The 144,179-nt window shown below is 41.0% G+C and overlaps 5 protein-coding genes across 13 annotated transcripts; 3 read left to right on the forward strand and 2 right to left on the reverse strand.

Annotated features, from left to right (window-relative positions):
- Positions 1-15,355: 15,355 nt before the first annotated feature.
- Positions 15,356-28,596, reverse strand: ube3d (ubiquitin protein ligase E3D). The gene is made up of 10 exons (XM_058053365.1): positions 28,384-28,596; positions 27,596-27,807; positions 26,824-26,914; positions 25,370-25,592; positions 24,411-24,483; positions 24,251-24,329; positions 23,972-24,080; positions 22,651-22,799; positions 20,403-20,541; positions 15,356-15,723 (listed from the first exon to the last, which is right to left on the reverse strand). The coding sequence occupies exons 1-10, from the start codon at positions 28,473-28,475 to the stop codon at positions 15,703-15,705; spliced, it is 1,188 nt and encodes a 395-aa protein (XP_057909348.1). The 5' UTR covers positions 28,476-28,596; the 3' UTR covers positions 15,356-15,702.
- A 210-nt stretch (positions 28,597-28,806) lies between these two features.
- On the forward strand, positions 28,807-50,611 carry dop1a (DOP1 leucine zipper like protein A). 3 transcript variants are annotated; one of them, XM_058052977.1, is made up of 38 exons: positions 28,807-29,174; positions 30,978-31,173; positions 31,382-31,563; positions 31,627-31,797; positions 32,312-32,501; positions 32,606-32,704; positions 32,963-33,062; positions 34,027-34,136; positions 35,515-35,629; positions 35,716-35,836; positions 35,941-36,060; positions 36,652-36,769; positions 37,322-37,351; positions 38,035-38,283; positions 39,512-40,037; positions 40,952-41,235; positions 41,312-41,464; positions 41,528-41,628; positions 41,707-41,972; positions 42,081-44,187; positions 44,351-44,462; positions 44,618-44,800; positions 45,293-45,418; positions 45,783-45,917; positions 46,021-46,076; positions 46,164-46,268; positions 46,349-46,415; positions 46,577-46,721; positions 46,969-47,048; positions 47,513-47,622; positions 47,875-48,024; positions 48,159-48,220; positions 48,648-48,800; positions 48,923-49,059; positions 49,186-49,241; positions 49,324-49,488; positions 49,733-49,862; positions 50,033-50,611. In XM_058052977.1, the coding sequence occupies exons 2-38, from the start codon at positions 31,036-31,038 to the stop codon at positions 50,339-50,341; spliced, it is 7,461 nt and encodes a 2,486-aa protein (XP_057908960.1). In that variant the 5' UTR covers positions 28,807-29,174; positions 30,978-31,035; the 3' UTR covers positions 50,342-50,611. The 3 variants fall into 3 exon arrangements, with proteins under 3 accessions (XP_057908960.1, XP_057908961.1, XP_057908962.1); XM_058052978.1 differs by having other exon boundaries at positions 34,054-34,136; XM_058052979.1 differs by lacking the exon at positions 37,322-37,351.
- A 135-nt stretch (positions 50,612-50,746) lies between these two features.
- On the forward strand, positions 50,747-75,207 carry snap91a (synaptosome associated protein 91a). Of its 7 annotated transcripts, none has more exons than XM_058052980.1 (29): positions 50,747-51,628; positions 51,712-51,969; positions 58,577-58,719; positions 59,117-59,192; positions 59,310-59,412; positions 60,312-60,405; positions 60,573-60,684; positions 60,909-61,015; positions 61,088-61,129; positions 61,564-61,625; positions 62,191-62,203; positions 62,355-62,521; positions 62,600-62,691; positions 62,788-62,802; positions 62,889-63,083; positions 64,765-64,842; positions 65,942-66,163; positions 68,299-68,382; positions 68,646-68,714; positions 68,905-69,006; positions 69,177-69,248; positions 69,384-69,590; positions 71,283-71,480; positions 71,546-71,564; positions 71,650-71,740; positions 71,842-71,928; positions 72,036-72,152; positions 72,467-72,562; positions 73,701-75,207. In XM_058052980.1, exons 2-28 carry the CDS (start codon positions 51,840-51,842, stop codon positions 72,545-72,547), a joined length of 2,778 nt encoding a protein of 925 aa, XP_057908963.1. In that variant the 5' UTR covers positions 50,747-51,628; positions 51,712-51,839; the 3' UTR covers positions 72,548-72,562; positions 73,701-75,207. The 7 variants fall into 7 exon arrangements, with proteins under 7 accessions (XP_057908963.1, XP_057908965.1, XP_057908966.1 ...); XM_058052982.1 differs by having other exon boundaries at positions 71,298-71,480; XM_058052983.1 differs by having other exon boundaries at positions 64,786-64,842.
- Positions 73,832-81,381, reverse strand: prss35 (serine protease 35). Its single transcript, XM_058052988.1, has 2 exons — positions 81,229-81,381; positions 73,832-78,054 (listed from the first exon to the last, which is right to left on the reverse strand). Exon 2 carries the CDS (start codon positions 78,033-78,035, stop codon positions 76,773-76,775), a length of 1,263 nt encoding a protein of 420 aa, XP_057908971.1. The 5' UTR covers positions 78,036-78,054; positions 81,229-81,381; the 3' UTR covers positions 73,832-76,772.
- An 8,792-nt stretch (positions 81,382-90,173) lies between these two features.
- On the forward strand, positions 90,174-136,414 carry me1 (malic enzyme 1, NADP(+)-dependent, cytosolic). The gene is made up of 14 exons (XM_058053650.1): positions 90,174-90,376; positions 107,820-107,953; positions 110,351-110,500; positions 122,757-122,832; positions 123,035-123,196; positions 126,517-126,620; positions 132,466-132,575; positions 132,876-132,973; positions 133,079-133,192; positions 134,143-134,248; positions 134,320-134,462; positions 134,525-134,698; positions 135,868-135,966; positions 136,038-136,414. The coding sequence occupies exons 1-14, from the start codon at positions 90,248-90,250 to the stop codon at positions 136,203-136,205; spliced, it is 1,767 nt and encodes a 588-aa protein (XP_057909633.1). The 5' UTR covers positions 90,174-90,247; the 3' UTR covers positions 136,206-136,414.
- Positions 136,415-144,179: the final 7,765 nt, after the last annotated feature.

Here is a 144,179-nt window from a genome sequence, read left to right on the forward strand (position 1 = left end):
ATAAAAGGCAGACAGAAAACGTAATTTTTTGTCATAAAAATAAAACAAAACAATTGTTTTCCATAACTTCATAAATTTCTACCACTTATCCTCACGAGGGTCGCGGGAGGTGCTGGAGCCTATCCCAGCTGTCTTCTGGTGAGAGGCGGGGTACACCCTGGACTGGTGGCCAGCCAATCACAGGGCACATATAGTCAAACAACCATTCACACTCACATTCATACTTATATTTGGAGTTGCCAATTAACCTAGCATGTTTTTGGAATGTGGGAGGAAACCGGAGTACCCGCAGAAAACCCCTGCATGCACGGGGAGAACATGCAAACTCCACACAGAAAAGGCAATTGAACTCGGGTCTTCTAGCTGTGAGGCAACCACTCCATAACACGTAATCTAATTAATGACTTTCAAATGTTCCAACAATGTTACCTTTACCGATGCACTGATACCAATGTCAACCATTGTTAATGGGCACTACAAGGAAGCTAAACAGCTGCTCAACAGGAATTGTGGTTTCTTATGTCCGGGAATACACTGCCCCCTAGCTTTATGGTAGAGAATTGGAGCCATATGTCTAATCTCATGAAACCATGGCACATCAATTACAATGCTAAATGCTATGTAAATACTTACCTTGTTTTATATATATTTTTTCCTAATGTTGACTTTTTTTAAATTAAAAAAAAGTTGTTGTTCAGAAGTTATTCCATTAATGACGTAAAATGTTTTTGATTACTCGATTGTAGCAATGAGCTTCAGATTAATCAACGGAGAAAATAAGTTAGTTGCAGCCTTAATCACAGTTACGATTAATTATCTATTATAACAGTTCTGAAAGCAACGTAGAGAGACGTTTTTCCACCACAAGAGTCAACATAATGTGAAGATTCAACCCTTCCAAAATATCAATAGAACTTTGATCACCACATTCAACTGCTTGGAAGGGGACTGGTCTAATTTTATGGTGCAGAATAGGCCATTGGCCCACCTGACATTCAAAACCAAAGACCCATAAAACCTCCTTCCCCTACAAAACTGCACACCCAGACCATATTTGTTCAGTCGCTTCTATTTAATATGGCAGCGCACTTTCATTGTGTTGAGAGACAGACTGGCAGGTTATCCGATTGCCAGAGAACCATAATTACATTCACTATACAGCACTTGTCTGCACCTGGCAACTTGCCCTGGCTGGTGACCTTTCCTTTTGTAAAAATGGGATTTAAAAGGCTGTCACAAGCCACAAACAGAAAACCTGGAGTTACGATGTAAAGATTTCTACCAATCAAACAGTTCCCTGAAACACCCTGATAGGCTACGAATGCATTGGCACTTTCTCGGTCTGGCCTTGCCCACCCCTACAACTTATTATGACCCCCCCCCCCCTCTCAGCTTCCCACCTCTACATGAAATGCCTCGTTTTCTCTAATGTGAATTTATGATGCTGTACATGAGATGCTTTGGAGGCCTGTCTCCCGTTGAGCCATGTTGGACGTAATGAAGACTGATCTGAGGTGACAGTGCCGTAGCCTCTCTGAGCGGGTGCAGCCATGCAGCGCTTGCCACATGTGCTTGAGGGAGCAACTTGGGGGGGGGGGGAAGAAAGAAAACACAGCATTGTGAGTCGGGGTTAATGTGATACAGTATATGTTATTTTAGCCCAATGTTGAGTATAGTTAAAATCTTAAATGAATAATTTTGATATGTGTTTTATATAATATATAGCGTACGATACACAGTGGAACTTCGGTTTTCACACATCCATGTTCTCATAGGATTTGTTTTTTGACAAAAAATGACATATGATTCATACATTGTCTAGTGTTATCGTACAGCTAAACAATGCACCTAACAAAATTGTTGCGTGCGCAAACATAGCATCCATGTTTTTTTTTAGCCCAATGTTTAGTATAGTTAAAATCTTAAATGAATAATTTCAATATGATGTGTTTTATATGAGCTCGTACGATACACAGTGGAACTTCGGTTTTCACACACACCCATGTTTTCATAGGATTTGTTTTTTGACAAAAAAATGACACGTTTCATACATTGTCTAGGATTATCGTACAGCTAAACAATGCACCTAACAAAATTGTTGCGTGCGCAAACATAGCATCCATGCGTTGGTGACTCTCTGATGATTCTCTGTGGAATGGATCGTGGTTCTTTCAAAGTTGGGACATGTATGTGCGTGTGTTATTTTTTTTAAACAATTATTCTCTATAAAATGTGTTTTTTTTAGGTGTCTGGAACAGATTACTTGGCTTTACATGATTTCTTATGGGAAATGTTTATTTGCTTTTTGTACATTTTGGTTTTTGTCCGACTTTTTGGGTGAGATTAATGCCAAAAAGCAAGAAAAATGACATTGTTTATGATTGATTAAAGCTATTTGGTGGAACAATGGTACGGTATATGTGCAAAGCTAACATGTTTGGTGTTTTGCTTCTGGATGTCAGATACGGTGATGCTGCAAGACTGCATCATATTTCAGCTTAATGACTCATTAAGGTCAGATGATTTCACACATTTGTGATTTCACAAAACTTATTAAAAGCCAGTCTTCACTCAACGTGCCGATGCCACCAAGCACGGCGGCAAACAATCTATTAGACACGCACGCATGACTTTTGTGTTCATTTCCCAGCGCTCAATAGTATCTGATCAATGGGCCGGTCTCTAATGTATTTTCTGTGCGTTCTGTGCTGTAAACCTGAAATCCAGCCTGCTTCTTTTTAATGTAACACGTGGGACGGATACTCCCCCAAAGCATTTTATATCCGCTAAAGACTGAATAATTGTGTTGACACGTGCATCTGACGCTCCTCTTTGCCATTGAGTGCTCTCTAGCGTGTGCTCTTAAATAGAGTGCTGGAGATTCCAATGTACAAATTTGTCTCTTTTATGAGTTAACTGATGTCTTGAAAGGCTGACTGAGATGACTGTTGACCATAAGCAGTTCTATAATGTAGTACAGTAAACCTCGGATATATCGGATTCAATTGTTCCCACTGGTTTTGTCAGATATAAGCGAAATCCGTTATATGCGTATACCGGAAAATGTCCGTTTTACGCATATATCGGATTTACGTATATCCGGTATATGCGTAAATCGTATTTTATCCGTTATAAAAAGGCACTTCCTTGACTATGTTTCCAATGTACCTGGATGCTCATGCAACGCTGCAAACGCTGCAAATGACGTCGTATAGCGGCCTGTCACGATTCGGAGCGCCACGATGCGGCCATCCGATATATGCGAGGGAAATTTAATGGAAATGCATTGGAACGGGACTGGAGATTTTGTCCGAAATAGGCGAAATCCGTTATAAAAAATCCGATATATGCAATGAATTTTTATTGGAAATGCATTACAGAAAAATCGGTTCTTTTTTATCTGTCCGTTGTGAGCGAATTTCCAATATATCCGAGTCTGATATATCCGAGGTTTACTGTATATACAAATGAAATATTTTGTCCTTTTATTTATAAAACACATTTTAACATATTTTCTGGACTATAAGTCGCTTCGGAGTACAAGTCCCACAAGGCCAAAAATGCATAATTAGGTAGAAAAAAACATACATAAGTCGCACCAGAGCTTTCTGTTAGTGGTTGCTAAGCATTTCCTGGTGAACATCATATCCGGTGTTTTGGTCGACATTCACACTTGCCTCACTCAAGACTAGAGTTCACTGGAAGACCCATCTTTCAGGTGGTATGTCCCACTTGGTCTGATTCTTTTGGTTCTCGACTGAGTTCAAACTAGTAGAACACACTAGATCTGGACCAGATCTGGTTTTAACCCAACCAAAAATTACAAGTATGAACGCACATCCGGACTCTCTCTATGGAGACCTCCATGGAGAATATGCAGTTACAATCTCGCCCCCCGCCTCTTGTCAAGTACATCGTTCCGCTCCTTTGCACCCCTTCTTGTCATTTTCTATCCTTTGTATGAAATAAAAGGAGTGTCTATGGTGAAAAGCACAGTGGCGGCGGCACAGGAGAGTAACGGAATACGTGTCAGACTCGAGCTCAGACAGCTTTCAGCAGATGAAACGTATTGTTCTTCATAACCATGAAATATGAGCTTCAGATATCGGATAGTGTTGAGGATTTGTCCATTATCATCCATTCACCTACGCCAACATCTCCGTGGTTAACCACTGTGCATGATGAGCAGTCTATAATGAGCAGGATAATAATCTTGCACATAACTTTCTGGACGCTCTTTAAACAAGCATATGAGCATACTAATAATATATCATATGAAACGTCAGGTCTGTTATTCCTTTATTGCCTCTTCCCAATATTGGGATACTGGTTGAAAAGCTATTTCTGCTGATAAAATCCAAATTCCTGCAATCCACTGGGGCATACAAAAGGATTAATCCATCTGGCTTCCTCAGGAATCTTTTCAACAATGCCGGGAACAAAACCTGATCTGATAACTTCTTTTGTGGTCAGTGCAAGCTTGAACGTTTAGCTGGTGTGCCAATTCTGTTCCAAGTTTGAGATCTCAAAATCACTGTAGTCATCAGTAGTTGTCAGACCAGCTAAAACTTCCTTGACTTTTTGCTTGAATTAAAATAAACCAGAGGCAGTCCGTCACTTTGGCTTAGACATCTGCATGAGGAGATATTTCCAAACATTCACTGACTTCACTGGAAGATCCTGATGCCGCCAGTGATCCCTGACATTCTGACATATCCACATGTTAGAGAATTCATGTCAAAATTCCTACAATATCTACATTTATATTAGTAAGTCTGTTCGGATAGGCTCCAGCGTAGAAAACGGATGACATAAACATTTTCCCAGTACATAAGTACATACAACAAAAATATTTCAAGTAAATCTCCAAGTTTAAATTGTGTTAGAACAGGCTGCTGCAAAACAAAGGAAATTAGGAAATGAAATGATAATAATAAATGCTAGACAAGAAAATGAACACGATTCAGATCATGAATTGGATGAGATAGCTTCATGGCTTGTTTTGTCTGAGGTAGAAAATTAAGAAAGCTACATTGTGAAATCCACTTTGAACCCACATGGACAAAATACCGCAGCATGGAGGTTGGACTACATGTGGTTCTAAGGTTGATACAACAGTAGCCACATATACATGGACCCAAATATTCCAATTGCATTTGGTTTATTTGCTCAAATGGAAAGAATCTAACCTTTGTATACGCCTCATTCCGAAAGAAAAGTGCCAATCCGAATGAATATATAATCGCATTTACAGGGGTGGAATATTCCTTTCCCCAATCCGATTGAGGTATCTTGTACTTGCTTAAACGGAAAGTTGTCAGGGTGCGTTCTTCTTCGTCGTGTTTTTCTTCTTCTGTTGTTTATTGGCAGTTGGCAAGCAGCTTTTGTGTGCATGCTATATTCAGAAGTCCAGTTTTATTAAAAAAGAAAATATATATCTATATAAAACATGTCCCGAGTTTAATTATGGAATGGAATGGAATGGCCTTTATTGTCATTATAAAATATTAGCAAGATCAAATTTTATTTTTTCCTGTTGAAATTTATCCCGGGTGCGTTGACGTAACACGCAGATCAAGAAGTTCTTCAGTTTTTTTTTTTTTGTTTTTTTTTTAAAGAAGTTCTTCAGTTTTAAAAATGGAGGCAAGCAATCGGTACTGGACTGCTGCAGAAAGTTTGTTTTTGATCCAAACTAATTTCAAGACCGGATGAACGAAAAACTCGCAATACGGACTTATTCCAACAAGTGAAAGAAAAACTCAAGGAAGTCGGTATCACGTGATGTTGATGTTTACGTTTTACTGCGCATGCCCCATTGACTATTCTGTTTGATTGGAAGACAAGAGATTGGAATATTCCTTTCCATGTATAGCATTGTTTTCGGAAAGAGAAAAACTCACGTAAACGTAGCTAGTGTGCACGTCCGATGGCGCTCACAGAGATGCTGTGCTCCAAGATAAGCCAACTTCATGTCGCATCATTCAGATAAAACGTCACAATTCATCAGCAAAGGATCCTCACATCCTAACTTAATTAGAAATGATCCTGAATGACGCCGGCGTGTTTGCAGGCAGACCGGGGCCACGGGCCCACAATGCTGTGATGTTACAAAAAGCAGTGTTATTAATGACAACGCATCGACCTACACGCACATACATACACACTACAATCATGTCAGTGTGGCTGCTGGCCAATTAGTCACTCCTCTGCTAGGAGTAGCGCCTTCACCGTGAGCACTGGCGATGTTTATGTGCACCCTATACCGTACGTAATGCAGCATCGGGATAAACAATACACAGAGCCAGCTCAGTCTCCACTCTCCCGCAGCACTTTGTTCTGTAATGATGGAGCTCTTCGGATGATAAAAGTGATAATGGATAACAAGCAGAGGCAGAAGGAGATGAAAGGGAAGGAGGATGCTGAAATGAAATTCTCAGCTTGAGACGCTGACAGTCCTGAGAGGCATCATTTAGTGGTATGAAAACACCAGAGCTGTTTCGGCTGACAGACAAAAGCTACAAATTACGCCTGATTTCAGCTGCCACTCCAGAAATGCTTCACTTAGTTGCAACCCAAAGCGTGTAAAATCTCCCCATCAGAATAATACATTAGAGTTATTTTGCTATTGTTTATCAGCCGGAACTTCTCATAAAAGGTTGAGCATGCAGTGTGGATCAAAGCTAACTATCTGACCCATTTTTAATGGATCAAATGATTCAGGGGACTTTGAAATGTTTCCTGATGAACCCCAAGGTAATTTGGAACCAAATTATTTTTTATTTGCTTGTGAAGCGCCCACCTTTTCGAGAGGTCTTTAGAGCATTTCCGCTCAGAATTCTGGCAGGAAATTGAATACTTTTTCTGACTACATTGGAACATTTTAGGTTTGTAAAAGTATACTTTTCAATTCTATATATACAAAATAACTATACAATGCACAATGATGAGCCAATTCAAAACAACACAGTTGATGTTTGCTAAATACAAGGATTAAGAGTCTTGAACCAGTCATGATGTGCTATATATATACGTATATCACTATATATATATATATCACTTCGGTACAAGGTACATTATTTAAAAACAAACAAAAAAAAACCTTAAACTGTATTATGGAAAGCAGGAAGTGAACAAATGTAACAGTTACTGATTGGAAAAGTACCAGATGGAGGGTTAGGATTTAATAATATAGTTTATATTATATCTATATCTATGAGCCAATTCAAGAAACAACACAAGCAGTTGATGTTTGCTAAATACAAGGATGAAGAGTCTTGAACCAGTCATGATGTGCTATATATATCACTATATTGACACTTACTATGGTACACATTATGTCATTGGATGCTCATATCACCTCGTACTTCAGTACAAGGTACATTATTTAAAAAAAACTTAAACTGTATTATGGAAAGCAGGAAGTGAACAAATGAAACCGTTACTGATTGTATAAGTAAACTGTATTATGGAAAGCAGGAAGTGAACAAATGTAACAGTTACTGATTATAAAAGTACCAGATGGAGGGGTAGGATTTAATAAGCTTTGCTTCTTCCTACTCCTTTTGGACATGTGGAACTGTGAACTGATTATGTGATGCATTCAATTGTAATCTGATGCATGTTCAAATGAAATAAAACCATTACCATTACCAATTTGAATGCTTCAAACGGGCTCGAACACAGGACATTCAGAATGGGAGACGAGAACGCTGACCGGACGACTGGGTGCCCACAAAAGTAGTCGTAGTGAACCACTCAAGAGCAACGAAACAGAAATGTATGAATACGCCCATCATGTGATATATCACAAAATACTTCCAAGTTGGGAGCTTCCAAACATGACAAGCAACACCAATAGAGATTTCAAGTCAGGCTACAATCAAGCTTACATGGTGTTTAACATCATGAAACACGAAAACAAAGGAACTGGGCGCAATAAGAACAGGACGTCTTTTTTGTGAAACGGTCTTTGGGGAGAAAAAAGGAAGACAAGACACTTTGACAAAGTTGATGAGATAATCCTCTCAAATTGTCAAAATGTCCTCCTCTGCACCTGCCGTCTCTGTGGGACAGCCAGAGTCTTTGTTCTCCAAACCCTCCGCCGAATAAAAGCTTCTGTCTCCCAGAATGAGCTGCCTATGAGACCTTGGTGCGTAGAGAGCTATAATTTCGGAGCAGCTCTGGAAAATGAGACTTTCCCACCTCAAAAAGCTCATGCCTCAGAGACCCATAATGTGCACAGTCCTGGAACCATTCAGAAAACTGGATTGTGCCTCATCACGATGAATCCCTTGTGAAGATAGGTTCACAGGAATATATTGGAAAGGACAAAAGGCCTCCCTTGGCACGAGGCAATGGGTAACACACCAACTGGCACACACGCAGAAAGGAACGAGTCCTTCATGGCCAGTGGGAAATGTCTGTACCTATTACAATTATTTTTTGGTTTCATTTTTGTATTTATTATGCAAGGAATGTGTTGCCATCAGGATTTTGAGGCCTGGTACACAAACAAAAAGCCGTCTTATCCGCTGCTTTATCTGTAGTTTGGTCATACATCATTCAGACACAATATCTCAGAACATAATTATTTTTTGGACATATTTGGTGTTTTTGAGTACAGCTATGACCAAAATATTGGCTTGCCAAAGATGCCAATGTTTGTGGCCATGACTGTATGAACTGGGCGGATTTCTTTGTATCCAACACAGGCAAGGACAAAAATATAGGCATGCCAAAGATGGTAATGTTTTTGTCCAAAGATGGTAATGTTTTTGGTCAAAGATGGTAATATTTTTGGTCAAAGATGGTAGTGGTTTTGGTCAAAGATGGTAGTGGTTTTGGTCAAAGATGCTATTGTTTTTGGCCAAAGATGCTATTGTTTTTGGTCAGAGATGCTATTGTTTTTGGTCAAAGATGGTAGTGTTTTTGGTCAAAGATGCTAGTGTTTTTGGTCAAAGATGCTATTGTTTTTGGTCAAAGATGGTAGTGTTTTGGTCAAAGATGGTAGTGTTTTGGTCAAAGATGCTATTGTTTTTGGCCAAAGATGGTAGTGTTTTTGGTCAAAGATGCTATTGGTTTTGGCCAAAGATGGTAGTGTTTTTGGTCAAAGATGCTATTGTTTTTGGTCAAAGACGGTAGTGTTTTGGTCAAAGATGGTAGTGTTTTGGTCAAAGATGCTATTGTTTTTGGTCAAAGACGGTAGTGTTTTGGTCAAAGACGGTAGTGTTTTGGTCAAAGATGCTATTGTTTTTGGCCAAAGATGGTAGTGTTTTTGGTCAAAGATGCTATTGTTTTTGGCCACAGATGGTAGTGTTTTTGGTCAAAGATGCTATTGGTTTTGGCCAAAGATGATAGTGTTTCTGGCCAAAGATGGTAGTGTTTCTGTCCAAAGATGGTAATGTTTTTGTCCAAAGATGGTAATTCTTGGGCTATCTTTGACATGCCTACATTTTTGGCCAAGACTGTAAACCTTAAAATCTTCGCCACCATATAAGCCAAGACAAAGTCCAGACTTAGCTGTGATTTAGTAGGTAGTTTAGTACTAGTTTAATATATTTTGAGTTCCTTATGTCTGAGTCATAGACAAGACCCCAAAAAGTGGTCTTGAAACCTGTCTCAAAATATGCCCTAACACCGCTAGCTCTCAATGGTCTACAGAATGTTGGAATGTTTAAGGTCAGTCACTATTTATGATACTTAGTCATAAATACACAACCCAAATCTATAAATAATACATAATGTATTAATACTTCTGCATTTATATACATAAACACCTTTGCCATGACTTGAGGAAATGCGGTAACTTACTTGGTGATAAAACCAAATGGCGCGAGTTGTTCGTATTTCTATGCTCCGCTCAGCCATGGCTGAACAGACTGAGAGAAAACACCCAAGAGGAATTCAGAGGAGACGTGAATCTGTGCAGACTGGACCATTTGTCTTAGCTGTTGAATGTTGGCAGATTGGCTTGCCTTAATCACCGCCTTTCCATCACTTCCTGTTCCCAATTTTATCCATACTTCAGTCAAACAGCTTTCCATCGGTTTGCGTAGCTCCCATTTTTGTCATGGGACGTAATAACTAATTTGTACCAAAACATAGTTGTCATATTATATGTATCAGTTTTGGTGTTTTAACACTGCTCAGACAATTTTCCGTCCCACAGAGTACTGCAATTATCTAACCCCACAGGAAGTATTTACAGCTCAGTGCCCTTTTGTCCGATACCCTCTAAACAGTGATCTCCAGATCTCCAGATTTCAAGGCAGCAGGTGAATCATCTCCCAGGACTGGCGAGCAGAAATCAAGCTAGAGCATTTGCGGAGACACCAGCCCTCTCTCCTATTTCCAATAAGTCTTCCATCCTGTCTGTCAGCTGTCAGCTCAAACTGTCTCCAGCCTGTCAGACAAGAGACTTCCACTCCGTCTCTATCTTACTGACTTTCGTTCGGCACTTGGAGGTCTGAGTTATGTGCCGTAACTCCCGAAGCACTCTGAGGCTCGAACAGGGACTGACAATTGACTTCCACTTTCACCAGTGTAAAAGTGCTGAATAACCGCATTCCACAGACACTTACAAATGTTGGATGTGGAAGACTACGCACTACTAAACATGGATGCATTAGGAGGCCAAAGATGACTATAGGGGTGTTATTTCATGTCTAGAGGGCTCTAATAATGCTAAAAAGCATATTTAAAAAGGGAATAAATAGTAAAATCTATTGATTTAATATTGTTACATTATATAAATATGTCAAACAATTAAAACAAGGTGTGTCTATTGATTTTTCTATTTTGTGCGTGACTGTTTTTTGCCCGGTGGTTGTGGACCTCCCACTGTACCAGCCACTATAAGCGGTTTTCTGTGTGTCAGTTCGTGTTACACATTGCATAAGCGCTTTTCTGGCGGTCAGTTCTCTGCTGTCATTGCATCATTTTGCTGAGGCCTCCGCATCAAAATCTTCCTCGAGTAAAAGTTCACTCTTGGGTCAGGGTCTCCTGGAAGGCTTGACGTGTTTGACAGGAGTTTGCCATGCTACTAAGTCTTTCTGATACCAATGGACACCAGTGGACAAACTAATGAGCTCCAGAAGGCTCCAATGATATGCTCTGTGGTCTTGTTAGAAAGCAGAGATGAAGGGGGTTGCAGAGGGACTGAGGAGCAAAGTGGGGGATGGTGGATGGTTATTACTGGAGGACAATATATGAACAATATATGAATTAAGCCCAAGAAGCATCCATAGCTGATTGGAATACATACAAATTAAACATAAAGTAGCTCATAGGTCAGGGCCATACTAACATGAAAAAATACAGCACTGTGAGAATAGAAAAAATTTAACTCTAATGATGAGAAAAATTTAATATTATAAGATTACAGTAGAAATTTCCAGTTATTTTTTAATTTAACTGATAAAAAAAAGTACGGAGCACTTATAATATTTGATTTTTGTGTACTGCAATTTACAACGAGGACTTAGTTTGATTAATAAATGGCCATATAACCTAACCTAACCTTATATATCAACCTCACTGCAACCTCTGAGGCCATATTGACTGTTGGAGCTAGTGCTTCATTAGCCAAACATACTTTTGCATATCACAGATTACAACTATGGTGCATTCAAGGACTGTCGAATAAACTGTGAAACCTCAACACTGACATAAAGACTACTTTAAGGACTATTTTGTATGAATTTTAATAAGTTCCTGCCAGAGTGTCCTTTCAGTTGCAGAGCACCTCTATTCCAAGTTAGGAAACAGCAAAATAAACCAGATCGATACTCGTAACGGCATGATCCAACGTACAAATCCAGACAGAGGATGCAACTTTAATAACTTATAACAAGTTTGTCTTTTTGTTTGAACGGCAGAGCGACTCTGGAAAAGAACAACTAATTCTGGGATTCTATTTTGGCTGAACGGCGGAGCTTACTAAGGATAGCTGACCCATTAGGATTGGGTGACTGAAAGAGGAACTCAATCTAATGCCTCATTTCCTCCCAGAGATGAAACAAGCTTTATGGCTTGACCTCTCTCAAACCGATCTTATTCTACATTGGTCACATTGTAATCTCACACGTCATTGTCTCTGTAAAACCCAAAAGAAAAAAAAAATGCATTACCAAAGGCAAAAGACCGGAAAATCCAATTTGAAATTCACACTGTGACTCTGGTGGATTTGAGTGGCCTCCATATGTGTTGTGTCACGTGGCTTTAATGGACGTTTTTCTTTGCAGGGGATTGTGGGTGAAAAGATGCATCATGCCGCGCTGCTGGGGGTAGAATTTGAATAATCGTATCGTAATATGAGTGGGGTATTTTTTCGCTACTTACACACAGTCGTCCTGCTACATTGTGGTTCGAATTTCGCTATTATATTTTTTCAAACATATTAATAAATAGATCATGGATGATCGGGATCGGCAGCATAAAACCCTGATCGAAACATCCCGAGGCAATACGAATATAAAGGAGACTATATGGATGTTAATTCATGCCTAGAGGCCTCTAATAATGTTTAAAAATATATATAAATATTCAATTTATTTGCAGAAATTCACTTATTACAGTCAGGTCTACTGTGATAAACGAGGGATTACTGTAGTGTTCAGTCCAAATTGAAATATAAGTACATGTTAATAACAAATCATTGGCTGTGTTCAATAATTTAATTCATTCATATTCGAATATTTGCTGCACTGCAACATTTGCTCTTCCACAATGTGAATGCTTTCCAGGAAGTAAAATCATCACTGTTGATGCTGGCTGACAGCCAGTGCTGATTCTATCTTTGCTATAGTAGTACAGTCATTCTTTGGAATGTCCAAGCTGTCACGTTCACTTCATCACAATGCTGACTAATAAAATAACACACTGCAAATAATGGCTCAGCAGTCTAAGCCGTCTATTGTGTGGGACTGACTTGACTTTCTTTCTTGGTGATATTTGTTATGTGGCTTTAACCCACTGTGGAGGTAACCCACTGTGGATCCTGGCCAGGAGGACATCGGTGCTCGCGGCTGCACGGGAGGGGAGCTCCACTTCAAGCAGCAGGGTGCAGATAAAGGTTTTAATTGGACAGTTCTAAGGAAACCCATGAGTTTGGGGACACCTAGTGGCCACTATAATTCACTGAGTTGATCTTGTGACGCAGTTAGGCACACAAATAGAATGATGCAGAGGAATACTAACGGAATACTTTCCAATTTGCTTCTGCCTTGGCGAGTGTGTTTGTATGTAATGTGGAACAAGACATTGTCGTTGCTGTGTCAGTCTATTTTAATTCAATACAAAAATGAAGTTTTGGTGTTAAAATATGTTTCTACACACCATGACACAGGCGGTACGGCAGTCGTGTGGTTAGCGCCCAGACCTCACAGCTAGGAGACCAGGGTTCAATTCCACCCTCGGCCATCTCTGTGTGGAGTTTGCATGTTCTCCCCGTGCATGCGTGGGTTTTCTCCGGGTACTCCGGTTTCCTCCCACATTCCAAAAACATGCTAGGTTAATTGTCGACTCCAAATTGTCCATAGGTATGAATGTGAGTGTGAATGGTTGTTTGTCTATATGTGCCCTGTGATTGGCTGGCGACCAGTCCAGGGTGTACCCCGCCTCCCACCCGAAGACAGCTGGGATAGGCTCCAGCACCCCCCGCGACCCTCGTGAGGAAAAAGCGGTAGAAAATGAATGAATGACACATCCAGGTATCATAACACGTATTAAAAGCTTGTGCTGATGAATCTGATAGCTCAATTTTTTTTTGGCTATACCTGGTCCCAATTAATTGGTCCCAGACGTAACCATGATAAGTGAATTTCTGCAGAACAGGATTCCTATAAATTGAATATATTCGTACTTATAGCGTAGAAAACCTGTTTACTACCTTCTAAGTACGGTCTTAAACATGAATAAGATTTGTGAGGTTTGTGATAAATGTGCTCCCTGAGAGGACTGAGTGGGTTTGTGGGTTCAGCTTGGTGTGGGTGACGTCAACTTTTGATAAAGTTGTATTGGATCACATTAATGCATGATAATAATAAAAACAACAACATAAAAAGCAATAGTGGCTGCTGTTCATATTTGCCTAATTTGTGTCGACTCTACCTCAGCTGCAGATGTAGGCGGGTAAACAGGAGCCCTTCCCCAACCATGGACAATTACCACCGCTGAATAAAGAGCAGGCACGTTTTTTTTTTTTCCACGAATACCTGTCTGAAAGGGATAATGAGCTGCACATTGTCAATAGACAATGACTAACTAGCCCAAAAACTTTGAAGATGACAATTCCATTGTGTCACGAAGATGGGGAAGACAAAGCACACACCTGGAACCCCTCAAGTCACGTGATTGCGCCTGTCGGTGAGTAGTCGCTCTTTCTGCTCAGCCTGCACAAAACAAATGGATTATTTAGAGCCTACTTCATTTGCACCGGCGGAGAAAGGGCAGAAAGAAAATGAGAAGCCTGTGACAGTTCAGGGGATGTACAGTATGTAATTAGCCCATTCCCCCCTCTGCTTTGCTATCTGAGCGGACCCAGGAGTGCTTTGTGTTTTTAAAAGTAATTGTCACTTGCCGCATCAGCATTCAGCAGATCCTGGCATGCAGACGGAGAAAAGAAAAATAGAGTAAAAATAGATAACCAGGCAAATATGCCTGGAGGTATCCTAACTCGGCTGGTACGCTGTTTGAGTATAGGTCAAATATTTGAAGTTTTCATCTACAGTCATGGAAAAAAGGATTAGATCTTGTCCACCAAGTTATACTAAGTGGAAATGGAAGTTTCTCTGCTGAGAAAATCTACAAGTTGTTGGAGTGTGTGTTCTGTTCTAGTACATCACAAAGGTTAGTTACAGGGTTGACGTCATGTTTACATTTTCGACTGTACTGGCAATGATAATATGTAATTCAGTATTTTGTGATTGATTTTATTTTGAAATGTACCGGAAGTTGCAACCTCGAGCTTGACCATAGTGTGCTCCGGTGTCTGGAATAGACCCCAAACGGATTCTTTCCGTTGCGCCGTACGCCCTCGGTAACCGGAGACGCAGCACGCGTGGCTAATGTGAGCCTGCTGAGGCATAGATGTGATGGACCAGAGTGTATGCACGGTTCTTTAGAGAATGCAGTTGGAAGAACTAAGAACTGTATGGATGTAAAATCATAGATTAGTGCTACGTAACACAAACGTTATAATTCACTGATAAATAAACCGGATGACAAACCTCAACATTTAGCTCCACAAGATGCAATTACCCTCAAGTGGAGGATGGACTGCTGAGCCCTGAAGCTGAAGTGTTTCTAAAATAAGCTTCATCAAGCAGGAGAGCCTACAAGTATGCTAGTGGGGGAACAGAAATGATGATTTATTTTGTTGGGTGGATGGAGTAAAAAATACACAACTCATTTTGTAATACAAAGACAGTTGAAATATTCACACACGGCACCGTGGTCTGCCGTACAAATACAAATAAAATCCTTATTTTACCCGCAAGGCTTGTTATGCTGTTTATTGATTTTAAAAAAATGTAGCAGACTACTCACAAGTAATCATGGATGGAATCAATCATCTTCCGTATCCTACCATTCTATTTAGTTTAATGTCGCCGTCGACTGCTTCAAAAACTGTGAATGCAAAACTAATTCAAGTCTAAAAAAAAAAAAGTAGGTCCCCGAACTCCAGGCTTCTCTTCTTGGTGCTCACAGCCGTAGGTACGCCACCTGAGGACAGGGAGAGAGCTTATTTTTAGCATTTTGGAAAACTGGTCTTTGTTCTTCTATTCCCAAACGCACCAAGTACTGGTGCGGTGTGGTCTGTTGAACAGTACAGCAACACTTTATGTGCAATTATGGCCTTCAAATAAAAAAAAAACCCCACAGGTTGCAGCAATTTCATCAACTTCAAAAACACACATTTAACTAAACAAAGCACAGAAAGGAAATCAGCACGGCCCGATCCTGCCTTACTTCCTCCATCTGCTATTCTTGGGTGTTTGCCTACTGCACACAATGGATGTGGTCCACCAAGGGCGCCACATTGGGATGATGGATGAAGCATTTGCCTCATGCGCGGCCATGGCTTCTCCGTCCCTGTGCCAATTCCTGCTCACCACTCAGGGGCATCGATGGTAATTCATACAAATGATAAACAGCAAATGGAGGCGGGTTGCTGCTAATGCCGCACACAGGCCCGGTGGGGAGGACAAAGTGAGATAGGAAGTGAGAAAAAACAAGGAGAAGCAGCCTTATGATAGCACAGTTGTTAGGTCGAAGCAGGGAAGGAGACTGTGACAAGTCTGACAAGCTGCTATGGACCATGGCACAAACCCATTTACTCTGAGGGACTGCTGTAGTGTGAATATACTATATTCCGCACACGGCCAATCAGTGCAAGATGGGAAAGTGTGAAACGTTTCATTGAAGAAACATTTCTATGATTTGTGCACACAGCTCCATGCAACATTTCATATACAGTTGGGTCCAGTAGTGTTGACAGAGTGACGGCATGACAACTGAAGTGTTTTCAGCTTTAAATTTAAATATTGCATTTACAATTTTGGAATTACAGTGGAATTCCCATTTTTGACAAAGATTATTATTTGTTTACCATTACCATAAATGCATAAAGATGGTTACATGAACTACAAATACAAAGAATTAAGAAGACACATTCAAATTGTATAACCATTGACAAACTAAAACTCAACTTTGAACCCCCAACATCACTTCCTGTCGGCCACACAGAACAATTGTACTGCGACAAACACGAGCACCAGTTTTGTTGTCTTATGGCTAATTTTCTTTGATTATATATCCAACACCATCAAATACCAATAGCTAATTTCTATTTAATAATTGATGTTGATGTTGATTTCGCCCCAACCAAGTCTAATGATGGCCTGTTTCTCTTGCATTGGGATCTCCTTGACTACATATCTGATTCATTTATTGTGAGGTAATAAGCAAATGGACCACATTCGGCATATTCACTTATAGTGACTCATCTGTTCCGATACTTTTGAGCCCTTGAAAATGTAGGTACCGTCGCTGTATTTATTCCAAATCAATTGTACTGCCATTATTTAAATACCGGATCTAACTGTCAAGTACATCCTACTACATCCTGTATCAGTTTCTCATTCACTTTCCGAAATGCATGCCATCACCGTGGGCGTGAGAAATAGGAGATTAATGAGCCAGGGGTGAAGTGACACCAAGCCTGAAGTACTTTACACCCCATTGCACTAGAGGGTCCAGGGATAGAGGGTGAGGACAAGTACTGTACAGTATCAGCAAAAACAATAGACATGCACGCACGCACTCACATAGGACAGGCTGCATATGATGCTTCTTTTGATCTACTCATGGAAATGTAACACACATGTACAGTGGAACCTTGGTTAGTGTCATTAATTTGTTCTGGAAAAAACGACTCTAACCGAAAAGGATGCTAACCAAATACATTTTTCCCATAAGAAATAATGTCAACCCAATTAATCCATTCCAAATGGCCAAAACTGTGAACACAAAACACGTTTATTTGTTATAGAATTCTAGTTTTAGATGCAATAAATTATGCAAAATGCATATAACTAAAGTGTTGCCTTGGTTAATGTCATTAATCCGTTCTGACTGTCTGACTTAAACTAAAACGGACTTTAACCAAAGCAAATTTTTCCCACAGAAAATAATGTACATCCGTTTAATCTGTCCCAGACACCCAAAAATGTTAACAGAAAACACATTTTTATAGACAATAATTAGAATTTTACATGTAGAAAATTATGCAAAAATAATTGCAAATGACAACTGAATGAACAACATTTAACCACAATTTGCAACTAAACTAAACTGTAACAGCACAGCTCAGATATTTTGCAAAGACAGCGAGGTCAAATGTTGCAAATGTTATTGATTCGATTTTTAAAGCGCTATGTAAAAATCCCAGATAGTGGCACATTGTGGAGCCACGCATAGTCGCCTTGATATACGTGAACAAACAGCGCTTTGCTCAGCATTGGGCTGTGGATCCTATGCACCTGTCAGCAATGTCAGCATAGCTTTGTTGTTTTTTTTAACAGCCAAGGTTTGTTACCTCAGCTAATTAGCACAGCTCGGCAGTTATTCGCTTTATACCACAAACAACTAATCATGTCTGTACTTGGCATTTGTCTCCCCAAAAAAAGAATATTTATTCACATAATAGTTCCAAGTGAAATTCTGCTCATCTGACCCTTACATGACACAGACATGGGCCCTGTGGGGATGGGGGACATCAAAATGGAACAGACCCCATCATTCACAAGGGCTGGCCTGCAGCACTGGCAACACAAACGTTTGTGAATGCAGGGCCGTCTTTAATGACGATATGCTCATTTGAGCGGTGGAACTTAGCGACCCTGGATGCATTAGCAACATTTTTAACAAAATATACCCATTGAAATAATGCATTCATAACATCATGTGATCATCTGTGGAAAAAATGACATTTTATCGCATGATATCGCCCCGTCAATCCTCCTCAGTTGTATCTTAACATCTCAATGTAACATTTTCACCCACTCGAGTAAGCCATCCACTCGCATGCGGTGTCTGTGACACTGCGGGTGCCATAGTGTTTTGCTCACCATTTCAAATGAGATCTCAGATGCACTTAAACAATTTCTGGTAACTCTATACGGCCGTGTGATCACATTACCTTCCTGTCCTGTGACATCCACAACACAACCGGCCACCCCACTCGTTACTACCACTGTAAGCATTTCCAGCAGCAGACAGATATTATGTCTCATGTCTGCGTTGTCCTATCTGTTGCCTTCTCAGTTTCACCACCGTCTCTGTCATCTTGCAACATCAGACAGTAACAATACAGCTTAGCAACATGAGGTACATCCTACCACAGTGTGGGAGGGGAAAGGGGACGACCTGCTCTAACGTTACGTTTTGTTACCCTCACAGCTTATGCTTTTAGAGAGAACAAGTCCCTCTCAATGAAAACAGTGGCAACTTGCATAGAGGACTTCTTTACAAGTTTTGAAATCCAGTTTTTAACATTATTAAAACCCTCTAGTGAAGAAATAGCACCCCTATAGTCACATTATTACCCAATCTAGTAGACATATTAACAGAAAATAGGACCTATATCTTATTTCGTCCTGCGGTGGCGATTGTCTCATCAATGTAATCATCAAGATTTCTGTAAATTAGTCAGCCTTTTGATTTGCAATAGAGACAGGCACTGTGTCTTACAGCAGGGGTCTCAAACTCAATTTACTTGGGGGCCACTGGAGCTAGGGTCTGGGCGAGACTGGCATCAAAAACGCATTTATTAAAAACAGAAAAATGAATAAACTTTGGTTTCGAAAAGCTCTGATAAAACATTCCACTATTCTCAAATATCTTACTTTTTATTTTTCTACAAAAAATAAGATGAAAAATAAATAAACAAATCAAGAATAAAGAAAATCAATCAATCAGTAATAAATAAATATAATAATAATAATAATAATAAAAACTTGAGAAACCACATATAGTTGGTGGGTAGACAAATTATTTTTTTCAGATTAAAATGAACAAAGCATTATTAGAGCCCTGTAGACATGACAAAACACGACTATAGTCACATTTATACTCTTTGTATTTACAACATATTGCGCAACTGCAGGGTCCTGAGACACATGCTAACTCGCAAACTCGAGAGCCAGCGACCTAAACGGTAGCCTTCAAGTTATTTCCTTTAAACTTAAATAGCCAAGAACATACCACTTCCACACAGATAGGGAGGATAACTATTAACAGTTATTTAACCTTTAACATGAACATTAATCAAACGTAATAATCTTTTCTGGGTACATGATACCATACGGCATCCATATCAAAGTTGCGCGGGCCGCACTAACATTAAACTTTCATATCAAGGCGGGGGCCTCAAACTGGTGTCCTGCGGGCCACATTTGGCCCGCGGGCCGCGTGTTTGAGACCCCTGTCTTACAGGAAGGTGCTCAAAACACAGCATCAAAGAAGCTTGAGATAAGGCTGACAATGGCAAAACCTTGCATTTGACACACACAAATCCCCAAAGAAAGCAAGGCTTCATACCTGTGAATCAGTAAATTAATTATAACATTGGATAAAAACACTGCCAAGCTTAACTGAATAATGGGGAGAAGAGTAAGTACCCGAGTAAGGGTTAGGTAAGTGAAAAAAGTAATTGCCTTCAGCTAAAAGAGTGATTGCTGTGTTGTGGTAATACACAAGGGGTCAAGATACTTTTCATTATCTCTATGCTGACATTACACATGCCTCGGGGATATTATTTTATAGCCACGATGTACGTAGAATGTACTGTGACTATACCAAGCAATTAGCCTTTACTGTAACACCTTACAGTTACGTCTCACCTCATAGGCCCTCATGCGACGCATTGATGCAGGAAGCGTGGCGTTGCTGTCATCCAACACTTGTAGTAGTTCTTCACACACCTTCGGCGGGAGCACCACGGGGTGTCCTGTGGCATTGACCTCCCAGCTGGCGATGATTCTGAAAACAAAAAAGCAGGGGTGATTCATGACGACCAGAGCTACGTTTGGTACAACGAGGAAGCCTGAAATAACTACAATAAAGCTCATGATGAAGCATTTTACTGTGGTTTTAATAGAGTCATATTTAACTACAAACTGTGCAGGATTACAAGGGAGCCATAAAAGCAGATAGATGACCAGTCTGTGAGTTGCATTGGTGGACGTCATGGCGTGCATGTGTGTGTGTGTGTGTGTGTGTGTGTGTGTGTGTGTGTGAAGGAGAAGAGGGGCCTGGAAGTGGAAGAGTGATTGAACAAGGAGAGATTGATGTTCTTTCTCAGTGTGTGGTGCTGATCCAGTTTGAAAGTGCTGACAGTTAGCCATCTGTGCGTTCCCTCGCAGGATAAGTCTCCTCAAAGTTTTGGCACTTTGAATTCATTCAGAAACTACAATGATGAAAAAGTCTTGATGTAGTTTATATTATATCTATATGATGAGCCAATTCAAGAAACAATACAAGCAGTTGATGTTTGCTAAATAAAAGGATGAAGAGTCTTGAACCAGTCATGATGTGCTATACATATCACTATATTGGCACTTACTATGGTACCCATTATGTCATTGTATGGTCATATCACCTCATACTTCATACTTACACTGTATTATGGAAAGCAGGAAGTGAACAAATGAAAAAGTTACTGATTGTAAAATTAAACTGTATTATGGAAAGCAGGAAGTGAACAAATGTAACAGTTAGTGATTGTAAAAGTACCAGATGGAGGGGTAGGATTTAATAAGCTTTGCTTCTTCCTACTCCTTTTGGACATGTGGAACTGTGAACTGATTATGTGATGCACTCAATTGTAATCTGATGCAAGTTCAAATGAAAATAAAACCATTACCATTACCATATCTTACTACAGTCATGGAAAAACATATTAAACCACTTTGTTTCTTCAGTTTCTTATTCATTTTAATGGGTGGTGCAGCTAAAGTACAGGCAAATATAACAATAACAACAAAAATAGCTCATAAGAGTTACATTTTTTGCAAAATATCATCTCTTATGAGCTATTTATGTTATCATCTCTGTCCAAACAAATGTACCTTTGGTTGTGTCAGGCATTGAAGTGAACAAATAAAGTGAAGAAAAAAGTGTGGTCTAATAATTTTTTTCTATTCCTGTATATACTATACACTACAAACACTATATACTATATCTTGACCGTGGAAATTAAACTACCATATTTTCCAGACGACTATAAGTCGCTCTATAGTAGTGGTGTCATGATTTCTAAATGCTTTATAACATTGTATGCATGACCTATACATGATGCTTTTTCCACAAATCAAAACATAAAGTTAGTTAGACATAATTGGTGTCCCTATAAAGATATATGTCACTATGAGTGACTGAATCTGAATGTGGCAGCTATCACATATGGAATACTCCAGTTAATTACAAGTGAACAATGATGACAAGTAGTTTCCCCCCTTTTATTAACTAATAAGATTACGGCAATGCAAGATTGTCAAAATATCCGAAATGACTTGTCAGCTACTTCAAGTCAGAACGGGGATGAGCAGAAAGGAGGAAACTGTGCAAGGGCTGACTCAGTTCAACATAATGTGGGTGGAAGGCTCCTACAGTGAGGTGCTGATATACAGGACATGTAGAACCACATGCAGAGCATCCAACAACATCTTTCTAATGCATCACAGCATGATACGCAGAGTTTCACAGTGGTCAAAACAACATCTCCTGTATGAGCAAAATGCATGCGGCTTATGTAAGTGAAAACTCGGAGATGGTAAACACCTTTGATGGCAATCTCATTTGCAAAATAATGGACCATTAAACCCGAGAAGGGAAAAACAACACAAAGTGATGTATTAACTCCTTTCTGGGAGCATTCATTAAAATACAAAAAAAAGCCCAAAAACTAACTTTCAACTTTGGATTATTATTTGAATACATTACACTACTTATTTTGTTCAAAATAACAGATTTATTTCGATTTTTAGTGGATGAGTATTTAGCATGTTGGCCACACAGTCAGGAGATCGGGAAGACCTGGGTTTGAATCTGTGCCTTTATTTTTATTTATTCTATTATTATTTCACTTACTGTTGCTGCTCGACATCCACGTCTGCACAGCGTACGTAGAGGAGTTTGAGGGCTCTTGCAGCTCTTGGAGATGAATTGTGGCAAATGGAGGGATTAGCGGACCACTCTGGGATCGACGCGATGATGGAGTCGCTGTTCAGCAGCCAGAGCTGCAGGGAAGGCAGACGGGTGTCACTAGAAGTGTCAGATTAAAGCATGACATAAAAAAACTAAAGTCAATTAGATAAAGATAATAGATAGATAATTGAATGGCACAATAAATGAACCATTCCGATAATTGAACCGGTTTCTATACATCGCTATGTGCGTGTGTGCCTATTTTTCTCGTCTCTCGCCTCCAAATAGCCAGGAAAAGAGTTGACTCTGAGCATTGGTCAGCACCTCGATGCTTCACAGAACAACAGGGAACAGAGTGAGACCTCTTGTCAGTTATACAGTTGCTTTCTCTCTATGAGAGGAGACAGGGCCGCTATAGTTGTATGCATACGGTATTGGAATATGTATATGGTGTTGGAATTGGGTAGTGCTTTATATTAAGGTGCTTGTAATAAGCGTTAATAAGTAGTAATTAAAATTAATAAGAGTCCTATTATATTAATAAGATTTTTATATTTTTTATTCGTATATTTTTATATTTATAGGGTTATATAAGCAGTAATTATATTTTAATAAGCCTTTACTGAGGGTTTATTACAGGATTAATTACTAATCCAGACGACAGAATGACATTCTTATTGACATTAATAATGTGTGGCCAATAGACTTTATAACACTTTATAAATCCTTGTATTATCTATGATCTAAAGTGGGAACAGTGCTTTATTAGGTTTAAAAAGTTATTATTTCATATTTGTTAACCCAAAAATGTTTTGGGGAAAAATTTATGAAATGAATTAGTTATGTTTTATTCATTCTTGACCAGATATCCCATGAAGGAAATGATGGCTATATGTTTCAAAGGCATTGGTTGCTTTGGGACTTTTCTGCTTCTCCTGATATAACCTTGTTTTTGTTTTTTTTACAGTATATTAATTGGGCACATTTTCCTGCATGAGTAGATTAAGTAATTATGCTCAAATCACAATGCCGCTGAGTTGCAATAAATATTCTGCCTCGAATATAATCTATATGGGACACTACTTTAGAATTAAACACTGCTTGACTGTACACACACAGTTCCAGGAACCTAAAAATAACATAGCTAATTTAAATAAAATAAACAATCAATCATTGTATCTTGTAGTTAGTTTTTCATTCAATCATTCTCAAACAATTTGTCTTTTTTTTTTTTTATGAACTGTATACGTTAGCAAGGTCTCACCAGCAAGAAAGGTTTCCCATTTGGTGTTTGGACAGAGAAGCGAAAGGAGCTCAGAGACTTGGAAAGCTCCGTCAGCCTGGCTGCTACAGTCTTCTCCAAGAAGGAAGATCTGTCCAAAACAGACAAGGCACATTCACATAGCCTTTGAATTACATTGAATAACATTGCAGCTTTGATAGACCACCTAAACGCCTGCATACATGCTTATAAACTGTCGGACAATTATTACATTATATTATATTAAGTACTAAGTGGGTTGAGAAATCTTTGGTCACCTGCCTGTTAACTAAAGACTCTGCCTTCCGATCTCCAACACGGGGCTCCACCACCACCTGTGTAATGTAGAGTTTTAGGGTATCTGCAAGACACAGCAAAGGGCAGTTCTTAAAAAACATGAACATGCAGTTTATTCATGAGAAAATCCGCAGAAGAACTCTACCTGGTGTCGGTGCCTCTCCAAGCACTGAAGAACAGCTTGTGCAAGACACGAGCGTTTTTCTGTGGCACGCTTTCTGTTCACGATAGAAACACAACAAATATTTCAATCACTGCATTTGCATCAGTTGCAGTACTTCGCCACTCCATCACTAATTGGACAAAGAAATTTATTCTACAGCAGTCTTGCTGTAGAATTCCCTGCAGCACTTGTGTCTGAAAGGAGTATTGACTGTATAGGACTGTTTCTTTTATCCATTTTTCCTTACCTAAAGGTCAACTACTAATCACCATAACCTGTAAATCCAAATGTGCACTTTCGTCTCTTTGTTCTGCCCTTTCATCACATTTTTACTATGTAGGAAATATGCAGACGTAGCCGATTCTATTGAAGTGACGACCTGCTGACAGAGTTTCTTATTTCACTCCGACCTTGAAGGTCAGGGTTTTTTTTTAAACTTGAATTTGTTTGTGCTTTATGGTTTTTCTTGTTAAATTTAGCATCGGCAGCTATGCAAGTGACATTGTATTGATCTGCACAGCTATTGGTTAACAAATGCTTGATAGGACTAATTTAAGTAATGATGAAATGCTAAACAAATGAAGTTCTCGATTGAAATGAGACGCTGGTGAGATTTTTTGAGTTTTTTTTTTTTTTTTTTAAGAGGGCTTTGTACGGTTTCATACCTCCAGGGTTCAGTTCAACAAAAAACAAAAAAGTGTGGTTTTCCTTCTTACTGTACAGATAATCTATACGTAGCACATCTCAAATAACTGGCCATACTACTTCTAAAAATACAAATGTGGGCGTTTTTGTTCCAAAAACAAGGCACTGCATTCCACTTGGATTTTTATACATCTACATTGTTCCACCGCAGCTTATAATTCTGCTGCTTTAACACATTTTTTTTTTATCCCTGCTAAGTCAGCAATCCTTTTTTTTTTGGGTCGCACATCACTCACCTTTGGATCTTGACTATCCTGTGAGTCAGCGGGGCTCACTTCCTGGAGGAGAGTCTGTTCACAGCTACCATCTCGAGCGAGGAGGAAAAAAGTATCACCCAGTAAACAATCCTCTGCTCGAGGCAGCATCTTCTTGTTGGCGAAAGGATCCGGGTGACAACACCAGTCGTCAACAATGGCGTTCCAGTTGCCGTTTGGGAGAGGAAGGACCCGCTTGAAAGATCTGAAGGCAAAGATATGTTCCAATGCATCAGAAGGTTCTTTCTTGGAAATATTACAGTATATATTTCCGCTATTTCCTAAGAAAATAGGTCACAAAGGCCACATACATACAGTACATACAGTATTACGCTGCCGGGGGACACCCCTACAAGGGGTAAATGTGCAGAATTACATATCCATCTATCCATCTACAAGCAGTTATGAACACAACACTAATTTACGATTCTATTTATATACAGTATACATTTGCAAGTGCGACATAATGAAGCAAAAATTCACTTTATCTGAGCTGAATGACAATTCTCCACATTTACTAATTCCCCTATTCATTGTATGAATAGCAGTTTAAATACATATTTAAGTTTTAATTCAAATGAAAAGACTCGGCTGTAGCATTATTACTGCAGAGCATTAAGTGAAATTATTATTATTGCAAATCCCAATGAAACACGATGTTGTTTTAATCCTAAACCTACAAACATTTCCACACTCCACTTGACATCCACTGGCCCTTGTTGAGAGAGCAAATAATATATTTCTTGCAACTTTTAGTAGGTCAGTGCTGAGAAACATACCCAAAGGTCTCTCTATAACACAGCCACAGCAATTTTCAACAGATCACAATGCTGACCAGAGAACGCTACAGGCTGAAGGCAATAAGAGCAAAACGAATGAAGCGCCTCAGGGGAGAAAGCACAATAGTTTTTTAATGGGTAGAGCAGACCTTTACGTCATAGCAGCTCCACAACACGGTCAAGCTGACAACTTCAGCTCTATCCATCTACAGCAGGGGTGGGCAAACTACGGCCCGGGGTTTGAATACGGCCCGCCCGTTCTTTCCAAAGTATTTAATTGAAACTTAACATACAACCTGGCATCATGGCCAACCTTTTAATGGTTTAAGTAGCTGTTTTATTTGGTTATTTGATGTGGTCTGCTGTTTACAAAGTGCTCCTGAAAAAATGGGGACACAATACAGACACTTTTAAAGATGGACTGTTACGTGTAAAATATATAGTCTGGCCCCCCCATAAATTGTGTTAAATCAATGCGGCCCGCGAGTCAAAAAGTTTGCCCACCCCTGATCTACAGTATCATTTCTTTGTCCAGCTATCATCACTGCCACTAACGGGTTACACCATCAATAAAATCTAACTCGTCTTCCTTCGCAGGAACCATGTAGATAAGAACACATTCCGAGTCCTGTTCTTCATCATCAATCTTCTCCTCACCTGTCCTCAAGTAGCCTAGTGGAGCAGGTCTGACAGTAGAAGCAATACGTTTCCTGTGCCCGCATCGTGTTCACAATGCTGGAGGAGGTCTCTACACAGGAAAAAGGGCACAAATAAATATATCAGGTTTGGTGACGTGATGGCAACCATGTGAAAAGAGCTTCAAATTAAAAAAATACTAGGTGAGGTTTTAATGATGATGTTTGCTTTGTGTGTCTATTAAGAGAAAAAATAAATCTCAATTCACAAGATTATAGCAGCCAGGCGTTTGTATGGTTGCCAAAATAAGGTTCCTGGTCATTTTTGACCAGGAAAAAAAAAACACAAGAAGGTTTGGTTGGACGTCACCTCAAAAGATGCAGACTCGGCCACCTGCAGAATGAACTAGCAAACACCGTTTGGTCATCTGGCATCACCGGAATTGTGTATCAATTATCAATTTATGTGTGACTTGTGCAGAATGTATACAACAGAATATATATGCAATAGAATTTGTGTTAATTTTTTGTTTTGTTTAATTGGTGTTATGTCTGAACACAATTTGTATGATTGTATGTCTTTTAGTATTTGAGTACCAGTTTGAAAAATATGGATTTGCCACGTTTATTAGATAATATGTAAACAATACCCAAACCTAATGACTGGTGTGTTCAAATAAGATCTAGCAAAACATTCAGGACTTCCTCCAACTGATTATCTAAACTTACCCTAACCCTAATTATTTCAAAGTAGAAAGAAATGCGGAGGAAAAAGACAAGGAAAATAAGCATACCTTCAATTTTGCAGTGTGAAACACTTATTCGTAATCTGAAATGTAACTCCTCTCTGCAGGATTCTCCCCCCGGTGTGACAGTGCAAGATTCCGCCTCATAGGAGAATCCTGGTGGCAAATTTAAGGTCACCTCGCCTACGGGGGTCTGGATGTGAAGAGAGGAATCCCTACCACTCACAACCACATCAGCAGGGTTAACGGCAACATCTTTCCTACAAAAAAGACAAAAAAAAGTTTTAAAGAATCCTATATATAACAACTGCATTAAAATGAACACATTTTTGTAGTTGGAAAATGAATTATTAGGTAAGAATGTAGATTAATCAATGTTATTAAAAAAAAAAAGAATACTAGCTGGGACTCCTAGTCTTAGTATTTACTGCCTATTAAATGTCATTACCGCCATCTAGTGACTTTTCTTGTGTACTGTCCTTGTAGCTCCATCGTACAGTAGCCAGCTGATCAACTAATGGTTAAAAATAATAGGTGCTCTTTGTACAATTTACAAGTCTTATATAAACGATAATTAAGAGGCAATTCCATTTTATATAAAAGACCCTGTGGTACAAAACAATGAAGTGAAATACAGTATCATTGCAGTCCTCGCATCACACTTTCAGAAATACAAACAATAACCGAATGGCTCATATCTCTGTATAACATAATAACATCATATATAATAACATATAATAACATTAACTAAGTTTAACTAAATTTAGCATGATTTTCGGCAATAAAAAACAATGTGGATCACCTGTACAGAACTAGGTAACCATTATTGTATTCACCCGAGTATAAGAGATCCACTTTGAAGCCTTTTTCTTAGCTCGAGAAAGACTCCGAGTCCGTGTGTCTTGGATGATATCGCCAAGCCCGCCATCCAGAAAGAAAACTATTGACATATGTTAGTTATAATCTATAATAAAACTACTGAAACCAAACAGCTTGGAAGTAGCATCAACACTGTAGGCGCTGCTAACATAAGAAATCTGCGGCGTGACCAGAACACCGTTTTGTAAATTGCACCATTTGCAAAACGAGCATCGGATTCAATACTTCAAAGTAAGGCATAGACGAAACAGTGTTTTGTACTATGTGAGTTGCAGAATTTGCTTTTATTTTGAAAACACCCCATCATAATTTCCGTTTTATTATGTGTAACAATAAATCACTTTACAAGCACCTCCAGGCGAAAGCTGCGCATGCGGAAAAGTGGGTTGACGCTACGCTGGGCAGGAAGTGCTGGCTGGTGATCTGCAGTGCAGTCTAGGAGCTGTCATTCCCATTCCATTGTACCTCTGATGATGAGCTCATGGTTAATAATTTGTACACAGCGGGAAGAAGCACACCGGAAGTATGTAGGATATACTCAGCCATTGTCTGCCAGCAAAGCCCGATTGCCACAAGACCTTACCGAGTGACATAGATGTCGGGCCCTTCATCTCTATTCTCTTAGCAATCTGCTACCAAACGCTAGCGTCCTTGCTAGCACTGTTGCTGATGTTGTCAGCCAATTTTACTCCTCAAACCGTGCTTGTGTTTGAATGACACTTTACGGCAACTGCAGTAAGCTATGACGGTAAGCTTTTCATAACTGTTTGACATTGGTGGGGTTTTGCGGTTGTTAGCTGTAAACACACATCTAATTAAATACAGTTAGCTGTTAGCGAAAGCAATTGCTGTAACAGATTGTGTACATTAGGGACAGTAATGTACCCAATAAGTGTCAAGTGTCAGTCTACAGATTGAGGGTTTCCAGATTACAACAATAAAACCATGTGTACCGTAATGTCCTTAATAATGTCTCCACTGAACACTGAAGCTGACTTCTTTGGTCAATAGGACTGTAAACCAGGGGTTGTCCAAAGTTGAAATTGCATTGCCACCTATGACATAAAGCTAAGGTCAATGTTTTGTTCACTTAGCCTGCTAAAAAAATAAAGGGAACACTAATATAGCACATCCTACACATGAATGAATGAAATGTTCTTATGAATACACTGTTCTTTATATAGTTGAATGTACTGACAACAATATCACACAAAAAATATCAAATTTCCATCTTTTTTATGTCCTTAAAACAAGTCAAAATGAGGCTTGGTAGTGAGTGTGGCCTCCATGTGCCTGTATGACTCCCTACAATGCCTTGGAGTTACATTGTGTTGTTTAAGTGTTGACCTACATTGGAGTTTTAAAGCACAAAATGTATCAAAGACCCCACATTCTTCTATTTTTCTGTATGTGACCTCTGTAGAAAAAGTTTGGGTTTTTCAATTTTATCTCCAACCACATCTATTTTATTGCCTGGATGTTGTCATTTTCCCCAAACAAGATATTGCTAAACCTGAGCTTTTACTCTGAGAACCATGCAACTATTTAATTTTACAATTACTACCACATATAGTTTTCATGATGTCATGTATGATGTTTATAGAGTTTACTTGATGAACGTACATAAAATAAAATGATCAGATAATATAAAGTGGAACCTCGGTTAGCATCTGCCCCAGTTAGCATGTTTTTTTGTTTACCGTTGAAAATTTAGGCCACAATTTCTCCTTTGTTTGCATGCATTCTTTGGTTACTGTACAATATGACATGCGTATTGTCGTGTTGTTAACACACTGTGTGAGTTCAACAGATTAATTGGGTTTACATTATTTCTTATGAGAAAAGTTCTTTCAATTAACATTCGTTTCAGTTAGCGTTTAACCTTCTGGAACAAATTGACGCTGACCAAGGTTCCACTGTAGTTGTATTTTTACAGTAAGTGTAATCATGGTGTGTAGTGAACTTTGTCCCCAGCAGAGTGCACCCAAGTCTCATTTATTAAAAATCACATCACTGATGAGCAGTCATGTGACAGCATCCGAGCAACCTGCAACAAAAACCAACACTGCCATAAAGTGGGCAAACATTAGTATCTTATATACGATCCATTTGTCATTATTAGGTTCATTGGTGAGCTGACAGTCTGGACTAGTTACCAGTTAATCACTGGGCACATGTAGAAGAACAATAATTGACATGGAATGTGGATGTTGCAATGGACGTTCAAACCCTTAATCTCCTGGCTGTATGATTATATTTTTTTATCAGCACTGAATTTGAATTTTTGCAATTCCACGTTCGTCAATATTTTTTTGTTATGAAAACTTGGTTTAGAAGCATTCAAGTACATGCGCTTACAAATTTTTGTTATACCTACCGAGTCATAAAGGTGAAACAAATTTTTTCACCTTTTTTCAAATTTTTCACATCTGCTCGTGTCAGGCTTTGCTCTCCTGAATCTGTGTGAGTCGATGACCGTCTAATTCTTTACTGTCCTGTCACCTGACTTTATAACTTGTTGTGTTTCTTTGCTTGTATTTCTTTGGCACAGGTGTGATGTACTTATGTCTGCCTGGTGTTTGACGTTAGCACAATAACCACGCAGGAGAATGAATGCAGAGGAAGTGGAGCTGCTCGGTGACTCCAAGTACAGGAACTATGTGGCCGCCGTGGATAAAGCCCTTAAGAGCTTTGAGTACTCCAGTGAGTGGGCAGACCTCATCTCTGCTCTGGGCAAGCTCAACAAGGTAATGATATGATTGTGTAAATTGTACACTGTACTATCTAAGGTCTGCTGATTGTTCAAAAACGTTAAATAAAGTCATAAAAAGTACTATTTGTCATCATAAAATTAAATTGTAGACATAGCAGCGATATGACACAACAGGAGCAGTCCTCCTTTTCCATGCTATATTTACATGACATCATAATTTTTATGTGTTATTGTTATTTCAGGTTTTGCAAAACAATGCAAAATACCAGGTGGTCCCCAAAAAGCTGACAATAGGCAAGAGGCTGGCCCAATGCCTGCATCCTGCCCTGCCCAGTGGAGTCCACCGTAAGGCCTTGGAGACCTACGAGATCATTTTTAAGATCATCGGTCCCAAGAGGCTGGCCAAAGACCTTTTTCTTTATAGGTAACATTGTTGCTGTTGCAGATGTCACTGAACGTTTTGTTAACACCATCTTCCCCCCCACAGCTCTGGCCTCTTCCCTTTACTCACCAATGCTGCCATGTCTGTGAAGCCTGTGCTGCTGGGCCTCTATGAGACCTACTACCTGCCTCTCGGCAAGACCTTGAAGCCCGGCCTGCAGGGTCTCCTCACTGGGGTGTTGCCTGGCCTTGAGGAGGGCTCTGAGTACTATGACAGGTTAGAGCAAAGCTGACTTGGGGGGTGTTGATTGTTTATTTTAAACACTGTTGATTTTGTAAGTGTACCCCCGTTTTGTGGTGTGTTTATTTTGTGACATTATGACAGAATGTCAACAAAAAAAAAAATGAAGGTCGCAAATTAGCTTTTTGATTTGTTTTGATCCCCCACCAACAACCGAGCACAAGCAAGAATTCTGACCTCCATAGACACCAAACATGTATGAACTATTAAGTTCCTATAAGCGGCTTAATATAGAATATAAATAGGGGATCAAATTAATCTTTAATGTCAATTGATTTAAAAACTCCACTTTAGTATCAGTATTTGTCCACAGCAGTAACTAACACAGTAGATGTAAGTTGCCAGAAAATAATTGAAAACTCATTTGATAGTGCTAGAATTTTCTCTTCAGAAGCAGTATGTGAAACCTAACTGTCACTCACAAGTTCCTGGCCAAGTTATTGTGATTCTTTTAAAGCAGCATGATTTAACGTTCTCACCTTTACCACAGAACCAACACCCTGTTGGAGAAGGTGGCGGCAGCCGTGGAGCATTCGGCATTCTACAGTGCCTTATGGGGCAGCATTCTGACCAGCCCTGCTGTGCGTCTTCCAGGGGTCACCTTTGTCCTGTTGCACCTCAACCGCAAGCTCTCCATGGAGGACCAGCTCTACATCATGGGCAGTGACATTGAACTCATGGTATGGGCTTGGTTTTTAAGAATTGTTCATGGTAGCCTTCTTCAATGATACGTCGGGGCTGTGTATTCTAGGTTATAACGATCGTGCATGTTTATTCTCTTCAGGTCGAGGCTGTCAGTACGTCAGTCCAGGATTCAAGTGTGCTGGTGCAAAGGAGCACTTTGGACTTGATTCTTTTCTGCTTCCCCTTCCACATGAGCCAAGTGAGAGTGGTTACATCTCGATGTAAAGTCCAGACCTTTGTACTACTTGAAGTATGATTGTCATGTGCCGCATGTTTTAAACCGACTCTTAGTGTTTTTCTTTGTGTGCATTTTAAGAGGTACAGTATGTGACTATTGCGAAGCTAGTTTGTTTACTAATCCAAAAACACTTGCATTTGTTGTGATATAATAGCATCCCGGTACTTGCTTGTGTGTATGTGACAAAGCCATCACAATGTTCTGTTCTGTTGTGTTCAGGCCACTCGCCCTGACATGATACGGATCCTGTCAGCTGCTTTGCATGTGGTTTTAAGAAGAGACATGTCCCTGAACCGCAGACTCTACGCCTGGTTGCTGGGTGCGAAACACACACACACACACTGGCAGTGTTATTGAATGTGGGAAGACAGTCTGCTTAGTCACATGTATCCACCTGCAGAGTGTTCACAATTAGGGCTGAAAATAACGATTATTTTAATAATCGATTCATCAGTTGATATTAAAAAATATATATATACTCACTGATACACACACTTTGAGATGCACTCACTCTTTCACAACAAATAATGAAATTTGTTGCCACCACTTTCAGTTGTCAATTTGTATCGATTTTATTGATTCGCTATTGCAGCCCTATTCACAATGTTAACTAGAGTCAACATTCACACGAATTTATCATTTTAGATGAAACTATACAGACTCAAATCAGACACTTACGAGGCACATGGTCTGACATTTACACTAAATTACTGTGCGTATGTGGCTTTTTTAATTTTGAACAACATCAATCTTACTGGGTTTTCTTTTATTTGCAACTCACCTTGGATAAACATGATGGTAAGTAATTGCATGGTTGTATCATCAAGTATCATGTTGTATTTAAATTCCCCACCGTGTTCTTAAAATGAACATTCCTACCACACCCGAAAGGACAACAAACAATACTAACTTGGTGTGGTGATAAGGTTGACATTGTATCTGGTGTTGCCACTTAAGTTGCTTTGGTCTGCTACACAAGGAACACCTCAATCATGATTAGATGCTTTATTTAATTTAATGCTTTAGATTGATATTTCAGCTGTTTTCTATAAATTTACCTTCAAACTGTTTCAAACAGGCACAAAATATTGTACTAAGACTAACTTCATTTTGTCATTCACTGTATGAGCCGAAGAATTAAGTTCAAATAGTGTATAATTATGGCTGATACTTTTTGGGTCAAAGGTTATTTTTGTTACAGCACTTAACTTTACTGTCGCCATCAGTTGTGGTGCTTTTTACTCTGCCCCTTTAAATTGTAACTGCTTGTGTGTGTTTTGTAGGGCTCGACAACAATGGGGTGAAACCAGGCCCCCGCAGCACTCGACAGAGCAACCCAGAAGAGCATGCGAGCCACTATTTCAACACCTTCTCTAAAGACATGCTTGTCCAGGTGGGTTTTTTTTTTTGCCTTTGAACTCGCCTCTTATAATTTAACTGCATCATGATTATTATGCATTTAAAAAAAAGAAATCATTAGTGTTCGGGTGGTTCTGAAGGAGCCAGATCTTTTTTGTAGGGCTATCAGAAATAGCACGTTAACAGCGGTAACTCATTTTTGTCATTAGCTAAGCCACACCTCTCTGTTATGATGATGGTGGCTCACTGTAGCCCCCCCAGAGTCTGCAGCTCTTTAATAACTTAATTCTGACCTGAACACAATAGCAGCATTGCAATTCTAACACCATATACTGCATGTATCTCTCGTCTGTTCGGCCTCGTTTTCTCATTGTCACTACTAAGACTGCGAGATGCAATCAAGGACACTCTGAGCAACACAAGAAAGTCCAGTTTAAATAAATAGAAAGACAAAAAATATATATTCCCATCACTGACAATGTAACTCTTAATGCAGAAGTACAATTCGCTGCATTTAAGTATGCTCGAAAATCCCAGAAAATAAACTACATGAATTCAACTTAAAATTACGTTGTGTCTTTGAACACAACCCCTCATTTCTCATAATAACACAGTTAAAGTGTGATTCAAATGTTTCGCTACTATTAAAGAATCCAATGTGAGGTAAATAGATTGTCATACATGTGTGCTATTTTTAACTTGATTTAAATAGTCAGTTAATTTGCAGCTCTTAATACATACAAATATATATACTACGTGTATTACTACCCTGTCTTGTGTCTTTCTTTCTATAAAATACAGTAAAAATTGGCATATTTCAGACACAGTTGCAAATAGTGGTAAATCATGATTAAATTGAAAAGTGTGATTAATATCATTCAAATTTTTAATCGTTTGACAGCCCAATTTTTTTTTGCCAAATGATTCATCCGTCCCCCTTTTGAATTCTCCTCGCCAGCCTTGCCCATCCTCCTGGGTTTCCATACGCTATGTTCCCTCCTGCTCCTTTTCCGAGCAGGATGTTCTTTGAAGTCAGCTCCTCGTCTTTACACTCTTGTAATGTGTCCTGCCATGTGCTTTGCTGTGACTCTCCAGGGGTTTGAAAGCAGAGAGAAACCAGAAGGGAAAAATGTAGTTTTAGAAAGTATTTTTGTTTTTGTCGTTTGCTCCTGCACCATCTGTTCAAAGGTAGATATTGGAACTCCATCCATTGGGAGACGGTTGGTACTACAGGGACTCTCCATTGCAGGCTTCAGTCCATTATGTGACAGACGGAGCGTGAAACATGCACAGAAAACAAAAACGAGAGTTGGTTGGGGATGCAATGAAAGATTTTGTTCTGCCAAATTGTAAAGTTGTATGAAAGCATCCCGATAAATAAGTTTCATTCTTCTGACACTGTGTGTTGTTAGGCAATGGTGGGGATATTGCAGGGCAAGGCACGAGGTGGGGAAGAGGAAAGCATTCTCATGCACGACCTCAAGCCATTTCGCATCCTCATCAGTCTGCTGGACAAACCGGAGCTTGGTAACGATCAATTTGTCGATATCCCCAAGACATATAGTTCTGTAAATATGCTGCCCGCCAGACTCCACGTATGCATCTCTTTTCAGGCCCTGCAATCTTAGAGGATGTTCTTATTGAGGTGTTTCGTACTCTACACACACAATGCAAAACGGAGTTAGACCTCCAAAACCAGAGTCCCTTCACCAAGGACCACACGCACCTTAGCAGGTCAGTCCAATCGACCACTTCCTGTTTTGTACTCTTTTCATATTCTTTTCAATATTTCACTTCATAGGATACAAATAATTATTTGCCTTTTTATTCCTTTTTAGTAAACTTCGTGAAAATAAGAAGACGGCAGAACTGATTAAAACAGCCAATCTCCTGTTCAACTCCTTTGAGCCATACTACATGTGGGACTATATCGCTCGCTGGTTTGAGGAGTGCTGCAGGTTTGTATTTAGAAATCAATGTTTACATCACTCAGTATTTACATTCTATTCCTATTTGATGCCGGATGTATTTCTGGAAGTCTGGTAATATCATCATACTAAGGCTACATTCACACTGCAGTTCAATTCCAATGTAGAGTCAGGCCACATAGTATCCGACATAGACGTCATAGAAAGGCGTGGTTTATCATCCATGACTTGGATAAAGTACTCAACAACAAAGGCTAAAGTTCTTCTCATATGAAAATTATTTTTAAAAGGCGTTAGTGAAGCTGCTCCTATTAATGCTGGTCACTTCTGCCTCCGACATCGACCCACCCATGCAGGGGGGGAGTAAGGTGTCTTCCTGTAAAAATGTATTTAATTGAACTTGTGAACTATTTTGTTTTCATTATTATATCTGTCCAAACAAATGTACCTTCAGCTGTTGATATTATTTTGCTGGACTGTCTCAGAAGAAAGATGCTTCAAAAATCTGATCAAATTTGAATTCGTGTTAGTGACAGTGACGATCCGTCTCATGCATTTTTTTACTTGTATATAGTTGGTTGAGCCACCAAACGACAGAAACAATACTGACTTTTATTGTAGGAGGACAATGAATGTGTGTGCAAGCGTTCCAAGACATGCTGGGAATTTTGATACCCCAGAGCTCTGCTTGATGGAGTTCTGTCAGCTAGTTGATTTCCTGCTGGACATTGTTTCCTTGGTGAGTTCATCTTTTGGTCTTCCACCATCTGTGTCCTGTCTTCACTTTTTATGTAGCTTTCATGTACAGTTAAAATCTCATCACTCATTCATTCTCTCTCTCCTATTGTATTTAACATGTCAAGATCATTCATGTTGTTAATTCAAGGTTTATTTTCCTTTTGTACAGATTTCATTTTCTCTGCCATATTGCATTGACAGGTCCCTTCTTTCCAAGCTTTCTTTTCTCGCTGCTTACCTCCTCCACCCTCTTGGCTCATACAAACCCTTCTAAACATTTACACTGAGATTTTACTGATAATCCCCCACACAAGTACAACCATACCTGTGTGTCTAATTTCCCCACCAACATATTTGAATCATTTTACAAATATGCTTCTTTGTATTGTATTTCCAATCTGAACAGTTTGGAAATCTTGTGTATTACCCGATTTAAAGAATGTGAGTGTGTGTGCCTGCCGTACTCAAGAGAGTGATAGTGTGTGGTTAGTGTGTGGTTAGTGTGCTCCGCTTGCTCCTGTCTGTTCAAACTATCTGCTCTTTCTCCCTGAAGCCTACTAGAAGCATGAGGGTAATCTGCCAGGTAAAGTACTGCTCTTTCCTGCCTTTTCACCTCATTCTGCTTCACTGAGGCTATGATAGCATTCCTGCAACATTCCACCAACAGGCCTTTGACCCGTAATTTCTAAATAAGAGGCTGCCGACTGTACATGAAGTTTAAGTATTATCTGCCAAAAAAAAGAAATAATAGGTTAAAAATTGTAAGTTACATTCAATTTAGAAATCATCCTTGCTGTTTGGTGTGGATCTTGTGATAATGAAATCTTTGTGTCTGTGGGCTTTCTGTTACGCATGCACGCAGTTTTACTCCATTGCCTTGCTCACATATTTTTAAAAGAAATATGGATACCTTTTTTAATTTATTAATTCCTTTTTTAATACTTATTTTACAGGGTGTTTTTTTCTTTTTACCCATTTTTTTATTTAAAGGTTATGCCCAAATACATTTGATAACCTCTTCTAATAACTAATGTTTATTTAGCCATTAACTGATAAAGAGAAAGAAAAAGATTCATCTACAAGGAGTGTTACTTGGGCCGCATGGAAAAGATGGATTGATTAACATGACAAACATGACATGGTTCGAGTGTTATTCATTTATTAAGCCCCTCCCTCAGACAAGAAAATGAATGTAGGATAGCATCATATCTTATGATTATATTTTACTAAGCAAATGATGTCACGTCTATCGTTCCACATTCACAGGAGACGTACATCGAGATTCAGACGGAGCATCTTCCTCAGCTGTTGTTGCGTATGGTGGCAGCACTAACCTGTCACCTACAGACCTTGGGGCTCAGAGAGCTCACTCACTGCCTACGCCTCTGCTCCAAGATCTTGAGCAAAGTGCAGCCACCATTGGTGTCTCCTTTGGCTCTGCCCACCACCCCCCAAGTACAGGGCTTTTCCAACTCTCCCGGCAGCGCTTCAGACTCCGCCAAAGAAAACAAGAAAGTGAGTAAAATCATTGGAATGTTCATTAAGATGTCATTGAGACAGCTAAACTAACGGCAAGAAAGAATACCCCATTTAATGTGCCTGTTTAGTTTAAGTTATGCCATGTTTTGTTGTTCCAAGCTATTTTTCTTTACTGTAAGAGGAGGCAAAATTGCTCTTTTGATGGTGAAGGTTGCCGACCCCGATCCAGGGGAACATTTTCGAGGTCAGTTGTCATTGATGTTGGATGAAAAGGGCTGGCTCACAATTTCTGTTGCACTTGATCTCCAAGGTGTTTGATAGGGTTGCTTTGTGCACTGGGCCACATTCATAAACCTTAATGTTACTGCCCAAAAAAAAACATCAGTTCAAATTGTGATGTTTTGCTTTCAATTGAGTCTCCCCACCATTGGCCCTGCCATCCCATACTCCCCTGACACAGGACATTTCAATACTCGTTGGTCGTCCTCGGCATCCTGGTCCCTGCCTTGCAGCCTGGTTCTTTAAGTGTGTAAGTGCCCACTGAGGCATGTTGCAAGAGTTTAGCCAATCTGTCCCATGATCAGAGATGGGACTGCATGGACAGAGACAAGCCCATGAGGAGTAGAAAGAAAGAAAACTGTTTAGCAACAGCTGAGCCCAGCTCACCTTTTCTCTCTTAGGAAGAAGAGAAGAGTAAAATAGCCTGTGGCGCCTGGGTGAGCCATCTTCATCAGAGTGGAAACATACCACATAGACATGCATGCAAAAAATACTGTAACCCCTCCCCCACATCCAGGAGCATATGGATGATGTGTTACTCTATGTGCCATCTGAGTCCAGGCTACAAAATGTGCATGCTGCCTTGATCCGAATGAATCCCAGGGAGGCTTATTGTCCCCAATGACTAAGAGGGAGGGGGGCATAATTGTCGAAACTTGTACTCCTGTTCATCTGTCGGTCTTCAAAACGCAAGTCTGGTGTACACGTCTAAATGAGAACAGCTGGCGACGATCACTGCCAGTTAATGTTTTCACATTTACATGCTTTTCCATGTATACAAATATTTTCTCCTCATGAGGACCAAATTATAGTGATACGTGAAAGAGACACTGATCGCTGTATTCGGTAAAAGTAAAATCAGTTAGCTTGAACTTACTGCATTTCTACTTTAGTTCCTGTCAAAATTTTTTGCATTTGTACTGGTGTAAATATTGGAATTTCTTGTGAAAGTACTATTAAAGTGATAATTTTTCTTGTCTCGCAGAATCTTCCTGTACCTCTGGAAACATCTGGAAGCGGGGACTTGTGCCAAGATGGAGAAAATCCTCCCAGCAGTCACTCTTCTGAAAGTGGCTTCACAGACTTTGTCCAATACCAAGAAAATGGCCCTGACACAGAAGGTCCAAATCACTCGGCACTTAAAACAGGCCGCTGCTCCTCTGGCCCATCTCAGGCTAAACCTCTGGACAAACCAGTCATGCAGTGCTGCTTGGAACGCTTCCAACAATTTATCTCGCGGCTTATTACCTTGCATCTTACCTCTGAGCAGGCGGACAAAGCTGAGAAGGATGGAGGAGAGGTACTGCAGTCAGCAAACCTGATATTAGACAGCTCCCAACTCAACGGTCGGATAGACCAGACCGAGTCATGCCCAGAGTCTGCGATGGTGCAGAAAGAGTGTGTTGCTGCTTTTACTGCTGCCTGCCAGCTCTTCTTGGAATGTTCCAGTTTCCCAGTCTACATCGCAGAAGGGAATCTGAAGGCTTCACCCACACAGGAAGAACAGTGTGGTAAGTGTTGAGCCGCAGCACGCTGAAATGGTGTTACAGGACTTCATTAACAACATGAACTGCTTCGTCAGAATAAAAAATATCGGGATATATCGGAAAAAAAAGTCACATTTTGAGGAAGTAATGTAGCTTGACTTATAATCATGATATTCTGTCTCTGTGTTGGGTTAATTGCATGTGAAATTGGAGACACTAAATTGTCCATAGGGCGGCACGTGTCTCAGTATTGACAGTGGTTAGCGCGCAGACCTTACAGCTAGGAGACAAGGGTTCAATTCCACCCTCGGCCATCTCTGTGTGGAGTTTGCATGTTCTCCCCGTGCATGCGTGGGTTTTCTCCGGGTACTCCGGTTTCCTCCCACATTCCAAAAGCATGCTAGGTTAATTGGCGACTCCAAATTGTCCATAGGTATGAATGTAAGTGTGAATGGTTGTTTGTCTATATGTGCCCTGTGATTGGCTGGCGACCAGTCCGGTCCAGGGTGTACACCGCCTCTCGCCCGAAGACAGCTGGGATAGGCTCCAGCACCCCCACCAAATGAATGAATAAATTGTCCATAGATACAGTGTATGAATGTGACTATGAATGGTTGTCCATTTGTGCCCTGTGATTGGCTGGCAAACAGTCCAGGGTGTACCCCGCCTCTTGGTCATAGTAAGCTGGAGTAGGTTCCAGCATACCCTTGCAATCCTCATGAGGATTAAGCAACCGAGAGAAATGAATAAATTCAGTCTGTTTAAGTAAAATAAAGGTTATGTCTTTGGAGGGGGGGTAAACATACAAATACAGTAGGGGATCAAATATTCACATCTTTGTATGTAATACTAGGCCAATTGTGTAATATGATCATACTGACTGTGTGTTTTTTAACAAATGCACTATATTAAAGCATGTTACCTTCCTACATGTACAGACAGCGAGCGGGTGTGTTTGCCAGTGTGGCTGCAAAAACTGATGGATGCCTCCTGCCTGGCTAGCGACTTTGGTTTGCAAGGCGTGGCCATTTCTCTACTGATGGACCTGGTAGGACTCACTCAGTCCGTCGCTATGGTGACAGCCGAGAGCGTAGCATCTAACGGCAGCTCAGAGGCGGCCCAGCCCATGAGTCCGAGCCAAGGTCGAGTGGCTGTCGTCATCAGGCCTCCACTCACTCAGGGAATCCTTAAGTACATCGCAAACAAGACAGACTTCTTCAAGGTAGATATTACATCAGAACTATAATTGGCCTTATGTTTCCCCCGGTATGAACTCTCTTTATTCTGCTTATGCAAAGAATGTGGCTCTGATCCTGTGGGACCAGTTGAGTGAAGGAACACCTCAGCATCATCAACGTAGTGTGGAGCTCTTCTATCAGCTCCACAACCTAGTGCCGTCATCCAGCATCTGTGAGGATGTGATCAGCCAACAGCTCATGCATCGGGACAAGGTCTGTATAGTCTAACGGCGTAGTATGTCTGTGTAATTCATGCTCAAGTAAGTTTTCTTTCAGAAAATTCGCCTAGAAGCCCACGTGAAGTTTTCTGTGCTGTGGCATTTGACGCGGGATTTGAACATCACCAAGTCTTCTCCTTTTAATCGAACATTTGACAGGTAAGTCCTGATGTCTTGCATTTATATTTGGTGTTATATATTTTTTTCTGCCATAATTGTTTTATTTTTACCCCGCAGATCTCTTTTCATCATGCTAGACAGTCTTAGTTACTGGGATCCATGTACCAGTTCAGTTGGCCGGGCTTGGCTCAATCAGGTCCTTCAAAGACATGATATTGCTCGCGTACTGGAGCCCCTGCTTCTCCTTCTCCTCCACCCCAAGACCCATAGGGTTTCCATTCAAAAGGTACAAGCCCAGCGACACTGGGCCACTGTTTTTCCTGGCCTGCCTGAGCAGGCGCCATTGGAACCGATCTACATCAGAGATTCCGGCTTCTCTGACAGTGAGTGGTCTTGTTTTAGTTTTGCAGATTGACTGGTTAGCAACACAACACTTTGCCATGGATTATTTAAGAACATATTTGTTCCTCTGTTTTGTCTTGTCATATTAGATCTCAGTCACGTACATGAGGCACAGGGGGACTTCCGAGGTCTTGATGTGGGCGACATGGAGCCGTTCTGTCTCACTGTGAACCCTCTGAGTGACAGCCTGTCTATACTAAGCCTGAGCAGTGAGAATTTACAATTAACTGGTGAATTTCCGCCTGCTGACCAGCAGGGGGAGCCCCAGTCCTCTGAATCAACTGGTTCTCGTTCATCTCCAGTGGAAAATGGAAGCTTTGAGGAGCCAGAGGTTGTAAACAGCACTGCCAATAGTTCTGATCAGCAGCCTGCTTCTTCAGATGACATGTCTGACGACTCTTTGGAAGAGATTGTGTCCTCTGTTGTAAATGAGCTAATAGAAAAGGTTCTGAGGTTAGTAGCTGAAGAGCCTTTTGAAATCCCACCTCAGTCTGAAAACTGGCCTCAAACAGACTCAGAGAGCACTTCCTCAGATACCTCCACTGGTCCCCATCTTGAGTCCGGACTTCCTCATACTTCCAACCACCAGACTCTTCCAGAGATTCTCGCTGAAGGAACTCTGGAGTTCCTCTGCGTCACTTCATCAGATGTAGCTAAAGAGGAGCAGCATCGAGAGGGCATCACCCGGCACAGTTCCTCCCCTTCTATTGTCACATTACCCGACAACCCAGACCTAGCCATTTCAGACCGCAACCTGCGAGTAGATGACCCTCAAGCACGTAAACGTAGCCACAGTAGTACTCAGCTGAGCCTTAAAGGGAAAATCATGGAGAAGTTATCCGACAAATCGCCAGGGGCCAGGCCCAAGATCAAAAAGTCCAAAAGAAAAGAGGAGCAGAGAAAGGCTGCAATCCAGGCTGACAAAACACAACCACCGAGTATTTTCTTCGGGGACAGCCTGGATCTGGAGAACTGGTATAGCTGTGGGGAGGGCGAGGTATCAGAGATCGAAAGTGACACTGGCTCACCCAATGGCTGTCCAAGTGGGACGGTTGGAAGTGTTGGTGTCGCAGGACGAAGATCGTCTTCCGCCTCACCTCGAGTCCACATCCATCCCCTCTACCAGCATGTTCTTCTATATCTCCAGTTATATGACTCCTCCAGGGCCCTGCACGCCCTGTCAGCAGTTGCAGCCATGCTCAGGGCCGCTCCCTCAGGGTTTGTAAGCGCTATCTCCACCACCAGCATCAACAACACTTATACCCCACAGCTGTCTTTGCTCCAAAACTTACTAGCCCGTCACAGGGTGTCCGTCATGGGCAAAGACTTCTACTGCCCCATTCCTCAGGACTCCCACTCGCACTCTTTTCGCAGTGCCATGTATCTGGAGATCATCATATCGCTCTGTCTCTACTTCCTAAGAAGCTATTACTCTGCCCACGTGGCAGCTGGCCCTCAGGACTTGGCGGGGAACCGGGCCATGCAGCTCACCAGTATCGAGGTCTTGACTCTTCTCTTCAACGAGCTATCCAAAGTCACGGGGGGCTCGGCGAAAGGCTTTGCTAGTTTTATCTACGACGTCCTGTCTAAGTGCAAAGTTCAGAAGGTTGTTCTCCATTGCCTGCTCTCCTCGATATTCAGTGCCCAGAAATGGCATGACCAACGGTTGGCCAGCAGAAACATAGCGACCGTGGAGGAAGGTCTTTCAGAGGACAGCGTCATCAACTTGTCAGAGGACCAGATGGATGGCTGTAGCGCAGTCCAGTCCCAGTTACTCAGACTGCTGCAGAGCCTCGTTGTACTTGAGCATAGAGTTCTGGTGCCAGCTGAAGAAGGAGAACCTGCAGGCGCTGGAGCAGGTGGTGCAGGCGCGGGCAGCGGCACAGGGCCTGGGTTTGAGATCTTGGGTGGAGAAGTGGAACATGTCAACCCTCAGCAGCCAATGACATCACTGCAATACCTTCATGGCCAGCCAATCACAGCACAGGGCATGTTTTTATGCGCGGTGATCAGGGCATTGCATCAACACCATGCGTGTAAGATGCATCCTCAGTGGATTGGACTCATCACAGCCACACTGCCGTACATGAGGAGGGTTCTGAGAAGGGTGGTTGCATCAGTCACCCTCCAGCTGTGCAGGAACCTGGACAATCTACTTCACCAGTACCGCTATGAGACTGGAATTACTGATACCAGGTATTAAAAAGTATACAATGGACAGTGCAATAATATTTATTCTAGCTTTATTTAGCTTAATCTATTATAATTAACCACAGAGAGAAAACAACATTAAAAGTGTTTAAATAAAACTAAAATGTAAGTTTGAGAAACACTGAAATATTTTATGTACTTTTTGCAGGCCTCAGTGGACGGCTCTCTGCATTCCTCCCGACTTGATACTGACAGTGCTGGAGGGCATCACTGCCATCATCCATTATTGCCTGCTTGATCCCACTTCCCAGTACCACCAGGTGAGGGAGCTGTTCACCACGTATTTGTTCTAAACACCATCTATCCCGAATAGAATCATTGTGTTTTGTGAGTTAGTATCATAAATATTAATGTATTTTGTTAAGTATATATGCACAGTACTGTGTTGCTGAGACTCGTTCTGCTCACCTGTCAGTTACAAGTGAGTGTTGACCAGAAGCACCTGGCGGAAGCTCGTTCAGGCATCCTGTCCATTCTCCACACCATCATGTCCTCTGTCACGCTGTTATGGAGTGTCCTCCACCATGCCGACAACTCTGACAAGCCAGCTGCTGCTTCTGCCGCGTCCACGTCCAACATCAATCTGGGCTCCACTAAGGTACAAAGCTGCACTAATTATATCTTTAATCCGCTAACGAGAGCTAATTTAGGATCCCAAATTGTAAAGGGTGTTTCTTGATAGGAGTCCTCAGTGAAATGAAGTTTACTTATATAGGCCTTAATCACAAAAGAGTCTCAAAGGGCTCTACAAGCTGGCAACAATTGATAAAAGGGGGTAATCCTCCTACCCGGATGACCAGGCTGCGATGGATGTCGAGTGGGCACATATGACACATTATAAATATATACAAAGTAAATTCAGATACCATAACTGTGAACAGCCAGTGGCAACACAACATGTTGAACATAATTACAAACAATACAGAACATCTTTAAGAAAAGTTGAAAAATCATGTAAATCTCACATTCACCACAAAATGTGCCATATTTCCCAATCCAAACATGTTAAATTATATTTTTATTGAATGAATTTGTTTCAGAGGTTGTAGATATTAATCACATAACGTTGTCGCTTGTATCTCATCTGCAGAAAATACGTCAGCAAATTCTTGAGCTGCTCGGACCGATCTCCATGAACCACGGGGCTCACTTTATGGCAGCCATTGCCTATGTTTGGAATGAGCGGAAACAGGTCAAGACTCCAGTCAGAAATAAAGTGAGTGATATGAGAGGAACCTGATGATGAATGCCATTGTATTTTTTGCCTGGGCGACACAGTGTGGTTAGTACGTCTGCCTCAAAGCAGTCTAGTGGTCTCTGCTCAGACCTCTCTGTGTGAAGTTGGCATGATATGCATACTATATGTTGAAACAAGCGAGGCTGAGGGTCACCTGGGTAGAAGATCATCATCAAATTGCTAAGGCCATGTTTTGCCCTCTCAAGTAGTCTGATTGTGCTAACCGCACTTTCGTCGTGCAACCCAAGATGCAAGACCTTTATGGGAATTTATACCCTTACAGGATAAATATGAAATTGAAGATATTTGTAACAGTTTTCCTTCAACTCTGAATATATCTCAGGTAATTCCACTTGCCAGTGAAGAACAGCTGTTGCTGGTTGAGCTGGTCCGCTCAGTGAGTGCAATGCGCACTGAGACTGTCATGCACACAGTTAAAGAGGTTTTGAAGCAGCCGCCAGCCATTGCGAAGGACAAGGTTTGTGATTCAGATTTTCCATTGTTGCACAGACAAAGTAATTAGATAATATGCATTTTATGATTCATTAATTTTAACAATATATTTTCCTGGGCCTTCTTAGAAACACCTTTCTTTGGAGGTCTGCATGCTGCAGTTCTTCTATGCATATGTCCAGAGGTGAGTTCATGGTCTGTTGACATTGGTAGAGCACACAGTATTTATTGTCACGCATAGTTACATATACAACATAATATTGTCTCACAGGATCCCAGTTTCCACATTGGTTGACAGCTGGCCATCTCTGCTGGCACTGCTAAAGGACTCGGTTCAGTTAGGCCTGCCTGCTCCAGGACAGTTTTTAATACTTGGGTCAGTTCCTCTTTAATCTCTTCTATTCAATTCATTGTCATATTATTAGGTGCGTAATACATATGTATTTTCTTCTCTAGTGTTCTGAATGAATTCATCTTGAAGAACCCCAACCTGGAAAATAAGAAGGACCAGCGAGAGCTCCAGGTAACTTCTGTGCCTGCCCTCCAACAGTGATGTCCTTTAATTTCTTCTTCTCTTTACCCAGTGTAACTCAGATGTGCAAGTTCTGACTAGCTTCATTTTCATTGTCATATGAGTTCTTTATTTATTCTTTGAGGTTGCTATTTTATTTTTCTTGTGTTCAGGATGTGACACATAAAATCGTGGAGGCCATTGGGACAATTGCGGGTTCCTCTCTGGAGCAAACTACCTGGCTGAGAAGAAACCTGGAGGTGAAGGCCTCTCCTCAGATTGTTGTGGATGGAACAAACCTTGAGGCAGATGTTGAAGGTTTGTCTTTCACACTCACTTTGCTGTTTTGCTCTTTTGTAGTTGGTGTATGGCTTACTTGGTGCACAGTGGTCAGTTTTTGTTTTATTCCATTCTGATACCAGGGATTCATGTGTAATGCAGCTAAATGAAGTATACAATATAATCAGAAAAGATGTGCTTTGTGTATTTGATAAGTGAATATGCTTGCAGAATGCCCACACATGTTGTCTAAATACTGTTAATATTTGACATCTGTCTTTTGTAGATTTAATGCTCACAGTAATGGAGGCATCCAACTTTACTCCATCCGTCTACAGCGTTCATGCCCTCACACTGCTGGCTGAGGTATAAAACATTGTCCTGTCCTTGATTCAGCATTCTACACAACTGACGTGGTTTGGCTGATTCTCTTTCCCAAATGGGTTTTCTTTCCCTCACTTACTTTTTTTAATCGAAATCCATTGGTAGCTGTGTAAATATTGGCATCTTGTACCTTTGCACATGAGCAATAACCTTTCTCTGCTTGTACTGTAGATGTGAGATACATTAATTATTAAGAGGCAAAAAATAAAACTTTTTTTTGAAGGAACATCACCCTTCCAGCTCTACTTGAGGTTCTATCTGTCTGACAGCTTTTTTGTACATCCTTTAATTTATTCTTCATACTGTTCTTCAATAATGCTGCAGTGCAGTTTGTCATACTTTGCTTGCTGCAGCATTGTTGACTATGCAGGCAGAAGAATGTCTCTCATTGTGTTCAGAGTATACAGTGCACGGCTGACATGAATGAATTGTGAATTGGTGAACAGGTGCTGGCTCACTTGTTGGACACGGTGTTCTACAGTGATGAGAAGGAGCGGGTCATACCATTGCTGGTCAATATCATGCATTACGTAGTTCCTTACCTACGCAATCACAGGTAAGTACTGATCTGATTTTTTTACTGAATATTAGCATTAGGGGTGTAACAATTCGTTTTAATAATGAGGTGATTCAATTCACGTTAATACGGGGGGGGTGTTAACAAATGGGTGTGTCCATGCTGTGTTTTGTGGCACTATCAGGCGGAGGTTGGCTGCACACACACCGGACAATCGATGATGTTAGATTGATATATGCCATCCAGAATGAAAAATGTGCTAACAGATATTGCTAATATTGCCTTTGGCAGTGCTCACAATGCCCCCAGCTACCGGGCCTGCATCCAACTGTTGAGCAGTCTGAGTGGTTACCAGTACACACGCAGAGCCTGGAAGAAAGAGGCATTTGACCTCTTCATGGACCATACCTTCTTCCAGATGGATTCATCCTGTGTCAGCCAGTGAGTAGGAGAGAACTTCCATTTTGAGAGAATCCAGACTCTTATCTATATCGATGCGTGGGTAGAGACAGACCAACATGGAGTATAAATCGAGTCAAGCATGTGCTCCCCCACCCCCACCTCTTATTTTTCAGCTGGAGGGCGATCATTGACCATTTGATGACACATGACAAGACGACATTCAGAGACCTCATGAGTAAGCCTGCATAAATAATATCTACCTGGCATTGATACCTGTGATTGTTTTTGTTTCGTACAGCCGTTCCTTGTTTGAACCCCACTCCCTCACTTTGTTGCGGTGTAATTATATTAAAACAAGGTAATGTTATGGCCGTAGTCCAGCTAAACCTCAACTCTGAATCACCAACGTCACGTATGTCCACATATCCGCTAGTCTTAAATAGCTTATATTGTGATTATATTGACTATATGTATTTATCTACTAGATATGTCTAGGGGCTCTTAATAATATTACTAATCGTATGTAGAAAGTCATAAACGTGTTTTCTGTGCTCTAACCTACAAAGTATTTAATTTATTAACGAGGGGTCCTACTTAAATATATTTATGTAACTATTTAAAATAGTTAAATGTGTGATCACATTGTGTGTTCTCTCCCTCAGCCCGGGTAGCTGTTGCCCAGAGCAGCTCCCTCAGTCTGTTCACCAATAGAGATGCTGAACTCGAACAGAGGGCCATGCTGCTCAAGCGCCTGGCCTTCACCATCTACAGCAGTGAAGTAGACCAGTACCAGAAGTACCTGCCTGACATACAAGGTGATTTTTCAACTCAACTGGTCTCCCTGCGGATCCATTATTTCTGATGTTATCTTTCAACCGCCAGCCGTCACTTTTGCAGTGTTGTAATGTAATCTCCATGTTTCACCTGGTTTCCTCAGAGCGCCTTGCTGAGAGCCTGCGTCTGCCTCAGGTGCCCATCCTCCACGCACAGGTGTTCTTGTTCTTCAGGGTACTACTGCTGCGCATGTCACCTCAACACTTGACCTCGCTATGGCCCACCATGATCACTGAACTGGTGAGCTCTAGGTCCTCTGCAGGGAAATGTGTAGCTTATGTCTCTTGCACTATTTTTTTTGTTGTTTCTTGCCTTTTACACAAATGAGGTCACTTGCATACATTTCCAAATACCGTGTCCCCATAGGTCCAGGTGTTTCTATTAATGGAACAGGAGCTGATGGCAGATGAGGACATATCAAGGTACATTTGTTGTACAAGAGGATGACTGTCAGTGGCCTGTGAATACTTATTCTCTGACATATCTTCTCTGAATCATCCATAGGACGTCAGGGCCATCTGTGGCTGGCTTAGAGACCACCTACTCTGGAGGAAATGGCTTTTCAACCTCCTACAACAGCCAACGCTGGCTCAACCTCTATCTGTCAGCCTGCAAGCTGCTGGACTTGGCCTTGGCGCTACCGCCTGAGAGCCTGCCTCAGTTCCAGATGTCAGTGCTAGCAAATCTTTTCTGTGATTAGTTTTGCAGACTTAAAGAGTGGAAAATAACAAAATATATTAGCATTGTGTGTTTTGGGTGAATGTCAAACATTCATATCACCTGCTTGAACCATTTTGGCTGCCTGTTTCATACTTATTAACAACAGCTATGTATTGTCTTCACATTCTCACACTGATGGCACCGACCTGCTTGCGAACTCATTTCAGTACATGCTGGTCTTTATTGATCCCAGGTACCGCTGGGCCTTCATCCCTGAAGCCTCCGACGATTCTGGATTGGAGGTCAGACGTCAAGGGACGCACCAGCGGGAGTTTAAACCCTACGTGGTACGACTGGCCAAGCTGCTGAGGAAACGAGCAAAGGTACGGCGTGATTGGCATCCCATATGAGCTCATTGAATGATTGCGATGGGGAAACGTGGAAGTTCAGCTGTAATCAAATCTTCCATCATCAGTAATTTTGACAAAAATAGTTGTTGTGGTTTTACAGAGGTCTGTGTTTTACTTCTTGGTGTTAAATTCTCACCACACAGAAAAATCCAGAAGAGGACTGCTCCACCCGAACACTATCCTGGGAGCCAGGACACCTGATGCTAACCCTTTACGTTATCCGCAGCATGGAGCAGCTGCTGCCCTTCTTCAGCCTGCTCAGTCAGGTGTTTAACAGCAAAGCCAGTAGCCGCTTCAGTCCCGCCTACACCCACAACCATGCAGATGGCTCTTTACCCGCCCACAAGGAGGGCCACAAGTTGGAGAGCCAAAAAGTTTTCTGGAGTCGAGCTCGGCAGAACATTGAAGAAATGGTGGAAAAAGACTTTCTAGAAGGTCTTATCAAGACGTGAGAACAAGGGTCTCAACAACACATGAAACAACTGATCAGCACTAGTGACAAACCTCAACTGGGATATCACCACAAGGGAGAATGATTTGTACATGTTTTGTATTTATAATTATTTTACTTTTCAAAGGCCATTAGGTTTTAATTATTTGTACATACAAAGATAGCCTCGATGGCTGACTTTTAATACTTCATGGCAGTCCTTCAGGACCAAAGACAAGATGCCGTGCCATTCCATGTTGATGTGACTTAATAAAGAACAGGTCTCACAGGCCATGTTGCTATTCTTCAACATGGGAGAGAAGGAGGGAGAGGACGACAAAAACAGTATGTTTAAACCGTCTGTTCACACAATAGTTGGAAACAAATCATTAACCAAATTATTCATCTCTGTGTGTGTGTTTTGGGTACTGTGGCTTCCCCCAACATCCCAAAACCATGCATGTTAGATTAATTGGAAACCATAGGTGTGAATGTGTGTATTTGTGTCCTGTGATTGACAGGTGACCGGTCCAGGGTATCCCCCACATTATCATTGAATTCAGCTTGAATAGGCTCCAGCTCACCGGTGACATGCTGTATAGAAAATGTATGACCGGATGGATCGATGTCTGTGTCACTCTTTGATGATCATCATTTTTCTACGTTCATACGTCCACAGCTCAACATGAATGCAGATTTAACAAAATACACACGCTCATTGTACATCAATATCCAGCAGCTGAAAGAAGACCTGCATGTGTCAGCACCATGGACAGAGATAAAAGCCACATGATGGTAGAGGATGCCAAGGGATGCCCACTATGACCTTCAAGTGACAAGCATCCAGCCTGCTTGTAGAATCGCTTCATTAACCCTTCACGTCCTCTCGCTCCTTCTCCCGTGCTCTCGCGATGACATACGCAGCAGCTGGGTTGGTCCTATTCTGTCACGTGACTCGTGCAAAAGGGCGGGTCGAGGCGACAAATGGACATAATAATTTAATAAGGAACGAAGAGTCGGCGTGTGAAGCGTGCTTCGCCGGGGCTGGTCTCTGGGGTGGGGGGTCACCGCACACAGGAAGCGTCTTGGGGAGGAGGAGGAGGAGGAGGAAGAGCGCATTTCTTGGATGTGGAGCGCTGCCAGTCAGGACCTGATGTTCCTCTGTTCAAACAAGGACTGTCAGAGAGGCTGCGAGGATTAAGCGGGGGGTGGGGGGGCTGGAAGACTGCGAGGTGGGGGGAGGCTTCAAGAGCATCATCCGAAAAATAACACGGAAGCTTGATCGTGAAGGTGATTTTCTACTTTGACTGTAAGAAGCCTATTAATATTATTATTATGATTATTATTCCATGCTTGGACTGATTTCCCTATTGCATTATTGTTATGCAATAGAATTGTGTTCGGCTTCGAGGACAGCAGTTGGGATTACCGACGCTGCTCTTCATTTTGGCGTGGAGGTGGGGGGGTAGGACCACATTGGACGCTCCATCGGCGTGGGTGGACTCCACTTAGAGGAGAAGATGTCGGGTCAGACGCTAACGGACCGCATCGCCGCGGCCCAGTACACCCTGACTGGATCTGAGGTGTCCCGAGCTGTGTGTAAATCCACCACGCATGAACAAACGGCCCCAAAGAAAAAACACCTGGAATGTGAGTATCTAACCACCCATCTATTCATCTATGTGTATGCAAGGAGATACTGTATGTCAGAGTGAGTGGGGGGGGCACGCAAACAGTGACTGCACCATGAGGTGAAACCTGAGCAGTTTGGTGCCTTGCTCAAGGAAGCAGGCTAGCATCTCGCTAACAACCAGTTGCAGTTGCATTTTATCCACAGCAGGACTGGAACCAAATGAAGGCCGAGGCCACCTCAGTTAGAGTACATATAAGTCAGTAGAGGTCCTATTAACAGCAGATTGTCATTGCAGCTGACTGACTGGTGCAAACCCTGCATGCTGCTTTGCTTCTGGTGAATGCATAATTGAAAAGGTTACTAGACATGCACAGAGGCCTTCCCATTGTACTCTATGTTGTCACTGTTCACAGGCACAGTTCTTATTCTTGGATAGGGCTGCACAAAAAGTATGACAATCAATTATGATATCGATGGAGTGCTTCACAAATGAATGCTTACATCAGGGGTGGGCTAACTTTTTGACTCGTGGGCCACGTTGAGTTTACAAAATTGTGCAGGGGGGCCAGAACATATATTTAACACATAATTCTAACAGTCCGCCTTGAATTATTAGTCTAATGTGATTTGTAAAAGTGTCATACTACAAGTTATATGTTCTCATTCATTCATTGATTCATTCACCGCTTTTCCTCACGAGGGTCGCGGGGGTGCTGGAGCCTATCCCAGCTGTCTTTGGGTGAGAGGCGGGGTACACCCTGGACTGGTGGCAAGCCAATCACAGGGCACATATAGACAAACAACCATTCACACTCACATTCATACCTATGGACAATTTGGAGTGGCCAATTAACCTAGCATGTTTTTGGAATGTGGGAGGAAACTGGGTACTTCGAAAATCTCTAGAAAGAGCATGCAAACTCCACACAGAGATAAGCCGAGGGTGGAATTGAACCCTGGTCTCCTAGCTGTGAGGTCTGCACGCTATATGTTTACATTTCCCTCAAACTACGAAATTTATTGTTACAGTTTTTTTTTACTGAATAAGACAATCATGTTAAAAGTAAAAAATACTGGCGGGCCGGATTCAAACGCTTGGTGGGCCGCATATGGCCCCCGGGCTGTAGTTTGCCCACCACTGGTTTACATCTTCCTCAAGGATTCATCCGCCTCTGTCGTTGGCACTTCCTCCTTAAGACTTTGTTATGTTCCTGCGCCACGGTCCAAACTTAAGCAATGCCAGATGGCTCCGCCCCCTCCAAACCCTCCGGCAGAGCTTGACATGCACCTTGAAAACATTCTAAACTCGCCAAGTCTGACACTTTTTTTAAGCGACATGAGGAATAACATTCACAGAAAGATGCATTCATGAACACCAGAGTTCACACCAAACACCAACAGGTCGTTACTACCTGTTGGTGTTCTACTTCCCATTGTTTACTATACACTGGGAGCTAACTAGAAAAAGAGTTGTGGTTGCTTTGCCTGGGGTTTTATTGGAGAATTGCACGTTAGACGTGTGTCCCAGGCACGAGAACTAGAAACGAATGGAGCCATAATTCAGCCACATCGAGCCACACCAGCCAGGTCGAGTTGGCGCCACTGCCCTGGCGCTACCCGCTAACTCCACCAACGAGGCTCATCGACTATCATTAATCAGTTGTCTTGTCTTAGTTATGTGCACGAGTATACTGTCGAGGGACTGTTTTGTTTTTCTATCAAGAAAGTCCTTCAACTCTCAATGTCCTTGCCGGTCCTCAAATGAAGAATATCTGAAAGATGTACTTTTGGATTGCTCAGCAGTACGTAGACGTTTCATAGAAAACATTGCCTAGCAACAGGAGAAAATACTACAAATGGCAATTATCCCAGAAATTGTACTTGGATGCTTTGAGATACAGGAACACCAAATAAATTCTACATTTTTTTCAATTCAGTGACTTAAACATATGATGAGAGATAAACTAGCTTTGTGTTGGAGCACTGCCACAGCGATGTCACTGATACACGATACCAATCTTGACATGTACTCAATTCACACCATGTGCTTTGGAAACGTTTCTTCAGTGTCAATTTAATGTGCTTCTTCACCATGAAGGTCCTATCGATTATGTTTGTTTTGGCTGCAATGGGACACTTCATCAATAGCAATTACAAAAAAAAAATGTCGTGTCGAATGCACAGTTGATAGCATAGCATGCTAACAGCCTGTTTGCCTGAAGCCATTCTCATCCAGCTGCTGTTAGCTTGCGTCAGCGTATAGCAGTGCTTCTCAGTTACCCCCCCTCTCCATTTGAAATGTTGAAATACTACAGACTGAACTCATAATGCATAGCAGTGTATTCACGAGTCGAATTGCATGTTGAGTAAGAAAAATGTGTACATGTTGGCAGCTCTGCAGTAGCGCTGAGAGTACTCACTGCCTTTCAAGTGTATGTCGTTTCTCTCATACCTCTGCCAGTTAGATGTACTTGTATACGTATGAGCACTATACTGCTTATGTGGTTGAAAAGAGCATCTTACTCAACTACAATTACTTTTTATTTCTCCAGGGACTTGTGATAGTGTGCAATACTGCGGAACGAATAAAACAATGGATGACTGGTACTATCCGATATACTGATATTGTACAGCACAGAAGCTGCCATAGTGTAGTTTACTTTTAACACTTGCTGACCAAGCCGTCAGAGTGGATATTATCAATAAATAATACTTTAATACTCTGCGTTCACCCTCCAAAATTCATGAAAAAGTAACGGCGAGCCACAGTGTTTATTTTGAGTAATTAATAATAATAATACTACTAATAGGGCGGCACGGTGGGCTAGTGGTTAGCGCGCAGACCTCACAGCTAGGAGACCAAGGTTCAATTCCACCCTCGGCCATCTCTGTGTGGAGTTTGCATGTTCTCCCCGTGTATGCGTGGATTCTTTAATATCTTTAAGTGTAATTATTTGGTCATGCTGTTTTATGATAAGTGCATCTAAAATATTTTCATACATGAATCATATTCATGTAGTTGACATTTTTAGTGTAATATCTTAATTTAGTGGCTGAATTTGTGCGAAATTGCAGTCAATCTGCAGTTCAAAGGTATTTATTAGTACTTTGTCACTTTCTTTTAGCCTCTGCCACTCCATAATTATTACAGTGACCTAAGCAATGATAGGAGAGGTTGGTCGGTGGCCTCGGGATGTGTGCACTCATCTCTATGGCGTAGGTGGTGCATGTCTATACTCCAGACAGTGTGTCTTCAGAATAATGAGCTGAGAGCAGGTCTCAACGGCAGTTATCTCGAGGCCTTTAAACATAAAAAGTACAGTACTCGTACTACATTGTTGTGGGGTGCTGGGAAGCCACAGTAAATGTTCATGTCTGCACCATCATGGCACATAATGCAATCAGCACCTCCGCTGGAATTTCCTCAGATGTCACCTCCAGCCTGCACTGTTGGTTTGGTGCTTTGCTACACAGTGCATTGTGGGTATTTTTTCCTTGCTATGTGTTGCTTGGAGGGGGGTGAGGGGGATGCTATAAATAAACCGTGCTTTCATGGTCCATTCATTTGTAACTCACAAAGCATCACTCATGCAGCCTGACTTGTATGGCCTTCTGTACTTTCACGGATCCTCATCACGGATCCAAACCCTTAGCACGTGCAACATTGGATTCTTGTAGTTTAGATTTGTCGGTGTCGGTGTCTCAATCAGTGTTGGAGCCTGTATGAGTCATAGCTGCTGTGCTCATATTATACAGTTTGTATCGGTTTACTGTGGTGGGAGTTTGCATCTGTGATGATAATTCAGAAAGAAGTAAACTGCATCTGTGATGCCGCTGCAAATACAAGTGCTTGTTACCATGGAGACCTCCTCGACATGCTGGTGCACAATGTAAATCAGTGACAAAATATGAGGACATGGTCGCCAAATTATGGTGCAGTTAAGTGCACACTTTTTTTTTTAACGGCGCATGGCTCATTGTAAATCACAACCGCAAATTCAAAAAAATCTGCAGTAATTTTACAAGAATAAAGTAAAAATATTGAGAGAAAAAAAATAATATTACAAGAAAAAGTTGTAATATTGTGCTGTAATATTCATTCATTCATTCATTTTCTACCGCTTATCCTCACGAGGGTCGCGTGGGGTGCTGGAGCCTATCCCAGCTGTCTTCGGGCGAGAGGCGGGGTACACCCTGGACTGGTGGCCAGCCAATCACAGGGCACATATAGACAAACAACCATTCACACTCACATTCATACCTATGGACAATTTGGAGTCGCCAATTAACTTAGCATGTTTTTGGAATGTGGGAGGAAACCGGACATACAAACTTCACACAGAGATGGCCGAGGGTGGGATCGAACCAGGGCGCTAACCACTCAAACACCGTGCAGCTCCTGCTGTAATATTATGAGGAAAAAATTAAATATGTTGTTTTTTGAAAGTAGGGCTATTATGAAAAATGAACAAAACAACATAATGTTGCAGTAAAAATTATGTTACTGGAATAAAGTCAAAAAATAAAGTCATAATTCCAAGACAAAAATGTATAAAAAATAGCAGAAAAAAAAACCTGCTGTAATTTTATGAGACTAAAGTAAAAAAATAGGAGGAGAAAAGAGTCGTAGTCTAAAGCGAAAATGTCATGAGTCATTGTTACCCTCAATTTATGTTTTTTGAATATCGTCTGATTAAGTACAGAATGACTCGGCGTCTCGTCGACGCTGCGTCAGTGTGACAGTTTCCATGTGATGCTTTATTGTGTCTCGTTGTTACTCGCAGTCATGAATAATGAAGAGGAAGCAGTGAAGAGACAGAAAGCGGAGTCACGAGTTTCTGCTGAGTGCTTGTTTAGAATCTCAATCAGATCAGACTACCTTTTAATACTTCATCCTGTTTCTCTACAGAGTCATGTTTTAATTCAACTACGCTTCTCAACCTTGCTGGTCAGGATAGTTGACTCTCGGATTAAGTAGTTTTTGGTTCTGGTCTACTCTGAACTCTTAGCAACCCTGAAGTCTCTACCAAGGGTCCTTTAGAGTGTATGGGAATTTGTTCAACTTGTTTTTATGTGTTTTGTGGACTTGGAGAAGGCATTTGAGCGTCCATGGGGAGTACTTCGGGAATGTGGGTTACTGGACCACCTAATTCAGGGTCTTGGTTGTCCAGTGTCCAGTTTGCTTCATATTGCCAGCAATAAATAGGTCTGGACTCCACCAGGGTAGACCAAATCGGTTCATTAAACCGACAGAATTTCCCGGTGCAGCCAGGGCGTTTAGAGGTTCCGGTTTAGGTTTTGCAGATAATGTGGTCAACGAGCCGTGACCTTCAACTCTCACCGGTTTGATTCACAACCAAATACGAATGGACCCGGGATGAGAATCAACACCTCCAAGTCCGGGTCCGAAGTGGTGTGCCATCTCTGGGTGGAGGAGTTTAAGTACCTCAGGGTCTTGTTGACAAGTGGGGGAAGGATGGAACTCATGATTGACAGACAAATTGGTGCGACGTGTACAGTGATGGTGATACCGGTCGTTCCTACCCTCATCTATGGTCATGAGCTTTGGGTAGTGACCGAAAGGACAAGATTGTGGGTAGAAAGACTTTTTTTCTACGTAGGGTTGCTGGGCTCTCCCTAAGACTCTGAGTAGAACCACTAGGAGCCAGATGGCTTAACGACTGGAAGGAGGCCTCGGGAAAAACCCAGACCACATGGACAACTAACTAAAAAAATTCAACTTCAAATTCAAATTTGACAACTTTCTGCCCCTGCGACCCAACCTGGGATATACGGATATCCCTTACGGGTAGACTTAGTACCAGAATCAGTAGTGCCAGCTTCAGTGGGAAGCAAAGAGTGAGACACACGGAGGAAAAGTGTGGGATGTGGCTGCTGACTCATCATGCCTGGAGGGGTTATCCTTTGTGCCGTGTGTATGCGTATTTGCTGCTTTGCTATAAAAGACGATAACAGCAGATAGCCCAAAGCAACGTGGCTTGATTGTAGCGTGACGAAAAAACGACCTTGAAAAGTCACTTTTCATGTTATGTCAAAATACACGGGAAAGCCACATTTCACTGTCCGAATTGTCCCATTCACATTGTGTGAATGTTCCCGTGTACGTTGCATATTTCTGCAGTTTGAAGTAAATGATACTGCAGCTGTGTAGTATCAAGCTCTATAATTACTCAGTGAAAAGGCTCCATTTAAGTGTCAATTTAACTGTGATGCTATACTGTGTCTAATTTCACTTTCTGCAGTGGAATATCCAGAGATTCTGTCACTAAAAAACTGCCTTATATCTGTATGTGATGAGATAAGAGAGGTGCATATGAATTAACTTGATTTGGACTGGCATGGTGAAATGATGCCTTCAAGCACACGTTAAATGGTGCATACAAGAGAGAAAAGCCCCTTTTACACAGCTGTTAACTTTAGTCTGGCACCCTCCTATTTTTCATTTGACTGCATCTTGTATATCACCTTCTATATCATTACTCCGCTCGCGTTGTAATGGTTTGGAAAAAAAAAAGGGATCCAATAGATTAAGCAAGTCCATTTGTGCTATCCATCATCTGAAATCATCCCCTCCCTCCCTACTCTCGATTCTCTAATTCCCAGACCTGATCCAGGCCTCCCAGGACACCAGTGGGAACGTTCCCCAGATGGCCGATACACTGATAGAGAGGGCGGGCAATGCCAGCTGGGTGGTGGTTTTCAAGGCCCTTATTACTACACACCACCTCATGGTGCATGGCAACGAGGTGAGGACGCACACACACACACACACACACACACACACACAGCATAATTAGTAATAGTATCATCAATGTGAAAAGTTTTGGTTAAATGTAAAATGACATGATATGAAGGCATGATGCGTGATATGACATTTGGACGAGATGTTGCACCAGAATGTCCAATATGGATCAAACGTATGGACACGTCCTCTTAATCAATGTGTTTACATTGTAGAGTCTGAAAACTATGAAAAAACAAAAGAAAATAGCATCAGGGAAATTGTGTGATAGACGTTTGAATGTACTATGTGTTAATTCTACATCCTGTACGCCAAGTGTGTACGATATGTGTCAACCCGTCAAGCTTTGAGTTCCTTCTTGTAGGTCAAAGTAAATGTTGTGTGTTTGTGTTCTCTTTTAGAAATTTCTGCAGTTCCTTTCATCCAGGAACACCTTGTTCAACCTTGCCAACTTCCTGGACAAAACAGGCTCCCATGGTACGTTTTTCTCAAACTCAAATATTCAAACGTCATCTTCTCACGCCGCCATCCTCTTCCGACACTGGAAAAGAAAGTGTGTGTGCATTATTGTTATTATTTGTGTGTCTCCCTTAGGCTATGACATGTCAACTTTTATCAGACGCTACAGCCGCTATCTCAACGAGAAGTCCTTCACTTACAGACAGATGTCTTTTGATTTTGTCAGAGTCAAGAAAGGGTATGTTTGTTTTTTTTTATTACGTTGTTGCTTGACCAGTTTCGACGTTATCCTTTCTTCACCTTATATGCTGTGTTTAAACCTTCACTGATACTCAATCTGGCTGCATGGTGAACAAGTGGTTAGTGTGCAGGTCTTACATCTAGGAGCCACAAGTTCAATTCCACCCTTGGCCATATCTGTGTGGAGTTTACATGTTCTCCCTGTGCATGCGTGGGTTTTCTCCGGGTACTCCGGTTTCCTCCCACATTCCAAAAACATGCTAGGTTAATTGGCGACTCCAAATTGTCCATAGGTATGAATGTGAGTGTGAATGGTTGTTTGTCTATATGTGCCCTGTGATTGGCTGGTGACCAGTCCAGGGTGTACCCCGCCTCTCGCCCCAAGACAGCTGGGATAGGCTCCAGCACCGCTGAGACCCTAGTGAGGATAAGCGGTAGAAAATGAATGAATGAATGAATGACCATGTTACTTGTGTTCATAAGATGGCGATAAATTCATATGTTTGATGTATGAAGGGTAGGGATGCTGTAATCGATCGCCAACCGATCAGTATTGGCCGATTTTCATTAAAAAAGGGAAATCACAAAAGTCGATTACCTCCAAATGTAGCGATCATCCATCACCCAAGCTAATATGTTTTTGTCTAAATTACGGTGATTTTATGGCTGGGGTACAACCAGGACGCCCCCCTTTATTTCTTTTAATAACTACCACATTTTTGGGCCCCCTGTCAGTCAGGGGACCTTGAAATTGTCCCTAACTCTTCCCTCTTTCTCGGCACCCATGGACACAATAGCCCTCCTAAATCATAAAATGTCACACCAATCTGATCAGTGTTTAAAATATTCCCCAAAAGTGGTAACGTTAAATCCTGTGTTTTTTCCATTCCAACACAGAGCTGAAGGAGCCATGAGGACCATGACAGTAGAGAAGCTGCTGAAAGGGATGCCTATTCTGCAGGGCCAGATTGATGCACTGTTGGATTTTGAAGTGAGTCCAAATTTCTACTCGGGAGTCATTTTACTTTGTAAGCTCACAAAACTGTCCAGGAAATCTGCATTCTCCATATATAATGCATTCTCCATATATAATGCATTCTCCATATATAATGTTATATGCATGCATAGTTATTTTCTTTACTGTAATTCCGTCCACAGGTGCACCCACCAGAATTGAACAATGGAGTGATAAATGCTTGCTTTCTCCTGCTCTTCAAAGACTTGATAAAGTTATACGCCTGCTACAATGACGGCATCATAAATCTCCTAGGTATGGTATTTCATCTCAGCATTATTGAAATACTTGTTCTAATGTTACTCCATTTCATTCAGTGCTAAGCACCACATGACCTCCGCTTTTTAATCCTCAGTACATTTTATCCTTCTGACTTTTATCAATTTAATTTCTGTTTTTTTCTAGTCAAAGAGAATAACATACCAAAGTAATCTTATACTGTATTTCCATATTGCTATTTTGTTTTTTTTTTTTCGTAGAGAAATTTTTCCAGATGAAGAGAAGCCAGTGTAAAGACGGGCTGGAGATCTACAAGCGATTTCTGACACGAATGACTCGGGTTTCTGACTTCTTCAAAATCGCAGAGGTGAGCTGAGACGTCATTACGTCATAACGATAATGTTCATCGCTGAAATGTCTTTGTGTTCTTTGTGTCCAGCAAGTGGGAATAGACAAAAATGACATCCCGGATCTCACTCAGGTATGCTCGTTAACCGATTGACTGACTGACATGACAATGCTAGCATGGTTGGGTGTCTACTGGATGTGAACTACTGGATAGAATAGTTGGATCTCATTTTCTCTTCTTTTACTTTTTGTTGAATTCAAGCATGTTTCTTACCGTTTTGTATGAGATTGCTGGCACTCTTTCTGGCAACTTTCTTTGGCCCCGTGGTGGGTTATTTTGCAGTCACATAATGCACGGACAGTAAGTAGGTATGGTGATTTGTATGAGTACTCATGAAATTACACAGTACAGGGCAAATGGACTAGCTTGTTACCATCAATATTGTACGACGGGGTATGAAACCTGAGGCAAAATTTAGATTTTTTTTTTTTTTGCAAAAACTGCTGCATCTAAAAACCAAGGTTTAATTTTACTATTTTTGTAGTAACCTCCATTTTATCTCCCAGGCCCCAGAAAGTCTTTTGGAGTCCTTGGAGACCCATCTCAACACTCTGGAGGGAAGGAAGCCGTAAGTCGTTTACAATTAAATCTGCTGGGGCTTTAACAATAACATAATATTGATCAACTTAAGTGATTCCGGGTGGTTTTGCACTTCAACTACATTTTTTTGTGGGGAAAATGAAACAAACTTGGACACTTTGGTTTATTGTGTGTCAACAATGTAACACAATGTTTCTTCTGATCTTTACTTAATACAGAGAAGATAAGTAAGTATGCTTTGTCACTGGTACTCCAAATTCCATCCCATAATCATCTCTTTTTATGTGTTGATCATTCATGCTGTCAATATAGTAATCCTGAACTAAAATGTGCTTTTATAGAATAAGTTATGGAGTAGTACAAAAATTCACTTATGGAGCAGAATGTTGCGGGTCAACTTGCATGGTCTTGAGGAAGTTCTCAAAAATTAAACTTTGTAAAAATTTCACATAGATAAGAATAATTTGTTGTGGTTGGTATTTGTATTTCTGGCATGCTTGTCGTTTATGTTGTAGTTGAACGTGGAATACTTAAAATATCACTGTGCTTTCCGCATGATGTTTTTCATTGATATGCTGTTGTTGGTTTTACAGGTCTCCTGCCAAGGTAAGTCAACCCAACCCAAATCCATCCCTCCTTAATAAATACTTCAATGACAATAACTAGGAATAAGGAATAATAATTCCACCTTTTATTTCATGGAAGCCAAATCACATGACCCCACCTAACTGTTGTTTACCTTGTCGGACGCTGACAGGACACAGCAGCCAACAACAGCTCAGCTGCTGCCGCCCCATCGGCTGCACCACCCAAGCCTGCACCGCCCGCTGCTGCCGGGCCCCCTGCTCGCCCCGGGCCGCCCGCCAAACCCCCGCCACCCTCTGTAACACCCACAGCAGTAGCCCCCACCACAACCGCCAGCAGGTACTAAGTGCCTTTACATAGGCATATCACATTTACATATTTACGTATCATCAACTAATATATGCAACATGCTTCTAGTGCCCTTGATGATGGCTTCCTGTTGGATCTAGACCCCATGTCCTCCTCAGCTCAGGGTGCTGCAGCGCCTTCCACTACCACTGGATGGGGAGGTGATGAAAATGAAAACTGATGAATACACATTGGCATTGTTATCCATTCATGCTGTCATTCATCAATGGTTCCCTTTCTGTCCGCCTCTTGTGCAGATCTATTGGCCGATGGTGAGTAATATGATTATTTCCTTATGAAGTCTATCTGTCTGTCTTCCTCATCTGACCTTCTCTGGGTTGTTGTTGTATGGATGCAGCCGCTCCAACTGCCAATGCCAGAGCTTCCGAAGCTCCACAAGCAAAGAAAGAAGCTGCTGCCGATTCTGCAGCTGCCCCTGCGGTCGCTGCAGCTGCAGCCGCAGCCGCTCCTGCTGCAACCATGCCTGCACCGACCTCCCTGCCTGTTGCGGCTCCCGTCACCACGGCAGTTAGAGACATCGACCTTTTTGGAGGTTAGTCGGTCCATGTTGGGGATAGAGGGCACAATACGGGTTAGGTTACACAGCTGGGCAGCTCATCTGCTGCAACAAGGATTTAATGTGTGTGTTTTATGATGACAACTGGTGAATTTTAGGTACAAGTACTATCTAAAAGGAGGCGGCTCGTGCAGAAGTAACATTTGTTACAATGATCACAAAGCCACGCCTATGGATGTCACATTGTATCTTTACCTTTATCCATGTTTTACATCTCATTCTTTGTGGCTTCTGTGCAAGCACGGCGTCCCGCTGTCCAACACCGGCGTCCCGCTGTCCACCGTGCTGCACAGAGCAACAAAATGGAAGCCTGAATGGCATATCCCATGAATGCGAGTCATTCTAAGCATTCTACTTGCGTTGGATCAAGTAGTGTCTATTGTCACAGTGCAGTGTCGCTTTAGCATGCGGAGAACGTTCAGTGATTCTTATATTCAGTAAGAATCACACTGCAATCAACCCTTTATGTGCTTATGACTCACATTTTTCAGATATGCCAACCCTGCCTTTTTTGAATATGCTTTATGTAAAAACACAGTATGACAAAGTGCAGTAAATATATGAAACCTGTACTTAAAATGCAAAGTTTGCTCAAAGTGCCCTCCAGAAGGATTTGAACGTTTTTTTTTTTAATGTTTGCTCTAGACCAGGGGTGGGCAAACTTTTTGACTCGCGGGCCGCATTGATTTAACCAAACTATATATTTTACACATATAATTCTAACAGTCCACCTAGAATTATTGTATCTGTAAAGGTTTCATGCAGCCTGCTATATGTGCTTGTGTCCCTTTTTTTCAGGAGCACTTTGTAAACAGCAGATCACATCAAATAACCAAATTCATAAAAAAAAAAAAGCTACATAAAACCATCAAAAGGTTGACTCAAGCCATGATGCCAGGTTGTATGTTAAGTTTCAATGAAATACTTTGGAAAGAACGGGCGGGCCGTATTTAAACACTCGGCGGGCCGGATGTGGCTCCCAGGCCACAGTTTGCCCACCCATGCTCTAAACCGAAAACATGTGAGATTGACATCAAAAGATGAGAGAGCAACATTTCAGTTTTTATTTCCAAGTATTAACATCTGGATCAGATAGTTTACACCACCTGTTTAGACTGCTTTTAGAGGTGAAAACAATATAAAAACTGGAAAATTAGCAATTGTGAATATGACAGAAAATGGAAAATCAATCATAACCTTTGCACAAATATCGATCATAGCCAGTCCAACCATTTCATTGAAGAAATGCACTATAATAACTGTTAGTGGTATCAGTTCCGATGGGGCAAGAGTGGATACAAGGAGAAGTATTACAGTTCTGGAGGGCACTATGTGAGAACTTCCTAAGCAGATGAATTAGTATCTTTGTCAAGGAGGCAAATAACCTCGTCCATTCCAAACTCAACATTCTCCCTCTTGTCACAGAGTACAAGCAACTTGTGACAATATGCCTCACCTCACCTGAATGCAGCACTATGCAGCCCTCTAATAACTCCCCAGTCAAAGCGATGACTGCTAGGCTGCATATTTCTTGTATTCCCTGCTTTTCCCTGATGCTGACCTCTCATTTATGTTGTTGTTTTGTCCATTCCATCTGTTTGTCCACTTTCGGTGTGTTTGTGTTGCGTTTTGGCTCTTTTTGTGGCCGATACCATAGATGCCTTTGCACCTTCCCCAGGAGATGGTCCTGCAGCTGTGGCCGCCGGTCCCGCTACTGATGCGTTTGGTGAATCCGGTGGGTGACAAAACAGTCTCTTGTGAAAGTATGTGTGTGCTGACGTGATGTTTTGCTCAAAGACACGTCGGCAATAGAATGTTATTGGTCTTTGGCAGTAAATTTACAAATATATATTTTTTCTAATTAAACATGAAAATATATATGTGTAGTGGGTACAGCACTTGGCTATTTTTTTGCCAAATCAGGGCCCAGAACAGAATTTGCCTTAAAATGTAGCAGCTGTACCATTACACGAAGAGGTATGGCAATGAATGTGGTGTCATATTACTCGTCTATTTTTTTTCTTTTACATCAGGGGTGTCCAAACACATACTGAAAGGATGAAATATGCATCTCAGCTTTGTAAAAAAAAAAAAAAAAATGTTTAAACGCTTTTTAAATTTTCTTCTATTAATATTATGACTTAATAATGGCTCATAATATTATAAACTTTTTCCCCAACATGATTTAGTTAGTTTCTCATATTATGGCTTTAAAACAATTATTTTATATTTCACATCTATGCTACCAAAAAAATATTATTGTGTTATAAATTGTAAATTATTTTCTCATAATTATGACTTTATTGCTATGATGCTATGAAAATTATGTTAATTTTCCTCATAATATTATAGCATTATTCTCGTAAAATTATTACTTTTTCTTGTTAAATTACAACTTTTTTTGTTAATATTTAGACTTTATTTTTCTAAAATGATTTTTTTTCTTTAATTTATTTTTAAAAATTAAAAAACGGGTATGTCCTGCAAAATGGGCACTGCATGGATCGTGGGGCCCTGTGCTGTGTATAGGGAAGGGCGGGCCTGGTCCAAAAGAAAATAAGCGTTTAAACATACTATACCCGTGTAGGACCAGTGTAATTAAAATAATGCATTAGTGTGCTCATATGTATTTAATGACCAACTAATCAGGGATGTTTGCTGCGGTGATTGACTTCCAACGCTTCTAACACTCATGAAGATAATCACAAGCTTCTTGCATTACATACACATATATTCCTATGTGTTGTTTTAATCCTCCATATCTCCCCTCTTATCATAACCCCCCCACCCCCACCCCGACCCTTCAACTCCACCCCCTGCTGCTTCCAACGAAGACCCCTTTGCTACAACTGAGGGGAGTGCAGACATTGCTCCAGAGCTGGACCTGTTTGCTATGAGGCCCGCTGACACTGGGGCTACCGCCATCACCCCTCCCACCTGTAGTGAGGCGCCGACCATCGCTGCCCCCACCCCTTCTATCACCACCACTGCCACCACGGACACCACCACCACCACCACAGAGTCCGCAGCTGCACCGACTCTAGATTTATTTGGTGGTAATGTCCTTTCGCTGTCATTATGCTCTCCGCCATCCCATGTGATGATTGCTCTTACTGGGACATGACAGAATGATATGAGGCTTTTACTGTCCTTGCATGTCTTACCCCTTTTTCCTTTTTTCCAACATTTTCTTAAACCATTAAGCACTTACTTAAGCATCTTGGCCACCTTTGCAAAGCACTACAAATCCTAAATTCTAAATAATACGTCACTCTTCTGGATTTTACTGGTAATTTCTACCTCATTATCAGCAGAGGTGGCTCAATTTGCTGCAATTACTAACCTAATAATCCCAACTACGTGCCAGTGTTGCGCTTGAAGGGATTTTGTTTGATTCCCTTGCTTGTGAACTGTTTCAAATACTGACGATGGATGTATGCTTGGTAGGTTATGCACTTTAATTCAAGTGAATGAAGTTGCTCCTTTCCTGAATACGACTGTGTTGCATTAATCTTTTGCACTGTCAGTGCTATCTCCGTTATGTTGAACTCCAGCAATGGAAGCTCCAAGGTTGACAGAGAGATTTATCCACAGGAAATAATAATTACAATGTAACTCCCCAGTCAGGAAGCACTAATGATGACTGTTGCATGTGCTAATGGGGAGTTCAAATTAGCAAGGAAGGATTTTGCAGACCGCTTCCCTCTCACTGGTTCATTCTGGCTGGTTACTGGTTAGTTTTGCATTTTTCCAGTGTCCTCGCCACTCGTGGGACCGTCCATATTTTTGAGCAGTGCGGTGAACTGCCATGGGGGGTTTGGGAGACAGGGAGGACTTTAATTTCTGGGGCATTTCTGTCCCCCAGTGGGGATATGACAGAAAATAACTGAGAACCATTATTTTACAGCAGGGGCGTCATTAGGTTCTGAGGACGGGGGGGTCTTAGCCCCCTGGAGATGCACAGGATATGAATGAATGTAGTAGACATTCAAAAAAAATCAATCCAAAAATCCAAAAAACAAATAAGGAACAAGAACCATTTACACAAGTACGCACAATCTATACTGCAAAACTGCTGCTCAAGCTCTACAACCATTCTGTCAGTGATCAATTATATAATAATCATTATTATGTTATTAATTTGCCTATTATTATTACTATCATCATTATTCTTCATCTGATTATTACTACTACTTTTTTTTTACAAAAACTATCTGACAAAAAATTATCTGACAAATTTCATATAATAAGGCAAAAGCAGGCTAATAAGCAAGCCAATAAGCAGGCTAATACTAGCCCACTACTACTACTAGTACTAGTAGTAGTAGTAGTAGTAGTAGTAGTAGTAGTAGTAGTAGTAGTAGTAGTAGTACATTTAGTACTACTACTACGGTAGTACATTTTTGTCTTGGCTAATACTAGCCTACTACTACTACTACTACTACTAGTACTAGCCTACTACTACTAGTAGTAGTAGTAGGCTAGTATTAGCCAAGACAAAAAAGTATTAGCCAAGACAAAAAATGTACAAAAATGGTTGGTAAATGTACAAAAATGTACTACTGTAGTAGTACTAAATGTACTACTACTACTAGTAGTAGTAGTAGTAGTAGTAGTAGTAGTAGTAGTAGGCTAGTATTAGCCAAGACAAAAATGTACAAAAATGGTTGGTAAATGTACTACTGTAGTAGTACTAAATGTACTACTACTACTAGTAGTAGTAGTAGTAGTAGTAGGCTAGTATTCATCAAGACAAAAATGTACTAGTACTAACCTACTACTAGTACTGTAGTACTAGCCTACTACTACTAGTAGTAGTAGTAGCAGTAGTAGGCTAGTATTAGCCTGCTTATTTTCTTGCTTATTAGCCTGCTTTTGCCCTAATATATGAAATTTATATATTTTAAATCTATAAAAAATATCAAATTATTTAGGGGGACTTAAGAAGATTTTAGGCCTAATGACGCCACTGATTTAGAGTTTGTATAGTGTCGACCCGGGGTTGTAAATATTCCTAAAAGACCTGAAGATGGCAATATTTCCCTTTAATTATTACCACATTCATTTTGCACTGCACCCAATAGACTCCTTAGTTATGAAAATAGCTGCTTTCTCTGCTTTCTCTTATGGCATCATTGTGTTTGCACTGGACTTGAAATCTGTATGAACATATTTTGATTGTGTGTCCTAGATGTGCTTGAATCTATGCCTGAGCAAAGTCCCACCACAGAATCCAAAGCTGCTACCACTCCTAGCGTAGACCTTTTTGGTGCAGGTACAAGCAGATATGCATTCTTCTGTGTGTGGAACCTTTTTATGTCTTCTGGTTTTCCAAACTTCCACTCTACTGTCAAAAAGTCCTTTTTGTCTTGGTTTGTCCCCCATAGTGATATGAGCATTGCATGGAACCCCACTCTTGGTGCATCGTGTCGTCCCTGTGGCTGCCGTCTGGTTCTACCTGCTATGCTAATACTTTTCTTTGCTTCCACCGTTTTCTTCTTTCTCGTACTCTGCCTCTTGCTTGCGTTGGTAAATTAGACCTCCCTGCTGTTTCGCGCGGGCCCTCACCTTTGCCTGAGCCTGCTCCGGCAGGAGACATCGTGACCGGTGAGTTAAGCCGCTCTACTTTCACTGCATCACCTCTCACTTCCTTTTCTCACCACCAGCCCTTCCCCCCCAAGCGGGGGTAAAGGTGCATGAAGACCCGCTTTTTGCTTTGCTTCCTTCGCTAGAATTCTTGAAATAATCAGGTTGCACTCACAGATTTTTCATAAACAAAACACATTTTCATCTTCAGATCCTGCACCTCATCCTCCACCTGCAGCTGCCGTTGCTGCTCCGGCTCCAGAGGCTTCTTCTCCACCCAAAGCCGAGTCAGCTCCAGTCATTGATCTGCTAGGTATCATCTTTCACGCTGCTCCTGTTTTGTCAACACGATACCGATAACAGGATCATATTCGAATCTAGTACTCAAGATATCAGCCTTCAATGATATCTTTATTCTGATGATGATTCCATGAACTCCACCCTCCTTTCTGCACCCTTTGCTGAACCGTGATGTTCCTGCAGACTCCTTCAGTGGGTCTGTAGAGGAGACGCAGAGCTCCGCTCCTGGGGCGCCCGGAGGTGACCTGTTGGGAGGTACTACTTTTTGGGGTTATACAATACAGTACATTATGCAACACCTTGGAGAGCTCATTTCAATGTTAATTACATGACATTAAATGTAATTACATTAATTGCTGCTGATAGTCACAGTCGTGTTTTATCCTTTAGATCTAATGTCCCCCACCCTGGCTCCAACTGCGGCCCCCACCCTGGCCCCAGTGCAGAATGATCTTCTTGAGTCGGGCTTTGAAGCTATGGGAACACTTCCCTCTCCAACACCCCCCGTCCCTGCTGTACAGATGGTATCGTCCGCAGCAGCTGTACCTGAACCTGCAAGCACCACCCCGGCTCCCTCTGGTGGTTTTGATGCTTCAAGTAAGTAGCCATCCATTATTGTCCTCACTAGGGTCGCAGGGGGGGGTGCTGGAGCCTACTACAGCAGGGTGCACCCTGAACTGGTCGCCAGGGCACATATAGACAAACAACCATTCACACTCACATTCATACCTATGGACAATTTAGAGCAGGGGTGGGCAAACTGCGGCGTGGGGGCCACATCTGGCCCGTCGAGTGTTTGAATACGGCCCGCCCGTTCATTCCAAAGTATTTCATTTAAACTTAACATACAACCTTGATGGTTTAAGTAGCTGTTTTATCAATTTTATTATTTATGTGGTCTACTGTTTACAAAGTGCTCCTGAAAAAAGGGACACAAGCACATATAGCAGAATGCATGACACTTTTACAGATACAATAATTCCAGGTGGACTGTTACGTGTAAAATATATAGTCTAGCCTTACGTCAATTTTGTTAAAGCAACAAAATTTGAAACACTTATATGTTAGGACTACGTTAAAAAGCCGTAGCATTTCAGTATGTGGAATCAAACTATGGAATGGATTGAGTAAGACCCTCAAACAATGCACAACGATGAGCCAATTCAAGATATACATATCACTATATTGACAGTTACTATGGTACCCATTATGTCATTGTATGGTCATATCACCTTGTACTACGGTACGTGACAAAAAAAAAATTAAACTATATTAGGAAAGCAGGAAGTGAACAAATGTAACAGTTACTGTACAGTTATTGTAAAAGTACCAGATGGAGGGGTAGGATTTAATAAGCTTTGCTTCTTCCTACTCCTTTCGGAAATGTGGAACTGTGAACTGATTATGTGATGCATTCAATTGTAATCTGATGCATGTTCAAATGAAATAAAACCATTACCATTACCAATGCGGCGAGTCAAAGCTTCCGATTTAGATTATTTGCTATGAAATGCGTTGAAATGCACAACTTGGCCTCAGCCCTGTCATGGAAAGCTGCTAGCATCTACTTCCTGCTGAGAGCCTGACGTGTGCATGAATGATACATTGGGACATGCCTCGATCACTTTTGCTGACTGCTTGATTTGTCACCACTGCTTTCTCTCTTAGCGATTTCTCTGATTTTGTACCTCTTCTATCTTGTTCCACTCGATTCACAAATGCTGTGCTTCCTCCTTCTTTTCACACCTCATCTTAACTTCTGCTTCGTTCATCTTCCCGCGCCACTTTAATCTACACCTCTTCCTCTCTGCCGGCTTCCTCTTGCTTGCTTCTTCTAATGTGTAATTGGTGAGTTCAACTCCACAGTGCAATGCAGCATGTGCACTTTTGACAAGTGTGTATCTCGTTTTTAGGGTCATTTGCATGTTTAATATGGATTCCTAATCCCTGTTTGTCTCCTGCATGAGGCAATGTACATGTGCAATTAATTGAATAATAAACTAAAGATTATATACTAAAAATAACTAACAAACTAAAAATAAACCTAATATTCTGCATTATTGGAATGAAAACATCCAATAGAAGATTGCTTGGAGTTTCCATGTTAGGCTTCCTGCTACCCCTTTTGTATGTTCAAGTATATTCCTACTCTGGCCTGCTCTCACAGCTGGATGGCGTCCCTCAGCGTTACCGTCTGCTCTCACATCTGCCCGCGTCCTGTGTGGGATTAACGGCCTTGTAATCTGTGTTGGTTCTCTCATGTCCTGCCTCTCCCACCCTCTCCTCAAGTGTTTGATGGATTAGGCGACTTGCTGATGCCTGCCGTGACACCGCAGAGCACCGGGGGAAGCACAACAGGAAGTGCGGCCGGGAGCATGGGAACTCCCGTGACAATGGAGAACATTACAGCTGTTCCACCTGCAACTCCTCCCCCGACCAAGACCATCGGAGGGGACCTGGATTCTTCACTGGCCAACCTGGTTGGAGGTACATGCATGGTGTATGGAGGCTAACATGTTGATACTTATTTGGTTTGTCTTTCCTCTATTCAGACCTGGGTGTGAAGAGAAAGTAAGTATGACAATAATTGACAATAATTATGCAACATTTGCTTGTAATTTAAGTATAAATAGTACACTGTAATGGTCTCCTAAAGGGATCCACAAAGTGAGAAGAAGCTGACCGGAGGAGCCAACTGGACCCCCCAAGTGGCCCCTACAAGCTGGACTACACCAGGAGCCCCCATGGTGAGCATGGAGGATTCTCCAACCCGTAGCGTGTTTATTGGGAGCATACGCTGCATATATATATACAAATATTCAGTAACCTCTCATGAACTTCCATCCAGGCTGGTGTGGCTCCTGGAGGCCCTGGAGCAGCGCCACCAAGTGGAGCAATGGTACCACCTATGAGTGCACAGCCTGGCTTTGGCATGGTGAGTCTTTGCATTGATAGTGATACAGTATCTCCACATATAATCCACATAAACGTTCATTACAATAAATAACGGAGGCCTCCATCCAACAAATGTACTGTCTTCAGCCGGCTACAGGTGGCCCAGGAGCTGCCATGATGCAGCCCATGATGGCACAGCCTATGATGGGGCAGCCTATGATGAGACCTCCTTTTGGCATGGTCGGAGCTGCTCCTGGAGCGCCGGTAGGCACAGAAGGCACCCTTATGGTTAAACACAATGAATGATGAATGTCTAACCAGTTATAATAAGGTTTTTCAGGTCATTAAACCATATTAATAATAGTAACAAAATACATTTTAGTATTCTTTACAGTAATACTGTATTTACTCACTTCCATGTTCACATAGGCACATAATACTGTACTATATAGGCTGTTGGATTTAGAGGTACCGTGTCTTTAAACCTGCATATACACATAATGCATACCAGTGCATTACATACTATAACTGGTCAATTTATGTGTACAATATGCGCTAATTTCTGTTTTTATTCACAGATTTCTCCTGGACCTGAAAGCCAGAGTCCCAAAAAGCCCAAGGATCCTCTGGCAGACCTTGATCTCAAGGACTTCTTATAACCCAGATGGGAGCGGGTATGTTACTGTATATTGATTGACATAAAAATAGGAATTTTCATATTAGTGTATTTTCTGCACTATAAATTCTCCAGAATATAAGTTGCACGAGCCAAAAATGCACAATGAAGAGAAAAACACATGTACTGGACTATAGGTTGCATTTGTTTAATTTATTTTATGAAATCAGAAAACAGGGACAGGCATTTCATCTTGAAAGACATGTTAGTAAAATAAAAATTTTATTTATTTATTTTTTTTTAATTTATTAAATTAAAATGTCACTATTTGCAGTCTAATCTGCAAAATATGATTGTCTTTTGGGGGACATTTGTGTTCCGTCTTTCTATACCTGCGTGTGGCGCTGTGGTTGTGTATGGCACGCAGACGGAAACACGTGACACTCCAAACCATAGAAGAAGAATAAATGTGCGGAAATACGTCATCTTCCGCTTACGAAAAGTGGAATTACTTCTTTATAGGGTATAAGACAACAAAAATATCCGGAAAATGTCGACTGAAGTGAGTAATATTCTTCGAAATGTTCTGATATTATGTTGGCTTATCGTCAAAGCTCACTTTGGTGGTCACGTGGTGGGTCTGTGACGTCATCTGTCTCGCATCGCTTGTGTAGGATTATCAAATATTGTTTGTGATGTATTTATATAGCAACTAAAAGGAGAGAAATGTATCGCTTTATTTCAGAGTGCGTGGAAACATTTTATTTTTGTAATAGGGACAACACAACGACAGCTCTTCCGTACAGGACATACTCCACAGTAGCCTAACACATTAGTACATTAGTGCCATCTAGGGGCATTGAAGTGTAACTACATGACAAATGTAGTGACAGTGCAGAGCCATGTCGCGGCTGTAAGTGTGAAAAAAACATGTATCAAAATCATGAAAAAGTGTGATTTATAGTCCGAAAAATACGGTAATTTTGGTCCCTTAATGATTTATTTGAAAAAGTGATTGAAATCCATCATTACAGTATAGGCATTAATGTCATATTAGCTTAGAACCTCTCAATGATTTCATCCTCTCTGCATAAACAATATTGATGGCAACGTTAGGGTTGCTATTTATTCAAATACAATGGATATTTTAATATTTTTCCATGAAAAAATATTTCAACAAATATTTTGTACTGCAGATGTTTTCTTCTCCAGAGCTGGATGCTCTCATCGTTTACCGGGCATCTGTCAAGATTTGAGGATGCCAATGGCGGTCCATTCTCTCTCTTTTGTCAGCTACTCAGCATTATAAGAGCCCCCCCCCCCCCCCCCTGACCCATCCACTTCCTGTTTCCCCGTCCTGTGTGATGTTGTAGCACAAACAGTGAAAGTGAACCATAGCAGTTATAAACAGAAAATGAATATATATGAGAAAAGAATAACAAGTGCGTGCTCATGTAGATGTTCTAATCTTTTGTCTCCCACTAAATAATACACAAAAGCTGAAAAAAATGTATGTGAGTGAAAGTGAAGGCGTATGTGTTTGTTTATTTATTTCTTGTGTTGAATGCTGGTTGTATTTTGGTGTCCGAAGATCCACCAACTCCGTCCCCGCCCTCCTTTTTAAAGGGGGTGTGAGCACTTCCTTGGCCCTACTCTAATTGGATGAGAGTATTTAATAACATACCTGTAGTTTTTTGGAGAACTCTGTTGTGTGTTGTTTACGGAAAGGTTCTATTTGATGTACATAGACTTCTCTGGTGTGAATTTGAGGATTACGTGTCTAATCTGTACTGTATGTCTGTTGAAGAGAAATAGCAATGTGAATATGACATGAAATTGTAAGAAGTCAAGTGTGTATCCTGCCGTCATCATTTGGAAACAAATATTGTATATTATAAGGGGAAAAAATGTGGGCTTCGGAGAAACTCATGTTGTTTGTGGCTTATTTTTCTAATTTATGTCATGTGTTCTAGTTTTTCATGTTGTCCTACTACCGGAAGACAAACCTTATCAATGAGTATAAAATAATAGCGTAACTTTGGGACAACTTTGAAATAATTGTTGTTGTATTTTACAGCCCCATGGGAAGTTTCTGAATTATAAAGTATATGTTAAATATATGTCCTTTTGTTGTGTACGGCTTCATCACCACCAGGGACTCTGAATAGATAGGACTGTCAAATCAGCATTCACACCCTGTATTAGACTGATTTTTCATTTTTCCACAATTTTTATATGTATATATATTCATTCTGTTCAGTAATTATTCATTCTCTTCCTCAAAGTGTAAACACATATTTATTTTATTTAAACACACACTTTATTTTACACTGATTCGAGCTAGTGAATACATTGTATACTTGTTTTGCACCTAGCCCCAACCCACCTTTTTTGCTTACCATCATGGCAGACCTTCTTCTTTATGGCATACTAAGTTCTGTTTCGTTCATTTTCGGTTGAGTTGTCAGTCTTATCCATTTAGAGTCTCCACAGAAAGCCACCCTTGCTGCATCAAACTGGAATTAGCGTATACTGTCTGAAGCCCAGACTTGTACAAATGAGGTACAGATACAAGAAGTATATCATGATTGAGTTGTTACGACAATTTATTTTTGCTGTAATTAATTTTGTGTATGATGGCCTTCCCCCAGTGCATGTCAGCCCTTTTGAAATGCAATAAATTCAATGACGGACGAAACAGGACATTTTTCCACTCATTTCTTTTATATTAAGAAAACTTAAGCGATGGTACATAGTACTTACGTGGTTTGGACAAAAAGCGTGAGCTCCTGGGCAAATTCAGTGAAGTTTCGCTAATGTTTTAAAATCATGAAATGTGTAATCACTGCATGTATATCAAATAATATATTAATAATAGAGGGCTTTGTAGTCAAAATAGGTACTATGTCCCACTGATTTGCATTGTTCGCTAGCTCATATTAACTTGTTTTCTTGTTAGAATGCAGAAAAAAATAATAATATTTGTGTAAATGTGACTATAGGGGTGTTATTTTATGCCTAGAGGGCTCTAATAAAACCTATTTAGAAATTTGTAACCAGGTTTTCTATGCACTAACTGAAAATACTCCATTTATAAATAAAGAATCTTACTTCACTTATCACGATTGGGTTTGGTAACAATTAACATGATAAATGAGGGATTACTTTAGTGTTTAATACTTGCAGTATGTTTACTCATTCATGTATTCATTCATGTTCCAACATTTAGGAACATATGTTAGTGAGAATATCTTAGCAAAAAGGTAATTGTCAACACCTATAAATATATAAACCCTTATTTGTAATAATAGTCATTAATACAAACCCAAACATAGTAAGACTGACTTGTTCGGAGTGCAAACTTAGTCAATAATAGGCATTTGGTATTTATTTGGTTTTTACAAAATAACTTTTAGGAACATCCGAAACATTTTAAAAAAACATTTAAACATAACATCCATATTACAATTTGTGTCGTATAATAATTGTTGCGTTGGGAATACATCAATTAAATTATCAAGTAAATTATTGAAAAGTTCAGTCCCACCTTAGCATACCAGACGTGTAGCCCCACATCAATTTATAGTTACAGTAGTAGGCTGCCAAAATATATTCTAAACAGTATATACCCCCTTCCCTGGAAAAAAAAAAAGGAGTCGATATTTCCATAAATTAGCACCATGTCATCTGTATAAGCACCAATAGAATTATGTGCACAACAATAGAAAGGACAAAGAAATGCTGGCAAGATAATTTCAATATTAGAATCATCTAACTGCGGCAGAAAAACAGATAATAAAAAGGAAAAAAAGCTACACATTTAAACAACTAAATTGTACACAATACAGTTGTATTTTTCTATATACTTTTAGTTTGCGGAGTTAACTTTACATTAATTTTGGTCCTCCATCTTTAAAAAGATTGGCAAGTGTCTGTACAAAGACGAGTTAGAATCAAAAGCAAGCTTTGCTTACCAAAACATTTGAGAAATATATCCAAGAAAATGAAACATAACAACGATAGAAAGCAAAACTGCAGATCGGAATGATCTGGGAATAATTTTTTTTCTCAGTTTTTAGCAAATAAATTAGAAAAGCCACAGTTGTTTTTGTGTGTTACACAGTTCCTGTTGTTGTCACCACTGAGTCCGCATTGCGGTGGGTTTTTGTTTGTTAATGAGTGTGATCGGAAGCATGGGCGGGGGTAGAGGTGATGGTTACAACTGGGTCTTGGGGGGGTGTCATCAGGAATAGGGTTTCTGTGTTGCCTTAGGCAATCTGGCACGCACTCGAGTCCCCGTGAACCCAGTAGCAAATTTGGGCGTACTTGAGAGGCGTTATCCTCACCGCAACATTGTAATCCTGCTGCAGACCATTTCCGTTAACATCCACCCACTGGTGGCCGGAAAATACCCCAATGATCTTCCTCTTCCATCTCTTTTTGCCTGGTTCCTTCAAGCGGATGTAGACTCCGGAGCCGCTGGATCCCGGTTTGGCATCGCAGTACTGATACAACAAATCATTGGACTCCTCAGAGACGGAACAGAATCGGTACACCAGATTTCCTGGCCGGTCGTCGTCAAAGCCGGAGAAGTGGATTCTTCCAGCGGGGAGCTTCTTGACCGAGGGGATAACGCCCAGATCCATGTGTTTGACTTTGGGGGCTCTCTTCAGCTCCAGAACCGCATAGTCGTAATCTGCGGTCAGTCCGTCAGACACACCTTTGAACCAACCCTTTGGTACTTGGGTTTTCTTGACCCGGGTCCACCGAAATGAAGGTTTTTCCACTTCGACACTTCGGCGACTCCGGCTCTTTCGACCCTTTGCTTTTCCTTTGCGGCTCCCTTTCTGTTCCGCTTCCTTTACGTCTTTAACGTCATCTCCCTTTCTTCGTTTACCTTTCCCTCGCCCACCTTTCCCTTTGCCTCCTTTCCCTCTTCGAGATTTCTCCTTAAGAATACCAACGCGAAGCTTCTGAACGCCATCCAAATAATCCTTTCCATCATGGATGCAGTGAGCGGCGGTCAGCACATGTTTGGGTGACACCAGAACTCCAGAACATCCCGTGGAGATCTTGACCGAAGTGGAGAACGGATACTTAGTGGAGAACTGCTTATCGGAGATGGTGAAGCGGCTGTCTGTGCCGTAGACCTCCCGTTTGGAACGGGAACTTGAAGAGATGTTTCTGGACCAAGCTGTCACCTCATTGAGACCTTGCACAGACACCGAGGTATAAGTACGTGTACCATTCTCGTAAACCGTCTCGTAGGAGAGGAAGTGCTCCAGGTCATCCACGGAAGGTGAGGGGAGGCGACGCTGACACTCGATCCCGCAAGTTCCACTCACCTTCGATTGAGCGTGTGCGGAGAAGTCGGGGCTGCTCAGAGGAAGAGTGCGTCTTTTTCTTACCAGAGGCAAATTCCACTGCGGCCAAGTGTACTCGTCATCGATTGTTGCTGGCAGCTCAGCGGCGACAACCGCCACCGCCAACACCGCCACCGGGAGCAGGACGCATAGGTGTATGGGGCCCATCGTTAACTTGGGCCTGGCTCTGGAACAGAAACCGTGGAGAGGAAGATCAATGGGTTGAAAGGATTAGTATTAGTATTTGTATTAGTATTTGTATTAGTATTAGTATTAGTATTAGTATTAGTATTAGTATTAGTATTAGTATTAGTATTAGTATTAGTATTACAATTGCAGTTCCTTTTTGTTATCGTTATTCACTGAGCAGCCTTGGCACACACCTAGGAGGGGTCTTTGGTCCACTCGTCTTTCCAGATACTCTTGTAAATACTGAATGTTTTGAGGCTGTCGCTTGGAAACTCCCAAGTTTCACCTCCATTTCTAGATGTCCTATAGACTTAATGTCCAGAAACTGTCTGGGCCACAACCCCCAAAATTTGGCGATTTATTTATAAGGTAATAAACGTACAGAATAAGCAAGGGATCAAACAACCAACACATACTGGATGACTTGCACCATGTATAGTGTATATTATGTATATCAGGGGTGGGCAAACTACAGCCTGGGGGCCACATGCGGCCCACCAAGCGTCTGATTCCAACCCGCCAGTTGCGTTCCAAGTATTTCAACTTTTAAAATACAACAGCTGGCAACATCACTTGCAAGTCGGATGTCTTATTCAGACAAAACAAAACTTTAATTTAAATTTTGTATTTTGCAGTGTTCTGATGTTTAAAGTGCTCCTGAAAAAGGGACATGAGAACATATAGCTGATAGTATAACACTTTAACAGATAAAAATAGACAAATAATTAAATGTGGACTGTTAGAATTATAAGCGTAAAATAGTGTGTGTGTGTTAAATATATGTTCTGGTCCCCTGGACAATTTTATTAACTCAAAGCGGCCCGTGAGTCAAAAAGTTTGCCCACTCCTGGTGTATATTATTACAATATATATATATATATATATATATATATATATATATATATATATATATATATATATATATTGTAAGTTCATAATGTTTATCCTGCCAGCCAATTAGTGCATCAAGCATCTCATCCAATTCAGTACCCGCAACACAATACATTGAGGACAGTTACCCCCAAAATAATCTTAATTATAATATCTGTTTATCTATTATTCAGTTAATAATATAGACCATTCGGATTCATCCTCATTCATTCATTCATTCATTTTCTACCGCTTATCCTCACAAGGGTCACAGGGGGTGCTGGAGCCTATCCCAGGTGTCTCCGGGCGAAAGGCGGGGTACACCCTGGACTGGTAGCCAGCCAATCACAGGGCACATATAGACAAACAACCATTCACACTCACATTCATACCTATGGACAATTTGGAGTCACCAATTAACCTAGCATGTTTTTGGAATGTGGGAGGAAACCGGAGTCCCCGGAGAAGTGGAATTGAACTCGGGTCTCCTAGCTGTGAGGTCTGTGCGCTAACCACTCGACCGCGGTGCAGCCCCCATTTGGGTTCAATTCATTAAAAAAAAAAAAAAATCCCACTGTAATGTGGAGGCCCTAAACACAGTTCCTGTTTTGGCCAGAGTGAGGCAGTGTTTATCCAAGTCCTACACCACAGCCCACTTCACCATTTCACCACAATTATTCTGCAAGTCTGCACAAAAAGATTGGTACCATTATTTATAGCCCACGGACACATTGGCCCCCGTGCTGGGGTGTTGCATCAGCTGTATGGTTAAGAGATTTATATGTTCCTTGAGTCACATCTGTGGCTGCCATTGAGGTGAGGATCCTCAAAATGAGCTGAAGACAGTGGCTTGGAGGTTTGCCACAATGGTTAACCTTCTTCTTTAGTTTGGTTTCCTCAGTTGCACTGCGCTCGAATGTCAATAAATGATGTGTGTACTGCCTCGTACTTCGGGGTATGACCTTGAAACTACTCTATTTCAAGTCTGTTTTGGATATATTTGAATACACTGAACTCATGAAACTGCAAAGTCGGAAAGTTTCATTTCTGTGGTCATGAAGTCACACGGGCCGTGTTCAAACACCGTGAGGAGAAAATCATTTGGATGTTGATGTCCAATATGTCTGATATCTCGGCTTTCCAGCTGGAGGATGAACATCCGGCGGTGTGGACCGGGGTCGCTTCCAGAGACACATTCCTTTCCAATTACATGGACGCGGTCTATGAAAATGAGCATCACTGCTTCATCTTTCATTGATGAAATGCTATGAACGCTCTATCAAAACATCAACACATTTTTCTCCAAGTTGGGTTCTGCAGAAATCCACCAATAGGCCTCCAAGTTGAAGACTTAAGCCCTTTAAAAGGGGTCACTCTAACCTGCCAAAAACTGGGTAAAATAATAAAATGAGAGCTTAATAGCGGAGACTAAATTGGTCCTGGTGTCTGTTCAACGTCACCCTCCCTCAACCAGCCAGATTCAGACATCACACAGACATTACAAAGTCTGCAATAACTCAGCCGTGTGGAAAGTGACTGATGCACCGCCACCATGGCTCCCAGTCACACGAACGTCTCATTGAATCCAATCTTTTTTCCACAGCACTGTGCCCCCCCTCAGCAATCCCAAAACCAATAGAGGGCGCAATAGTCCCAGATCTTATTCCACAAACGTTGATCTTGTAGTTTAACACCACATTCTGGAGGACTTCACCCAATGTGACCCATTTTCTCCTTTACTTCAAAGTATAGAGTTTCCACCTTGAACTTGATTAAAATATTTAATTAAAATGTAACACTGTAAAAAACAAATCTGGTTGAATGTCAATTAATAAGAACATAATACTTGTAAACCAAACAAAGCAATCACATTCATTCATTATAATGATTATAAAACAACATAATAAATAGTGTGCTATTTATATAAGAAATATGAAATAAAAAAAGAATAATGGTAATGGTTTAATTTCATTTGAACATGCATCAGATTACAATTGAGTGCATCCCATAATCAGTTCACAGTTCCACATGTCCAAAAGGAGTAGGAAGAAGCAAAGTTTATTAAATCCTACCCCTCCATCTGGTACTTTTACAATCAGTAACTGTTACATTTGTTCACTTCCTGCTTTCCTAATATAGTTTAAGTTAATTTTTTTTTTTTTTTCATTTTTGTCACGTACCGAAGTACAAGGTAACAATGACTGTACAAAATAAATAATAAAGTGACTAAAATGAAATCCAACCAAGTGCAAACCACAACAAACAAACCAGCACGAGACAAAAATATCAATACCGGTCTTACCTCCTTGCATCCGATTGATGGGAATGCCAAATCCGCAACGTACTGTTTGTGTTCCCTAGAAACAAACATATAACGTCCCGTTGGAAAACAAACGCTTGTTACTGCATCCCAGACGTCCAGGCATCAGCGGGGCGACAGCTCCTCTCTCCTCATTGCTCCTTCTAAGTGGCTGGAGAGAAAGTTGAAAGCACTTGATGCTGAGAGGGAGGCAGGGATGGGGGAGGGAGGGAGGCACACACAATCTGAAAAGAGCTTCTCCCCCCCCACTCTCGCTCTCTAGTGACAAAGCCTTGTGCTCACATGGGGGTGGGGCCCCAGTAAGTTCTCCAGGTTGAAGGGCTGATTTGGGGTGAAGTCAGCTGTGTATTCAACAGGACGTGTGAGGGATTTGATCACAAAGCAGGCAGCAGGAGCTCTTTCTGTGGGACGACCGTGTACTGAAATTGGTTCTACTGGTCTTGTATAATTGTGTTGGTGAACCCAAATTACCAACCAAAATACCACAGAAACACATTCAGATGTTGGGTTGTGTTGATTATTTCTTTGTGTCACGGTGGCCAGAATCGACTTGCATGACTTTGTCTTTATTACACACAAATGTAGTAGTGGACCAAACTTATTTTGAGTCGTAGTATTTCGTTTGTATTACAAAATATGTTGATTATAATTAAGAACATGTAAGTGATTCCATTGTAGTCTGTCTATGGGCCCTGGGTCACTAAGTCCCACGGCACCACCCCAAAAAGGGGGTCTCAAAATCAATTAAACTTGGTGCTGATGGAGGTAGAGTCTGGGGAAGGCATGCTGGGAGTGCTTCCGACTTCCCAGCATGCTTTGTGGTACTTGATTTGTAGTAGTAGATGTAGGCTGTAGTAGTAGATGTACTAGTAGATGTACTGATGTACTGATGCCTCTGAACTCTTCGATGTCAAGTACGTAGGTGCCACAAAATATGGTGAAGCGATCTGCAAGTTTGAGACCCCTACCCAAGTGGGGATTCGAACCCAGGCCACCATGCGGCCTCTCAAGAAATGTGTTGTAGAAATTGGGAAAAACTGTATTAGTTCCGCGGCACGGCGGTCGAGTTGTTTGCGTGAAGACCTCACAGCTAGGAGACCAGGGTTCAATTCCACCCTCGGCCATCTCTGTGTGGAGTTTGCATGTTCTCCCCGTGCATGCGTGGATTTTCTCCGGGTACTCCGGTTTCCTCCCACATTCCAAAAACATGCTAGGTTAATTAGCGACTCCAAATTGTCCATAGGTATGAATGTGAGTGTGAATGGTTGTTTGTCTATATGTGCCCTGTGATTGGCTGGCCACCAGTCCAGGCTGTACCCTGCCTCTCGCCCCAAGACAGCTGGGATAGGCTCCAGCACCCCCGCGACCCTCGTTGGGAAAAAGCGGTAGAAAATGAATGAATGTATTAGTTCCGCTGAAAAAATAACGGAAATAATATCGCTGTGACCATATGATGCACAGATGTACATTGTCTCCACCATCTATACATCAGAGCTTTGATTAGGTCTAATTATGCAATGCTGGCTTGCTTCAGCTTCATCATGCATGTCATGAGGGAAACGAACGTGTTAGAAGTTAAGTGTGTGATTGTAAACATCTGGCCCAAGACAGAATTAGGCCCACGTTGAGTTGTTTGGATTTGAGACCTTTATGGAATCACTACACTGTTTGGCTTAGTAGTTAATAATGTGTGTGTGTGTGTGTGTGTGTGTGTGTGTGCACGTGGAATGCAAAGGAAGTAAGTGGTAAGGAATACTTGGGTGGCCGTGCACATCTGATGTAGCTTGTGAAAACCCGTGCAGATAATGGGCTGAGATTTCCTGGTGAAGTGCAAGGTGGCGCAGCGTGGGCGTGGCGGCGCACCAGGTGAGGAGCAGTGACAATTTTGCGACAAAACACCCGGAAACGCGCAGAAAGCACGCCAGCTCCGAACTGGTCTATTCGGAGGCGCAGTCGAAGCGCAGCCTATGTAATGGTAAATTGGCTGACAGGCGCATAGTGCAGACACGTCACCAAAACCTCACAGGCAGATTTTTCAGAGTGGAAAAAAAAACAATGACAGCAACCAGTATTTCATGTAAGCATCTGAACTAGCATGTATTGTTTTTGTATTAATTGTCCCATCACATCATTTATGTCGCTGTTTTCGGTTAAACTCAAGGTCAAAGGTCCTAAAGGAGCCGTGGAACAAGGCAGTCAAGTTTCTGCTTGCAACCTGTGGTTTCAGCAGTGAGAGATATTTTTGGTTGGGGGGGGGCTTGCACACTGTGGATAGAGGGGCTTTTGTGCCGGGTGTCACACCCTCATGGGAAGTGCTCCTTTTGCGCTCTGGTGTGGTTCAAACGTACTTATCGGAGGAAGCTACGTACCATCGGTTATCTTACGCTCAGAAAAAAGACTGAAAATAGTGAAGCTCGTCAAATCTCCCAAACCCAACATTTGACGTACCTAAGCCACCTTTTTATGTATACGTCAGTAGACATTAAAGGCTACCCACTCCTCTGCACAGACCGCTGTAATAAACCCACTCAAAAGAGTGCTGCCGTGGGCCACGCTACACTTCCACTGGCTTTATTTTGACAACTGAAAGGTCTTTTAGCTCAGCTCAGCACCGCTTTGCACTGCTAAACAGACCGCCATTGATATGATATGACAGGAATCTGTACTTTACAACATACATCTCACATACAGGAAAACCCACACACATCAGTTATGAAGCCAAATACATGATTTTCTGTTATTAATCATAAGAAATGATTAATAGTGTTGTTTGTATATTTTCAAAGTGAACTGCATATAATGTATGTCAGTATTATACTCCAAATAATACATATTTATTGGTACTGATCTGGTTTGTATATTTTCAAAGTGAACTGCATATAGTGTATGTCAGTATTATACTCCAAATAATACATATTTATTGGTACTGATCTGGAATCCATTGGTCTATGGAATTGTTTAAGAATCCTGTACAGCCAAGTTTCACGCCATGTAAGCACGGCCTTATGGGATACGTTTATGTTGTATTTGGCTCACCCTTTAAAGGAAATAGAACATAGTACGTATTGGCTTTCACTTTAATGATAAGCGTCTATAGACCATCCAGCCAGCGAGACTGCACATAGAGTTACAATTACATTGCTAACACTATGATGTGAAACAGGTGGTTTTTTTTTGCCATGTTCACAATCAAGCCAACATTTCATGAAGTGCTTCACAGGTCATTATGTGCAATGATAAGAAAAATAATGGTAGAAACTGACTGCGGATTGAAATTCATGGTTTTTCAGAAAATATAGCTGACCCGCAGCTTCGTTCCCGGTGTAGAAATCCTCCCCCTGAGGACTTTAAGTGGGTTTCGAATAGAGGTTAAGGGAATCTTAAAGAACCAAATTTTAAAACGAGAACTAGATTGTTTATTCTTGACAACAATACCTAATACGGACGTCCGGGTTTATCTGCAGTCCCTGTATGCCTACAAGTAAGCGGGTCTTATTCCAGCGCAGCTGCAAAAAAGCACCCTTCCTTTCCCTGCCCGGTCTTTTATAGACTGAAGATTGTGTAAGAGACTGGAGTCCTGGACCAATCAGCTTTCGTCACTGCCGTTGCTTGAACCGCTTTCATGGTGTTTCTGCTTTCGTTTGTTCGGGGGGGGCATCAAGGCGTCAAGGAACATTTTGCTTTTCCTTTGTTGCAAAGCAAGCTGTCATATGCGTCCTCGATGTTTCCATCTTAACTGTCAGTTGTCACGTTAGTCCTTTTTTTGTGTGGGTGCGCGTATAAGTATATTTTGTCTGTATTTGTGAGACTATGTGTTTGTTTTAACTTTTATGTTTAGCTAGCAAAATTTAGCAAATACCTTCACCGGGTGTACCTAATCATATTTGTGAGAATAAAACGCCATCAGCCTCACGTACCTCTCATAATGATAGACTCGTTAAATCGTACTGTCAGTCATTGATCAGTATGTTCATTGGTAAAGCTCACCCAAACATAAAACTATCAAACCAAAAGTTACCAAGAGTTCTTGGTAGGTTCTTGATTGGTATCTTGGACTTCAAAATAAATCATGCATGCTCTTGCATGAGTCTAAGTTTGTGTGTTCTTGTGTATACACTGACTTATTTTCTTTCGGTTGCAGTAAAAACATAAAACTACCATTCCTAATCACACGCCTGAAATATTCCATACAGATTGCTTCTGCACTGAGAATAAACCTCAACCTAAGAAGTCAGCAGACTACTTGTTTACTTTTTACACGGCTCCTGATAGTATCTGTATATGGGGAGCTTGTAGTTTGGGTTTGAAACCCTCAAAGCACATGAAGGGTGAGATGACCCCGGTACAGTAGCTCTTGTGTATCACATACTGCTGCTCTGTTTAAATTTGCAAAAGGAAACGCTTCAAGTTGAATGCAATCTGTTTTAGGGATGCTTGATTTGTTCACATTTCAAAACAATTTTAAAATTATTTCTATGGTCCTCAGATCTGCAGCAGGTTTAAAATGTGACATTTCTCTCTGACAGATCTCCTGTTTACAGTGGAGGATTTGGAAAGTGGAGGTGTTTTCATTTCACATTATCCTGCCAGAAGTTGAGACATGACAGAGGTGGAAGGTTTCAGGAAGGGTGTGAGAGGTTTCCCCCGCCTCCCGGACCAGAAAAGTGCAGCTGATGCAACACAAAATGAGATTTTGCTACCTCTAAAATCTTGGAAAGGTGGCTTTTTTTTTACCATTTCTGGGTCCGGTCCGGAACACCGATGGACGTGTGTGAGGTTTCCGACCATCTGGTTGAGAAATAGCGCAGTCGGAGCTCCTTTTTTAAAGTTTTTTTTTTTTTTTATTTCCCTTATCTCCTGGACCAGAAAGGTGCAGTTGAAGTGATATGCCACAGGTGAGGACCTGAAAAAATGCCAAAAATCACCCACTCTGAAAAGTGGCGTCTTATACCATTTTTTGATCAAAGGTGTTTCTTGGGGATTCAGATGGTTAACTAAGTTAACTCAAGTTAATTCCAAATGAAGTTCAGTTATTTCATTGGAAAGTTTGTGTACAATAGAAGTGATGATGGAAACATTTGCAGACGTTCTGTCGGGGTTAAGAGGTTACAAAAACATATTTTTGAAATTTTTTTGCTTTTTTTCATATTACACGTTTTGTTGGGCAAAACCCGACCTGCCCACTGCATTAAGATTTCATCCTGCCGTTGTAATCGGAACACTGTAATGTAATGCGTTTTTGTGCCAGCATTCCCTAAATGGCGCACAGAGTATTGGGCAATTTATGCATGTCAATACCGTTACCATGGCGATTGCTTAAGAACCTCAAACTACCCATACACATGGACTAAATGACAGCCCCTCCAAAATGAAGCCAGGAGTTTTGGTTGTGGTTTTGGTTGGTTCCAGGCCACGTATCCCAGCCTCTCCCCACTGATTGATGGAACTAGGGCAATGTTAAAAACATGCTATTGTAGATATGTCTTATGATCTCCTTCTATGCTGCTGTTAAAAAATATAAAATGTGAGCACCCAACTTTTGCTTTGCACCCATTGGAAAATCTAACTCTCTCATAAAGTTTTTGTGTGTTACTTACAGGATGTATCAGGTGTTTGAATTCACACAGAACTAAAGGTAAAAGTGAATGAATGAATCCAAGAAATGAAACACTAGCACAGTCTACACAGTGTAGCTTTGACACCAAAGGATTAAGCTTCTAAGGTTGTCCTTAGGACATGTACAGATTTTCCTTTAATGAGCCTGGCTCGTTCTGATCAAGCTCCTTCTCACACTACACATGTCAACTCAGTTTTCTCTAATAATGCAAGACAGGAAAGCTGCAGCTTAAAGTTCTTCCTTTTTCCACCTTCCTATATATCCGTGAGCTCAAACAGTGGGACATTATGATGAGACGTGGGTGAAAGAGCTCATTGATTTGGGTGCTTGGGGGAAGGTCGTACAGGCACTGAGAGGAAAAGAGAAAAAGCAATGTGACAGCAAACTTGGAAGTGCAGTATCCCCTCCGTTTCCTCTGTTGGTATGGTGGCTGCTTAGCAGACCCAACACCTTTTTCAGTATGCTTTGTGCTCGGGTCCAAACACCAACAACTGGTTCAGAAAAGCTGAAAAATGAAAGCTGGGTCTTGTTCACTTTTAGATTGGAAGTGTGTTCCTCTACTTTTGGATGTTTTTGTATTGGAACCCAGATCGCGTCCTTTTGGTCACTAAGATCAAGAATACATGATGCATACTGAAGGTACTTGCTCAATTTTGCTAGCTAAAGATAAAAGCTAAAACAAAACACATAGTCTCACAAATACAGACAAAAGATACTAAAACAAGCACACAACTGACAGTTAAGGTGGAAACATCGGGTACGCATATGACAGCTTGCTTTGCAACAAAGGAAAAACAGAATCCAGACGCCTTGACGCCATGAAAGAAGCGACTCAAGCAAGGGCAGTGGCGAAAGCTGATTGGTCCAGGACTCCAGCCTCTTACACAATCTTGAGTGTATAAAAGACCGGGCAGGGAAAGGAAGGGTACTTTTTGCAGATGCGCTGTAATAAGACCCGCTTACTTGTAGGAATACAGGGACTGCAGATAAGGCCGGACGTCTGTATTAGGTATTGTTGCCAGGAATAAACGATTCTGGTTCGTTAAGATTCCCTTATCCTCTTCGAAGGATTTCTACAATACAAAAGACAAGGACCAGAAAGGGAGAACTTTGACTTCTTTTACAATGCAGCCATGAAAAGTACTTTGATAGTATTGTGTAGCTTTGATAATATGACATAATAGTAAAGTTGCATAATCTTTATGGTGCAGATTAAACGCTGGTCATGACATTCATCTGTGACACTGTTGCAGTCGCCTTGACTGTTGGCTGACTTCATATTTAATGTGTACGTGACATTACAAGAATGTTTGGCATAGTGTTGGATCCCAGCAAGAAGCACGAGGGGGGGTAGAAATCATCATATAATGACTCGGCTGGCTGACATCCTGTGTTGATTTCCTTTTCAGTTGGATAAATATAGCCTGTAGCTACTTTAGCTAAGGCTTAAATATATATTTGGAGCATCAAACACCTGTTATCTTGTAGTCGTGTCCTTAGGCTCAGGAAGACATCGTGTTTTCATACTATTAAACCATTCCATGAGTAATAGAAGGGGAAATAAACAAACATCCCACTTATTTGTAATGCATCTTCCCTACAGTCTATAAAATACTTAATGTACATAGTCTACTGACAAAGTTGACACAGACCAGGCAGCTCTGTAATCACCCCCTTCCCTTCCTTGATAGCCGCATTTCAAACATCTCTTCCATGCCCAACTGGCGTCCTGCCTAAACCTCCCAAGATAACTTTATCAAGACAGCACACCGAGCTGAAGTACTTGGGACTACTTTGAATGGATACCGACTGGACACTCGCGGGTCATGTTGGACACCCACTTGTGTAATCCAGTACAGCAGAATCTACTTTGAATGGACTCTACGTGTTTGTATCATGGCAGTGCTCGTTAGAAGTGGACTATTTTCCGATTCCTGAAGAGTCTATTTGTGCTGCAACTGAACTGAAGGTTAAACTCAAGTATCCTTTGTATACGTGTCATTTGCATGCCGAATCCATCTGCCTCACCACCGGTAAAGGTCAATTATCTAACTTGAAATAAAGACATAAAGTCACATGATTGTTGGTGGTGCTGGTGTATGAATATACGTATGTTTTCCACTTAATATTATGCATGGTATTGACAGCTGAGAGATGATCATATGTTTCATGCACTCTACACCCTTATCACAACTTAACAAATATTTTTGTATCTGTTTGGTGTCTTTTGGAAGCAGTGACTTTACTATCCCACCCAGCACGATGCAACAAGCTCATTGCTCACTTCGCTGATCTCATGGCTGGCTAATGTTGCATAACAGCTGTAACCATGGTAAGGCTGACCTTGGCTTCAAATATCCTTGTGTCACTCCTGTCACACACACACACACACGCACCCATGCAAAGGATCTAGTGCTCATAACAAATGTCACTTATGGGCATAAATAAATGCAATACCCCCAAACAATGCTAATATTAGCTATGTAAATCAGCTGCTCTATAAAGTGTTTAACAAACACACACAAAAAATGTATCCTTTAAGTCCACCTCGACAAAAGTCAGCCATATTTTCCTCTTCTGAGTTTCCTCTTCAAACTGTGAAGTTGATTTTGCACCATTTATGTGATTGTAGTATTTTTTAATTTGCATGTGTTTGTTTTGAAACGGGGCTGCACGGCGGTCTAGTGGTTAGCGCGCAGACCTCACAACTAGGAGACCGGGGTTTAATTCCACCCTCGGCTATCTCTGTGTGGAGTTTGCATGTTCTCCCCGTGCATGCGTGGGTTTTCTCCGGGTACTCCGGTTTCCTCCCACATTCCAAAAACATGCTAGGTTAATTGGCGACTCCAAATTGTCCATAGGTATGAATGTGAGTGTGAATGGTTGTTTGTCTATATGTGCCCTGTGATTGGCTGGCGACCAGTCCAGGGTGTACCCCGCCTCACACCCGAAGACAGCTGGCATAGGCTCCAGCACCCCTCGTGAGGAAAAGCGGTAGAAAATGAATGAATGTTTTGAAATGGATGTCACACGTAAAATCACAGCCAAGTGTCCAATATCCAACAATGCAACAAATGAACAAACATTTCTGAAAAATATCAGTTTAATACCATTTAGATGAAGACAATATTCATCACACACATATTGAATGTTGAATTATTACTAGTAAGCAATATTGCAGCTATAATGGCATCTTGCCCACGCAGACCAGCATTGCTCATAAAGGCTTGTTGGCATCCACTTCAGATGACATCGAACATGCTTGTTGATAAGAAAGTGCAGTGATGAGGCGGCTGCGGGTGACGTGTGGTCACATCTCCCCTTGGACATGCGCATGAATCCACTTGTTGCCTTCACAACACTTCTATTTAAAGGGACACCGACATGGCTCACGGTCTGGCGAGACGGGAATCCGTGGACACGGAGATGCACAAGTCAGGGGACGCCGGGAAGGCCTTCGTCTGCACAAAGAAGCGGGGCTATGACATTACCCGAAACCCCCACCTTAACAAAGTAAGTGGAGCAACGGTTTCATCGTGTTTCTTTCACCACGTTCGTGACGGCCGGCTAAGTGCTGTAAGCAGTTCTACATACTTCAAAGTACACGTTGTAAACATTAACTGAACATAGACATAATGGTTATTTTAATCGCTGCTCTGTATTATTTATGCACGACATAATAATTTAGCTTTTTTAAGATGAGAGTAGCTAAACTTCTGAAGCTAGCTAGCTTAAATGGCGCCTGAGTGATATTTTGGATGTAGCCAACTATATATGTCTGTGATATATGTTTATTTTATCAGAGGCAACTGTGTATTTACATTCAAGTACAAGCAACCTTTTGAACGCAGTGCACTTGAACTCAGCATTAGGTATCAGCTTTAGACAGTTATATTTAGATTGAAAGGGCTCTGGCTCCAAAGGCACGTGCACACTCACGCCAGTGTTACTGTTACACATAATATTTACATGCTTGTTAATATTAAAAATAATAATAGTTAATATTCAGAATGGTTCTCACAGTCTGTGGTAATGTCCTGGGCTATAATTAGTTGTTAGTTGTTGGTAGTTGGATTTCTTCTCATATTATGTGAAATGAGGAACAAGGGTTGCTGAGTCAGGCAAAAAAATGCTGAGCCAAAAAGTTGTTGAGAAATGATTAGATGATTGGACATAACTGGTTCATATTGTTGAGAAAATGGAGTTCAGTTAACCACCAGTTAACCTGCTGCATATTTCTTGTTTTGTTTTTTTGCTGCAAACATGCATTTCAACAAAAGCAACCCTCTGAAACCTTTCTAGAGAATTCTCCGGATTTGTGTGATGAGGCCCCAGAGGTCAACAGTCCGGTTGAGGGTATCACTGTCCATGGTGCTGACTGACCAATAAAACACAATCCCTGGAGAGTAACAATTTATTCTGAAACAATGCTGGATTACTTTGATGTTAGGGAGACAAAAACTAGTATCAAAAACCTCCACAAGGTGTCTTAAACTACGCATGTTACTGAAGTCTCAGTGAGAGACAAACCGACAAAACTGTGATGATGAAATGGAGCCTTCCTATTGGATAGCAGCTGTGGTCTGACAGTAGTTGTAGTGAGTTGAAAGTGAACTGATAAGTGGAAACAGTGGAGCACAACCAAGCCAGAGTGTGAGTGGTGCTTAGCTGTTTATCTGCACAGAGCTCTGTTTGTTAGAAGAGTTAATGACCGCAATCCCGAAAACCACCAAATGTTCTTCTTTTAAGGAACTTAAGGTGGGGGTGGGTCATTGTTGTAAGTGAGGCGAGGCATGTCCTCACATGTTACAGCTAATAAGAACAAATTTGAATAGCATTTTCCACGCAGGTGTGCTAAGTTGGCTGGATTTCATTTTGGAGCTAATCAAGTGGAGGTCATGTTTTTGTATTTATGCCACATGTGGGCCACACATGCTGACAATGCTGCCAAGGTTGATTTAACAAGACATAGTGCGGGGCTTTTACATTTGGTAGTCATTTACATTCTATCGTCACAAAACATTTTATGTTTTAATGCATAATATTGACACTGTTAAGTGTGCCGATGGTGCTGATGAGAATGAGACGATTAATTTATTGACGATTATTAGGTATGAATGTGAGTGTGAAGGGTTGTTTGTCTATATGTGCCCTGTGATTGGCTGGCCACCAGTCCAGGGTGTACCCCGCCTCTCGCCCAAAGTCAGCTGGAATAGGCTCCAGCACATCCCATGACCCTCTTGAGTGGATGGATGGATATGAGGGCTGCAACTAATCAGTATCAGAAAAATTAGATCACAGAAGATGCAAAAATGTTGATGACTGTTTTGCAAAGTCAAAGCTTATGTGTGTGATGTGCCGAAAACACAAAGATCGTTGGTAAAAATATTCACATTTGGGATCTTGACATCATGGCTATTTACATTTTTAAATTAAAAAATAATTAATCAAATCCCAAAATAGTTGTCCATGTACATATCATACATATATACATATCACTATATTGACAGTTACTATGGTACCGATTATGTACGTGGCAAAAAAAAAAACTTAAACTATATTAGGAAAGCAGGAAGTGAACAAATGTAACAGTTAATGATTGTAAAAGTACCAGATGAGGGGTAGGATTTAATAAGCTTTGCTTCTTCCTACTCCTTTTGGACATGTGGAACTGTGAACTGATTATGTGATGCATTCAATTGTAATCTGATGCATGTTCAAATGAAATAAAACCATTACCATTATAATTAGATAATCACGAATTGTCACATTCACATATATTTCCCGAGGCAGGAATAGTATGGCATTTAGAAATGTCAAATCAGTAGGCTTGTCACCAGTTGTTCTATAATGTAGTCTTCATAAACTTTCCCATTGCCACATCGCTCCAAGTTGCTTTGAGTATATACAGCAGAAATCAGTTAGTTGCCATTCATATTTAGCCTGAACCAACTGAACTTACTTAGTAACACCTGCAACAGTACACATTACGCTTCAAAAGTGTAATATTTCCACATGAAGGTGTTTATTATTGCGTGAAATTTGAAAAAAATGCAGTAAAACAGGTGGATAAAAACCTATAAAGTGTTTATTTTATATCTTTATTTGCCTAAGTGATTTGATTTGGAACAGTTTCCCTCTTCAAACCTGAAGGATGAATGTTGGTAGTAGGGGTCAAACTGGAGTCTCATAGCTGCTGGTCCAGTAAACTGTTTGTTGACATCTCACTTTACACCCTGGGGCTATGAATAGGCCCACTATGCAAGACGGCTCTTCAACAGGGCCTGATAGCCTGACCTAATTCATGCAGAAGGCTGGCGAGTTTACTACTTTGGATGCTACATGCTGTTTTGTCTCTTTTAATAGAAGCCTGTTAGGAGGTGGATCTTTGGCTGGGGGGTTGTGTTCAAATTAAGCAAGGCGAGTCAATTATGGCATAGTTGCATTGAATGAGAATACTTTTAAAGGGTCCCTGACCTGATTAATCAAATTGCTTAAATATGTTAGATATTGTTTATGTTCTACATTGCTAAAATTTTTTTAATCGAATAGTACATTTGCAAAGCTCTCACTGCTCTCGTTTCCGGAAGTGATGCGATGGGAGTACTAGCACCAAGCTACACAAACATAGTGGTGTACGAGACAGAGGATGTTTACAGGGATTATAACAATGTGTCAATAGTTTTTGAGGATAAAAGAAACATTTGGAGATGAAATAGAGAACTTACAGAACATGGGCTTTAGCCTTAAGACATGAAGCTAAAGATAAGTTGCCTTCAAACCCTGGATTGGTTAGTACAGCCTTGTCGCTATCATGGAATAGTGTTTAGAATATGTAAACAAGACACGATTTCTGTGGCGTTCTGCGACAACTTTGACATTGTTCTTTGTGTCTTGTTTTCTCAGTGTACCTGCGGAATAGCATCCTTTTTCAAAATGTGTTCACACCATACTTTCAAGCCAGATGCTTCTTGTAAAGGAGTTCCTTCATTGCAGTCATCAGTGAAATGATCACTGCAAAGAACAAAACCTGAGGTGGGCGCCCATCTGTCTCTGGTTCTCTGCACTTGTTTCATTCATTCATTCATTTTCTACCGCTTATCCTCACAAGGGTCGAGGGGGGTGCTGGAGCCTATCCCAGCTGTCTTCGGGCGAGAGGCAGGTTACACCCTGGACTGGTCGCCAGCCAATCACAGGGCACATATAGACAAACAACCATTCACACTCACATTCATACCTATGGACAATTTGGGGTCTCCAATTAACCTAGCATGTTTTTGGACGGGAAGAACATGCAAACTCCACACAGAGATGGCCGAGAGTGGGATTGACCTCGGGTCTCCTCGCTGCGAGGTCTGCACGCTAACCACTCGACCACCGTGCAGCCTGTTGCATCCATTTTTGTCACAAACCTTCATCTTTTGAAAACGAAAACAAACATACAGTATTAATCAGACACTGTAAACATCCAGCAGCAACACCGTTTTGGCACGGTTATTATTTTGTTGAAAAATATACTGAACCAAGTGCACGATCTCCCTGGAGAAGTGTTTGTTTACGATGCTTTAGCAGAGAGGTGTCACCCCGATGACGTCACATCCGGAATGAGACTGAGCAGCGAGCGCTAGTTCATCATGGGTGAACATTATATACACAAAAATATACTTAATAATATAACATTTAAGCAAAGTTGATGTATTATGTCAGGGACCCATTTTGCTGAGTTCAGTGTTTATGCAGTTTTATGTGTTTAATGGGATTCAGACTGTGCTGAGTTTGTTTCTTTTGAAATTTATTTTGGCAAAACTTGCTGTGATTTTATGATGTTCTTATTTGCTAATCTTCGTAGCTCTGTCCAATCACAATTTTTTCAACGACAGTGACACCAGGGTTTTTGAGTAATGGGTGAAAAAATGGTTCCTTTACAGCAACAGTGAAGTCTCCACTGTCAGCGCTATGTATGAACAGCGCTGAGGAAATTGAAGGCGAAGGTCGGAAATGACTACTAAAGCAATGTTAGTGGTCCGGCACAGGAGGCTTCTGTAGCTCAGGCAGTGGCATATTGTTGCCCCCCATCTGATTTCAGTGAACCCTGGGGATGAGGTGTGTTTACCTCCCTCGGGTCAGGGTCCACTTCACCTCTCACAGGAGCCAGTCACAGCACAACCTGCAAATTGATGCTGAGGCAAACAGCGCTGAAAGCAACCTGTCCTCACATTGGCGAGCTTTGATTTCCTTTTAATCTCTGCACACACGCTACGTATACATGCGTACCCGCCGACGTATGTATGTATGTACCCACGGCTTCACATTGCTCTTTGGTTAACTCTGCCTCCTCCCTGCCCGGCAGTGGAACCGGATATTATAGGTGTGTTTGGTGTGCAATAAAGAGATGAAGTGGGGTAGCAAGGTGTAGAAAGGGGTCTCTGTGGCGAGGACGAGAGTGCTGGCCGCGCTCCACAGACGTCCTCTGTCTCTGCTTGATCACACATTAATGAGGCATCTGTGTGAATCCTGGCCCTCTGTACGTCTCTGATGGTGGTTCCGCCTGCCGCCGCCGCTGCTGCTGCTGCTTTGAAAGACAACAACAACCTCTATAAAAACACTCTTAGAACCCAATAAGGGATGCTGTTTCACCTCAAACACTGAACTAAGCATGGGTATCGGCCAGCAACACAGCTGCCATTTACTGTACTGTAAACGGACGTAACCTGTGCAGCCTGCAATACGGGATGCAGATAATTGAGACGGTTGCTCCTAAGTCCTGGCAGCAGACTTGAGCAGAATTGTGAAAATCAGCATACAGTAAATCTACCACAAGGCTATAATAATATATGTATATATATGATGAATGGAATACTGTAAAATATGGGATAGTGTTTAGAATATGTAAACAAGACAAGGCAACTTTGACATTGTTCTTCGTGTCTTGTTTTCTCAGTGTAAAGGAGAAATTCTCATTGTAAGGGAGTTCCTTCATTGCAGTCATCAGTGAAATGATCACTGCAAAGAACAAAACCTGAGGTGGGCGCCCATCTGTCTCTGGATTTCTGCACTGGTTTCATTCATTCATTCATTCATTTTCAGGATGGTTTGCTTGTAAGTCCTTGCAGCAGACTTGAGCAGAATTGTGAAAATCAGCATACAGTAAATCTAGAACAAGGCTATAATAAAATATATATGATGAATGGAATACTGTAAATAGCTAAGGTGGCTGCACAACTGAACAATCTGTATCAGTGTTGGTGACAAATAGTATAGGATGGGGATGTTTTAAATGTTAGATAACTTTTCATAAAGTCATTTTTGGAACTACCCATTATAAAAAAAGGTTGATTTAGGTGGTTATGTCATTTCATGGATACATACGTGCTTCCATAAGTTAATTAAAAAGGTCATTTTGGACTGTGCCGCAGAAGAATACGCTATTGTGTCTGTACTCAATTTGGCCGCACCTAAATCGCTTGACTCTCGCCACCATCATTAAGGATAACGATCGTATTGTAACGTCTACACAGATGTTGCTACGGTGACGAGGAAGCGGTCAATAAGCAATCTTATTGTTGCAAAAATAAAACAGGGTCCAACCACACCAAAACATCAACAAACTCAACTGCACGCAGCTACACAGTCAGGACACGTCACATTCACAGACAAAATCTAATCGAAAATCAAACGGTATACATAACTGCCAGATCCTCTGAAAGTGGCAATATTATTATTATTATTATTATTATTTAACATCTCTGTATACAGGAATTACCTCCAAGATTTGATTAAAAATCAACTGAATTCCGGAATCGTGAACCAAATTTAGGCAGTTCCCATGCAATGTCTGGCTAACTGCAGGTTCTATAAATAAGATATCCCTTTCAGATGAAAGACTTGAACTAAAGGCCTTTGGCATGCAATGAAAACCGGAGTATCTGATCGGGCATTAAAGATGTCCTGGTATGCTAAATGCCGCAGGTCCCGATAAGCCACGGCAGCAACTGGAAGTCATTAGACTTCTCATGTTTGTTACTCTGGTTTGGCTACCGCGTTCATCACTCTGTCACTCTCAGAACTGGATTTTCCTTTATCCTATAAACCAGCATGAATAAATCTATCAACAGACAACATCCAGTAAATATGCTACTCTATCTGTAATGGAAATATGATTTCATTTGGATGGATTTTTGGGCCGAAGAAGCAAATGTGGAGAGTGGAGGAGAGGTAGGAAACAGCTGGAAGAGTAGTATCATCAAGCGCTTTCAAGCCTTTAATCAAGACCAAAGGTTTTTATATGGGATTTCAGCCCGCAACTGTGGCAATATTTACATTGGTTTGGACTTATACTTGTGATGTGACGGTGGAAAAGTGATGGTAAATATTTACTGTCTTGTAATCAGAAGATTGTCGCAAACCAAACTAGGGGACAGAACTTTGAGAGACACTGTTCCTCAGTTCCTCCCTTACTTTGCATCCCTGGTTTCTATATGATTATGTGTATGTGTGTGTGGGGGGGGGGTCCATGGTGTGGCCAGGTGTTTAAGGTTGTCAGCATTGGTTTCTGGTGGTCTGACATTCCTGTGATGGAGTGGAGTGTATCCACCAGACAGAAAGAAAGTACATCCCCGTTATCCTTCACTATCATAATATTATCTTTTGGCACAAAGTAACACACAAAAAATCCTACAGTCACCTACATTATGTCCACAAAGAGCTGCAATGCTATTTAGTTGCCGCTCCATCCAAACGGCACCACCTCCCCAACTCGGCTTTTTGTGTTTTTGTAAGGTAGTCCTCATTCATGTGATAACAACAGAGAAGCCATTAGACTTGTCCAAACACAGAAAGGGAGACACTGTGGGCCTCATCACCTCCTTATGAAGCTCTTCTCAAGCATCCCAACTAATTCAGTCCTCCTTTTACTCCTCAATGGTGCCTTTGTTTGGAATATTAGAGTGGTGGAGGTCGTAGCCTGTTTTAGCGGAGATAGACAGGTAAGAATGTTAGGCAGTATATGGTTTCATTCTGCAACATGCATCTCGTACACATGGTTCTCCCACAGTAGATGCTATCAGTATGGCTGATGCTGCTTGTTGTTGATCCCTCGTTATATTGTCATTAACGATTGCTGTTTGGTGGTAAGTATACTGTGGTGTACTAATGGTCAAAACCTATAGCAATACGAGTGATATGTAGTATTTTGGTCACTAGGAGGACATCATGACACCAAATACACTGCATGAAGTCATGAAGCCAGCATCATTTGACATGATAGAGGGAAAAAAAAGGTCTCCTCCTAGTCTGTGTGGAAATGGTAATTTTTTCATTCATTTCATTTTCTAATGCTTTTCTTCACGAGGGTCATGGGGGTGCTGGAGCCTACCCCAGCTGTCTTCAGGCGAGAGAGGCGGGGTACACCCTGGACTGGTCGCCAGCCAATCACAGGGCACATATAGACAAACAACCATTCACACTCACATTCATACCTATGGACAATTTGGAATGTGGGAGGAAACCGGAGTACCCGGAGAAAACCCACGCATGCACGGGGATAACATGCAAACTCCACACAGAGATGGCTGAGGGTGGAATTGAACCCTGGTCTCCGAGCTGTGAGGTCTGCGCGCTAACCACTTCTCCACCGTGCAGCTTGGTAAATTTTTGGCTTTTTAAATTTAGATGAAATTAACTGCTATATACAATCAAGAGACATACACCATAAAAGAGAAATGATAGATGTGTTTATCTTTATGAATATTGTTTATGATATATAGCAATCAAAACCAAGACATATATAAAGTCAGCAATTTGGTGTTTTTCTGGTGTGGGTTCTGGGTTTTTAAATGACACTGATAGCGCCGGCCTACATCGCTGCTCCACACCCAGACTGACACAAAGCTACCTTCAAGCCACAGAGAAAAGGGAACCATCACGACAAGACAGGAAATAACCAAAATAAAAGCAGAACAAAGAATACTGACCATGCCAATTTTCTACTTTTTCACTCCAAAACTATAGAGTTAGTCCCAGCATTTATCTTCAGTATTTATCTGGTCTTCATGTGGCTGTAAATCCTTCCTGTTTTCCAGGAGAAATGTACAATGGACTTCCATAGACAACTCCATCAGATCAGATATCTCCTGAAGCGTATGGCATGCTTTAAGTGCTACTGGCCTTATGTAAAAGTCAATGTTTGGACTGAAAGGTTCACAGAGTTGCTGATTTCTTTTAAGACTTGGACGCTTTCCCAGGAACACTCAAGCTCCTAAGGGACCTGGACTGTGAAGGATAAAAAGGCCACCTCAGAAGGATCAGGAGTGTTACATGGCCCTTACCGCCACCGTCTCAAGGCTGCCCTCCCTAAGTCAACAGCGCTTCGTCTTTCAAGGTTATTTGACCAACAAACTTGTCTGTATAGTCACACGTTGACAGTTTCTGATTTAAAGAGTCCCGGGAAGGGATATTTGCTGAAGATGACAATTTCAGGAAACATCAGAGCTCCGTGTTGCTTGAGTTTATTAGTTATTAGTTATTAGGGATAAGCAAGTACACCACTATCAGTATCTGTTCAGCCATCGAAATGATCTGTATATGTATCTATGCTTGGAGTGGGTGGGGCATAAACATGAAGTGGGCGTGGTTAACCAGACATGGGTGGGGCTTATATCGGTACATTATTTGACATCTGAAATTGACATGGATTGATCAGTTGCTATATATTTGCTATTATTCAGTACTGTGTACTTTGTGTACGTGATACATACAAATACACAATGTGAATTTTAAACTTATGAAAGAGTTGACCCTGTAATCTGATAACATTGGTCAAGAGGCTCCAAATGGACGTATAATTTGGTTAATTGACACTGACACAGATCCCGAGACCACTCATCATGTGATAGTGAGATATGCTATCAGGAAGTTGATGACTGATGGCAGCCATTAGTGACGGTCAGTTAACTGACTCCAGTTTTTCACTAAAGTGATTCGAGTACTCAGGTATGAAGTGAGCATGCGCCACATCCAATATGGCTGTGACGTCAACGTATTTGCAACAAGTCTGTCCTTCTCTCTGCCTGTCGATGTGGAAACTGATAAAAACGCTAAGGTCTGTTCAGTGTCCATGAGTACCAGGGTAGTAAAAAACCCGGTCAGTACTTGACCATCTCCAGCAGCCGTGCACTCTGATAAACTCCTTTATGTGTGTCTCAGTTGTTTTTCGAAAAGAGTGAGGTGATGGATGGAGGGGCAGGGGAAGAGATTGTGGTGGAGGATATTTCTGAGGAGACCGGAGAGTTCACTGTTTATGTTGGAAAGCGCTTCACCGGAGTTCAAACTCATGATGGTTATATGTTTGGCTCATCAAACAAACTCGGGTGAGATAGGAAGCATGAACGCACGCACATGAACGCACATTCTGGCATGAATCAATGCTTTCATTTTGCTCCTCGCCGCATCCCTCGGCTGAAAAGGTTACGTTCTCACCAGCCGCCCGTTGGACTGGATGTCTCTCTTGCTTGTCAGCATGATTGCATGAAAAGTACCAGACCAATTTAAATTCAGCACGGGAGTATAGCATGGGAGAAAGCGTAAAAGTTCAAAGCAGATCTGTTTAATATCTAAAAAAATAATAATTTTCTCAAAATACTCTGGTTTATATATTGGAAAACTAATTACGTTAAACTAAAGTCCATCTTCTCACTGGTTTTTCCTTCTCCTGTTCACAAAAAGCTTCTCGGTACTTGCTGAGTCCTTCCAACTTGCTGAGTCCCATCAAACGAAAATCTGTGGCTCTGTGGTTTAGCTGTTATATACAGTAACCACCAGACCAGTGTATAAAAACTGGGAATACTGGCCTGGTCCAGCAAGTGCGATGCTTCTCACAGCTTCTTAGCTACGTCATTATGCCTTTGATTTTGATTAAAATGGCCATAACCCCCCCTTTTTTTCCCACTCTTTTAGTTTTTCGCACTATTTACCCTGCCGTCTAATCCCGACTGTGATAACTGTGGGATGAGTATGTCAGACCTCTCGGCCATCCACTCTCTTACCCCCACTCGCTGTTTTGATAGCGTCTAGACACGCATGCCTGTGCTGATAAAACAAGAGGAGACCGCAGTACTTTGCACAACAGTACGGATGTTCTGACCAAGTTCTTTTGAGTGAATTGACACATATTTGATCTGTTTTCACTGGTCACGGTTGCATATGAATGTGTTCACAGCATGACTCTGCGTTTTTTTTTTTCCACACAAGCCTCTCTGTGCGTAGTAAAGATATAAAAACAGAGAGCTCAGTACTGTACGTAATGGGATCCACCTATGGCGCCCACAAAGACCGCTACTAAAAACACCTCCAAATGGTTTTATATTCAGTACATGCTGTGACCATGTAGTAACAGGTACATTCATTATAACATGGAATACTTAGTATTACAGTATTTTGGCCATTCTAAGCATTAATGGAACTTTGAAGTACTAGTACTAGTAGTTAGATCGACATTTCATTTCATTTAATTTCATTTTCTACCGCTTATCCTCACAAGGGTTGTGGGGGTGCTGGAGCTTATCCCAGCTGTCTTCAGACCCTGGACTGGTGGCCAGCCAATCACAGGGCACATATAGACAAACAACCATTCACACTCACATTCATACCTATGGACAATTTGGAGTCGCCAATTAACCTAGCATGTTTTTGGAATGTGGGAGGAAATCGGAGAAAACCCACGCATGCACGGGGAGAACATGCAAACTCCACACAGAGATGGCCAAGGGTGGAATTGAACCCTGGTCTCCTAGCTGTGAGGTCTGCGTGCTAACCACTTGAACGCCGTGCAGCCCTAGATCGACATAATGTTAATAATAATAACTGTTGCTGTAACTTGGCTATATGCACGTCACATTTCATGTAAATGGAGCATATATTTCCGCTTTTTGGAATATAGAAGGAATCAGTGGGTCCCGTAGGGTTTTGAATGATGGGGAAAATTCCAAACAAAGTGCAGTTTTCCTTGAAGCTGACCTAAATCTGCCAACTGTGTGTATGTTCTGTATGCATGCATGATTATACTGTATGTGTGTTCATAAATACTCATGTAGAGACCAAGACAGGAAGGCTGATTATGACTCATCCATTCCTGCAGCTTTTGGCCGAATCCTATCGGCCATGAATTGATGAGATGGCTCCCTTTGATTGATTAGCAGAAGATATTCCAGTTCTGCTGACTCCCAGGGTTTTTACAAGCCTCTCACATGAGCTTCTGTGTCTAAATGTGTCATTTATATATCGGCCTCAGAGAATAAAAGAATACGTTTAGGTGGTGATAACTGCCTTTTTGTTGATTTCACTCATCAAAGCTCCATGTTTGGTCAGCTGCAGTAAGGTCACTGGTCCGAGGAGCCTTGATACGACCAGTTGAAGCGAATCCAGACTTACAGACCGAGCCAGTGTGTTCTCCCAATCGATTTGACCGTAACCTTTCCTTTTAAGGTTTGTTCAAAATCAACATTTGTACTGGAGGCTTCTGAGGAAGTGGCTATTCTAAAGTAGGACTCGTACAAACATAAAAAGAAATGTTTTGCCATTTTGTACATATGTAACTAATAGGGGTGCATACAGAAAATCCACAGTTAGGTTTGATACAATTTTCATGTCATTTTTAACTTGTATTTTGTTTACTTCGACAATGTTTGATGCCGAAATTGCTGAGCTGTTCAATTCATATACAGTAGATAAGGACTTTGATGGATTTGTCGGAGAAGATGAATTAAAACTACGGTTAGTGTATTGTTAAACAGTAGAATCAGTGGCGTCATTAGGCCTATTTTAGGGGGACTTCAGCTAGAATACTAATGTTAGTATTCTAGTACAGGTATTGCATCTTACTATTGTATCATGATGATTTGTGTCCCGAAATCAGACATGAGTCACAACTTTTTCCTTTTTCTGAAAAACAGATGGACTTTAAATCTATCTATGAGACCATTTTTAGGATGTCGTTTTGGCCTGACCCACAAGCAGACACATGGTTTGGATAATCACATCCAGATGATGATGACCCTTCTATGAAATAGCAGCTTCTGTATAATTGTTTTTATCCCAAGAAATCAAGCATCGTTAGTTTAAATAAGTTGATGAAAATTATAGAATGAAGCTTCCTCTCGTGTTAGAGTTAGCACAGACACAGGTTTAGATTTAAATTTTTTTAAATTTGTTTATTGAGTTCATGACACGCAGAGTTTACATTCCCAGTTTGCATCCATCCAAAAAGCCCATAATTATCCTCCACTGTAATAAAAACAAAGGAGCAGTTGACACCCTGCAAAATCGCAGTAAAACAGCAGAATAAAAGCGATGGAACAAGTAAACAGGCCGTGGTTTTAATGCTCGGTGTGAGTGCAGGCCAGCAGGAACCGAGATGGGGGGGGGGGATTGCGCTCAAATGGCCTGGAAAGAGTACGCCCTCGGGCATTTTAGATTTGGCATGGTCAGGTGTCTTTTCCGGTATTTGGCCATTTTTTTTTTTTTTTTACAATTGTCATGTTTTCTCATGCTTTGGGCTTTGGACTAGTTGACACTAAAAGTTTGGTTTGCTCTGCTGGTGTAGTGCTCCGATCTGGGGGCACCGAGTTTTCCCATGCACAAAATGGTAGACATGTAATACAATTACTGTAATGGGACTGCTCTTTGCTAGTTTTTAATCATAACACCACATTGCATAATATCAATCAATAAAGACTCAAAATAATCCACAAAATAATTGATAATTTGAATTACCATTTGCGTGTGTGGGTTTTTCTCCGGGTGCTCCGGCATGCTCCCACATTCCAAAAACATGCTAGGTTAAAAACATGTGCCGTGTGATTGGCTGGCCACCAGTCCAGGGTGTACCCTGCCTCTAACCCGAAGACAGCTGGGATAGGCTCCAGCACCCCCGTGACCCTCGTGAGGAAAAGCGGTAGAAAATGAATGAATGAATGAATGAAAAATGTACCAATTCCACACAGACTAGGAGGAGACCTTTTTTTCCCTCTATCATGTCAGATGCCCAAAGTCAGCTAGGATAGGCTCCAGCATTTCCCCGCTACCCTAATGTCACTCTTGAAAAAATGTAATGCCAGATACTGGAAAGAACGATACAAATGCTCCATTCGTTCTTCACACAAATTAACCTGTTAGAGTGACAGGGAAGCTGGAGCCTATCCCAGCCTGCTTAGAATGAAGGGCAGAGAACACCCTGGACTGGTTACCAGTCAATGACATTGCTGACACGTAGAGACAGATTCAACTCAAATGTACACCTGCATAGTTAGTCTTAGTCTTACTTGAGTTAATTTAGGGATAAATTGATGATGAAAACTTTCCATGCGTCGTGTAGGCATCACTTTCTTCTCTGATTAAACGTCAGTGTTAATCTAAAAACCTGTTTTTTTTTTCCTTTTGACTGAAATGCGGATGGCAACTGTTTCAGAATGAAGAATAGGCCGCAGCTAAGTGAAGAGGAAAGCAGGGTTAAGATGGCTATCACGATACATCACTTTCAGCAAAACAGGTCATACAAGAAGGCCATCCCCATGTGCTTCTCTGGCTCTGGCTATTATGAAAAGAAAGCAATCCCTCTTTCACAATGAACAGAGAAGTGCTTTGCGGTGATCTCTGCCAGGCCGTATCTCCGTGCCAAACATTTAAGCCCTCTCCCTGTTGACTGGCCTGTGGACTTTGGGCTCTGTGTCTGTCCGATGACTGTGCTTGCAGGGGCCTTAATGAGGAGATCCCCCTATCGTGTTGGGATAAAAAGTGTCTCAATGGGGTTTGTTTCTTTTTGGTGCAGAGGGCATTTCAATTGAGGAACACACAAGGGAAAGAGGTCACACAAGGTGACTTAGAACTGTTCCACAGACTTTATTTTGGATGCAGGATTGAGAATTACATCATTTGAAATGTTTCCCAGAAAATGGCAACCCACTGAGTTATAATATTTTATATAGATAGTACAAAATAACATTGAATTCAGTGATTTTCAGTCACATGAAATATGAGAGATGATATTGCATGACAATAAAGTGTGAGAAAAAATTTGTATCAGTTTGAATATTGTGATAAGGAACCGACTCCTTTAGGCTAAGTTAAACAAACAGTGGCATGGAGGAATTTACAGTAAGTCTTTCCAGGCTGGAGTTGTAAGGAAGGGAGTGTCCTGCCGTTTGGGCTCCGTGTGGTTGTGACAGATGGGAAGGAAAAAGATGAAGTAGCATAATGTTTATGTTTCTAAAGCGTTTCTCTGTAATGTTGCAACCAACCCGCCATCCGAAACCAGCCAGATGCCCAGAAGGAATGTTATCACTTTCAGTGGATTTCAACTTTGATCTTTCTTGTTTCGCCATCTGGCAAACTAATTTGAAGTTTCCTCTCAAGTGATTGTAAGTTAGGGGTGGGCATGGCAGCGGACTGAAGTCGAGGGGTGGCATGACCCAGGGACTAGATTACAGGTCTTGGAGTGGTATGGTTTTCTTAAACATGGTGCTGCGGGCATTACATGTGTCATGTGGTCTGGGACACGTGGAAGCTTTCTAGGGTTTTTGCTGCCCATCCCAGTTTAAAAAGAACAAGTCGGAGTCAAACATGAGACAAACGCTTTTGAAATAACTTTTAACTTAGTTTTTATACTGATGACTTTATACTGATTTTGTGAACTAAAGGAATAAATCGTACTGCTGAAATGCTACATCGGCTTGTTTGAGGTCTGTGGAAAAACAACAGTGGACTGTATAGACTACAGCCTCAGTAAATTTTGTGATCGGGGACTTATAATTGCACCCGAATTAGTCAACGCCCTTGCTGCAGTCATAGGGGAAAGTTTTATTGTGAATTAACTATGCAATGACACTACCAACTAGCACTGTAAACAAGTATTATTATTTCTTCCAGATGTCCATCCGTCTGGCATATTTCTCGCTTATTTACATTCATTTCTTTTTTTTAGTTAATTCCTACAAAGAGCAACTTTGATTGCCTTTAAAATCAACAGTTCAGTCAATGTAAGCAACTATAATTAAAGTCTAATGAGATTAAGAAACGAGTCTATGGTAAACACTGATGGTCAAATGTAAATAACAACCTGATCCACATCAAGCACCGGCGGCTTAGAAATACTGTAATTATGTAATTATGCTGTGTGTGTTTCATCCAAAAACAAAGTTGTTTTTGACTTTGTGGCTTATTTGAAACAGTGCGCCTGTTCTTCAGTGTTACTAACTTGCAACAGGATCAGACATGCTGAGGTTTCACTGGGTGGTCAGTCAAATGTTTAATAAGGGGATGTTACTGTAAAACTGTATGGCAGTGCTTCTGAAAGTCTGTAAAGTACAGGTACTCTGAATTAGTACATATTATCAGTTTCACAAGTATTTTTATTCGGGGGAATGTGAAGATTTGGGGAGTTAGATGCAGACCCGTTCTGAGTGGGTCACAGTTCGATCCTTGTTTCGTTTGTGATTAAATTGAGTCTTCTGAATGACTTTTGTAAATGGAGCATGAGAACCAATTTGCAATTCTTTCTGTTCATTCTGCTGTTTTTACTCGTGCATGTAAATAATTTATAATTTTACAATATTTAACTTTTTGACCATTTTTAAATGAGATACTGAGTTGTTTTGGTAGGGGATTGGGTAACTGTAAACCAATAATCAAAATGATCAAGAAATACTATATTTCACTCTGTACTCTATATTTCATAATTTGGGTCCCCACTTTTCATGAATGGGTGATTATGGCTCCGCTGATTTGCAGTATGCTCGTCAAATCTGAAGCTTTTGAAGCAGTTTCAATAAATCATTAAGAAACATGGATGCCGCTGTCAACCTCAGCTATAAAGTTGTGGCATCCCACGACGTGTGACATGTATTAGTGAACCATATAGGTTTTCATGGGGAGCAATTAACTTCAATCCAAATTGGTGAAATAGATATTATGGGATGTGTGTTGAAAATCTTGGCTCCACCCATCACATAATTAAGACATGCAGTGTGTGCGCTGTCAAACTTTATGCAAATCCGGCCAGACAAAACAAAACAATAAAACGAACTTAAACATAAATGCATCTAACCACAGAAGTAGTTTACTTGTGGATTTTGCTCTCTTGTTGTCATTATATTAATGATGTCTTGTCCTCAACACTCTTTGTGTGGTTGTTTAAACAACATAAACACATACTGTGTTCAATCGTATGATGGCGATACTTACAGACCTTAGAGCAGCATTCGCCACAATTGATCAGCAAATCCTAATACGGAGATCAGAACATTCAAGGAACGGCATTAAAATGGTTCCAGTCCTGTTTGCCTGCAGTTTGTATCAATTATATAAAGAATACAGACACGTGAAGGTCAATCGTGGCATCCCACTGGGTTCTGTGCTAAGTCCTGTATTGTTTATATGTCCCCATACCGCCACACAAGAAGCTAGATATGGTAAAACCAGAGAACAACAGAATATGGAGTGATTTTTTTGTTCCAGACTTTATGTTATTGATAATATATTTGAAATGCTATACTTTTAAACAGACAGTTTGTATCCCTTATATAAAGAATCCAGACACATGAAGGTCAATGATGGCATCCCACATGGTTCTGTGCTGGGACCTGTATTGTTTATATGTCCCCATACCACCACACAAGAAGTTAGATATGGTAAAACCAGAGAACAATACTTTGTTCCATACGTTATGTTCTTGATAATATATTTGAAATGCCATACTTTTACACAGAACACAAATTCTGATTTGTTAAGCCCTAATTTTAAACATGCAAAGTATCATTTAAAGTTGCAGTATCATAGACCTTTGATACCACATTAAACCCAATAGAGAAATTGAGTATTTGCCAATGTCAAGATCCCTGTATCCACAGTATACATCATGTTAATATGTTGGTGAATAATTGTCTTTTTTGTTTTTTCTGTGTGAAAGGGCATGGCATTCTCCCTGGAGGAGCGTCTGCAGCTGGGGATCCACGGCCTGCTTCCTCCTTGCTTCATTACCCAAGATGTCCAGCTGCTGAGGGTTCTTAAAAACTACGAAATGAAAGAACATGACCTAGATAGGTGAGGTTTGAAAACAGATAGAATAGTTCCCAGCGTGTAGCCACACATATATACTTTTCTTATCTTGTACTGGGAATTTGGACAGATTTCCCAGAGGATTGTTCTCCATCTGAGAGAAAACTGCATCTGGATGTTTTCATGTTTAACATCAAATATTTAACCCAACACACTTTAATGTCGTGTCTCTCAACTCCTACACCCCCAAATTCTCTGTGTCCTCCCTTTAACTCCCTCTTGAGTATTTTTTTAAACTCTGCAACCTTAAGTTCTTGCTTGCATGCTTCATTCCAGAGAACAGTGTCCATTCCTTAGCTTTAATTGTTTGTTCCCATATCAGGCCAAAAGCCTTCCTTTCCTCAGCCGGCTGCCAGAGCTCCATACTGTATGTATGTTTTCTTTGCCATCGATGCATTGAGGAACTTGGTAAATGTTAAATATTTTATTAACTGGACTGTAAGGTAAATGATGCATTTTGATGGAACCCAACATGGACTCAAGACGTCTTCCAGTGAGGAAGCAGTGCCTGGGGACTCCACGGTGGGTCTCCTATTACAGAGGCTGAGGTTGCCGAGGTGGTAAAAAAGTTCCTCTGGGGCAGGGCCCCATGGGTGGATGAGATCCGCCTTCATTGACACGACAACATCGGTGGCAGTCACTCTGGATTGGTGGTCCCTGACCCTGATCAGGTGGTCAAGTTGCCTCCCAAACGCCGCCCCTTGGAGGTGTTCAGGACACGTTTGATCAGTAGGAGACCTCGAGGAAGACCCAGAACACCTTGGAGAGACTACTCTATGTTTTCAATTGGCCTGGGAACACCTCGGGATCCACTGTGCGGAGCTGGACGAAGTTGCTTACTAAGTACCTACTTCAGCACCAACGTTCATGTCCCTAACAATCACTCTTTACCTGTTAAAGGAATTTGCTTTGCTCCTTGTCAATCTAAATTGTTATGGCAACAGCACTGGAAGTTATCCAGTATGACCGTGTCATCGAGAGAGTAATAAATATTCCGAGGTGCTGCCAACTGAAATAATGCAGTACGGGCCAGTCTCTTGGCCAGTCTCTTTCCCAGTGGTGCGATTAGAAAACATCAGGAAACTAAAAATACATGTGCAGACCAGCGTTGCATGGTGAATTGTGCTAAAAAAAGATTATGATAGAATTCTTGGCTGCCTGTGAAATATCCAGTCCTAAATGAGGGAGGATACTCCTTAAAAATGTCAACGCTACAACAGAATGTTAGTCATCTTGTTTTTTTTATGTCACAGCTGAAAGTGATTTTTTTATGATAATTTATTTTGTGCTCATACATTACTTTTCTTGGCAGTATGAGCAGTTTGAACCAAATGGTTTCAATGTTTTCCAGATTGGTGCCACATGGTGTGGCGTTAAATCCAGCACAGAGCCATATTCAATAATAGGACCTTTGTCTTTAACCATCTGAAATTGAGATCTTCCATCTTTTCTCGTCAGAAAGCTGCACTGGCACTCAAGGTGGCCAACTCAGTGTCTCTCTTTGTCTGTAATTCAAATTTAACACCTCGATATTAGTCAGGAAAGAGACTAGCATCTCATCAGAACCTACTGTAGTAATTTAGTTTTGTCTGCACCAGGACCAGATCTTAGACCTAAGTCCATACTTGGTAGAAACTAAAAATATTTCTCAAAATCAGCTTTTACTATCATGCAATGTGGAGATTAATAGCAGAGAGAGCACAGAAACCTTTTGTCCGCTCGACAAGTACCACCTTGTGCTGGAGAACTTATGGAAACTGTACTGATTAGAAATAACCCTCGTTGGTATGTTCTGCTTAATTTGTGTCATATGCAAACTTTTAGCTTCTCTGCCAAACTACCACAAGAACAATAAAGGGCTTGTGCGGTATAAGATACAAGTAGTAGTAGTGTACAGCAGATCAAAATCTTTTTTTGCTTTTTTCTGTCATACACTGGCAGAAAAAAAGGTCACACATTTGCAGTTTATTTCTGGTCAGAGTTGTATGAATTGTTCTGGCTCACAATGGGGTTTAGGTCTGGACTTTGTGGTGTGACAGTGATATCCCATGCTCCTTTTGTGTCACAATGCATGTGCCATCAGGGAAGAAAAGTTAATGACGTAACCTGGTAACCGGACCTCATTATTTGGCCACATTACGTTGCCGAACCAAGACCTGACCAACTGCAATCCACGGGGGTGACATTTTTTTTTTTTTTTTTTGGCCAGGCAAAGTGTATTTTTTTTTGCTTCTGCACTGTTCTGACCTGTGATGTCACCAAATGTAACATCTGACTTGAATAAAAGTTCAATAGGGCCTCTCGGTACAGCAGGTATGAATCATCAAAAGGTTGAAGATTAATGTGGCGTTTCCCCGCTGTGTTCATCCCTGTTGTTCTCAGATACGTGTTTTTGATGGGCCTCCAGGACCACAGTGAGAAGCTCTTCTATCGTGTGCTGACTTCGGACATTGAGAGATTCATGCCCGTCATTTACACCCCCACCGTGGGCCTCGCTTGTCAGCAATACGGCCTGATTTTTAGAAGACCAAGGTAACACTTACACACGTACACAATGTGGAAATTTGGTTCAAAAAAAGCAAACCAGAATACCTTAAGGAGCATAGGGAGGTTTGTGGTTCTGTCTAAAGTTCAGTTTACAGCAGGCCCTGGGGGGTGTCTCCATATTGAAAGTAATACAGGCAATAATAAAGGCAAAAATATTATATAGATAAAGCCTGCTGTCTTAGGCTAATCTATTATTCTAAATTCAGTAACTGTTATATTTGTTCACTTCCTGCTTTCCTAATATAGTTTGGGTTTTTTTTTTGTTTTTTTTCATGTTTGTCACGTACCGAAGTAGGTGACATGGTGATATGACCATACAATGGTTACCATAGTAACCGTCAATATAGTGATATGTATAGCACGTCATGACTGGTTCAAGACTCTTCATCCTTGTATTTAGCAAACATCAACTGCTTGTATTGTTTCTTGAATTGGCTCATCGTTGTGCATTGTTTGAGGGTCTTACTCCATCCATTCCAGTTTGATTCCACATACTGAAATGCTATGGCTTTTTAACGTAGTCCTAGCATATACATGTTTCAAATTTAGTTCTTCCTTGAGATCATATTTCTCCTCTCTTGTAGAGAAGTATTGGATGACATTTTTAGGTAATTGGTTATTTTTAGCCTTATGCATTATTTTAGCTGTTTGAAGATTAACTATATCAGCAAGTTGAAGTATTTGTGATTTTAGAAATAAGGAGTTAGTATGTTCTCTGTTGGCGGCATTATGAATTATCCTTACTGACCTTTTTTGCAGTACATTTAGTGAGTGAAGATTGCTATTATTATTATCTATTGTGATCCCCAGAAATGTATTTTCCTTCACCCTTTCAATGTCTACATCGTCTATTTTTATTTGCTGGTGCGTGTCCTTCCTGCTGTTTAGTTTTACTTTTCAGATATTATTCAAGGAAGATGTATTATCACCAAACCATCTCTTTAGTGTTTTGACTTAAGAGATTCATTTTTGACTAGATTTATTTCTGCTTGTTTTCCACTCCCGCCAAAAAACCCGGCAGCAGCCCCCCCCCCCCCACTTAGCACTTAGCATATCCGACATGAATGCACCTTGTCCTGACATTTGGTTGTGCAGCTCAGCTTCAGACAAACCACTATGCACTGCTGACATCAGTTGAGGTTCACCTTGAATTAATTTAACCTTCATTGAAGCTCTCTCAGTTACTGACTCCTTTCATCAGGTGTCTCGATATACAGTAAGATCATTCAGTCGCACGACGTATTGAACTGGTGAGGCTTTCATTCGAAAATGTTGCGTTTGGGTCTCCAATGTTTTGCTTGGCCCCGTCACTGGATTGAACTTTATTCAGGTGGTTTTAAGTGTGTGCTTGTGTTCTTAGAATACCGACAGTCCAATGACCAGTGTGATGTACTGTCCTAAACACATACGTACTAATACGCTACACACAAAACAACGAGGAAGAGTTTGGTACTTCAGTTAAAGTGATGTCAGGAACGTCTTTGGCCCAGTTTAACATTCCATGAAGAACAATTGGAGCGGTTTATAAAGTATTTCCCGCGATCATTTATTCACTCTCAACAGAGCCAACACCACCATCTCATATGAATCCCCAAGTGTTTCCCGGTATTTTATTATACACGTTTACTTTGGATGCCTTTAAATACTTATAACACAGAGTTCTGCATATAACTTCTGGCAAAAAGAACAATGTGGAAAATATTCCTTGCATGTTTCATTTCTCACTCGTAAGTGAGCTCCGGAGTCATTCTATACGCTCCGTGTCAGGCTGCAACTGCAGTGGATATGGATATGATGCCTGAGTTTGGGGGTGGGGAGTTGGAACCCTACGATCTGCATCAGGGCTCAGTTAGTAGAACACATGGAGGACATGACTATTTACATTATCTATGACAAACTTACATATTCTGGCAGTCTTTGCTATGCAAAGCACACATGTATATTCATAGCCTCTGACACCATGATGTACTGTATAGCAGTTTATAATGACATCAAGTACACTGAAGTCTTTTTTTTCTTAACCACACTAGTGGTGCAGAAGAAGGATCAGCACATGTTTTTTCCATCATTGGCTCTTTTGTTCAATTTTCACATTTATTCACAGTAGTTTGCTGTTTACTGGTTCAGACACACACTGCTAGAATTATATATTCTGTAATATATATAGCGATTAATTACTTACAGATAAGTGAATTTTTGCAAGATAGGATTCTTACTTTCTAGAATGGTATATACCATATTTTCCGGACTATAAGTCACACTTTTTTTCATTGGTTGGCTGTTCCTGCAACTTATACTCCAGAGCAACTTATAAATGAAAAAACTGTTTATGTTACATAAACACTGGACAACTTTTCTGTTTATGTTTATTTTTTGTGTATCTGAATAACCATTGTGTTAGCATATCTTACACCTATTCAGCCTGTTCTATATTATTTTATTAATATTAGAACTTGCCTTCTAAGAGGACATAATGTCTGTTTTGGTCAAGTCGTTTGCAAAATAAATTACCGAGAAAAAATGCGACTTATGTATGTTTTTTTTTCTACTTAATTATGTATTTTTGGTCTTGTGTGACTTATACTCCGGAAGAACTTATAGTCCAGAAAATATGATAATCTGCAATTTTTTTTTTTTGAGGATACATTCCTATACTCTCCCCTACACTCTCTCTGTTACATCATTGTCTTTGTCATCCAAACTTCTATGACGTGCAATTGGTTGTTATATTTCCCATGCCGGGCATTAAAATCAACTGAAGTATTTGCGTTCACGTGACCAAGACAACAGTTCCACTGTGGGTGTGTATGCATGCGTGTCTCCTGGCTGGACCACCATCACAGCTCAGATTAAGTCTCCCATCACTGGAACTACATGTACATATAGGTACATAGAAAGGCTTTCTGTTAGGAAACTGCAGTCTTTCCTTGTCTTGCCTTCATTTAGCAGTTAATCTGCCCAACGGAGTCTAAACACGCCGACATCAGCTGTACAGGAGACCAAAGGTCAAGCGCCATTAAGTGTGAAAACATAACGGATTCACTGATCTTTAGATGGGGCAGAGGGAAGAAGGAGGACTGGAGAAAGGCCCACATTCACATATAAGAAGATTAGAGGACATGCTTACTTATGTAGGTTTGTTGGCTCAAGAGTATGTTTAGTGGTGTTTAATGGTGTTTAGTGGTGAACATTAATCTTTCTTGGTCACGCTTGTTTTTTTTTTTACTCTAAAAGCATGTTGTGTTTATTGTCTGACAGTTGACTATTGGCTTTTATCAAATGTTTGTTTTGTCAGAAAAAAATACATATAGTAATTCATAATATTACTTTATGCTCATATTACATTATCATCTTTTTTTTTTACTGAATTCCAATGTCAGTGTGCCGCTTGTCATGTACTCCCATGGAATGCCCAAATAAACCGAGTCAGTCAGGCTCGTCAGGGAGCTCTCCGGGTTAGTGACATGATCCACTTCATCTTGTGGATGGAGATGGATGATTATTGCTCGGTCATTAGTGGATTTCTGGAAGCGGGCCAAAGTTGAAGAACTCGGCACTACTGAGTCTGGTAGGGTTGGGGAAAGAACGATCCGGACGACGTCCTGTACAGACAGGATGCTGTTTGCAAAGACCAGCATTTTTATCCCCACTGTAAAGAGTCACCGTTAAAAATCAAGAATAAAATATGAAAAAAATAAAATAAAATAATAAATAAATAATATATAAATTCAGAGAAGATAGGAACAAAAAAAAAAACGATTAAATAGCTATATTGGAAAATGAAATTAATTAATTAAAGTTCATTCATTCATTTTCTACCGCTTTTCCTCACGAGGGTCGCGGGGGGTGCTGGAGCCTATCCCAGCTGTCTTATTAAATTAAATATTTTTTTGTAATAATAGCTCAGATTTTAGCATAGATGTTACTTAAAGATAAGCAAATTGGTCCGACAGAAAAAAATAGCATTTTTGTAAATAGTAAAATCAGTTTTTACTTTTATTTTCGATGTTTAATCTTGCTTAGATTTCTATTTTGAGCCAGAAAGTTTGGATTCTTGGATTGTCTAAGGTGAGACCATTGCACACAGAGAGGTGGCAATGCCCGAAATGACAAAGGGTGGCCATGGCCACCATTGGCCACCATGTAGTTCCACCACTGTTTAAAGAAAACAAATGTTCTGTTATTGTTTGTGTTTTAGCATCTTCTCCCACAATTAAGGATGTTTCTTCCAAAACTGAATGTATCTGTTTTTACAGTCTTTCCACTTTTGTTCTGATTTTCATATCTCATATTTAAATACTTTTGGTCATATTCTACTCTGAATTTAAAGTCAAAGTTTGTACTGGGTCTGCACCATTTCCAATAGCTTAGTGCTGCAAGATGACGACACTATGTAAACCTACAATTAAATATTATTTATACCAAGTAATAATACAGAATCATCTGAGTCGTAGGCCTTTTTTCTCTAAGAGACTTCCCTAACGAAAGACATCAGATGAAGCTGCTGTCCCTGAAGTTGGGGCTGATGAATTGTTCCGACATGGCCGATTATAAGCTTTAGAGCTGTGATCTCACTCCACTCCGAACACTCGAACACTGTGTGTGGGCCTCCAGTGTGAGGCATTAGCGTGTTGAGTTGACACCAGATGCAAGTCGAAATGACCTTTGCCCTCCCAAGATTGTAAATCTTGGCCACTGATTACTCATTATGACTAATTTTAGGAAACAGGAAATAGATTCTATCCTGGACTATTGCCCAAAATACAGTAAAAATCAGCACCACTGACAGTTATGTAATGTTAGGTACAGTTAGTGTAAAATAATATACGACATTTAAGGTAATGTAATTGCTTTTGCCCTTTAAATTCTGTGATTTTCCTGAATGTTCCATGATTTATCATGGTAATGCCAGTGGAGCTTTTGGATTTGGCTTTGGATATTCCATTTGGGCTCCAAAAGGCAAACACAGACGTATTGGTTTTGGATGTCAGTGTGGCGTTCAGTCCATTAGGAGCCGACATCATTAGACACTGTTAAATAAAGTTTAAACACATTAGATGATTGCATACATTTCAAGCCAAAAAGTTTTCCTCGTCCACACGGAAATGCTGAGGCAAAAGTTGAGTGAGATGTTGTAGAGTCTCAGAAGAGTCGTTTCATTCTTAAGTTGCGTGTGCTTATTTTTTTGCAATTTCGTGCTTATTGGTGGTTGTTTCTCCGGACTATATGGGCAGTTATCCAAGGTTGGCAATATTTATTTGTACTCAGCGCTCATTTCTTCATCATGTCGGGATATGTGATGGGCGCCCTCTACATTCGAGATACTGCAAACTCCCATACTGATCACGGTAGTGAGTGGAGCCTACATGAAGCTATACATTTGCACTAACAGGCAAATTGGAGATGATTAGTTTTGTATAGCCGTGCAGTGGATGAGTGGTTAGCATCCTGGGTTTGATTCTCTGTATGGAGTTTGCATGTTCTCCCTGTGCATGCATGGGTTTTCTTTGGGTTCTCCGGTTTCCTCACACATTCCAGAAACATGCCAGGTTAATTGGCGACTCCAAATTGTCCGTAGGTATGAATGGGATAGGTCAGCTGGGATAGGCTCCAGCATACCACTATGACCCGAGTGAGGATAAGTGGTATAGAAAATGGATGGATTGAGTGGGCTGGTCGATATCTAAAGTATGTTTGGGGTCACATGATTTGTACGCCATTTGTTGGGGCCAGATGTCCTGACGCAACCCTCACAATTATCCAGGCGTGGGACCAGTACTGCAGATCTCCAGTGACTGGGTGTTGGGCATTGGCCAGGAATCGGCACATGCATGAGAGGCAGCATTGTGTCCGAATACCCCCACCTCCCAAATTTTCCCAATCACAGCCTTAAAAATTCCTCCCAAAAGACATTCGGATAATTGCAACCTGTGTGTAACATTGGTCATATAATGTAGATTTAATATATATTTTGATTATGATGATGGCTTTAACCTTTTGCATTAAGTTTTGACTTTCGCTATAAGTCATGAAGAATTGACTACCCTTCAAGCATTTCCCCATCTGTCTTCGAGCACCCTGTAATTTGATGATGTTCTGTGAATGTCATTGAGAACAATGATCAACAATACTGACGTTGTCGTCCTTCTTATTGCATGTGGCACAAGATTTTCATGCCCCTAATCCGGTTAGTTGTTATTTTACTGTTAATTCAGCATGGCCGCAAACACAATACAACTTCTACAAATTAAAAAAAAAATACTACTTCTCTGAGTACAGATGCCTTTCATTTGGGTATCATTTCGTTCTTGCTCAAAGTCATTGGCAGGCCATGGATGTGTTTTATGGGTTTGAAACCACAAATGAAAAGGAAACCTGGTTGCACGGAGCTGAACCTCATCTAATAACCAGCTGGGCTCATCAAGCTTGTGGCTTTGGATTTTTTTAGCAGGGCCTTCCTGTGCTGGAACGACGTCTTTCCTGCTGTTTCTTGCCTGTTGAGTTATGTAAGGCTGGCCGAGACGATAAACCGGACACCCAACCGGAGTTGTGCATTTCACACAGACGGCTACAGTAGATGTCTGTCTTTGGAATTGCAGAAGCTCACACTCTGTTTTCCTCATCATCGGGATGGAGGGTGTCAAAGATTCCTGGCTTTTGCATGTTTTGCCTCAGCATCTTTACAAGGGAAGATATGCTGCCGTGTGGAACGTCAGTGGGATGCGGTGGAATGAGGTGGGGGGGTGGGTTTTGGTGGGGTTTTAACTGGCATATTCAGGCAGCGTGTTGAGTGCTGGGATGGAAAAAGCTCAAAGTGTGAGCACACCAGGCTGGGTGGGAGGCAGAAGAAGAAGAGTGCATTGTCCTTTGAAGGGTTGAGCAGTGGGAGGAGGGTGTGAAAGAAAAGGAGACAGTTCGGAAAGAGGAGAACTCATGTCAAAAGTGAGGAGACTGAAGTTCCTTCTCCTGCTACAAATTCAGCATACAATCAAGAGGAAATGATTCTGAATTAGGAACCGCATAATTGCGTTTGTTCAGCTGATACAAAATACTTCAACTATTTGGTTAACTGTTCTTTTATAGTTGCCATATCCTCTTTTCTTTTATTTCTATCCTGCTTTCTTTGTCTGGTGCTTTGTTACAATCATCTTTTCCATTGAAATTAGTCATTTCATTCTCAGAGTTTACGTCATTTCAGGCTGTGGCACAAATGTGGTTATTGATTGGCGCTGCCAGGCCGCCTTTTACCGCTGAGTTCTGCTCTTCATTAGCCTATTTTGTCATGTGCTTAGATCCTTGGTGATGTATTACTTTGTGTGTCTGTGAGGATTTTATCATTTTTTTGAACGTAAACATCTCGAAATATCATTAATGTGAACTGATACATTTATTGTACGAAAGAAACGATGGGAAGGGCCAAAACTACCTCCTCTTATACTACATGGATGCATCCCATTTTACATGACGTTTTCTTTAGGATAGATACTTTCCATGGAAAACCATTACGGCATTAAATACCACAAATGAGAGGAAACTGAACAGTTGAACTAAATAGTGTCGTTATTAAAGTATTATGGTTTGGGTCCTATGCAACTTGTGGTCACGTCTAATAGTAAAATGCAGTCTGGATGAATGTATTCAAGGATTCATGTGCTGACATGTGCAACAGTAATCTAACAGTAAGTCTACTGGGTTCTATTCATACAGAGTACACTGATTTTTGCCTATTTGTCACACTTAAATGTTTCAGATCAGCAAACAAATTGAAATATTAGTCAGGGGCAGTACAAAGAATACAAGAGGGAGTTTTTTTTTTCATTTTTAAGGAAGGAAAAAAATCCAAACCTACATAGTACTTTGTGAAATAGTGATTGCCCCCTAAACTTAACAACTGATTGGGACACTCTGAGCAGCAACAACTGCAATCAAGGCATAACTTGCAATGAGTCTTTGCACAATTGTTGTAATTCAGCCACATTGGAGGGTTTCCAAGCATGAACCACCTTTTTAAGGTCATGCCACAACATCTCGATAAGATTCAGGTCAGGACTCTGACCAGGCCACTCTAAAGTATTCATTTTGTTTTTGTGAATTTTGGGTCATGGTCCCACTGAAGAAGCCAAGCTGTAGGTCACAAACATATAGCTGGACTTTCTCCTTCAGCAGAATTCATAGTTCCATTTATCACATCATGTCATTCAGGTCCCAAAGCAACAAAACAGCCCCAGACCATCACACTGCCACCACCATCTTTTACTGCCGGTATGATGTTCTTTTACTGAAATGCAGATGTTAAATTGAGACAAGCCTTTATGTTATTTTTGTTCACAAGTGGTTTTCGTCTTGGAATGTTTTTGCCCTGCGTCTTTCTTATGGTGGAGTTAAGAACACTGACCTCAACTGAGGCAAGAGTAGTTCTTTGGTTGTTGCTATGCGGTCTTTTGCGACCTCTTGGATGAGTTGTCGCTGCTCTCTTGAGGTAATTTTGGTTAGCCAGCCACTCCATCTATGTCAGGGAGGTCCTATTTAAGGGATATCTTGATTAGGAACAGGCAGTAATCAGGCCCGGTTGTGGCTAGGGGAATTGAACACAGGATTGATAAGCCACAGTTATGTTGTAAAGGGGAGGGGGGTTGCAGGCAGGCAGGCAATCACTTTTTTGCTGTTGCATTTAAAAACGTCATTTTGTGATCGGTTGTGTTGTCGTTTGATAATATTTACATTTTTGGATGATCTGAAACATTAAATGTGATGAACATGCAAAACTAATGATTTATTTAATGACTTATTTCTGTATGAACAATACTGTAATCCCTTATTTATCACAGTTTTTGGTTCCAGACTCGACTGTGATAAATACATTTCCGCTAAGTAAGATTCCTATAGCCTGTAGGAATAACCTTTAACCTAAGAGGCTTTCATTTTAACGTATACCTGCCAACATGTACAAATTTATAGTACTCAACATGCAATTTGTGTATTTAAAATGTAATAACTGTAAAAGTATAAACATCCATGGAAGCAGACCGCAATGTGAAGAAATATAATTACTGGTAACAAATTGTGACACAACCAAAATGGGCTCTTACTGCATTTCCACTGTTTTGTATGCGGCCATTTGAATTTAAACCAAAGCGGACATTGACCTGTGAAATTATATTAATAAAAGTCTGATGTTACTGGAAACTACATGCCCGTGTTGCTGTGAAGACCATTTGAGCTTTCCAACTATAATATTCATTCCAGCATCTCAGCAGCTGTTCTGGCAGACATCTCTAGTATGTTAATTTTGGATTGGTACTCCCACTTAAATGTGTTTTTGAAAGGCCGAGGTTCTCCATAAGGGAGTTCTTTCGTCATGCAATATGTGTTTCTCATTTTTTGTCAAGAGGGAGTATATCTTGGAAATTACTCTATTTTCTTCCATATGTTTCATACTGTGCTAGTTTAGAGAACATGTGACCTTCCGTTAGACTTTTAAGTGTGTGCCAGTGATACCTGAGTACTTTTGGAGTGTACATTTAAACTATTCCATTAAGTTGCAATATGATTGATAGTCTTGGTCATCATTGTGTCAGTCTGACCTTGTGTGATTCCCTAATGGAGGATGTCTAGCGCTGAAGATTAAGGTCATGTGTGAAGCTGAAGAATGGCGACTGGCTGTGTTTAGTGTGGACACGGGTCAAAGTATGGAGGCCGTCTTCCTCCCGGGGTTCTGTGTTAGGGGTCACGGTGTGAACCAGCTTTTCCAACGTCGCTCCAGCGGGTTTTTTTGTTGGGTAGCAGGTCAGCGGCGGTGCTGTTTCAAGTCATCGGGTTGTTTTCTTTAGCTTTTCTGTTCTCGCCACGCTCTTAAGAGAGGAACCAGACGTGGCGATGTGGCCTTTGTTTCATCTAAAAAAAAAACATGGATGTGAGATAATTTTAATAATTTTATTTTAATTTTTTAAAATAAATAATTTAATTTAATAATAATAATTTTCTATTTTAATATTTATTTGATATATCTATATAATATCTATTTTATTTTTAATTTTAAAATAGACATTTTAGACTTCAACAGGAGAATGCTCCAGTTCACAATGCCCATCTGACGTCACTCTTTTAGATCATCATGCATCTTTCCCTGATCTAAATCCAATTGAGAAGATGCGTGGATGGATGACAAGGAACTTTTACAGAAATGGACATCAAATCCAAACAAGTGGATGGCCTCCATGAAGCCATCTGGAGCAACAAACATTCCCACTCGCCTCCAGGCCTTGGCATCAGGCATAGCAAAACCAATTTTGGAGGCGATTAACAAGAATGGCGTAGATAGTCATTACTCAGTCCTTACTTCTATTTTAGGCGGGGGTTGAGCCATGGTTTTAAACCTTCAATCAGTCGATGAACATGGTATTTCATTTTAATGCCTGTTACCAATAAATTGCTTACTTCCCATTTTTTCTCTATTAAGAACTTCTTTATGATCCAACGGTGCAAAATGTAAATTATTGCTATTTTTCTTGGAATTTTGGAGTGTGTTATAGATAGTATAAGTGATTAAAAGTAAACATAACTAGTGTTGTGCATTTCATATTTCATTGTTTTAACAGCAGCAGGTCTGAACACGTTTCCTTTCACCCTTAACTCCTCCTTCGGATCTTTTTATGAAGTGTAGACAGGCTAGAATGACTTCATTTCAGAACAGCGATCCGACGGCATATGTTTCATTCCCTCTTTGATACTTTCTTTGCGGATGGAGGACAAAAGGTTTTCGAGTGACACACTCCTATCCAAGACGATTTAACACAGTGATGATGGATATAAAACCCTGTGACTCCTTATGTAATGTATCGTAGTTCACCCCCTTTACTGCCTGGAATAATGACGTTACGTGTGTGTTTTTAAGACTCGTAAAACAGCATCCCCCCGTGGATCTTCCACTTGTCGGGGTCAAATGTCATAAGTTCAGCAGCACATCCAAGTGCACAGGGGCAGAAAATGAGAAATGGATGAAGGATGCGGCACCTGAAATGTTTTTGTTAACATTCAGTCTGACAGAGATTAGGGCCTTCCCGCCTTCCCGCTTGTCTGCTTTGATCATCTCATTCGGTTGTTTTGCAACTGTCATATTGTGTGGTCCAACTTTCCATCTCGCTGCTTTGGCTCACCAAATAGCTCACAATACTCTGGCAGTCGGTTTTATCCTCCTGTCTGCAAAACACTCTGGATTAGCTTGTACTTTCAGTACAGTGCTGAAATTAAACTTCAGTGTTATTTCAATATCTCTTTGATGAGCTGGGTGTCCTGTTTTGTTTTGTTTTTTGCTAATCAAAATATGGTTATCTTAATTGAACTGTTATAGTTGTCCAACAAAATTAGAAAGGTACGGAATAAGAGGATTCGTTCTGAACTGGGTCAAAAGCTACTTAGCTGACAGGAAGCAAAATGTAAAGCTAGGAGAGGACACATCTGCAAGTTTAAATATTACTTGTGGAGTACCCCAGGGGTCAATACTGGAACCAAGATACTTTTTTGTATTGTCTTTTTCACTGGTTTACTGACAGTACCCTTCCTTGAATAGTTTTTGTGGGAAACCAGAAAACGTCTTGATGATAATAATAATTATAATAATTATTACTATTATAATTATAATAATAATTAATATTATAATACTTATAATAATTATAATAATAATTATTATTATATAATAATTATAATAATAATTAATATTGTAATTAATATTATAATTAATATTGTGATAATAATTAATATTATAATACTTATAATAATTATAATAATAATAATTATTATTATTAACAGATGGGTTTTCTATGTGGCTAGACCACACACATACAATCTCTTTATCCAGGATTGTCCCACAGCACAGGACATTAATGCCAACCAGTAGAAAACGAAAAAAAGGTGGATTTGTACAGCAGGAGTGGCCGATATGAAGATGGAAAACTGTTTGAACTCCCCGGAGTGGCCCTGGGCTCTAGGATCAACATTCATTTCCATCAAACCAAGAAGTAAAGGTTCAAAGTGAAAGAAGATTAACCTCTAAACAGAGCTTAACTTGTGTTTTTTTTTTAAGTATTTTGTCCCTAGTAGTTATATTATTGTTTATTTAAGCATCATTTTTGGGTCATATGTCCTTTTTCAACCGTTGTGACAGACGGAGATGTTTGATTGTATTAAGATGTGATGAAATATATTGAAATTAGTTTGATATCTTCACCACTCTTAATTTCAGGGGGCTATTCATCACTATCCATGACCGTGGCCACGTTGCATCACTACTTCAGAATTGGCCAGAAAGGGACGTCAGGGTAAATTTCCACTCAAACTGTGTCAGATGAAATTTTAGGATGTAAAAATGTGTAAGACCGAGATTTGAGCCAAGAATCACCTGCCTGAGAGACGCTGTTCTGCTAATTACAAATGTCCTACAACTTATTATGATAAATTCGTTCTCTTTGTGGGAAAATCTACATATGCTGTTGTGCTATTTAACATTTTGTTGGATCACAGGCCGTGTGTGTCACTGATGGTGAGAGGATCTTGGGCTTGGGCGACCTTGGCTGCAACGGGATGGGAATCCCGGTGGGCAAACTGGCCCTGTACACAGCCTGTGGAGGTGTGCCTCCTCAGCAGTGCTTGCCTGTCCTGCTGGATGTGGGCACAGACAATGAGGTAAGAACTGGAGAGTGACCGAAAGAACGAGATCACGGACGGAAGCGGCTGAAATGAGTTTCGCCAATTAACCTAGCATGTTTTTGGAATGTGGGAGGAAACCGGAGCACCCGGAGAAAACCCACGCATGCACGGGGAGAACACTCCACACAGAGATGGCCGAGAGTGGAATTGAACTCGGGTCTCCTAGCTGTGAGGCCTCCACGCTAACCCCTCGTCCACCATGTAGCCAAAATAGAGCCCATTAGGTCTAAAATATTGGGTAATACAAGTGTAAAGGTGACTTTAGGGTTACATAGTTAATGTCTAGAGGGCTCTAATAATGTTAAAAACTGTATTTGCAAAATCATAACTAATTTTCAATTTCTAAAAATGGAATCACTTCATGGGAGTTCACTTATCACGGTCAGGTCTGGAACCAATTAACTACGGTAAAGGATGGATTACTGTATTCTGTTAAGAGAACATAAATTGGACTGTAAAATAACATAAAATACTTCTTCACACAAACTTTCTCCCACACAACTTTGTTTGAGGCTGTGAAAATTGCGGTGAATGGTCCAAAAAACAGCAGGTGGTGCAGTAATTGGTTCTAATTACATGACGCTGTTATTTCACTACAATTTCATGGGTTTTTACAGTCTAGGCTCAGATGGCAAAGTTTTATGATTTTCTTTTGGCTTCATTTATGTCCACCGAGTCTCATAGGAATGAATATATCCCCGTATCCAAATACATTCACTGGAAGCAGAGAGGAATATTGATACAAAAAAACCAAAGGGAAAGGAAGAAACCTTTTGTGGAAAAAAATATTACAGAACACTTACAGAGAATCCATTCATGCACTATAATGAAATGTTAATACGTAATGATTTCTTGTGCACGTAATATTTTTAAATTCAACATTTTTACTGCAGCCACAAACGCTACATGATCATTTGTGGCTGAGTATGCTGATCATTTGGTGCATTCAAAGTGCTTACACAAGCATGAGGGGTAATTGTCTCAAAGTATCAATTTGACTGCACTTTAAGTTATCTGGGTAGTTAACCATGAACAATTCTTAAAAAATGTTTCTGTTATGAAATATTCTGGCGGGCAGTAAAATCAATCAGCTGATATAAGATCATCAAATGCATAGCTTCACTGTGTGAGGCGTTCATTTGATTCCCTCTTTGCCATTTGGGTCACTGGGAGGGATGGAGGCGTGGGTGCGCCGTGCTGCTCCGGACTGCGCCGCTCATGAAAATTGCAAAGTGTGCTGGCCGCACCTCGTTGGCACGACGACAACTAGCAACACACAGTAGGACTAAAAAAAAAAAAAACAAGGACTTTGTGACCCTGAACAGCCCACAACCGGTCCATGATTTACTGACCCCATTTGTCACCGAGACCCAAAAACACAATCCCTAAATCTTTATTAAATATCACAGTCAACATCGAAGCTTTGTAATTGATATTAAATATGCAATAATCTTTATCAATACATATTGTTAGTCAATTATGTATATATTTTTACTTGGTTTGGTTTGTTTGTTGATAGAAATATTTTATGGATGATCTGTATATGTTTTATCACCATCTTATTATTTAATAATGCATGTTAGAAAAGCTACAGAGATTAAATCTAGCTAGCTGTCCTCATGTGGCTCAACTTGCAAATGTATGCACGTTTATTTGCTGCACATGCAATTTTCATAACACAACTGTCTGCCTGGTTGTGGTCGGATTTTCCATTTTTATATGATTATTTGAGAGATGGCAGGCCAATTGAAATGTATGAGGCAAGCTATATTTGCCTTAAGCCATGCAGAGCTCTTGCGGAGGCTGGTTTCATACGGGAGGCTGGTAGCAGCGCTAGATGATGATTTAATTGACTGCTATTATGGGATTATATTCGTCCTTGAGTGGGTATGGGGGAAAGACAACGAGCTGTGTTGGCAAACTGTCAAGTAAGCCTACCGTTCTGTTAAAGAGTTTTTAGTTTCTCATCGTCGATCGGAACCATTTCTTTGTCAAAAATAGATTTACTGACTTTTTGTAATACAATCTCGGGGCAAGACAGTTGCAAATACTTCAATGGTCGTTCATAGTTAAGGCCCTCCTGAAGACTTTTCTCATTGCATGCGATTGCATCAGTTTTTAGTTGATCATCAAAGTGCCGCTGGTTCTACTCCACACTCAGGGATGAAATGATCACGTTCTGCTTGTTTAGGTTCCAGTTTACCTTGGCCACCGCCTGCTTTGACTGTCCAATAAATGCCTGCCAGGAAATGACTCGTCAGCTTCATATAAATAAGCTCTGGGACTCCACGGTTTTTGACCTTGCGATGGAAAGGTGGCTGCTTCTTTCTCCCAGCCTTGCTCATTTTAGAGCAACTGTGTAATTATGTATTCTTGAATCCATGGGAAGTAAAGGATGCTGGCTTAAATGAGGCGTGGAAACAGCTGGACGACTTTTAGGATTCAAACTTCAAAAGATGTGTGCAGAGTCGGTTCAACTAGGAATCTTTGGGGTCGGTCGTGGTCCCTGGTCCCCGGTCCCCGGTCCCTGGTCCCCTGTCCATGTCCCCTGGTCCCCTGTCCCGGTACCGGTCCCTGGTCGGCGGTCCCTGTTCCCTGTCCCCTGGTCCCTGGTCGGCGGTCCCTGTTCCCTGTCCCCTGGTCCCTGTCCCCGGGTCCCTGGTACCAATCCCGGCACCGGTCCCTCGTCGCCGGTTCCTGGTCCCCTGTCCCCTGGTACCAGTCCCTGGTTCCCTGTCCCCTGGTCTCCTGGTCCCATGTCCCGGTCCCTGTCCCCTGGTCCCTGGTACCAATCCCGGTACCAGCCCCTGGTCCCTGGTCGCGATCCCTGGTTCCTGGACCCCTGTCCCGGTCCCCTGTCTCCTGGTCACCTGACCCTGGTCTCTGGCCCGGTCCCTGGTCCCCTGGTCCCCTGGTCCCCTGGTCCCCTGGTCCCTGAGTCCTGGTCCCCGGTCCCCTGTCCCCTGTTCCCTGGTCCCCTGGTCCCCTGTCTCAGTCCCTGTCCCCTGGTACCAGTCCCTGTCCCTATCCCCTGGTCTCCCGGTCCCCGTCCCTGGCCTCTGGCCCCTGGCCCTTGGCCCTGGTCTCTGGTCTCTGGTCTCTGGTCCCTGGTCCCGGCCCCTGTCTCCGTCATATGCAATTAGAATGGGCATTAAAAAATGTATAGAAAGAATTATAGCAGGCAAATTAGCAAGGCTCTATATAGCTGCGTTAGCACCCACCAAACATTATTGTTTTGGTATTTAGTAATCATTTCAAACAATAACTATTTTCCTCTGCGTTTGTGTGATTTTCAGGCACTGCTGCAGGATCCACTTTACATTGGACTCAGACAGAAGAGAGTGCGGGGCCAAGCCTATGACGATCTGCTGGACGAATTTATGAAGGCGGTCTCAGACAGGTATGTTCTTTTGGCTCCCAATTATTTGCCCACTTCCTTTGGCAGTCAAATGCTGTAATTTCAAGAAAACTTGGTGCATGGACTTCTCTTAAGCCATTTGGAGCGTTGAGAGCCTCGTCTACACGTGCAGTGGGCAATGCAGGGAAATCTGGAAATGAATTCACAAGTGATCGATTTACCTTCAATGAGTGGACTTGTTTTCCATGCTTAAATGTCCATGTAATAACTGCTCATGACGACTGAACTTTATTGAGAAGCAGTCAGACTACCAGAGCTATAGATTTCATTTGCAGCCTTTAAAAGGGGTCACCAAGTTCAGTCGCATGTCGTGATGACAGTTAAGTGACATGTGCTCATGACTATTTCTTTATTTCCGAACCATCATGGCCAAAGATGCGTTTTGGCTTAGTTAATCCTTCGTCTAACCCAGAATAGAAGCGACTAAAAAGAGCCACAACTCTTAATAACTGGGTAGCTTCTCAAATACAGGGGACGGCAGTGCTTCTCCTTAAAACGTAGCCAGGTTGGTGTAAAATGAATAATTACAGGCTCGGGGAATGATTATAGCTCCACGTGGCTTTAATATACATGTACACAGGTTTCTGACAAACACAGGAAGCATGAACTCAAATACTCCCAAAGCTGGAGTATTAGTTAACCGTCATCATACACATGTAAAGAAAATAAAAAAAATAACCAAAAATAAATAAATGAACAAATCAATATATTGTACTTTACCCCAACTTTCTGACAGATTACAAAACTTGGATAGTGTAAATTGTTCTTAGGTTTGGTTGATAATGATTGAAAAGTAAAAAAACTGCACTGAGATCGTAGTCAACAAAACGGTACCTCCATCCTGGAAGGAGCAACAGAGGAACAATTGAAAGAATGCAGAATGTCTTTGTCTTCGCTGACGGCGGCATTAGGCTTTGACAAACATGGTGTCCGTAGAGATACTGGCCCTCTGAGAGAAAGGCGTGGGGGTCGGAGTGTTATTAAGGCCTCGGTCACCTAGCCTCTTGGGGATGCCAGTCAACAGGCACCCTGTGTGTGTGTGTGTGTGTGTGTGTGTGTGTGTGTGTGTGCACAAACGCTAATGTGGCGCTGGTTCAACAGCTGTGTTTGGACACCGCATCCTCGTCTGTGAACTCCACTACAGACCTTCATGGATGCACAACCAACTGAACGGTTATTTTTGACGTTGGTGCTTTCCTATACTGCCTTACTTTTAAAAGATTTCAAAAGACTTGTACCTATAACCTGTACTTTTTGGCACCACGGAAGGATTACATTAGCCACGTGTACATGGACCCAAATATTCCAATTCCATTCGGGTTATTTGCTCAAACGGAAAGACTCTAACCTTTGTATACACCTCATTCCGAAAAAAAAATGCCAATACGAATGAATATAAAGGGTGGAATTGAACCCTGGTCTCCTAGCTGTGAGGTCTGTGCGCTAACCACTGCAGATTTCTTATTTATAAATCAAATGTTTTCATTGTTATAGCATAGAAAACCCGTTTACGGCCTTCTAAATACATTTTTCAACATCATTAGAGCCCTCTAGACATGAACTAACACCCCTATATGCACCTTTACACTGGTATTACCCTATATATTAGACATAATACGACACATGCTCATGTGTGTTGATATAAATTTGTTCCTTAGAGGAGTTTATAGTTGAATTTCATATTTCCATTATTTTCTTAGGAACGGATGTGAGATAATTAAAACTAGTTGTAACATTTAATAACAAACAAGAAACAAATCAAGCAGTTTTTCTGCCTATCCCAGCTGTCTTCGGGTGAGAAGCGGGGTACACCCTGGACTGGTGGCCAGCCAATCACAGGGCACATATAGACAAACAACCATTCACACTCACATTCATACCTATGGTCAATTTGGAGTCGCCAATTAACCTAGCATGTTTTTGGAAGTACCCGGAGAAAACCCAAACCCAAACTCCACACAGAGGGTGGGATTGAACTCGGGTCTCCTAGCTGTGAGGTCTGCGCGCTAACCACTCGACCACCGTGCAGCCCGACTGAGATCTTAAGCATCGGTATTGATGTTCATATCGAGCTGGATGGATATTGTGCATGACTTTTCTAGTCAAGTGCTTAAACAGACAGCTGGCACGATTGATGGAATGTTGACAGTTCGCCAAAGGCCATCGAAGAGCTGACTTTCATCCAGATTGCGGGAACACGGTCCCAAGTATAGTTTTGTCGAGTCAAAGCACTCCCTCTATCCTCGTTGGCTCACACCCAACACCAAAGTGTCTAAACTGGGAAGGTATCCTTGTCCCTCTGCATCCCGGAGCCTCACTAGTAGTTTATGGTCAGCGGATGTCAGTCTAGATTTCCATTTCACTTGTCTGTCATTCTCAGATTTTTCTTGCCAGAATATTCCTACCCTGTAATTTATCCCGAAAAAAGATGACTTTTATGCCTGACAGATATATAATCTTTTGTCTTAACTGAATGATGAGACGAGTTATAGCAGCATCATCTTTTGGAAAATGAGCCTTTGGACCAATACCTTGGTTTGGTGAACCTCTGTGACCTTGCCAGTAGCAGGCAAAAGGTCGTCTTCATTTTCCTAAAAGCCCCAATACTATAAAATGTTTATAGCTCCTTCTTTGTCCTATTATTCTTTGTCTTCATGCGGACGCTCGGTGCTTTTAGTGCTGCTCCCCGCTTGATAGAAAACACATTTCTCCACAACACTTCTGCCGTGTTGGCAGCCAGACACTCAGCCCCGGAATTAGGCAGCAATTTCTTGGGGTGTAGCAAAGGAAGAGCAACACCAATGGCACTCTATGCCAAATTTAAAACATCTGAATTCCTTATCTCTTCCTGTAGTCGCCATTTTTAGCTGGTTTGCATTATCAGTCGAGCGTGGAACAGCTTCTGACGGCGGTGCAATGCTACCATCAAGGAAGAGGAGGTGCATTTTCAATGAAATCTACAAGCTACGTGAAAGAGAATATTCATCTGTGGAGAATAAATATGATGGAGGAATTATCTCCCCTCCCTGTTGTTGAGTTGACTGACAGCTCTGCAGGTGTGTGGGGGGGCTCTGGGGGCAGCTGGCTCTGTTTGCATGACCTGTCCCAATTTCCTCTGTCGCTCACTCGCTGAAACATGAGCTTGAGTGTTGTTACGCGGGTTTTAACATACCCTGTCCTTTTTGTGTGGTTTCTAGCAGAAAAAAAAGATTAGACTAAGTACATTTATACTGCATTTCAGCTGCAGAAAACATTAAAAATAAAATGTAAAATGTACTCAGGTTACTCGAAGGGGGGTTAGGCTGTGTTGATATGCAAATTATCATTAGGCCTGATGTGCTCCGATTTGTCTACCTGGACTTAACCAAGTAGACAGACCAGACAAACTGTTTCTTGCTTGTTATTAAATGTTACAATTAGTTTGAATTATCTCACATCCGTTCCTAAGAAAATAACGGAAATATGAAATTCAACTATAAACTCCTCTAAGGAACACATTTATATCCACATACATGAGCATGTGTCGTATTATGTCTAATATATAGGGTAAAACCAGTGTAAAGGTGGATATAGGGGTGTTAGTTAATGTCTAGAGGGCTCTAATGATGTTGAAAAATGTATGAGGCCGTAAATGGGTTTTCTATGCTCTAACAATGAAAACATTTGATTTATAAATAAGAAATCTGGAGTGGTTAGTGCACAGACCTCACAGCTAGGAGACCAGGGTTCAATTCCACCCTCTGTGTGGAGTTTTCGTGGGTTTTCTCCAGGTACTCCGGTTTCCTCCCACATTCCAAAAACATGCTAGGTTAATTAGCGAAAAATTTTCCATAGGTATGAATGTGAGTGTGAATGGTTGTTTGTCTATATGTGCCCTGTGATTGGCTGGCCACCAGTCCAGGCTGTACCCCGACAGTTGGGATAGGCTCCAGCACCCTCCGCGACCCTCGTGAGGAAAAGCGGTAGAAAATGAATGAATGAATAAGAAATCCTACTTCGAGGAAATTGACATTGACGGTCAGTTCTGGAGGCATTCATCCATTTTCTATACCGTGTATTCTCATTAGAGTCACAGGGGTATGCTGGAGCCTATCCCAGATGACTTCAGCCGAGACTGGAACCAATTAACGAGCGATTACTGTAGGAAAATTCTATTTTAGTGTGTATAAATCTGAAAGTGCCAACCATCTTGGTCAATGACTTTGAAGTCTACATGAAGTCTACTGCAGACAAATAAATAAGCAAACTGAGAAAAGTATCGTTTATCGCAAAGTTGCTGATGTTTTTGCTTTCAATGTGAACATTTTTCACAACAAAGTCACTTGATGTAACATATCCACTATACAGCTGTTTGACATTGGGGTTTCAGACTGAAGGTCATCAGAATGACATCTCCATCGGGTCGTTCCTTCCTTCCCAACTGCTCTCACACTTTTATCTGGAAGACTGAGCAGCCTTTGCAAACATTCTGTAAATTCCTTAACAGAAGGTTCATCTGGTGCGAGGCATGAGAACTTGGCATTCCTCTACACCACATCACGCAAAATCGAATTTAATGGCTCATAACGCGAAGTTTATTTTTATTATTTTATGTTTTTATAAGGACCTATTGACACTGGCGTCTGTGTTGCTGTGTTGAGTGTTTGATTGGTTGTCTTAGGAGCATCTTGTTAAATTGAACATTGCTGCTTTACGAGGACACCCGGGTGACCTCTGGGGTCCTTTCTTGGAAAAAAAATAAAAATGATTGTGAGGTGCTGTCATAAAGTCAGGGCAACAGGTGTCAAACCCTGTCCATACATTTAGTGGTTGCAATACATTTCCTTTATGAATACATTCATCTTGACTTATTCAAAACATGTTACTTTATGTGAGTTAGCATGTTCTCCCTGTGTGTGTGTGTGGGGGGGGGGGGTTCTTCCCACATCCCACACATGTGGAATTCATTATAGGCTGTAAATTGTTCGTTGCTGTGAATATGAGTGTGAATGGTTGTTTGTACATATGTGTCCTGTGATTGGTTGGGTGTACCGCACCTCTTGCACCAAGTCTTAATGAGTACAGGCAGTATAGAAAATAAAATAGATGGATGGATGTAATATAAATATATAAATATCTAATATAAAACATCACACGTTGGCCTTGCATGTGAAAAAAGTCTGATCTCGTGTTTTAAAACTGAGCATGCCAACACCTGGATTGAAGGCCATGGGGCGCCAAAAGGGGGGGGGGGGGGATTGTAAAGATCCATGACAGGGGCCCCCCACCACCTGACCGCAACTTTGTTTAAGGCTCAAATCTCAAGTATCTCGCAAATATTAATTTTCTACCGCTTATCCTCACGAGGGTCGCCGGGGGGTGCTGGAGCCTATCCCAGCTGTCTTCAGGCGAGAGGCGGGGTACACCCTGGACTGGTGGCCAGCCAATCACAGGGCACATATAGACAAACAACCATTCACACTCAACCTCAGCCAATTAACCTAGCATGTTTTTGGAATGTGGGAGGAAAAATCCATGCATGCACGAGGAGAACATGCAAAGTATTTTTTACAGTATTTTTTATGTAAAGATAAATACTGTTGGTGGATGGGTGGATGGGTGGATGGATGGATTACAAGTACATGCATTTGCAAGCTTCCTCCCTAAATGTGTGTTGTATATTGTATTGTTCATATAGTATTTATACTGTGTTGTTTATATTGTATTGTTTATATTGTATTGTTTATATAGTATTTATACTATGTTGTTTATATTGTTGATCATCTTAACACAACCATCACCTCATTTGAACCCACAACCACAGTAGCTGTGCGTCTTCTCTTCACAGGTACGGAATGGACTGCCTGATTCAGTTTGAAGACTTTGCAAACATTAATGCTTTCCGCTTGCTGAGCAAGTACAGGGACGTGTACTGCACGTTCAACGATGACATCCAAGGTAGTTTAGATCACACGCTCTCTTTGTCACGTTATTCAAATTGGAAATATATATATGAGTATACAACATCCAGCTGTGTATGTTTTATGTATTCTGAAATGTGGCATCATTTACTAACAATTAATTTAGCAAATCTGAAAAGCTAACTTCAGAAAATGAACTATTCAGTATTGGTGATTCTTAATGTTAGACACCAGAAAGAAGACACAGTTGATATTTTAGGCTCATGTCTGTTATTAACTGGTCAACCTTTTTTTTTTTTTTTTTCCACCCCTGACGGTGCCCTGTAATTTCTTTCAGGCACTGCTGCAGTAGCAGTTGCAGGACTCCTGGCTGCCCTGCGCATCACCAAGAGTAAAATGTGTGACCACACAATCGTGTTTCAAGGTGCAGGGGAGGTGGGTGCGGCATCAAGGAAGTCAAACTATACTACTGTATTCGGTATTAACACCGACAACAAGTGTCAGTTACAATGCTAAACGTAGACACGATGTTTGTCTCAGGCGGCGATGGGGATCGCTGAACTGATCACAATGGCCATGGAGAAAGAAGGACTGACTAAGGAGGACAGCTTGAAGAAGATCTGGATGGTCGATTCCAAAGGTCTCATTGTCAAGGTGTCTTTTTGTCTATTGACATACCACTATAGCACGCAAGCCATTGGCCGTTTCAAAGGAGCCCGCCCACATTTTGACATGACCTCTGAAACAAGAGATGCGCAGATAAAGAGTCTTTATTTGGTGAGGTAGATTCTGTGGGAAAATGTGTTGTCTTGCTGGAAATTACGTAATGATCACTGAAAAGGTCAAGTCTTTTCAAGTCATCAGACTAAAGTCAAGTCAAGTCCTGAGTCATTGACGTCAAAGTCCAAGTCAAGTCCAGATTATTTTTAGATATTTTCCTACTTGACTATCACTAGCGTAGCTGTCACAATCTTGATTTCTTAAACACAAAAGTCACACAACTTCATGTCAAAAAATCTGACAAACATTAACGCCATCATTTGGTCATTGTATCGACTCATAACCTTTGAATGACCTCGAATCCAATCATCCATTATGAAGATATTTACATCCCGGGTCTCTACTAATAGTGTCAGTCAAAAACGTTATTAACTGAATTCACTGAATGAAGGCTGCACGGCTGTTGAGTGGTTAGCGCGTAGACCTCACAGCTAGAAGACCAAAGTTCAATCCCGCCCTCGGCCATCTCTGTGTGGAGTTTGCATGTTCTCCCCGTGCATGCGTGGGTTTTCTCCGGGTACTCCGGTTTCCTCCCACATTCCAAAAACATGCTAGGTTAATTGGCCACTCCAAATTGTCCATAGGTATGAATGTGAGTGTGAATGGTTGTTTGTCTATATGTGCCCTGTGATTGGCTAGCGACCAGTCCAGGGTGTACTCTGGCCTTTGGCTCGAAGACAGCTGGGATAGGCTCCAGCACCCTCCACGACCCTCGTTAGGATAAGCGGTAGAAAATGAATGAATATGGTTAAACAACATTATTGTCATGATTGTAAAAGGAAACATTAAATGCCCAGCGTCATTGGTCTTTCCACATTCCAAAGGGTCGAGATCACCTGACGCAGGAGAAGGAGAGGTTTGCTCATGAACACCCCCCGATGAAAAGCCTGGAAGATGTGGTTCGTGAACTGAAACCCACAGCTCTCATTGGTAAGACACAACATTTGATTCCTCGGGTTTGTACACAAATGATACAATACTTCATTAACGTCATGTTTCAGGAGTAGCCGCTGTCGCTGGCGCCTTCTCAGAGCCCATCATCAGGGACATGGCATCCTTCAATCAACACCCGATCATCTTTGCTCTCAGCAACCCGACCAGTAAGGCGGAATGCACCGCGGAGCAGTGTTACACATTCACAGAGGTATTAACAAGACAACATGGACTGTATGATTTATAGATAATAATACCGGCCTTTCATTCTAGGGAAGGGGCATCTTTGCAAGTGGGAGTCCCTTTGACCCTGTGACCTTGCCTGATGGGAGGACATTCTACCCTGGTCAGGGAAACAACGCCTACATCTTCCCCGGCATTGGTCTTGGTGTCACCGCCTGCTCCATTTGTCACATCACTGAAGATATTTTTCTGATTGTGGCAGAGGTAAAATTGGCATTAGAGCAAAAGATAGTTCAAGTGTTTCTCACAGGACTGCAATATATTTGTGGCAGTGGCTTAGATGACATCATTGTTGAATTTGCATAATAGGCCAAAACGCATGTGAGCAGCCGGAAGCCAATCAGATTACTACAAATGATAATACAGTATATTACGTAAGTGGCATTATTGGAACTGCTTATTGGGTATACATCTTGCAATCCAAGCTACCTCGGTGTTCCCAGCATCAGAGTGACGTGTGACTGTTTTGTCAGCCATGTTTAGTGTCCAAGCTGAAAGTGTAGTCATTTTACCTTTGATCACTTAACATTTGTTAGTTTCGTACCCAATACAAAACGCTAATAACTAATAAATACACAAAAAACAGCAGGTATCATAAAAATATAGCTAATAAAAAAGGCTATATAAGAAATATATAAGCATAATAACTAATAAACACACAAAAAACAGCAGGTATCATAAAAAAATATACCTGATAAAAAATTATACATAGCTAATAAACACACAAAAAACAGCAGGTATAAAAAAATATAGCTGATAAAAAAGGCTATATAAGAAATATATAAGCATAATAACTAATAAACACACAAAAAACAGCAGATATAAAAATATAGCGGATTAAAAAAGGATATATAACTAATACACACACTAAAAACAGCAGGTATCATAAAAATATAGCTGATAAAAAAGGCTATATAAGAAATATATAAGCATAATAACTAATAAACACACAAAAAACAGCAGGTATAATAAAAGATATAGCTGATAAAAAAAAGGATATATAACTAATAAACGCACAAAAAACAGCAGGTATCATAAAAAATATAGCTGATAAAAAAGGCTATATAGGAAATATATAAGCATAATAACTAATAAACACACAAAAAAACAGCAAGTATCATAAAAAGTATAGCTGATAAAAATAGGCTATATAAAAAAAATATAAGCATAATAACTAATAAATACACAAAAAACAGCAGGTATCATAAACAATATAGCTGATTTAAAAAAAGGCTATATAAGAAATATATAAGCATAATAATTAATAAACACAAAAAACAGCAGGTATAAAAATATAGCTGATCAAAAAAGGCTATATAAGAAATATATAAGCATAATAGCATGACACTCAAATGTGTGGCCATTTTGCACAGGCGCTTGCTCAGCTGGTGACGGAGAAGGACTTGGCGGAGGGACGACTGTACCCCCCTCTCAGCTCCATTAGGGAGGTTTCACTCGTGCTGGCAGTCAAGGTGAGAGCTCAGCTGGTGTAGGTTCTCTCTCTGTCACTTGAATCACACACGATAAAATGTGCTTGTTACAGATAGTGGAGTACGCCTACGAGCGCAACATAGCCACACTTCGCCCAGAGCCATCGGACAAAGACTCGTATGTGCGATCGCTAGTTTACACCACCGCCTATGATGACTTTACTGCGGACTCGTACCGCTGGCCAGAAGGCAGCATGACGCTCCAATCATGCAAGCTTTGACCAAGCTGGCTTCAGAGGAATTAGGGTTAACTACTGTCTTCCAAATACACGGAAAGGACTGTATAGAATGTATTTTTACTATACTGTATTAGTGTGAATATTGGACAATTCACTTTATGGATGTCTGATGCTGCATTCATTTCCCCCCAATGGTTTGCAAGGCAGTTTAGTTCAGGTACAGGAGTTTAATAAATGACTTCATAACTGAATTCCATTCATTTTGCATCACTGCAACCACCAGCCAAAGAAATCAACACACCGGTTACATGGAATTGCACTGTAATATCATTTGAAATAAAAACAGTTTTGACTGTCATCTTTGTCCACTCGTACTTGTCATGTGGATTCTGTGAGCATTATATACAGTAAAAATGACAGGACATAGATTTTGCACAATTGCATAGTTAGTGCATGCTGCACACTTTGTGTACCGTTCGATTTTTTTGTCACCGAATGACCGGAATCGTAAAAAATGACACTTTAAAGTCACTTTATGTGGAGATATGGAGATATGCTTCCCTCTAGAGGTCGATATATGTCATTGCAGTTTGAAGATTGTGTCTTAATACATCACTGCTCTTTATCTTAAATTTAGTGTAATATTTTTTGTTATATTTTTCATTTTGTTAGATTTATAAAGTATCAACTTTAATAATTAATTAAACTAATAATGTATTAATTCCCCACCACCTTAGCATCAGAAAAAGAATGAATGGTTATAATATTATTCTAATATAAGTATAACATCTAACAAATAAATATGATGATTGGACTTCAATGAATCAATGCCCAGCCAGACAGTACCAGAGGCCTCGGCTGGCCCACTGATGCATCCCACTATGGAATCAATCGGGAGCCAGCTGGACCAGTCAGCATTCAGTGTTTAGCGTCTGGCCTTAGGCAAGACTCAGTGAGACAAAACATTTGCATTACTCACTTTCCTTGTTTCTCCGTCCCTTCTGATAGGCCCAAACAGCCCTGGGCACCCAGCGCTCTCACGTGTGGATCAATATGTCTCAATGTCAACACCATCCAGTTGGGCATCAACTGTCTAGAACCATCAACGGTAAATTGCATGTCGGCAAAAACAAAACATCCTGTTTTGGTAATTTAGAGGAGACACACTTTCAAATTATTTGTATCAAAATAACACAGTTGGAAATTAAACTGCACCAGAATTGTAAAATTGATGGCTGTCACTATGGCATACATGTACTATAATAATTGTAACTGTGGAATTATGATGGGCTATACAGTCAATGATAAAGTTAGTAGTTAAACTTGGCCAAATTGCTATCATTACCAGACAACAAACATGTGTTACATGGTTGTAGCTTACTAAAAGCAGGAAGAGGGATATAATGTTGGTACCAGAAATCAGCTGGGATAGGCTCCAACATACCCCCGCGTCCCCTCTTGGCCACAGCAGGAACCTACCCCATACCATCATCCCTTTACGTGCAATGGAAGTACACTAAAATAGTAAAATTGCTTGGAATTGGACATCCCATTTTATCACATGACCACGAACATCTCCCTCTGTCATCACCTCGAAGTTCCTCCTGGCACCTCTCTTGTCACAGACAGCCTGGCCGACCGTCAGCTCCATCCTGACATTCCTTTGACCTTGTTTACACTCTCACATTAAAAATGGCACCTTGCTGGGACCTTGTGATCAGTGCCAATCAGAAAAGGCCCAGAGGGAACGCCGCCAGCGTGAGTCTGTCTGCCCATCCTCCCTGTCGTCTGTCTGACATCACGCCGCCATCGACCTCTCCACCAACTCTCATCCAGCTTGTCCTGTGAGAAGATCGTGTGCACTTTCAACCAAAATTAGTCACCGGTCCAACAAAGGATAAATAAATAAAGGATAGAAACCAACCAAAGCTACCAATCCCGCGTTAAGGTAGAACATGACATATTGCTAGAAATATTGTATGTATTCCATAGATCACTATAATAATTCAGCAAAAGCTACTGTATGTTTTCAAATGTGGAAATCTGTCCCAATTATTTGAACTCATACAGTCAATGAGGAACACAACCAGCAGAGGTCGCTCTAATATGCAAAAATCATTGGAACTTGTCTCATAGCCTGTACATTGTATCTCTTATACACATATCTCATATATTACATAGATTTAATTAACTTAACACTGTAAAGAATGCTGCACACACTTATGTTTAATCATTTTATTTGACATAGGCTTTCTTTGTTGTCATTGCGCAATAACACAGCAGTGAAATTGCCAACGAAATGTCATTACCTGGCTCCCGTGTAATAAATAATAAATAATGAATAATAAATAATAAATAATAAATAATAAATAATAAATAATAAATAATAAATAATAAATAATAAATAATAAATAATAAATAATAAATAATAAATAATAAATAATAAATAATAAATAATAAATAATAAATAGATTACATCAAATATGAACAATGTACAGTGTAAACAGTAATTTGTACAAATAATTTTAATAATTTAGAAAAAATAACAATCATTTAAGTTTTGCGTGTGCATGTGGGCAGGTAGAGGGGCGAAGAAAGTGAACATTTTTTTTATGTTTTTCCATTATCAGAGCCTCCAGACATGAACTAACACCCCTATAGTCACCTTTACACTCATATTACACAATATAGTTGACATAATAAAGATGAATAAGCCATTTAAGACATAAACAAGACTTATGCTCAGCGTTTTACCTTGGTGTGGTTTACGGTCCCAACAGTTTTTTTAAACTCAAACCTGCAAATAAAAGCCTGTTGTTCCGGTGATCAAAACTGATGCTTGTGTGTCTCAGTGGGTATTAAAGTTGACATTACTGACACCTAGTGGCAGTGTAGAATACTATGTCTTTGAATGCTTCTTTTCAATGCCTTCTATTTGTATTTTAGTTCATTTGCCAGGTTTTTAGTATGAGTTGTGTGTGGTACAATACTGCCACCTATCTGCTCTGTGTTGCAGTGCACTTGACTGGCGTGTCCGGAGCGAGGCCATGCGGTCTCACCTGAAATAAACTGCTGCATGGCAGCATTATGGTTGCCAGATTGTTGCGTCTCTTATGCCTGTCTCCAGCATACGTTCCTGTTCTTGGGTTTCTACTTCCTGTGTGGTTTGCTTTTTGGCCATCTTTTATTCTTTGACTTTTGTTAGCTTATGCTATTCCTGTCTTTTGCCCCCTTTGTTAATTTTTACCAGTGGCTTCGCCCGGGTTTGGTTGTGCTTTGTTTTTTTTGTGTGTTTTTGACCATTTTTGCATTTAATTTTTGTAAACTCAGTCACTTGTCCAATGGAGATTTGTGTGACCACATGGTAACCACTTTACCACCGTGCATTAGCAGCATGATTTATTCATTGATATCTATTTTTTTAAACCATGTACTGTATACACATACACAAAAATAGCCTTGTACCAGATGGAGGGGTAGGATTTAATAAGCTTTGCTTCTTCCTACTCCTTTCGTACATGTGGAACTGTGAACTGATTATGTGATGCATTCAATTGTACTCTGATGCATGTTACTATTACCATTACCATTACCTTGGACTGGGTACAAAAGTCGCTTTTATTAGCTTGGATGGATTTTGCTAAAGGTATGCTTCTTCATAGACATGATACCGCCTTTCACACTAGCTAGATGAGCCCGCCCCAACTTCATAGAAGAAAACATTTAAAAAAAGCAGGCTTCGCTACACATCTTAAAAAACATTGTATCAGTAAATTTGAGGCTAGTATAGCTGTTGTTGTTAAAATGTGACTGCGATGTTAGCATCGTTGCTAGTGTTGTTGAGTCCTGGCCTCCCCATAGACGTACCTGTATACAAGGGGGTTCATTTACCAAGATCAGTCTGAGCAGGAGGACCACATTTGGTCTTTAGTACCGACCAGGACTTGTGCGTGTATAAAATAATGTATTCATCACGGCGGCCTGAAAGAGCGCTATCACCACAAAGCATTTGTGCACATCACGTTCTTTCTCATTGTGCAGCTCCCATAAATGATCGCAAGGGTAATTTGCAGAGACGGGCCTATTTCGCAGTTAGCAAGAACCGCACAGGTTTCAGCCTCCGAGGCAGTGATGAGTGCAGGTTTCCGACAGCCTGTTGTTTCTTGGGCGGGTACCACGCACGGATACCAAGCAGAAGCGCCAACGCCTCAACAACTTTTCCGTAATTAGATGAGGCCTTTTGCTCGGTCTGGGGTTCCTTCGCTGGAATCTGACGTGACATGTGTGACCACGACCCAAAGTCGTGTTTAATTAATATTTGCAGCAATACACGGAGCGCGGACGTGATTCCCTGCAGCTCCCTCTTCTGATAAATAGGCCACTTTGGCTGCGTTTGATCATATGACGGCTTTTGTGCTTCAATGTATACAAAAAGCAGAAATGCTTCAATCGTAGACTTTATTCACTTGACGGGATTTAGGAATGTTTTAGCTCTTAGCAGTTGAGCATGTCTTTGCCGCCTTTTGAATGTCGGCACATGCTCGTGAGGCTTGTGCTTGTTCTTGTGCTGCGGACTCCAGATGGATCAACACATGCTGAAATTATGACAAGGAAGACATTTGCATCTGACCTAAATCCCTCACTTCTGCTCCGCCATGAAAACAAGTCAGTCCAAAAACATCCAATGACCCCTGAACTGAAACATTTGCATAGCACAGGCTATTTTAGATCACAATTATTTGTCAGTCCTAGTGTGTGTGACTATCACAACTATGCATACACATATACAACATAATATATCATCACATTATCGCATTTGAAAATAATACTAAGGACTTTAATTAATGCAAGTTCAGAAAAGCTGAATTACAGCAGGGCAGTTATATGATGAAGTATTTTGTCTTGTTTGCAGGAATTGGCTTTTGCATGAGAGTTTCATGGAAATTACAAGGCGGATAATTATAAGCAGCTGGTGGCAAACCTACAAAGTCCTTGGCTACAATACGTGACTGAAGATACACCTTGAGTATGTTAGCTAACCAGCACAATTATCGATAGATTTTCTCTTCATCCGATCAAAATAAATGACACTTTTATGTCGGAAGGAGGTCGAGTCCAACAATTTATGGATGGATGGATGGACGGATGGATGGATAGATAGATAGATACTTTATTCAACTCCAAGAGAAATTCACAGATCGAGCAGCTTACAGATTTGGAAGTATAGTCTATGGAGTATAGTAAAATAAAATAAGGTACAAATAGCAAATACAGTAAAGAGCAAAAATATCAAAAATATAATAGCAAACCAAACAAAATATAATGTAAAAACCTCCATCTTGTACTGCTGTGCAAAGAGAACTAGTAATATTTACATAGTAATATTTATATAGACCAGTAATATTTACTTGATCAAACATGGCGGAAATGTCTGTGACCAACAGCCAATCACAGTCGACCTTTTCTTGCTCCACTAATTTACCTAGTAAACAGAACGACCCAACATGGAGTTAAACATGGAGCCACTGGCAGCAGTGATTTGGAGTTATCCTCCGAATACGAGTCTGTTGTCAACGTTGGTTGTGTGGTGGTGGTTTGGGTATCTCCAAATTTATGCAGATCCTTCCAATTTGGAGTCGCTAATTAACCTAGCATGTTTTTGGAATGTGGGAGGAAACCGGAGTACCCGGAGAAAACCCACGCATGCACGGGGAGAACATGTAAAACTCCACACAGAGATAGCCGAGGGTGGAATTGAACTCGGGTCTGCTAGCTGTGATGCCTGCGTGCTAACCACTTGTCCGCCGTTATTATATAGTCATAATTATTATTTCTATTATAATTCTCTGAATGTTTGTTTTCATGGCGTGCAGCCCCAATGAATATATAAAATGATGATTTTATTATTATAGTTAAGAAATTATTATTACAATATGCAATGTCGTTACAATCCAAAATCCACTTGCGAATTGCAAAAGACAAGTCATTGATATGCGCAGAAAGATGTCTCCTCCCCCTTTGAACTCTCCTGTTTGCTTGATGTTGATTGACCATCAACATTTGCAATAAACTGTAACAATAATCAACATAAAGATTGGGTATCATATTGTATATGTATATGTAGTAGTAGTAGTAGTAGTAGTAGTAGTAAAAGATACAGACCAAAACTGATTTCCAATAACTTACCCAATACCGCTGCAGGACGTGAGGGATACACACGATCGGGAATGACAGAAAAGGGTTAATAACATGGAAAGGCAGGAGCGTGGATGTATGGTAGGAAAAAAAAAAAAAAAAACGAGCCAATGGATGTCGTGACACCCTGTCATAGGAAAATCATACTGTGTCTGATTTTGCGTCAGCGTGTGTATAAGTGTCCTCGCCTTTGCTGTCTGCTTACAGCTCATTATCTTTTGTGAGCAGGCACAATGGCCTGGAGGCCAGCCCATGCTGGCCCAACAACCCCCTGCACAATACCTGTAAACAGTGAGCAACCTAATTGAAAACACGCTCCGACATCACACACTGTCTCCAAATGACAAAGACAACGAGGGAGAGAAGTGCACTTTTCGAGAAAACCTTCATCTGTGAAAGGTGAGCGTGTTCAAATGCGAGGTTCTAGTGGCGACTAGGTCAAGTATGACTTCAAACGCAATTTGGTTTCCTTTTTCCACGGTGGGTGTCAAACTACTAGACTTATCGATATCCTTCTTTATAACACGTTTTTTGCGAGTATCTTACCTCAGTTGTTTTATTAGTAGCTTTTTAAACTGCGTTAACTGGCTGATGTATTCAAGTCTCATCCGGACTGATTTCAATGTGGCGTGGATGCGGTGCATGTAGTATGTATGAATGCCTGGAGGCACTCAAATCACAGATATACGAGTTGTCTTCAACATCCCCGTTCTACGTGAGCCCTATATGCGCTGTAATGTAATGACAATTGTGGTCATTTTTTTTTCGATAGGTCACTCAATCTACATCTATCCATCACTTCCACGCACCAGGAGCATTAATACAATGAGATTGGATGGAGCAAATATTAAAAATGTCGTATTTGTTATGCTTCAATGTGTATGCACTAAGTAACAGTAATCTAATTAAATGAAAGACTTGTCAACCAACATGCAAGTGTTGCCTGATGTCTCGGTCCATGGGCGCCCACCATAAATTCATTAGTTTCCAGTCAATTTGTAGATTCTATTATACTATACTCTCATGTTACAGATCCAATTCCTTAGCGAGCAATAAGGCTGTGATAGAAATCTTATATTTTAGCACTCTGTCAATTCATTTGAATAAATACAGTATTGGTGTCAGACTGATTTGCAAAGCAAACGAGGCTTTGTTGTGACTTCTGTGACCCTTCTGTGTCCAATGCCGTTCCTACATCAACAGGTTCTGACTAACCCGGGATGTGTCCTTGCACCTGATAAAGTCCTCATAATGTTTTCTTCCGTCCTGTCCTTCGGGGGGGCACCTGCGGAATGGCAAATTTTTTTTTATTATGTCAACTTTTTATGATGGCTGCACGGTGGTCGAGTGGTTAGCACACAGGTCTCACAGCTAAGAGTCCCAAGTTCAATTCCACCCTCGGCCATCTCTGTGTGGGTTTTCACCGGGTACATATTCCAAAAACATGCTAGGTTAATTGGCGACTCCAAATTGTCCATAGGTATGAATGTGAGTGTGAATGGTTGTTTGTCTATATGTGCCCTGCGATTGACTGGCCACCAGTCCAGGGTGTACCCCGCCTCTTGCCCAAACTCAGCTGGGATAGGCTCCAGCACCCCCCGCGACCCTCGTGAGGACATTTTTTTTATGACTGATAATCTGTATATAACTATCAAATCATGGAATGTCAACATACGTAAGTCTCTTTACGTAAGAGTTAATAATGTATTTGAATCCACCACTGTGTTTTCAGGAGAAAGTATAATTAGATTGCTGCTTCAATGTTGTCCTAAAATCAACGTAAATTACAGTTTTACTTACCTGCCAGGTTGTAAAAAGCCC

The sequence above is a fragment of the Doryrhamphus excisus genome, chromosome 17 (genome assembly GCF_030265055.1).
Source record: "Doryrhamphus excisus isolate RoL2022-K1 chromosome 17, RoL_Dexc_1.0, whole genome shotgun sequence".
Classification (NCBI taxonomy): Eukaryota; Metazoa; Chordata; class Actinopteri; order Syngnathiformes; family Syngnathidae; genus Doryrhamphus; species Doryrhamphus excisus.

Excerpts from the sequence above, each read along its gene's own strand:
- snap91a (XM_058052980.1), top strand. The coding sequence starts at position 51,840 with ATGTCGGGTCAGACGCTAACGGACCGCATCGCCGCGGCCCAGTACACC. Across the intron at positions 62,522-62,599 it reads CCCACCACAACCGCCAGCAG|TGCCCTTGATGATGGCTTCC; the intron begins GTACTAAGTGCC and ends ACATGCTTCTAG. Across the intron at positions 68,383-68,645 it reads CGTAGACCTTTTTGGTGCAG|ACCTCCCTGCTGTTTCGCGC; the intron begins GTACAAGCAGAT and ends TTGGTAAATTAG.
- dop1a (XM_058052977.1), top strand. The coding sequence starts at position 31,036 with ATGAATGCAGAGGAAGTGGAGCTGCTCGGTGACTCCAAGTACAGGAAC. Across the intron at positions 32,502-32,605 it reads GCAGTGACATTGAACTCATG|GTCGAGGCTGTCAGTACGTC; the intron begins GTATGGGCTTGG and ends TATTCTCTTCAG. Across the intron at positions 49,863-50,032 it reads TGCTGAGGAAACGAGCAAAG|AAAAATCCAGAAGAGGACTG; the intron begins GTACGGCGTGAT and ends CTCACCACACAG.
- me1 (XM_058053650.1), top strand. The coding sequence starts at position 90,248 with ATGGCTCACGGTCTGGCGAGACGGGAATCCGTGGACACGGAGATGCAC. Across the intron at positions 132,576-132,875 it reads GTTCAACGATGACATCCAAG|GCACTGCTGCAGTAGCAGTT; the intron begins GTAGTTTAGATC and ends AATTTCTTTCAG. Across the intron at positions 134,699-135,867 it reads TTTTTCTGATTGTGGCAGAG|GCGCTTGCTCAGCTGGTGAC; the intron begins GTAAAATTGGCA and ends CATTTTGCACAG.
- prss35 (XM_058052988.1), bottom strand. The coding sequence starts at position 78,035 with ATGGGCCCCATACACCTATGCGTCCTGCTCCCGGTGGCGGTGTTGGCG.
- ube3d (XM_058053365.1), bottom strand. The coding sequence starts at position 28,475 with ATGGCGGGCTTGGCGATATCATCCAAGACACACGGACTCGGAGTCTTT. Across the intron at positions 25,593-26,823 it reads ACTAGGCTACTTGAGGACAG|ATCTTTCAAGCGGGTCCTTC; the intron begins GTGAGGAGAAGA and ends CTTTGCCTTCAG. Across the intron at positions 24,484-25,369 it reads AGGATAGTCAAGATCCAAAG|AAAGCGTGCCACAGAAAAAC; the intron begins GTGAGTGATGTG and ends TATCGTGAACAG.